The sequence below is a fragment of the Brachycentrus maculatus genome, unplaced genomic scaffold, assembly GCF_059751285.1.
Source record: "Brachycentrus maculatus isolate JH-2025_06_01 unplaced genomic scaffold, ASM5975128v1 h1tg000306l, whole genome shotgun sequence".
NCBI classification, from domain to species: domain Eukaryota; kingdom Metazoa; phylum Arthropoda; class Insecta; order Trichoptera; family Brachycentridae; genus Brachycentrus; species Brachycentrus maculatus.
This window is the reverse complement of record NW_028281056.1, coordinates 1,260,658-1,377,357: the sequence shown is the minus strand read 5'-3', so window position 1 is coordinate 1,377,357 and position 116,700 is coordinate 1,260,658. Positions and strand designations below refer to the sequence as shown.

Genomic DNA, 116,700 nt, shown 5'->3' with positions numbered 1-116,700 from the left:
AAAAACGTGATCATTGACTGCTTTATATCTTACTAGCTTAATATTGCCCTGAAAAAAATCCCAAAGGATTTTAAACTTGGAAGTATAATATATTGACTTGTTAAAAATGACTAACTGCATTCATGTTTAAATTGTTGCCAAGCAAAAGCGACTGAAATGGCCCTCCTGAACATTTTACGTTTTGTTAGTTGGTCACTTTCTCCTGTACCCACGACTACGATATAGATATTCTTCTTTGTGCGTGTAGAAGTAGGTACTTATCTAAATTATGCGTAAATATTAAATTTATTCGTCTTTGGACGTGCCCTGGAAACCTTGGGCCTCGGCACTTCGAATAGTGAGCATGGCAACCCATTGGCCAACCAATCAACTCCAATCAAATCTATTGGGAATAATTGAAGTTAGGACCGCGTTTGGTTCCGTATATTTCAGTGATCTCTCGCTTTCGGGAGTGCGAGGGTCGTGTGTCTATTTCTGACTCCGAAACACGTGAGCTGTGCAAGAAATTCAATTTCGTGCTGTTTTTACAAAGATTCTTGTCGATAGTGCATATTGGTGAGCGAAAATCAAAAGTGTGTAATGTCTAAATTGTCTGGACTGAATTACAGATGAATCGATCACGTTTATATGCTGTGTTGATTTGAAATATTTTCATTTATCTTAGTACCTACCTTGAAAGGGCGAACCAACATCTTATGTGGGAGTAGGTTATTTGTAAACCCGTAGGTAGGTACCAGCGCCAGCGGCGTGCACAGATTTTTTAGTTATGGCAATCATAAGGGAAATTAATGATATCTAACAGGTAATCACGCTAATAAGTGCATAAATTTGATGAAATATTGGGCATTGGAAGCTAGTGTATTTAAAGGTGGAGACTGACCGGAGCATTTCGTCGTAACGTAACACGTTACTATGCGAGCATTCAGGCAGTCAGTACAGCGAGCCGAGCGCTCCATCCATAGTTTGGGATGCTCGGTGATGCTCGCTGCGAGCGATGTTACGACGTTATGTTAGGACGAAATGCTCCGGTCAGTCTCCACCTTAATAATTTGACAGCAAAAAAATTGGATAGAAACGCAAACCGAGAAAAAGTAATGACTATCATCCCAATAGGTTAGTTACACCTCTAGTATTTACAAGGGATATTTTTTGGCGTTTCTCATGTGTGTGATTATAATCCAGGATTTGGGCCTCACATATTAATATAAGAGTTTCTGCTCAATAAAAATCTTCTTTTCATCTCACCAATAGATGTCTCCAGTGAAGTTCTAGTGATTCAAAAACAATGTTTCAAAATTGGTTCATATATATATATATATATATATATATATATATATATATATATATATATATATATATATATATATATATATATATATATATATATATATATATATATATATACATAATATATATATATATATATATATATATATATATATATATATATATATATATATATATATATATATATATATATATATATATATATTTATAGAACTTCCAAGAATTTGAGTAGTGTGGTCGTCAATAATGGGTAGAATTGGTGAATGTTACACGTGTGTAAAGTGATCACATAGACCAGCCTATGACGGTCGTCAGCCCCGTAAATGCCCAGACTTCCATGTTCTTCTTCATCTTTGATGAGATATTAAAAAATATAAAAATATGCACACATATTACCATAACGAAAACCCAGATAATATATGAACAAATATTATGACGCACTCAAAATATTCTACAGTTAATACCAAATCAATAAGTAATAAAAGTTATAATATCGATTATTCGGTCATAAAATACCCTACCCAATCACTATTGAAAAATGTAATACATTTATAATGTATTTATATTCCTGTATACACACGTATAATATATTTACATACATAAAATAAAATAAAAATAAAAAACAATCGCAAAATTAATTCATGAGATGTCTGAATATATGAAGAATGAAAGGAGTCTAATTGAATTTAAAAATAAATGTTATGTTTATTGTAAGAAGATGTAAATATATATGGTGTTCAATTAAGTGTAAATATTACTTTGTATTAAATGTAATACAAGGTAATTAAAAAAAACATGAAAGCATATTATTGTACTTTTCTGACATCAACAAAAACTGAGGAAGTTTTCAAAAATGTAAAAAGACCATCACTGTTTTTTTTTCCTTCCTCTCATTCCCAAAACAAAATGAAAACGTCATTTCGTTATTTAATTTTATAAGAAATGTTATGTTTATAGTAAGAAGACGTAAATATACGGTGTTAAATGAAGTGTAAACATTACTTTGAATTAATTGTTATATAATCTACTTAAAAAAAACATTCAATCATAATACATTTCTGACATTAACAAAAATTGAAGAACTTTTCAAAAATGTAAAAAGACCGTCATTGTTTTTTCCCCTTCCAAGCATTCCTAAAACAAAATGGAAGCGTTATGTCACGTATTCTTGAAAAATAATGACAAACGTTTTAAAAGAAACCCTGTCATTAGAAGCGACTGACTCTTTGCAAAGCATTTGACGACAAAATTTCGCAATTATCTTCGGAAAAACGGAAACAAATTTTCAAGCCCGCCGCAAAAAGGGCGGCAATCTATAAACGTGCGCATGCGCAGACACAACTGCTCCTTTGCGGATGTTCTAACCTTAGTTTCGCGAGGCGAGCGAAGGCGTTTCGTCGCCAAAACATATCAACAATCTTCGCAAAATATATATTTTTGTAAACCTGATATATTTAGATAGTCTGGATTTAAACGTAAATAATCATTTCGCAAATTTTCGAGCGGAAAAATATACGCGAGTGCTGTGAATTTTTAATAACAAAAATCTGACGGAGATTTTTGCAAATAATATAGGCGGTTATAAAAATGTAAATGAAAGTGAAATGCATTGATTTTGATTTATCAGCTGATGTAAGAAGTAAGGATTAACTAATACATTTATGTAATTGATTTTGCACAGTAAATCATATTTATTATTTACCACAATTTTGGAAAAAAAATATTAATGTTTTCTACGAATATTAAGCGAATTATAAAATACGACTAATTTTTAAAAAAATAATGCAAAATATACAATGATTGTTATATTTTTTGTACGGTATTGAATGAATCGTCTAAATGCGGCTAAAGTATGGATATTTAAATTTTTACAAAGCACATTTTCGCGCGCTACGTAATCCCTGACGTAGAAGTCGTTGCGTTTTATTGTAAAATCATAAAATTATTACTATTCATAAATTGATATTCATAAAATCGTACACACTTACGCATATATGTACACACCCACTTTTGTGGGAGGAGATAACCGTCATTTTTCAATCGCCCAAAGATAAGGTGTTTCGTATTTTCTAAAACAACAAAATATAAATGAATTGTACATGATTTTCATACATTTAAAATAACATCACCAGAATCGTAAAAATACGCTATAAGGCTGAGATCTCAAACGTACCAATTCAGAACGCGATCGGTTGCGTAAGGGGCCAGACGTGTCTCCGCGCACATTTTTTTTAAGAATGTAAATTGGAAGTTGACTTTATTTTATAATATACACATATACTTATTAAAAAAATATTTATATATACATTTTTTTAACGCCTTACCTTTTAAAAACTCTTTTTTTTTTAAAACTGTATATTTATTTCGATGAAACACTTATTTTTTCAATACAAAAATAGTGTTTAAAGCAAAAAATCGATTACGTCAAATATTACCAGAGTTTTATGAAAATTGTGTTGCGATTTAACGTATGTTGGGACTTAATGATCAAGATGACAACACTGACGCAGTGCCCCATGCACCATTGGGTGCAGATAAGTTTTAGAAAAATAAATATCGGGTCGAATTGATGCAGAACCCTATAATAGTAATAATATTAATGGCGAATTTATACAGAGCGGTTTTCGTGGAAAATCATATTAAGGGCGGTTTGTGCAAGCTTTATGCAAATGGAAGAGCCCTACGCATCACGTGAAGATGATAGATGAGATAAAAATAATAAAAGGACATCCTCGTTATTAGAGTTGCTCGTTATGAGAGGTTCCACTGTATCTATTCCAAAATTTACCAATTCTTTGGTATATTTATTGAAGGTGTGTCTCTGTTATTAATAGAAAAAATGGGGATATGTGACGCCCGGTTTATAAAAATACGACGCAGCAACGCATTTCAAACAATATGTTATACCGGAATAAAATGCTAAATAGTTTAGATATACGTATCCGTCTGCGTGTGTGAAATCGCGAATTCGATATTTGGGTGGCCAAATACACAGTTTAATAATATTCAAATCATTTATTATATCGGACAGATTATTTATTATGCCCACCTCCGTAGGTCAGCACGCTCGGCTACCGTACTGGAGGTCCCGGGCTCGATTTCCAGGGAGGGGAGTCAAATAAATATAAGTGATTTTTCACTTAAATATTTATTCAATATTACCCTGGACTGACACCTGAAGGGGAGAGCTGATCACCTTTCCTTCGTGTGTTAACGATCAAGATAATACTGCGTTTGTAATATATGATGCAGTGCCCTATGCACCATTGGGTGCGGATAAGGGTTCGTGTTCCGCGTAAATGATACAAGTAAAAAGTGTTAAAGCTGAAATGTTTACATCGTACAGTAGAACTTCGATCATCGGGACATTTTAATCTTTTTTTAAGGAATAACCTTCAATGCCTCTATTTTATGGTATCTATCTGTCTGCAGATAGGATTTAGTGGAGTCATATTTAGAAAATATGACAAGACGAATAAGACAAGTGAACTTTAATGATATAAGATATTGTGAATCCATTGTGTCTATTGTATTTTTGTACCCTTTGTATTGTTTTTAGGGATCAATTTTATTCATTTATTATGAACTATAGCATTTACTATAATTTTTAAGACATATAAACTAAATGTGCTATAAATCCTAGTTCATAATAGGCAGTGAGAATTTTCTAAGGCAACTAGTAAATATTTTTTAAAAATGGGATAGTAAGGACAGGGACGATAAATGTGGAAAATATATCACAGACACCCAGACCAATTGATTTTTTTCTTAATTTAGTCAATAGGTCGAATTTTATTTTATTATTCTTCTTTTTTTGCTGCATTATTAATATTTTGTTTAATATTTTTTTTTCAGAATAGCAATAATGGCGGCGTCAAAGATGATGACGTTCGCGCGGACCATGTTTAATAAATATCCCCTCACTACAAACAGTTTCATCTATGGAGTTCTCTACGTCGGGGCGGAATTTTCCCAACAGACTCTCACGAGAAAATTTCTGGTAAGAAAATCATCATTATAATAATTAATGCCGAAACAATAAACAGAAAATCATCATTAGTACATTAAATATATATTTTTTTAAATAGAAAATATTGCAGGCATTTTCTAGTATGTATGTACTCGTATGTATATGAAAGAATTCGGACTTTTAAAAATTAATTGAGGAGGGATAATCTATAGCCAGCATGTAGTTAACCAGGCAATAGAGATGGATCTTTCTAGAAAGTTATCTAGAGGAAGACCAAGGAATTCATGGGTGGTGCAGAAAGATAACATGATTCGAAGCCATGGCCTAGGTGACGTTATCCAGGACAGAAGGACCTACAACCTGAGGACGAGGAGTGCTGACCCCAGCAGTCTACAAGGACAATAGCTGGGATGTAGCCATGAAGGAAAATCAATAGCTTGCAACTTATTTTTTTTTAACTCGAGTAATATTAAACGCAATTGCATTTTTTGCTCAATAATAGGAAGCAGTTAGCGTCCGGCAGCGCTGAGAGCCGGACGTCAGTTTACGCCCATTTTTTTTAGAACACATTTTTTGTTGTTAGTTTTTTGGAATATATATAAATTTTTTTAACTCCTTACTTTTCAATCAATCTTTTCTTTTCAAAGCCATATAATTATTTCGAAGAAAAACTTAATTTTTCAATGCAAAAACGGTGCTTTGTGAAAAAATCATTTACGTAAAATGTTACCAGGATTAAGAGAAAAATAAGTTGCTATTTAACGACTACCAGGCCTTAATGCGAAATGGATGTTCGATATGTTTTATTGTTATTTCCTCGCTCATTCGTTCCACATGTCCAAACCATCTGATATTGAATATGCTTATCTCATCCTTGCATTATTTCCTTGCTATTTTGACCCTATGATTTATTTTTATTTTTAATTTTACGCTTTTTATAACAGCCGGAAAAGCCGAAAGAGTATGATACCGCTACTATAGGAAGATATGCTGTGATGGGTACTACCATGTATGCCCCAATATTATTTTACTGGTATTTACTTCATTTTATAATTTTGATTTTAATTTATTTATATTATGATTTGCTGTTTTACTTTATTTTCATGTTCCTTTATAACTTCTTCTTCTTACCTTTATCTGCATCCAATGGTGCTTAGGGCACTGCATCAAATTAATGCAATGTTAAGTTGATTATTCCTTATATGAAGTTCTTAAGCTTAAGGGTTATATTAAAGTTAAAAAAAACACACACAGGTATATTTATATAATAAAATAACAACTACTTATGTAATTTTTTCCACATGAATTTTATTTGTCCAGCAACCGGGTTTCGTCGTAACCGACATCACCAGTCTGATGATGTCGGTGACGACGAAACCCGGTTGGTGGCCAAATAAAATTAATGTGGAAAAAATTACATAGTTGTTATTTTATCTTATAAAATGCAGTTCCACCAAGAAATGTCAGTACAAAACTTAAATCTATTTTAAGTTTTGTACTTATTTTGACCCCCGTGGGAATCGAACTCGGGATCTCCAGCGTGGTAGCCAAATATGCTAACCACTACATCATGAAAGCGGAGAATAATATAATATTTACATTAAATTATATACCAGCAAAAAAAAATTTTTTGTTGGATTTTTTTTGAGTGCATTAATTAAAAGCGGTCAACACAATTAAATAAATGTAATTCCCGTATAATTAAAAAAGTTTTCATTGTATATTATAATCCCTCAATATTATTTTTTATTCGAAAGGCATGGATTCCTTGACAATTTAATATAAATTGAAATTGATAAATCAATATAGATGAAGAAGAATATGGAAGTCTATGTATTTACAGGGCTTATGACCTGACATAGGCTGGTTTAAGTGATCACTTTATACACGTGTAATTCACCATTCTATCCATGATTGGCAACCGGAAAATATATTCATGTTTCGTATATGGTTGAGTTAAGTAATTTTTTGTAGAGACAAACCCATAATTTGTGAACAAAGTTTTTAACACAATCAAAACATTGAAATTAATTATTCTTTTTAAATTTGTTAATTGGGACACATGTATTATTTTTTTAATTCATAAAATATAACTGTAATAATGCAAAAAATTGTTAAGAATTAAAGTTATTTTTATTTTCAAAATCTTACATATCGCTCACTCCTTTCAACAACGTCCTATATCAAAAAGCATGATTTTTCAAGAGATCGTTTTTAATGTTTAAAAATATAATAAAATGTATTAAAAATAAATATCAAGCCATTGATTGAACATTTTACTGTGCAACAGATTTTTTAGGTAAAACCTGAATGTTTTTTCTCCGTTTGAAAAATATTTAATTTGTTTAAAATAATAATTAAGCAACACCTTTTCTTCAAAATGCAAAAACAACACTTTCTGCCCTGTAGCGGGTAAATATTAAGTTATAAATATGCCGCTTTTGCTGGGATATAGTACATTTTCTGGGTATTCATGGGCAAAACATGCACAACTGAAAATTGTCGATTTTTGATTTATGACGTTGTTGAAAGGAGTGAGCGATATCTCAAAAAAAAATCTTCTATTGGCTTCAAATTAACAAACTGATAACACCAATATCAAATTTGTTTATGTTTTTTTGTGTTTGTATTTTTAAAAAAATCAAGGCCATTCATTAGGCAGCGGAATAACTAACCAGCATGTATCTTTCTTTCCCTTTAAAAGAAAAAGTATATTTTTTAACTAAAATACTAATATGAAATCTTGAATGAATTGTTGCATGCAGCATGGTGGTCAACCGATGGCTTACGATCCCCATATGATAACTCGGTTTGGCATATTGGGCATTGCAGTCTATCCACAAGTTTACTATTACTGGTAAGTAGGAAATAATATAACACTGCAAAAACTCTTAGTGAACAAGAAACAAGAAACAAGAAGCAATATCGAATGCTTAATAATTATTAAGAACACCGACTAAACGCATTTAACCTAAGATTATTTTTATTAATTGTTATTCTTCTTTACTTGTAAATAAAAATAAGAATTAACACTGTCAGAAACATTTTCTCAATGGGTGACTGTCAAATAAATAAATACAATTAAAAAAACTTCACCAACAAAACACATACTGTAGAACGGCGCTACTTGAACTTTTATGTGTTACTTGAGCTCAGTATAAAAACAATTAAATCTGTACTTGGTCTACAATAATGAATGTATCGACATGATTCATTGTTTCCCTGACAGGTGACACTTATTGTCACGATACTTCGATCTATACCACAATCTAAATATTTTTTGTTGTTGTTTTTTTTGATAATGCCCTAACAAGGCGAAACAATTGTCACAAGATATGTGTTTTTGTTAATAAAATACAACTTAGTAGACTCAAAAAATCTGTGTTTGATTTAAAATTAATACATAAATTGAAATGGAGTTCTAAAAATTAAACGCCAAATCAATAAATATATATTTTTTGTACTGGGCTCAAGTAACACATCAAAGTTCAAGTAGCCCCGTTCTACGTTAGTGGTCTCTAAATTTTTTTTATTAATTATGTGTGGTATATATATATATATATATATATATATATATATATATATATATATATATATATATATATATATATATATATATATATATATATATATACGCATATCTTAAACAAATAAATGATTTTAAAAAAAAGTACCGCTATTTTTAAACATCTTTTGTAACTTCAAATCCACAATTATCGGGCTTTCGCACATTATTGTTAGCATATATAACATAAGTATGGTGCAAGTGATAAATATGTTTATAATTTACATCTTGATTTAATGCAAATTATACATTATTGTTTTTATTTATTACAGGTACCGATGGCTAGATAAAAAATATGTGGGAACATCAGTTAGAATAATTGTGAAGAAATTGCTGTTAGATCAATTTCTTCTAACTCCACCTCTATTAGTTATATTTTTCGTTGGTAAGTCTAAGCCACATTTTACACACTTTAAAAAAAAAAACTAAATCTTACTAACTAACCATCACACCGCTTCTCCGCAGAGGTAGGCATAGAGAATAGAATTCCACACCAATCTGTCTTTGTAATCTGTCTCCTCAAATATTTCATCGTCTCCTTTCTCATATACCCGTAGATTATTTCAACCCCTGGCCTGACCACTTTCTCAAGTATTTGAAATACTTGATTACCACGTTTTTCTCTGCTTCTATTTCCAACTACATTCACTTCATAAATTTGTTTAACTGTTTTTCCTTCACTCATTCGATTTACATGCCCAGACCATCTCAAGGCACCATTCTCAATTTTATTGATAATGAATTATGGTAAAAGTATATTATATTATATCATGGTACTTCCGTGCATTATTTTTTGATAAAATAAAATAAATAAAATACCTGGAAAGACTCATTTATTGCCTTTTAATTCATTTTAATGTTTTAATTTCAATGTAGTTGTGAGTGGTTGCCTACTAAACGTGGGGTCTGTCAACTACTAGCAGGCTCCACTAACTGCTAAAGATTAATCTAGCGTTATAATTATTCGCTCCGTAAAAATCCCCTCTTGAGAACGCTTTGGATAAATCTTTAGCTAAAATAGTATGTTTAATGCACAGAAAGAATAAAAGATTGTACTTACAGTTTTTACTTTTAATTAATACAAAATACAAACTTAACTAAACTTAAAATGGTAGAGAGTGGAAATACTTAAATGAACAATGGAATATAATTTGTGAAATGTGGAAATACGGAAGTTAAGAAAAAGTATAGAATTAGCGACAATTTAAATATAGTCTAAAGGACATGCACCACCGAAGGTAGCCGAAACGTTTCTCTCTCTTCGTGTCTGCTGTTCGGACCTGTTCAGCCTGGCACGTGACGCGTCATACAGTATTGCCACCACAACAATTTTATTTGTAATGTTTTATTTTCTTTCAGGTATGAGTCTTATGGAGAGAAAGACCAACTATATGGAAGAATGCAAGAACAAAATCCTACCAACATTCCAGACCAGTTGCATGTTCTGGTTACCTGCGCAAGCATTCAACTTCATGCTGATTCCACCGGCATTTAGGGTCATCTACGTTGGCTCCTGCGCCTTCGTATGGGTCAACATTCTCTGCTGGATAAAGAGACAAACGTACTAAACACACAATAAGCTTTAGCACAGAGGAAACTAATAGACATCATGGTAATCTAGACTCCACTCATGACGAACTCGGATTCCTAGTCTGTAGGCTTCTCCTTATGGGTCGAAATTCTCTGCTGGAACTTTATGTCTCTTTAGACAAACATATTAAACAATAAGCTTTAGCACAGAGGAAACTAATAGATATCAAGGTAATCTAGACTCCACTCATGAGCTCGGATTGCTAGTCTTGGCTTCTAATGGATCAAAATTCCCTGCAGCATAAAGAGACAAACATATTAAACACACAATAAGCTTTAGCACAGAGGAAACTAATAGATATCAAGGTAATCTAGACTCCACTCATGAGCTCGGATTGCTAGTCTTGGCTTCTAATGGATCAAAATTCCCTGCAGCATAAAGAGACGAACAAACTAAACACACAATAAGCTTTTGCACAGAGGAAACTGATAGATATCTTGGTAATCTAGACTCCACTCATGAGCTCGGATTGCTAGTCTTGGCTTCTAATGAATCAAAATTCCCTGCAGCATAAAGAGACGAACATACTAAACACACAATAAGCTTTAGCACAGAGGAAACTAATAGATATCAAGGTAATCTAGGCTCCATTCATGAAGAACTCGGAACGCCAGTATGTTGGCTGATGCGGCTTCTAATGGGTCAACATTCTCTACAGCATAAGGAGACAAACATACTAAACACACAGTGAGCTTTAGCACAGAGAAAATGAATACAATAAATATCTTTCCAATCTGACTCTACTCGCGAAGAACTCATTGAAGAACTCTTTGCCAATAGACTGGCAATTGTGCCAGTCTATTGGCTCCTGCGGCTTCTAAAGGATCAACATTCCCTACAGCATAAAGAGACAAACATACTAAATACACAATAAGCATTAGTACAGAGGAAACAAATAGATATCTTGGTAATCTAGGCTCCATTTGTGAAGAATTCGGATTACCAGTCTATCCAATATATCGGACAGCGAACAATACCTCATATTCATAATTGAAATAGGTACATACCTATATTTTTTTCGATACCAAACAACGATTGCGATGTCGGCTTGGTTGCATTGGAAACCTGAACTATGAAGGTTGTCGTACAGGCAGGGTCATATCTCTAACCGTTAAGATAGTTTAGATAAGTAAAGTATAGGGTGTGCAAGATTTACAAATGTACATGATGCAAACGATCGAGAACTAGAAACTAGTGGGTTTTCCAATAATGCTACTCATATTTTGGCCATTGTACATCATAAGCGACTGCTCTCAGTCACTTTCCATTGTATATATACCTACTTTCGCAGATTTGACATGCACATCTTTTGATTCCTTAATCTTATAAAGGCAATTTGCTCACACATTATTTTTAATCGAGTCCAATGACATTTCTTAATGACAATATTTTTTCATTGGACTAAATCTATATCAAATCTTTCCAACGTCAACTTCCTGACCAAGATGGTATAGTGCACTACCATTTTAATGTTACATTGCACTTCGCTTGTTCTGAATTAAATCATGTATACACTCATTTTTGACGCAATAGTGGCCAATATGTTCTTTTCCCTGTGCCCTTCAAATATATTGTAGTAATATCATATGACTGCTGACCTGATAAATACAATGCTTTTTCTGAGTATATTTTTCATGTAGAGTTTATAATAAATTATTATATTATCTTAGTTAACCTAAGTGAACTTAAATTTGGAAAAAAACCTTAATTTTAAACCTTTAGGTTCATTGAACTGGAATTCATTAGATTCCAAGATGAAATATTTGAAACAATGTTTTATTTCATCGCAATGAATGAGAGGATCCATTCTATATATTATATTAAACACATTTTTTAATTATTGAATTAACATATCGCTCACTCCTTTCAAGAACGTCATAAATCAAAAAATGTGATTTTTCAGGAGACCGTTTTTAAAGTTTAAAAATATAATACAATGTATTGAAAATAAATATCAAGCCACTTACTGAACTTTTTATTTTACTGTGCAACAGATCTTTTTAGGAAAAAACCTGAAGATTTTTTCTCCATTTGTAAAATATTTAGTGTATTTAAAAAAATAATTAAACAATACCTTTTCTTCAAAATGCAAAAACAACACTTTCTGTCCTGTAGCGGGTATATATTAAGTTAAAAATATGCCGCTTTTGCTGGAATATAGTACATTTTCCAGGCATTCCGAAAACATGCACAACTGAAAATTGACGATTTTTGATTTATGACGTTCTTGAAAGGAGTGAGCGATATGTCTAAAACTTAATTTTTACATTGTTTAGCATTATTTTTAAATCTAGCACAAACCATTAATAAGAACTACAAAATGCTTACGAATATAGCGACTCTTTCCTCTTTTTATATCATACTATGATTCTAAGCACAGTGGAACCTCTCATAATGATATAATTTGTTCCAGAATATTACTCATTAAGCGAAACACTTGTTAGGCAAAACATTTTTTGTTTTGACTAGCGCAGAAGTCGCGGCTTAAAAGTGAATGTCCTGAAAAAGAGACTTACCCTTTCTCTGTAACTCGTTGTGCGAAGTGTCATCGTTTTCACATTTTTTTGCTTGTTATGCGAAGTACGCGTTATGAGACTTTCCACTGTATTTACTTTAATTTATAATGTTTCAGCTATAAATTTTAGTGGTATTCAACAAAGTTTTGAATTGATAACATATCTAAGGCCACCTTAATAGCATTGTACGCTCAGAGCACTGGGGTCTCGCATTGGCCCTATCAATCAATAAAAATTTAATACAAATATAATAATCTGTTATTTAAATTAAATCACTAGATTCATAAGTCATTTTAATGAATAAACATGTTAAAATAGCAATAAAATAAGATTTCCGTCATAACGTAAATATGCCCCGTTCGCTGAGAAATAATAATATATGCAAATAAACCAATTCATTAGGTGTATTCTTATAATAATGAAAAACTGCATCTGGAAAACAAATTCGTCAAGCGTCAAGCGAAGTTATCTGTAACTTTTCATATTAGCAAATCATAATGTCAGGAATCAAAACACATAATCTTGAATTAAGAATGGTGTGTTAAGATGGTTTGGGCATGTGAATCAAAGTCAAGAAAGAACAGTAAAACAAATTTATGTGGAAATAGAAGCAATGAAAGTGGTCGGGTCAGGAGTCTGAATCATCGGCGGGTATGTATGAGGAGATGTATGGATGTAGAAGAAGCGAAGATCGTTTGCAAAGACGCACAGACGGCGTGATGGTTAGTCAGTTAGTTTATAACTTTAAAAAAATGATGACTAACTAAAAGTAATATCATAAAAATCTTTCATGAATATTGTAAGTTTGTTAGTATTATATTTTCTCAGCGAATGTTTTCTTTTCCTTAGTTAATATTTTGAGATAATTGAACAGTATTTTCTATTTTAAGAAGATAACCTAAAAACTGTGATGTTAGACGGGAATCTCTTAAAAAAAGGGAATCAATTTTTGTCATTAGATTGAATGTATGTTATAACTGCTGAGAAACAAGATCTACTGTAAGTATAGATTGATTGTGTAAGAACTTTCTGATTATGTATGAATTTGACTAGAATCCCTTAATGATAATGATGCTCAAAGCAAATTAATGTGATGGTTAATTGAATATTCTTTCTAAGTAGATATTTCTAATGTTATTAACACTTTTGTAAAATATTTTTGTAAGCTTTCATAGATAGTGTCTTAAAATTAAATGTTTTTAAGTAAGATTGAATGTGTTTCCTCGTGTAAAAATTATGGTCGCGGTGGGGGTTGATATGGTCACAGAGTGTCAAAAATGTGTTCTGTGACCATATAATACGACACTGACCAAAATTTGAACATGGGTTATCCCTCCATACATTATTGAATAGATTTTCTTACAATCTGGCGCATAAACACAACATATTATTTGTGAACCACATAGTTTTGTTTATCAATCAAATGAGGAATTGCAGTAGTAAAAGAATTATGGAATAAAATAAAAAGAAATAAAATTGTATAGCTTCTTTTAAACAGACATACCTATACTTTTGAGTCAGCTTGTAGTCCCGTGGGTACATTTGCGAACTATTTCCCAGCGCAGTATACAGTCATGGTACATATTACGATGTGGGTACATGAAATATTTTTTGTTGCCATCATATTCATAAGTTTTATCATTAATATCCATGTATTATCAGATAAACGCCCGATTTTCAAATGTTAAGTCTCCATTCTCCCCCGAAAAACTACTATTGATCGCGGAGTATGATAAAATTAAAAAATAAGTAAAAAAAGCCTACATCATCATTGATAATAATAATAATAAAACCCTTATCCGCACCCCAATGGTGCATAGGGTACTGCGTCATATAAACGCAGTGTTGTCTTGATCGTTTACACATGAAGGAAAGGTGATCAGCCCTCCGCTTCAGGTACCAGTCCAGGGTAATATTGAATAAATATGACAGTTAAAAAATCACTTATATTTATTTTATCCCCCTTGGGATTCGAACCCGGGACCTCCAGAACGGTAGCCGAGCGTGCTGACCATTACACTACGGAGGCGGACAATTAAGATATTAATATTTTCTTACTCGCACCGCAGCGATTGTGTTAATTTTAGACTTGGATTAAAAAAAAATTATGAGCAAAAAGGTAGAAAGAGCTATGCTGCGCAACATTAAAATCATGAAAATACTTTATTTTTATTACAGAAGGAATCTAAGTATTTATCACAATTTACAAGGGCTTATACAAAATTAAGGACATTTTTTTGATCTTAAGTCGTAATATGTAGAGTAGCTGTGTGCTGCCTGGGGCATATTTTATTAATATATCTTTTATGTCTGTTTCATTTTTATCTTTTTTTAATATTTCTTGGTGTCGTGGACTAATTAGAGATCCTTGGTAGGAACCCCACTTACCTACAATTCGATTCATATTTTCAAAATACCAAAAATAGTATTTCAAATTGAAGTATGTGCATATATTAGAGTGAATATATATTCTTTTTTTATAAGCAATGTGATCATGTGTATCAAAAAGAAAAGTGCCAATAGAATAAAAAATATATCATAATTAATCAAGCTTTTTTATACTATTATGATCAAATTTTTATTATATTCAATTAATTTATATGAGGCATATAATATTCATTGAGTATAAGGGCGTTTGTCCACTACACGGTATTACACGGAATGTTACCGTCCAGCACGTCAGTTAGCGTTTTAAAACGACGATTGGCTTGGATTGGCATGTGCTTATGTCCATATTTTTTCAAATCGATGCTCTTGATGGGTGCGTGAACACGTTGCATGTAAATTTGATCACGCTAAACTGTCGTAGTTGCTTTCATTTTTCAAAACTGGACTGCCGGACGGTCAAATTCCGGGTAGTGGACAATCGCCCTAAAGTTTCTGATAGATTGGGTTTTCTTATGTGACTGTTAAATATGAACTTTACAACCAATCACATACATATATACTAACAAGAAGATTCAGACATTTTAAAAAAGATTGACTACTTTGATATATTACTGGCAACTTTAATTTAACAAACAAGGTATCTAGCTAGATACAGATTTTTAAAATACATACATGCCTGCCATTAATATTTGAAATCAAATTGGCAAAGAATCTATGATTTATGTTTTACTTTTTTGTGAACAAAAATACTGTGTTATGGTACAAACTGGTATATTTTGGGATTTGAAATAATTTTGTTTTAAATGTGTAATAATCATAATTATTTTTAAAATAAATTCAAACCTTCTACAATACAATCTGAAATTTAGATTGGAAATATTTATAATCAATCAGGAATACTCAGTGTTTTAGATTTTAACAATACATTTAAAAATTTGTATTTTGGTAAAATTAACGCCTATTGCCTGCCTCTCTTGAGTAATGGTTCCGGATGTCCCGTGTTCGATTCCCAGAGGAGTCAAATTACATATTTGTGATTTTTTACTCTGATATATTGCCCTGGCCTGGGACATAACATGCAGGACTGCTTAAGTTACCTTCATGTAATTAACATCATTAAAACACCATGTCAATACGATGCAGTGCCCTATGAACCACTGGGTAGGGTTATAAGAAGATATATAACATTTTAATGTATTGGTTCCATAAGACATAAAGAATTAAAGATATCTAAATTTATTTTGAATACTTTATTTTGAAGATTTTCAAGATAAATTGTAGGAATGTTAGGTTAAAAACCATGCATATCTTAATCATAACGATACATATAAAAATATTACTTGATAAACCAACTAAATTGTGAGCTTATTCGTATGATGATTTATTTCATTATAATAATACTGATATTATAATAATGAGTATGAACTTAACATCCATGTTTAGGACAAGATGAATCTTGTGTGTTTAAATGCAGCTGATTATATTATTTTCATACGACTACAAATAAGTACAAAATGAAAAGTAAGTGTAAAAAACAAAATAGAATAACGCATAACCTCTGTAATCTAACTTTTATTATCCTGGTTGGTGCTGGATTAATGAGTAAAATATTGGACTACTACGGTTTTAACAGAGTCTATAATTTCTTCTGACAAATGATGTACTCTGTTAAAAAAAGACATACACACAAACACTTACACACATTATCAAAAAGCACCATGCCACAGATAATAAATTCTACCCATATTTTATAAAAATATGCATGTGAATTAAAAATAATAGTACAATAAAGGTTCACTATTCTAGCAGCAGCAAATAGTGAGGTAGATCCGTATCATTGTAGATCTGTGTCACTTGAGTGATCTGTTCATTAAGACCGGTTCGACTGAATGGTATATCTTTTAGTCAGGTAAATATGAATTTTTGTCCCTATGAAACCTTACTTTCTTCTCCAAATAACTAAATTGTTAATAACAAATTTTTATTGAATGATCCAATGAAAGAATTTGTGTTGCAAATCTTATCGACAATAATGACCAATAACTAAAAACAAAAAAAAGGAAATAATCAATCAGTAATGGGTCAGCGTTCTTAAACGAGATTCACGCAAAATTTGGATCCGGCTACTCAATGCAAATGAATAGATCAATATAAGATCTAGTCTTTTATGAATGACCCATGCCTAATAGCAACAGTAAGCAAATGATACTGCTCCTATTTATGAATGAATGTCTTCATTTGTTCAGTGAATTAATGTGTTTGGTATAAAATTCATTCAATTTCATTGCCGAAAGATCTGCAACTGTTGAGTTAAACAGTTACAGATGACCTGTACGTCCAAACTGCTCAACGCTACTTTGTACTGCTCATATAGTCTCAGCGATCAATGGGTGTTGGCATCACTGTATACCTTTGCGTATTTATTCTCATCATACTTTTGCCAATTATGGTGATGCATTATATATCAACTACTTACTGTTGCCACTGCTAGAAAAGTAAATACTGACAACTTTGAAATGTAAAACAACCATGGAATTGGAGAATGCAAATCACTTCGTTGAGGGAATTGCTAAATATTTTTCTGCTTCCACTCATCTTTGATTATGGCTTTTTTAAATCATCCATCAATTAATAGATAAATTATTTTAATATCAAATTATCAGTAATTGTGAATAAAAAATAAATATTTATAGAGAGCATTCTTTAAAATAACACAATTATTATATATGTAATTTCCGCTATGTATGCACATTCATATTATATTTATATCATTCTCTCACTGTTTTCTTTATTTATTTACCAATAACCGTTATTATTAATTTACTTACGTATGTAGTAATTAAGATTGTGTATTATTACACATTAAAAGTTTACACATATTCCACAAATTGCTTCTTTGCAACTATTTTTAAACAATTTTCATGGCAATTTTATTTTGAAAAATCTGTCGTCTTATTTTATTAAATAAATTATTTGATACAATTGAATTGTTTTACTTATGAAATATGTGTGATGACATGTTGTAAAGACTTATTTCACGCTTCTCAGCTAAATTGTTTTCTTATCTTATTAGTGCTGTGTTAAATTTTCAAGCCTGCGTAATTTAGAAAGGAAACCTGTGAAGTACAAGTATTAACTTTGGCGTTGAAAATATTCTGCAAGAAATGTCATCGGGTGAGGGTGAATTTAAGTAGATTAGCTCCTCGGAAAGGCTTCATGGGAGGAAAAAGACACTCCTAATATCAGTATCACTCGCAGTTTTCAAGAAAGCGTACAAATCTACAAACTTCTTTGAAGGTACAGCTCTTAATTTATTCACTTTAAAATTTGTCACATTTAAAAAGAGGTAGTAATGTAATAAATAAATGATATCTCAAGTGTAAAATAATAATAAATTATTACCAACCAAAAGTTTCACAAAGTATGTTCATTTATTTGATTGTATTAAAAAACTAGATTAGATAGATAGAGACAAAGCTTTCTTATAAAAAGGAAATATGGAAGTCTGTCCCTTTACAAGGCTTACCGCTTACTATTCTGGCCATTATTGAACATCCACACTAAGATAATGGCGAGTATTACGCAGTGTACAAAGTGATCACTTAAGCCCACCAATGCTAGGCTATAAACCCACATGAATGTCAACAGTTTTATATTAGATTTGTCACTATAATGACATCTATTAGTTCATCTGAAAGTTATAACATAAAAATGTAGTATTCAACATAGCATTTTAGATTTTTTAAAAATTATTATTTAACTTGTCTTTTAGAGCACAGGTTCTTAAACGTTTGTAGTCTGGCGCCCCCCTATCAAAATTTCTGGTCAAATGGGAAAAGAAAATCGCTAGAATGTCCCCTCATATAAAGAGGAAAGGAATAAAAATATACCCCTTACTTCTTAGGACTTCTATCGGTCTCTTTGTGCTCTGTAAAAGATTCCTTACGCACTCAAAAGGGGGTTATTGCTCACTTTGAGAAATACTGTTTAAGAGTAAAGGTAAAACCATTCAATAGTCAAAATAATATAATTTGAAATATTAAATAATGTATTGTATGCCGAATGATGATTAGCGGGTTTTGAAAATCTCTTTTCTTATAAATTATTAAATATAACAGTTGCATAAATTAAAGTTACAAGAAATGTATTTTTTCAATTGGTCGATTGTTTGTGTTGTGTTTTTCATATCAACCTTCCCTATCCTTACTATCCTACAAGCAGACAAGCCTTTAAAATAGAAGGTTTGCGGGTTACTCTTTATAAAAAAAATACAATGTTGTAACTGTACTGTAACATAACTTTGACCATTCATACTGTAACTTATTGTAATTCATGTTGTTGTTTTGTTTTCACTTATGTGCAAGCACCATTTGTCCGTTTATTATCAGCTTCAAAGCTCCAAAAAACCTCGACTAGTACGAAGCAATTAGCCCGCTAATATATGTAGATATATCCTTACAAGATGTTCGGTCAATAAATAAATTTGATTAATTTTTAAGGCATGATGGATTGGTCACGAGGGTGGTTGTCCAAGCCAGATGTGGAACTTGATTCCAATGGGACGCAGCCATTTCTGAAAAGTGTGCTTCATACATTTAACGATTCATTTATTGGACCCCGTCGGATGGAGAAATTCAGCGGAACACCAATATTCAGCTCTTTATCGTATTTTGAACAATGCATCATTGTTCTGCCAATATTATTGATCATTATTATAAACAATTATTATTCAAATAAGGTAAGTCAAATATACTGCCATGTATAATAAGTCAGGGATATCAATCACCTTTCCTTTTTGTATTTAATGATTAAGAAACACTGCTGCTATATGATGCAGTGCTCTGTGCACTATAGGGTGAATAAGGGTTAGAAAAAAGCAAATAATTTTTTATTCATTTTTATCAATCCATGTTTGAACGTAAAAATGTTGGTGAAGTTGCTTGATATGTTGCAAAACATGCTTGACGTTGGTTGAAATGTGGACGACAAGCATGTTCTATAGTAGGAAAGTTCAGCTTGCGGTTTGGCCTTCCAACATGATTCCGAGCTTAGAATTTGTTGGTACTTGGATCAGAGCAAATATGTTGGCTGTTTCTTGTGTTTTCCTTTTTGATCAATAACAGGAGTACAAAAATCGCATTCGGCGTCTCTAGGGAATCTTAGGGGTCTATAAACTGATTTTTTCTTCTCAAAATTTACAGCAAATAAAATTTTGCAAAAGAAAATTCTTGAATATTTTTTTTTTACATAATAAATATCAGTTATTATTTTACGCTAATATTTATTAATACTACCCTGTTGTAATACTGTTATCTGAATCACAGAAATTATGATCTTGCCTTCATGTAATTCAGACTGTGTCAATATGATTTGGTGCTCTATGGTGATTTATAGAAATATCGCATTTTATTAATATTTTTTATTTATTTTTTTTAGAATGGAAAACTGAAAAACAAGGTCACTCTTTCGTGGCCTCAATTTATTAATCCAAAAACCGTATTTATTATTGTCTCATTTTTTATATTCAGTTTACTTTTACCTGTCATTATATTGACATTGATTTTATCTTACGTGAATAGATTAGTTATTAATGTAATTCTTAAAAGAAAATACGGAAACAGTTTTGTAAAATTGTTGGATGGAACGGATACTATTTGGGCACTGGAAGAAAATAACGCAAAAAGTATAATAAATGTCATCACCACTGTCGAAGTAACTTGTGACAATAATCAATCTAAAAATGGGGTTCTGCTAGAAAAGTTGAAAGAAAAAATATCAAAGAAACTGTTTACTGGAAAATGTGCGTACCCTAAAATGTTCTACACAAGATCTTTTGAGAAGGGATATTATTTTTGGCAAAAACATGGAAACTTTAATATTAACGATTTTGTTCGACCAATGGATTTACCTCAAGATATGCCTATGAACAATGATAATTTACATAAATATGTTTCCAAAAATGCTAATTCAGATTTACCATTCGATAATACGGCTTCGTGGGAAGTTTTGATCAGCGAGAGACCTATGGAAAAGAGTCCAGAAGAAAATTCTAGCATCGAGGTATATCCATTGTTATTTAGAATCCATCACAGTCTTGGCGATGGTGTCGTTCTTATGAAACTGCTCCTTCGAACGATTGCAGATGAAGAAGTAAAATCAAAAGACAAAAAGAGGTTCAAAAATGTAATTAAGTACATTATTTGGTTGGTAAACCTAAGAAAAATGCATGGAAAATTAAAATGGAAGGATGTGAAGAATGGTTTTATCGGGGTTATAAGATCAGTTGTGGTGTTATTCTTGGCTCCGGCTTCCCTATTGAGTCAGGTGCTGAGACCTCCGGATAACAATGTTCTCCACGGACCCGCACTTAACGGTAAAAAGGTTTGCGCTTGGGTGTCCGATGGGTTGACGGAAGAAAGCTTACTCCATAAGATCAAGAGGATAAAGTCAAGAATACCGGGAGTTACATTTTCTGACGTGTTCTTGACAGCTTTGTCGGCAAGTTGCCATAATTACTTTTCACAGGTATGATTTCAATTAATTAATATCTATGTATAAATAAAAATGTAAGTTTACAACATTTTTGGATATGTCCAAATCCTTGTTCACAAATTTGCGCAAGAGTATGTGTGTATTTTACATACACACATACTCTTGGGCAGCTTTTTGCGTAAGAAAGTGAAATATTTTCTGTTGACAATAATGATTCTCAAATTATATCCGTCTTCTTTTCACATGTGATTATTCTTTGATGGGTGAGAAGAAAGGCAACATTTTCAGAATGCATTTTTTATGCATAGTTTGTTCATTATACTGCTAATGCGGTATGGGTTTTTTATATGGGTATATTTATGTTTATGATGTGTCATAAACATGTATTAACTACAATATTTAATAACTAAACTTGGTATTGAAAATATTTTTTTAGTGTTGTTTATTGGGCAAGTCAACAATACCTGAATATATGACGGCAGTGGTACCCGTGAGAATGGAGAAAACTGATTTGACATTCAATGATGAGATCGGACAACCAACGCTGGAATTGGCAAACAGATTTTCGGTCGCCATGCTGACTATTCCAATAACGCAGGGTAATCAGGGAGACAACAAAACATATTCGCTGCTTAAAAGATTGGTCGAAGTGCGAAGGCAGACAAGTCAGTTGAGATCCAGTGTGGATTATAATGTAAGATCTTTAACAATATAAATATGTTCACCTATGTTGTCTTGTGGTTAGTATGTTTAGCTACCATAGATTAGGGACCCTAGTTCACTAATTAGATGTAGTGCTAGCATGGGATTATGGAATACTAAAATAAATACAGGTCTTCTTCTTTCTACTGGCCACTTAGGTTTTATTATTTTTCTTATCAAGAAGATGAGGTTGTCACCAATTCGTATCCAATTAGTTTTTTCACTCATTAACAGACTTTTTGAATAGTTTTTCATAAACCTACCTACTTTATTTATTTCGAATAGTTTTTCCTACCTAATTTATTTATGAGTTTGTGGTTTCTATGGGTTTTATTATAGACTATTTACTATTCACATTGTACATATTGTTAAATAATGCAATAATAAAGCACTTGAAAAAATAAAACAAAAATATTTTGTCATTAAAAAGTGTTCATTTCGATCAAAATAAAATAACAATAAATGTCGTTTTTGGCATGTATCACTCCATTGAGGGTGCTTCGCCAAAAAAGGGTATAATCACCTACCTATAAAAAAATGTGACATTCCAACAAGTTTCATTTATTGTAAAAATATGGCAAAATATTATCTTTCCCAGGGCTTACATAATCTACTATAATCTATCATAATTTATGTATAAGTTTGTTTCGAGTTATGAGTTTCGTTTTAAGTGGTGTCTATGGAATTTATGGTATAGACTACTTTATTAAAGTTTAATGTTTATGTTAAGTACCTACCTATTAATAAATGTGACATTTGTTTAAAATAAATACAAAATATTGTCTTCCCCAAATTTATGCATGGTATTGTTTTTTTTAAAGGTCAATTATTGGGTGATGAGTGTGGTAAGTCACGTCTTACCAAAGTCTATACTTGCTCCTATTTTATACGGTGAGCAACCAACTCTGGCTGTGAGTAACCTACCTGGACCGACCAATATTAAAATATGTGGAGGATCCATCAGGAACATGTCGTTTTTTGTGCCTAACAAGGGGACCACAGGTAAAGAAAAGAAATATAAAAGAAGATAATATTATGGTCCAACATCTATATATATATTTATAATTCTACGAAAGGTTTAATTTAATGGTGACATTCATAATTACAGGTATGGGAGTTACTTTGCTAACTTGCGGTGGTAAACTGCACTTGGGTCTGATGGCCGATTCAGCCCTTATCGGTTGTACTGAGGATGCTGAGAGTATTCTCAAAGGAACGGCGGAAGAAATTAAGGCTTTGGATGTTTACACTTCAAGGAAGTTGAATTCTCAGGAAACTAGTGAGTAATTTAGCTTTTTTATTACAATTCGTCTAGGAATGAAGTTATGATCAAAATTTATCGACCTATCCTAGTGTAATTTTTTTCTTCTTCTATAAAATGATGAATTTAAATTGATTGTGATTTTTCTCTTTGTTTGTAAAACGTAATATTTTATTTTTAGGTATGGAGATTCACAGCTCATAAAGAAGTGGAAACTAAATGATAATTAGCCGAAAAATCACTAGATTAGTACTGGATGAAAACCGCACTGCACATATTGATATTTTGACGTTTTACTCTAATATTTTTATATTATATTTTGGAGATGAATTTATTGATACTGATATTATTATTAATATATAATGAATATTACCCAAATAAATATTATTAAAAAATGAAATCTCTTATTTGGCTTGATGAATGGAAGGTGTATACAGAACCTAAATAGAAAGTATTATCTCTGTAATGGGTCCTGAATACAGGACAATATTTTCATGAACAGATAAAGCAGGCCATCTAGTTTATATGATACTTGTTGCCGTCGAAATCCTATTTTGTCAAGATAACAAACATAAATTTTTCTCTCAAATATAGCAGTGACGCACGGTAAGCAGTGAGAATAGAATGCCACACCAATCTGTCTTTGGAAATAATCTTTGCCTCTTCCATATTCATGTATCTCCTCGTACATACCCGCCGATTATTTAGACTCTTGACTTGACCAGTTTCAAGTATTTGAAAAACTCTTGATAATTCCAAGATTTCCTTAGTCTTCCTCTCTTTCTATTATCAATCACACTCGCCTCATAATTTTTTTTAGCTATTTTTCTTCACTCATTCGTTCCACATATCCAAACCATCTAAATACCCTTTTTTTCTATAATGCTTATCTCATCCTTGTATTATTTCCTTATATCACCATTCGAACTTCTACCATACAATGTTTTTCCGACAGCATTCAGTCTACTTTCATCCTTCTTATCTCACATTTTGCGTATAATAGAAAATGTAAATAAAACACAGTTTAAAAAAGATTTTTTTTATTTATTAAAACACTAGTAACAACTTTGAAGGTGAGTGAATTAACAGAATGTGCAACTAACAATATGATAATGACAACTACTATAAAAATAACAATGTGTGTGAGGAACCATTTTCAACGATAATAATTATAACAATGTACAACAAATTGTGTTAAAATGTAAAGGCGATCGATTGTAAAACAAAACTAAGGACAAATACCACAACGAAAACAACATACACAAAACAATGGGTATTTATACATTTCAACAGGCTGTAAACTTTATAAAAATACAATATTGGAATATTTGAACAACGTCATCATCAAACAGAAGTTTTGATAAAAAATATTCCAAATAGTTTTTAAGAAAACCAATATGGCGATTTGTACACGTGAAATCTCAAGAGTAAACTTTATCATGTCACTGGAATTTATGATAAAATCAACAGTCCAGAAAATTTGACAAATCACAAGTAAATTTATTTTAATTTTTTTGTTGCTCAAACTAAACATTTAGGTTTAGTTTTAAGATGTTGCTGACATTAAAAGGTGATCTATTTTCCATACGGCTATCAATGACATTGAAAAAGTGTTGCAAAGCATTAGTTTCACATTCAAATATGATATGGACAACTTAGAAACCAAACCTGATTAAGTTAAAACCTGGTTAAGTATGTGTAAAAGAGTTCAACCGGAGTGTGCCAATTCAATCACTTTTTTTATTCAAATATGTATATGAAAATGACAGACGTGGAGGTAATATACGGGGTATTTTTTTCTCTTTCTAGCACATGGTAACACTGAGCAATCAATGTTGTCTAGACCAAGCACGTCAAACTCGCGGCGGTTATATTTTTCATTTATTTTAATTCTTCATTGAAATCATTTTTTTGTACAGGAACATATGATATTCTTTTACAAAATCATTAAGTTGGATGTACTGTACGTTATGTGACTGTTTTTGATAATAGATTATTCACTTAAAGTTAGATAAAAATTAAAATGAGATTTTTGAGTATTTTGATGTGACCCGCCCGCGTACCCTTAATACTTTATGCAGCCCTTGGTGCCTTTTAAATTTGACACCTCTGGTCTAGACAACATCAATTGCTCATAAAACTTATTTTGCATTTGTTGTCTATATGTCAACTCCTTTTTTCAAGGCTATGAAATGAAAAATAATATTGTATTGCAAGTAAAAATTGGAATAAAAAAAAATACTGGTAAAATGTTCAACAAGAACTTCGAGATTCCACGTACACAAACGGCCCACATATTGTAATCTTTTCCAAGACTTATAATTATAGCACTCACCGCTTTCAAAGAAGTGTCTACAAATTCATTCGATCTACAGGCAAACTTATCATTTTGGCGCTAACTTATTCTATCGTAAAATACCATCCAAAAAAAAAACCTTTCAGTTTCCGGTGATGATAATATCATTGGATAATCACCAACAAAACTTCTTAATGAAATATTCTTACTTTCGGTAATTGTGCCCTTTCTCTTATAACCAAACAAACTCGGCGATTTAAAAAAAAACAGTCACCGATCATTCAAATATAATCTGAATCTGCCAATGTGAAATGCATGCAAATGTTTTTTTTTATTTTTAATATCAATTCCTATTTAAAAAAAAAAAAACAAAATATTGCAAATAATTAAAAACAAAAGTGGCATTTACAAAAATTCAAAATATGAATATTTTTTTATGAAATTCATATGTATGTAAATATATTTCATCTTAAAAATACTCGGTACAACTAGAGGCTAAAATTTGCTCAGGAATTTTCAACATCTTAATATTTTGATTGAATTATATTAGTTACATATTATTTTTTGACATCTCATCAAAGATGAAGAAGAATATGGAAGTCTGGGCATTTACGGGGCTGACGACCGTCATCGGCTGGTTTAAGTGGCCACATTACACACGTGTAACATTCACCAATTCTACCCATTATTGACAACCACACTACTCAAATTCTTGGAAGTTCTATATATATGAACCAATTTAGAAACCTTGTTCTTGAATCACTAGAACTTCACTAGAGACATCTATTGGTGAGATGTAAAGAAGCTTTTTTATTAAGCGGAAACTCTTATATTAGTATGTGAGGTCATGTTCTTTGATGAGATCTCAAAAAATAATATGAAAATAACTCCTGTAATTGGAGATAATCCAGATTTTGTGAACAAGTATTTGGACACACTCAAAATGTTATATTAGTTACAATTAAAACTAGAAAAATATTGCAAATTTTACTCAATAATAATGCACATATCTGCTATGCGAGCATAGCATATTATATTTTATAATTATTTAACACATTTTAAAGACAAATTAATCTTTTAAAAATTCATTGTTTTTACCTTTAAAAAAAAAAAATTACTGTTTTTTAAATTAATGATGGTGTATAAGACATCTGAGTCAATAAATACACATTTTCTTCTAACCAGCAATGCAAAAAACCACTGTATATGTGTACATTGAAGTAGTGTAATCTTTATTTTTAATAACACAAAGGTAAGGCTTAAAGTTCTGCGCTTCAGGTAAAATATATTAAATCAACATTAGAATGAAATATAATTCATTTTGATCCCATGGGAATCAACTAAGAGACCTCCAGTACGGTAGCTAAATGCACTAACCACTACACTGCAGAGGCGGACAAATACATGTCTAATAGCTGCAAAGTAAATTCAAACCTCACATATTCCATACATTTCATTAAAAATAAATCTATTACAAATTTAATAATGTTAGCATTTTATAATTGCTTACAATAGGAACATGAAACTTTTCTGACAATGATTATTCTCAGAAGTTAAAACGATATAAAGGACCAATTATTAATTATCCAGCAGAAAAATAATGTTTATACATGTAAACATAACAAGTTTTCGTAAACATACTAATTGCAAACTTCTCAATTTTCCAAGAGAGAATCGAGAGCTTGTTAATTTATTTGAATTACCGATTTCATTCAGAGATTTGATTATTTTGTCAAAAAAAATTAATTAAGACACAACACATCAATTTGTAAATGGTATTTTTTCTGAAATTGCAAATTCCAAATAACAAATATATCTTAAGAGTTTCTGCAGTTCTCCACACAAAAAAATATTAGTGGATTTTTGTCCCTTATAGTATTTTAAGTCTTCTGCTGTGTTTCACATTAAAATATTTGATTACTCATTGGTATAGTTTAAAACGTATGTACATACAGTTATGTTCCTATTAGATAATAGCATAACACATTACTTTTGTAATCTTTTTAAAAATTAAAGGTATTTTAAGCTGCTTCAATAAAACACAGCTTAGCAACAAGAATTAATATAAGTCACTCAGTTATAAGAGCACATCATGTATAAGTAGTTTTACTATGTTAGATTCGATAATAATAATACAGTATCTACTCAATGAATTAGGGCCACCCATTATTTTTTTGAATACTCTGAAATCTTTTGGATTATTATATTTATTTTACATAAATACTTTAAGTTTTCTATTGACATCTAATATCATGTATATTACCTTCAATAATATGTGAAATATACCTGGATTATTTAACCCTTTACAAAAGTTCAAACCCTTTTTCTGAGAAAGGTCCCTAATTAGCACAGGTAGACAGATAGTTGAAAGTTCAAAAAATAGTCCTATCTCATTTATTAGTGAAGTTTCTTGAGTTCTGGTTATTGTTTTGTTCAGAGAGGTTATATAGTTATCGTGTCTTGTGAAAAAAACTTAATTTTTAATTTTAGTTCATAAAGTATAATTTTTTTTGTAAACACAAGTGTTTTTTTTTTAAAAGGACGAAATGGGAAAAAGTAAAGACATTTCTGAGAAAAAAAAAGTCTAGTGTTATAGTGCTACTGAAATTAGGAATACTATCTTATAGAGAAATTTCAAAAAAAGAAAACGTTTCTCTTCAAACAGTGGACAGAATTTCAAAATCAATAAAAAACCAGTCACCCGCCACCAGCAATCGGCGAAAGAACTGTCGTAGGATTAGAAAAACAACACCGAGGACTGATCAAAAAATCGTTCAAAGTGCCTTAGAAAACCGTAGTGTATCAGCAAAAACATTAAAAATAAAATTGGAAGAAGAGGGTATAAATATATCGGTATCAACACTGAGGCGACGTATTTACGAAGTAAATCTGAAATGTAGGCGCCCTGTAAAAGTACCAAAATTGACACCACGAATGAAAGCGGATCGATTAAAATGGGCCAGGCTACATCGAATTTACTCGGTAGATGATTGGAAAAAGGTATTTATTTAAATTGAATTTTCAACATATCATTTTAGTAAATAAACTTATATATTTGAATTAAACTTAAATTTTCATTATTTTTCAGGTCATCTTTAGTGATGAGTGCCGGTTAGAAGCCGTGACAGAGAGCCGTCGATTCGTCAGGAGAACACCAATGGAACGTTACAATGAGGCCTGTGTGGTAAAAGTTATCAAACACCCCCCTGCAACAATGATATGGTCATGTATTATTAACAATTTACCTGGGCCGTTGTTTTTCGTGGAAGGAACAATGAACCAAAATTCCTATAAGCAGGTCCTCGAACGAATTTTATTGCCCTTCTACCACACTCGACCCAACAGAAGGTCCATACACCTTCATGCAGGATGGGGCACCTTGCCACCGGGCTAAATCAATAATAAAATTTTTGTCTAACAAAAATCTGCCTTTGCTCCCCTGGCCTGGAAATTCTCCGGACCTTAATCCTATAGAAAACGTATGGATCATGTTAAAAAATAAGGTATACTCATTTCCAAATCCGACAGTAGACTGTCTTAAAAAAAATATTCAAAAAATTTGGTCAGAAGACGAAGAAATAAAAAACATGATAAAACAGTGCATTTTAAGTATGCCAAAAAGAATTGAGGCAGTTATTTCTGCCAAAGGTGGAAATACTAAATACTAACTATATTTATATGAAAATATATGCATAATTTAAGCGTAATAAAGTGTTCATGTGTAAATAAAATTCAATGTTGTTTTATTCAAGGTTTTCTCTGAGTTATTCCTGTTTGAATTGAGAAATTGCGCGAAATTCTGCGTGGCCCTAATTCATTGAGTAGATACTGTAATATTAATCCTACTTAAGGAAGCACAAAATTAATATCTATATAAAAAGCAAAATATTGCATTCTAAAAACTATGGAACTACATGTCTTTGCATATATATATGTAAATATAAAATGTTTACTAAAAATTCATACTAAGTTTAATATCACTACTCGGGGTAACTAAATGTCTACTACAACTAATATGAATCATATCATTTTCACATAATCAGAATATGAATTGTATAAAATAAATATATCATGATTCGCAATGAATTTCAAATTATTATTAACTCACACTAACCCTTAGCACTCCTCAATTCTTTTATCTAGCACCAATCACATAACGGATTTACAAAATATAATAAAAAAGGGGTCTTATATTTATTCGGAAATTAAATTGAAGCATACACCTTTTTTATTTTATTATTATTAATATTTTAGAAAAATTTATTATTAATATTTTAGTCCGCCTCCGTAGTGTAATGGTCAGCACGCTCGGCTACCGTTCTGGAGGACCCGGGTTCGATTCCCAGGGGGGGTAAGAATAAATATGAGTGATTTTTTCACTGTAATATTTATTCAATATTACCCTGGACTGGTACTTGTAGCGGAGGGCTGATCACCTTTCCTTCATATGTAAACGATCAAGATAACACGGCGTTTATATGACGCAGTGCCCTATGCACCATTGGGGTGCGGATAAGGGTTTTATTTTTATTATTATTAATATTTTAGAAATAGCGCCACGTAATGTTGAGCCAAACTATCAGAGTTGGCATAATAAACACAATGTTTAGTCACATTCGACATAGGAGTGGTGAGGGTTAAATTAATACACCGTATTGAAGGATATAAATTCAAAAGTTTTAAGTTTTTCTTTTTATTTTTAATTCGACTTTATGCCAATATATTGCAATACTAACAAAAGTAAAAAAAAAAAATGAACTATTGATTTTGCTACCTCTGGTAGACATAATTTATGCAGTGACGAAAAAAAGTATTTTGTAAAAGTAATGTATGTACTAAGAGGACTAGTCAATGTACGGTGGCCTGCCACAATTTTACAATTAATTGCGGAATTATAAGCCAAGTACAGTAACAAAAGGCTTTTAAGAGATTTACATATAAATTATTGCTGTTAGATGGAGGGATACACAGATCGCTCACTCCTTTCAAGAACATCATAAATAAAAAAAAAAGATTTTTCAGGGGAATGTTTTTAAAGTTTAAAAATATAACACAATGTACTAAAAATAAATATCAAGCCACTTATTGAACTTTTTACTGTGCAACAGATCTTTTTAGGTAAAACCTGAAGGTTTTTTCTCCATTTGAAAAATATTTAATATATTTCAAAAAATAATTAAACAACACCTTTTCTTCAAAATGCAAAAACAACACTTTCAGCCCTGGAGCGGGTAAATATTAAGTTAAAGATGTGCAGCTTTTGCTGGGATATATTACATTTTCTGGGCATTCCGAAAACATGCACAGCTGAAAATTGACGAATTTTGATTTATGACGTTCTTGAAAGGAGTGAGCGAGATGTCTATCCTCATTTTTGATCATTTGTACTTATAAAACTTCAAAACATTTATAAAATAATTGTCAATATTTCAGAACAAATTCGATTGATGGTAAATTATTTTATATAAATCATATTCACTGATACATCATTGTAAACTTCTTCACTAACAAAAAAAGTATACTCAATATATATATATTATATTATGATAAAATAATTTTTTAAATTGCAGAAATATATATCTAAAAACTAATCAGTCTAATATTGCATAGAAATTACTAATAAACGATCCTGTATTAAATAAATTGATTATAATAGAGGATTGAAATAATACAGAAATCCCACATAACCCATTATTTTACGATGATTATTAACACATTGTAGTCGGGCGCTTCGAACAATAGACTCTAGCCTATAGCGGGTGTTTTTCGCGATTAGCGCAAAAATATATCGCTTTCTTAAAATTGACACAATTTCTAAACCAAATAATATTTTCGATTGAAATTTTCAAAGAAATCATATAAGACATTTGATCATCAAAAATAAATTATAATCATAATTTTTAATTAAGTATTCCGTATTTCACAATTTTAGAAGCATTGTAAACTATAAAAAATAGTCTTCCCCTCCGAGGTATCATTCCCTATACAATGCTAATATATTCAAATAATAACATACCAAACAGTAAACAAAACAGTGCGAGCGGTATGAAAAATAGTCCAATACGTGAAATGGCTCAAACTAAACTTGAGATTGAGATCGCATAAAAACTCTAGATTTCTGGGGATGCCTTTACAAGTGACACACTAGCCAATCTGGACAAGACATCTCAAATAACGTCAACAGACTATCGCCTAGCACCCAGGTAGCAGATTACCCTTCAACGCGTTTTATTTCACGCTGATAACAAATCCGTATATTGCCGTTTCCCGCCGATAACCGACAGTCGACAAAAACGGCATTTGCCGTGTCCCGCAGTTGATCGACAGTCCGCAAAAAACGGCAAATGCCGTGTCCCGACGACAACGTGTTAATAGTCCATTCTACAAAACAATTCATTTTTAACAATTTGGTATTAAGTATTTTTAGTAGTGCAAACATTGGCAGAAATCAATTTAAATCAACTGACAAACTTGAAAAATGGGGGATTGCTTTTTTTTCTTTTAAATTTGGACAGAAATACATAATTATCAAATAAAATTATTATATATATAACAATAACGTAACTGTATATCAATTATAAGATAACAAAATCAAAATCACAAAATTCAAACAAAGCTTAATATTTTTTTTAATGAACAAAAAAAAAACAAATGCATGGCCTTTGAAAAAATATATTGAGATATGTATGTATACTGTATTGCCATATACAAGTACTTTAATAATATACTGCACGCTGAATAACAAACTGACTTAATTTGCTGACATGCATTTTTTTTTACTAATAGGAACACAGAGGTAACTCATGACGCTTTACCTCATTTATGATGAAAACGTGTTATCAATTTGTAGTGGTATTTATTACAAGATGCGAAGAATTCGAATTTAATTGAATTGAATGCTTCTGCAAATATGTAACTTTATTTATGCAAATTCTGGATTAGGTCAGTTTACTATTAAGCCTGAGAAACATAAATTTTATTTTAAGCTAGAATCTTTATGAATTCAAATGGAAAAATGAAAGGCATTTCCTTTTATGTATGTATTACAAATTAAGGGCCAATCCCCTAGATAAATATTTTTCCAATTCAACTACTTCAAGTCCAAATGTTCGTTAAATCAAATATTGTTCATATTTTATTAAATTACAGGCATTAATTTATACATAGATTAAAAATATCTGATTTAAATAATGAATTTGGAAAAAAAAAACAAAAATTATTTCGTATACAGGAAGGTGTACTTTGCCCTGGTAAGTAAAAACACAGTACATAATTACAAAACATGATTTTTGCCAGAATTAAACTTTGATATATTGGAAATTCATCGATTTGAAATAATATTATGTTTCTTTGATACAATGTGCTAATAATGCACCATTTTGGTATTTGTAAAACACATGGAACTTTTCACTCTACAAACATTGCTTTTTTTAAAAATATTTTTGTGATTGCTGTGATAATTATGTTTTTTCTTAGAAGGGTAGTATTGTAGACACAATTTTTTGTGCGTACTGTATGAATCGGAAGATCTACTATTTTAAAATTAAAAATGCATAAAAATGATAATTTATATTAGAAATAATAATTACAAATAAAAGTATTCAGGAAAAGGCACATTTTCAATATTGCAGTAAATGTATTAAAGAAAAATAAGGCAAATATACACAGAACTCCCTTTGTACACAATTTCAAAATAACAGCAAAAAAAGAGAAAATTAATTTAACAACTCGTAACAGTAATTTGGAATTTCCTACATCTCTTGCATGTATGTACTTACTACTCAGTACTATGCGCAGAGATGTATGCGGAATGGGACTATTTAAAGTCATTTTTAAATAAAATTAAGATACAGTAAGCACTGTTTTTTAATATTTGTATATCCTGAATTCATTTTAGACATACCGAGTCCATTCATCAGGAGTTATACTTGGATGGCTTGACTCTAGCTAGTGTCAAGGGATAACTGGAGAAGAGTCATTGCTTCGACAAGGGTCACAACCCTCAGTAATGATAAGTAAGACTGAGAAGAATTAATTTTTATACAAGGAAACATATCCACCAATTTTTATTATCATTTTAGTATACTTTTTTTACACAGTATCGTGTGGAACAAATCTACCCTGAAAATAGAGAGTTCAGTGTACATATTTTTAACAATTTGGATGCATTTAGTACAAAATAACAAGAAGTTGTAAATAATTAAATTTCGTAACATTTTTTCAACTTAACATTGGCAGATTCCAGAAATCCATTCCGGTACATTCATATCCTATGCGTTTTACAAAATATCATATATATAGCAACATGAGCCTTGCAATTTCAGCAATATTTAAACTCTTATTAGCTACCTGTGCAAATAGACACGTCGCTCAGTATTGCAGTTTAGTTAGTACTGCGGTTTGCAAACGTAACAAGCTAAACATACGTTGTAGCGTACATATTCGAGATCGGTGACGTGCACCCCACATAATTACTAGACCATGAAAAATAAAACTAATCTTAACCGTCATACTTTGAAAACCAGATAAATTCAACTACATATAATTTTTTCAATATATGAAAAGTCCTAGGTATTAAAAACTAAATTATTAATAAAGTTTTTAACCTTTCCCTTACGACGCAAAAAAACTTCCGCATGCAACGGTGATATTTATTTTGTACACCATATGAAAATGTGATTTAAAAACGGGAAAACTGTGAATATTCCCAAATACTGCATTTATTGACCAGTTAAAATGTAATAATTCTGTAATGTTAGCTCTGGTAAGTATCTGACAGTGAGAAAAAAATACATCGCAAGTAGCCGCAACAGCTAGCGTAGCGACACGACCACCGCGTATGGCGATCCGCGCACTGCTAAAATCACTATGATATGCGCGTATAAGCAAAACGCGGCACCCACCAACACACAGAACTGTATGTGAATTGATTTTATCCCCGATTTTTTGACAAATTATTTATTTCAGTCGCTGCAAATGAATGACTTTACATTATAATACTTTTATGTAATACGTAATTATACTACGGAGGAATACAAAGATTCTGAGCCCGTATCTATTATATTTTATATTGATATTCTCATTTTTGAAGTCGAGTTGTAGTAAATACAAATCATCGGAAGGGAAAGGTTAATATCTAGGACTCTTTTGTCTGCATAAAAGTAGGCCATTGAAATAATATTTTGATGAAAAATTACACAGATAAGGCAATCAGTCTTACGCTTCAGTATCTTCTCCAAGGTTCACATATTCAAATAGGAAAACACTTATCATGTTATACCAGCCTGAATTTAAACACAAGACCTCATATATTTGTTCGCGTATACAAGTAAAACCAAAGTATTAGAATAATAATTTGGCAATTGTGGGGCTCTTTTACAATATGTAATACTTCCAAATGTATAATTTTTCAAGACCAATTATGTATAAACTGTTTAAAACAAAATAATTATGATAGTGCGTAGGGCACCACGACGGGTTGACACTGTATTAACTTAATATTTTATTACGGAAAAACGAGTGATCAGTCTTGCGCTCTAGATGCTGGAATCTAGGAGTAAAAATATATGATGGGCTACGGATGACGCAAGTAAACAAGCCCATAAGAGCTTTGACAAAATTCAAATAATTTTTAAAACTTGGCATGATCAATTACTTCAAAAACTTGGAAGTGAACAGGATCATTTTCTTCTTCTAACGCTTATCCGCACCCCAATAATGCATAGGGCACTGCATCGTATAGAAGCAGTCTTATCTTGATCGTTAAATACACGAAGGAAAGGTGATCAGCCTTCCGCTTCAGGTACCAGTCCAGGGTCATATTAAATAAATATTAGACTGAATAATCCACTAATATTTATTTTGACCCTCTTGGGAATCGAACCCGGGACCTCCAGCATGGTAGCCTAGCGCGCAAACCACTACACTATGGAGGCAGACAGAATCAAAAACAGGATCAAGGGTCTTAATAATCGAACAATTTTAAATAATTTCTCGCTGCCTATTTTTACAGTGCAGAGTGCATGATAGTTAGCTACCAACAAAATGTATAATTAATTAATGAAATATATCATTTTGGTATTAAACAGTCTATTGGTTCAAGAAAATTAATTTAAAATGCATTTTTTTTAAAAGAATCTCTTCATCATCTTCTGATAGTCATCTGGATCTCAAAGTATTCGGATGATTTGATCATTACATAGGATCAAAAGTACCCTTTATATGCACGCGTTGTCCCGCACAATTTTTGCGAGTGTAAATTCACAGACAAACATGCGAGCTTCTGAAGCTGCAAGGAGATACCAAAGTACGCATACTTAAAATTGATGCACACACGAAAGTCCTGCGTTAAAGCACGCGGTACTTTTGATATTACAGTAGAAACCGGTTATAACGCAGGTCTTTTTTGGCATTTATGCTTTAAGGTGAAATAATCTATCACGTTCCCTAACAGATATAGTCAAAAATGTAAACAACCAAATGAATTTAGAGAAAGACTTGCAATATGAGGAGTCAGTTGATGTTCCAACATACCAAGGAGCAGTGCAAGGATTAGAGACTGCGATATGCGATTGGATGGCTAGAGGCACAACAGGATTTTGACTTAATAAAATCATGAGTTACTTTTCATGAAAAATTATATCCTCAAAAAAAATACCTTTAGAAAAAAATAGCAAGAGATTATTGATTTACAAACAAAAAGTGCTATGATTTTTATTATATTTTATAAAAATATATAAAAATGTATACAGAAAATTTTAAAATGTATTGTTCTTCATAGAAAAAAATCATAATTCTGGGCAATTTGTTTATGCCATGGCAATCATATAACGCGGGTCAGATACGCCGTCCGCAAACTCGCATTACAACCAACTTCCACTGTACTATTAATTAATTATTGCTATTAAGTTGTACGCACCCCGCCTGCAGAGTTCCATCGGTAATCGCGTACGTGTAAAGGTAGCTAGTGGCATATATTCTAAGGCCGCACGCTCCCAGACCGGGGTAACGGAGAAGTGTGGGGTTGGCGGCGCGCGGAATCACGTCGGCAGCGGTGCGAGGCGGTCGCCAGAGTTCTGCCTACAGGGACTTGGTGATGTTGTGGAAGAGGCGCTTGCCCCACCAGGACTCCAGGTCGAAGGGCTTGAAGTCCTGAAGGACTGGACTCGGGGCAGAGTCCTTGTAGAAGAGATTGTTCGGCGGAACGGTGATGGAGTACACTGAAACGGTCACAACATGATTTACTTATTTATAGATTTGGCTTACGACCGTCAAAGGACGCTTGTCCACTACCCGGAAAATCACGGAATTTTACCATCTGGCACGTCAGTTAGCGTTTTAAAATGATGATTGGCTTGTGCTTTTGTCCATATTTCTTCGGATCGGTGTTCTTGATCGGAACACGTGCGTGAACACGTTGCGCATAAATTCGATCACGCTAAACTGTCGTAGTCTTTTTCATTTTTTAAAACCGGACTGCCGGACGGTGAAATCCCGTGTTGTGGACAAACGCCCATAGGCTGATATAATTGATCACTTTACTTTACACACGTGTAACATTCACCAATTATACCCATGATTGACAACCACACTTCTGAAATTCTTAGAATTTCTATATTTATATGATCCAATTTCGAAACATTGTTCTTGAATCACTATAATTTCACTAGAGACATCTATTGGTGAGATGAAAAGAAGCTTTTTATTGAGCAGAAACTCTTATATTTGTATTTAGACACACTCAAAATGTTGTTATATTATTTACAGATTCGGTGTTTAATTTGTAGAACTCAATTTTAATTTATGTACTAAATGTTACATCAAACACTGATTTTTTTGGGTCTACTAAGTTGTATTTTATTAAAAAAAAAACACATAATCAATTTTGTGACAATGGTTTCACCTAGTTATATAATTTCAAAATGAAATTTTTAACAATAAAATACAACTTAAGAAGTAGACTAAAAAAAATCAGTGTTTGATTTAACATTTAATACATAAATTACATAATTTACGCTTGTTAGTAACACATTTCTGACAGGGTGTTTTTTTACGCCTGCGGACCGCTGGCGACAGGATTTGATAATTGTGTACGTATGGTTCAGACCTTAACAAAGAGATTGGTACATAATATTCAAATAAAAACATTAAATAATTCCTTTTTTTCTGACTTTGAAATTAGGCCAGCGCAGAAGGTGAAAATACACTTCCTGTCCTCAAGCATCAATCTACCGAACGGGTAGAATACCTTTCCCGTCCTTAGTGCGTTAACAGGCGAGTCAGGAAATGGTAAATGAAGATGAGAAAATTTGCAATTATAATAGGAATTCATTATATCACAGGATAGTATAAATGTTTTAATTTTTTTAAAAGAAATAACCCGCAAAGCTTCTTTTCAAGCAATTTTAAAGGGTTGTCCGAAGGTTTTTTTTTACCTATTCATTATTTTATTGTTATTCAAAAATAATAATCCAAAGTAAGGGTGGTTCGATACATATGTACATATTTAAAGGTACTCACCTTGTTCTTCATCGGAAGGAGTAGTAGGTTCGCTATCACATTCTGCTACCTGATTCCAAGCTGGAAAAATGATAACTTTATAAATATTGTCAGAAATTAACATGTCAACCCTTAGCCACTGGAGCGTCGCCATAGAGGCGGCATTCATGATTTACCGTACTACTTGTGTGCCGCCATTATGGTGTCAAGAAAAAAAAGTCTTAATACTCAATATTTTTAATATACGGTAAACACCCCTACAATGTTGACATAATTACCCCTTTATCTTAGGGAATTTTATAAGGCGTTAATGTTTTAAATTCTATTTTTACATTTTAACAAGCGGAAATTACTGAAATGAGTAATTTAAAATTGAAATACAATTTAAAAACATTAACTTCCCTATTTAGGATGTCTGTGAAATGTCAGGATGCTCACAAACATTATATATATATATGTATGTGGATAATTGCATTCTATATAATAGCTTCGATGCAATAAAAAACAAGTAGTTACTACATTATCCAATGATGACTCATCAATTCAACAAAGTACCCTATGCACCGCAGAGTTTGAAAAAATAAATTAGTAAGAATATCGCAGATTAGGTTACAGGTAATCATTTCATTAATTGATTCGGCAGTCACTTTGTGGTAAAACCTATCCATTTTTAATTAAAACTTTTACTTAGTAAACACCACTATTTCTTAAAATCTTTTGTGATACACGTGTTTCGATGCATTCCGCGTCATTTTCAAACACCGCACGGTGATTTTAAGAAAAAGTGGTATTTACTAAGTAAAAATCTTAATTAAAAATGTACAGGTAACTATTTGTATGACAAGTGACATTAATCTGGGTTGAACAATTTTTTTATTTGCTTTAATTTTTTTTTATCTACTACAAGGATACTTGTAAAATGATCTTAACCAAGATGAGAGTAGCGAATGCTGTTTTAAAAACATGCGACAGTGATTAATGTTGGCCGTTTGGCAAGGAGCCAATGCAAGGCCAAGGTGTCTGAGGGATAGGATAAATCAAACTTCGCTCAAACTCTCTTATATAACTCAAAAGAGAAGACGCGAAGAAATTCGACTCATCAGTCAGTAACAACTCCCGTATTGTAAAATTTACATCTTGGCAGCTTGACAATATTAGTACCTCGAGTCACAAGACTTGAAAAAAAACAGCTATTTCATTTGTTTTGTGAATGTTTTAATGGCGCCTATTATTATATTAATAGCAGTAAGTATATGGACAAAACTGGCAGGGAAACCATTCTAGATTTCAATGCAGTTTAACTTATTTCTAACATTTTTGTCATCTCAACATAGATGAAGAAGAAATTTTATTTATATTTTTTTATTCTTTTTAAGTAAGCTTATATTACATCTAATATAAACTATTATATACATATATATATATATATATATATATATATATATATATATATATATATATATATATATATATATATATATATATATATCTATATATATATATATACATATAATAATAATAAAACCCTTATCCGCACACCAATGGTGCCTAGGGCACTGTGTCATATTAACGCAGTGTTATCTTGATCGTTTACACATGAAGGAAAAGTGATCAGCCCTCCGCTTCAGGTACCAGTCCATGGTAATATTGAATAAATATTACAGTGAAAAAATCACTTTTATTTATTTTACCCCCCTTGGGAATCGAACCCGGGACCTCCAGATGTAATGTAAAAATACACACACATATATATATATATATATATATATATATATATATATATATATATATATATATATATATATATATATATATATATATATATATTTACATTTCCTTACAGTAAACAAAACATTTATTTTTAAATTCTTTCTGACTCGATGATGAGGTTAGCAGTTTGATGTTGCGATGCGATAATTCACAGACTTAAGAATAAATAAGTCATGCCGACATTATCAAAGACCAATCATCAAACGAGTGATAAAAAACATAACATATTATATAAGCATTGTAGATAAGAAGTATGTAATAAATTATCAAAAGGGTCAGCAGTGTGATGTAATATCATGGCAGAAATATATCTGACGGACTGATAAAACGGATAGATAAATCAATGTAATAGTCAGTCCAATGGTTGTTATATTATTATTGAGGTAGAATAGTTAGTTACAATGAACTACTTGAAATATGAAAAGAAAACTGGGTAATTAACGAGACTATTATTAGGGTTTTTAAGCCAGATAAAATCAAAATTGACAAACCAGATTTTCTGTCTTTTAAAAACCACACCAAAAATGGTGGCGTTCGGCTTTTATAATACTCAAAATAACAAGTAAATAAAAGTCATTGTTATTAATTAAATTTTAACAACTTTTTACAATCAGATATTGGATTATTCACCTTATGGATGATATATTTTATTTATTTATTTTTCATAATACATAGATACATTCAAATATACATATTCATTTCATATATACATTTATTATATGTATTACGGCTCTTTAGGCATGGCCTGTGTTGAGTTGTGTGATCAATATATATTATAGGCTCTGGAATACCCGGACTTCCGAAAAAACTTTAGATATTTAGACTCAGTTAGAGAATACGAAACATTTATAATAAACTATGATTCTAACCTAATGAACATTGGTTTCGGCATATCGCTCACTCCTTTAAATAACGTCATATATCAAAAAACTTGATTTTTCAGGAGATCATTTTTAAAGTTTAAAAACATAATGATAAAGTTTAAAAATATAATGAAATGTATTAAAAATAAATATCAAGCCACTTATTGAACTTTTTACTGTGCAACAGATCTTTTTAGGTAAAACCTGAATGTTTTTTCTCCATTTAAAAAATATTTAGTATATTCAAAAAAATAATTAAACAAAACCTATTCTTCAAAATGAGCGGGTAAATATTGTGTTAAAAATATGCCGCTTTTGATGGGATATAGTACATTTTCTAGGCATTCTGAAAACATGCATAACTGAGAAAATTGTCGATTTTTGGTATATGACGTTGTTGAAAGCAGTGAGCGATATATGCGGGGTAGTTCCCATGAAAAATATTTGCCTAGTGCATGATAAGCAAAACAAATAGCCGCACTTAAGCCAGCCAATGCCAGGTTATAATCCCGGTGAATGCCCAGACTTCCATATTCCCTTCCCACAAATTATTTAAAATTTGAGAGCTTCTATAATTCAATTAAGAAAATGTATTGCTAACCCATTTAAAAGTAATGCTGTATTTGTATGACAGGCTTAAACCTTGCGCATTATCAAAAGGCACTATGTCTTGTTGAGATATCTAATGTATTTTGAAATTTACAACTTAAACCATAACTTAAAAATACAAATATAAATAATAAAACCCTTTTCCGCCAATTCTACCCATTATTGACAACCACACTACTAAAATTCATGGAAGTTATATATTGTATATGAACCAATTTTGAAACATTATTCTTGAATCACTAGAACTTCACGAAAGACATTTATTGGTGAGATAAATTGACAAGTATTTGGACATACTCAAAATGTTGTATATATAATAATAATAATAATAAAACCCTTATCCGCACCCCAATGGTGCATAGGGCACTGTGTCATATTAACGCAGTGTTATCTTGATCGTTTACACATGAAGGAAAGGTGATCAGCCTTCGGCTTCAGGTACCAGTCCATGGTAATATTGAATAAATATTACAGTGAAAAAATCACTTATATTTATTTTACCCCCCTTGGGAATCGAACCCGGGACCTCCAGAACGGCAGCCGAGCGTGCTGACCATTACACTACGGAGGCGGACAAATACAAATAGACATCGAAGAAAATTATTTATTGAATTTAAGATGAAAACTTTATTATTTTATGCTGTAAACTTCAAAGTATTTTTTTAATATAACATTATATAAATGTGTTTGTCCGCCTCCGTGGTGTAATGGTTAGCGTGTTAAGTTACCGTGCTGGAGGTCCCGGATTCGATTCCCAGGGGGGGTCAAAATAAATATTAGTGATTCACTTTAAATTTAATTTTTAAACCTGTCCTTTATTTATGTAACGATTAAGACAACACTGGGTTAATACGATGCAGTGCCCTATGCACCATCGGGTGCGGACAAGGGTTAGAAAAAGAAGAAATGTGTTTGACTTTAGGAGTATACATATTTGAATTATACAGATATCTACATACATGTAAGTGAGCAATAATAGTTTATAAAGTAAATAAAAAAAGAGTGAACTTCGATGTCACCAATTATTTGGGAATCAGAAAAGGTTAGGTTATGTAGAATTAATTTTTTGTAAAGTGCTTAACACATTGTCGGCGGGAAACGGCATTTGCCGTTTTTCGCGGACTGTCCGTCAACTGCGGGACACAGCAAATGCCGTTTTTGTCGACTGTCGGTTATCGGCGGGAAACGGCAATATACGGGTTTGTTATCAGCGTGAAATAAAACGCGTTGAAGGGTAATCTGCTACCTGGGTGCTAGGCGATAGTCTGTTGACGTTATTTGAGATGTCTTGTCCAGATTGGCTAGTGTGTCGCTTGTAAAGGCATCCCCAGAAATCTAGAGTTTTTATGCGATCTCAATCTCAAGTTTAGTTTGAGCCATTTCACATATTGGACTATTTTTCATACCGCTCGCACTGTTTCGTTTACTGTTTGGTATGTTATTATTTGAATATATTAGCATTGTATAGGGAATGATACCTCGGAGGGGAAGACTATTTTTTATAGTTTACAATGCTTCTAAAATTGTGAAATAGGGAATACTTAATTGAAAATTATGATTATAATTTATTTTTGATGATCAAATGTCATATATGATTTCTTTGAAAATTTCAATCGAAAATATTATTTGGTTTAGAAATTGTGTCAATTTTAAGAAAGCGATATATTTTTGCGCTAATCGCGAAAAACACCCGCTATAGGCTAGAGTCTATTGTTCGAAGCGCCCGATTACAATGTGTTAATTATACAAACATATTTTTTATACTATCAAAGCATTTTCGTAAAGATGATGAAATAGTGTATATTTCAAACTTTGCATAAGTATTTGTTTTTTATATTCGATATTTTTTTTTATGAAATAATGATTAAAAATACAAAAGTATAATTTTACAAATTTTAGTGCATCCTGTTTCATGAACATCTAAAAGTATGTTAAAAGCATGGCTATGTTTACATAATACTACGATAATATTGGCATACTTAGCATATGTGAAAAGTTTGCAGGTTATGTCGTGAATTAGAAAAAATAAAATAAACTCACTTTCATTGATATATTTAATAATTTCCTCATGCTGTGGCGTAATAGAATCTTGGTGTGTTCTTTGGTGCATCGATTTTTTGCCATTGCAGTGGAAAACCGGTCTAGAAATACTGAAAAACAAAAAAACTATCGTCAGTGAAGAGAATATAATCACACAAAGATCAAAAAAATAAATATTTCATATATAATGCGGTTAAATAAAAAAAATACCGGCAGCGAGCACGCGAAGTTAAGAAAATTTTCCAGGCAAAAATAAACGAAAAGTCGATTCTCGCGCAAGACTGAATAACATGGTGCAATATTAAAACTTAATTTATTTATTATACGAAATATTTACTCACGTTTCTAAATCGTTATTATTCGATTCTGTTGGTTTTCTAGTAAGATCCCTGAGGGTTTCCAATCGCTCTAAGTTTTGCGAAATACCTGTAAAATTAAGTGTTTTTAGAACCTAACGACTAATAAAAGTGTTCGGATATATTACACATATTTTAAACTTACCTCTTCGTGTTTTGGCTACGATTTTGCTAGGTCCTTTGGAAACTGTGTACATTTTTATAAATTTACGCCGGAATCAAAAATTGTGTAAGAAGGGCGCATGGACAAAAGGGCACTAATCAATGATGTTGCTAGGTGAAAAAATCTTTACCCCAGATCATTTCAAATCAAAACTAATATCACAAAATCGCGGTAAAATATCACCAAAATAGAATAAAATAGGATATATATTTATAATGGATTATTTTAAACTAATGTAAAAATGTTTATTTATAAAAGTCAAGTGAAAATTTGAAAATAAAATTACGATGTAAAATCAGGTATTCTATTTGTGTGGTGGCAATACTTGAAAACATGTGATTTTGTGACAGTTAAACAATAACCTGAAAAATATATTACGTATGCCAAAATAGTCTTTATATAAAAAGTCTCAACAACTACATTAGCGTTAATTATTTTCCCGCATTAATATAGAAGATTTAAAAAAAAACGTGGACAATAATATGTATTGTTTTCATCAGACGAATTGAAATACATATATTATATTGTAAATAGTATATTATGGGCAATTATCTAGGATCGTGGATCAAAGGGCCAGTAAAAAATGTATTTGTATTTAAAATATTTTTATTGTATCAGTGTAGTTTTTGTTTTTTTTTTGCATCAGGATTTTTCTCCCCTCCCCCTTTTCGAATAGTCAGGAGCATTCTTTAATTAATATATGCTTGTTTGCTGTGATATAATAACAATATTTAATTCTACTTGTTCTGAGAAATGAAAAATACATATAATATGTTAATTACAAGTATACTCAGGCTCAGATTTTTCTAGAATTAAATTATTTTTATGCCCCAGTTTAACCATATCAATTAATATACCTAAAAAGCTGATGAAATGATAAATACGGGTAATTTTTTAATGATATTTTTAATGGGTATGTTTCTTCATAATAATAATAATGATAATATTAATTTTAATAATAAATAAGTATATTTTTTATAAAGCGTAGGTATTTTTAAAGGGGTAAAATGTATAGACTTATAGACACATTGTCATATACATTTCTAATTAAATGTAGTGTGTAATATAAAGAGATTGAAAAACATTAATAACTAGCAAAGTGGAAATAAATAGTATACATAATTTGAACTTATTCTTAATGAATTATAATGTATGTACTTTAAGTATATTTAAAAAGGTTTTATTGACATTACGTTGGATGTGTTTATATTTTTTTTACACAAATGTTTGATTTACCCACACAAGAAGTTGTTATGTATATTTTTTAACATAAAAAATTCACTACAGATGGCAGCACTGAAAATGTAAAGCATTCCTGTAACATGGATTACACCACATATGTACTAGTTTTGAAAATAGAGTAGTTAATATGTTTTTTTTATGGTTTGAATGGTGAATGTTGCTCGATGTACAAAGTGATCATTTAAACCATCCAATAATAGGTTGTCAGCCCTATATTAAAAGGGTGGGTCTTTGTTAAAACAATACTTATACGGGTTCCTCTACTGCTTTACAAAATGAAAGAAATAAGCTTGATTAATTGGGATAATCAAAAATATAATATGTATAATTCAGACATTTAAAATATCATGAATGGTGAAATTGTAATTGAATATTGACTAAACCAATCTGTATAAAGTACCAAAAACTGGAACATAATGCACATTAGATAAATCGGAACAAAATTATAATTTCTATAATAAGCTTTTCTAACTTATAAGTACGTAGGTGCTAATACATGTTATAATATGAGGCATATTAGTATGTTCTAAAAACAGGAATACAATACATAAATATTTGGAATGTTTAATTGACATAATTTTTGTACTAAACAGTAAAAAAAAACGGGAAAATAACATTAAAACCATTTTATAAAGAAAATTAAGTCACACAGGGATCACAACACACATTGATGATGTATGAAAATGAATTAATCTAAATAATTGTTTACAATTAATTAGTGCAATTGCTTAAATATAGAAAGTGTAAAGTAAAAGATCAATATAATACCATATCCTGTTCATTTTAATATCAGTAAGTGAATAAAATAACACAAGCTGTACTCTCTAAATAATTTTGTCATAATGACAGCTAATATAAATGGCACATTGATAAGTTTGCAATTAGAAAATGTGTAGCTGTAATTTATTAAATAAGTTTTTATTAACAAACAAATATACTATTCTTCTTTTGTCCTACCCACAATCAAGTGGTGCATAGGGCACTGCGTCGAATCAACACAGTGCTAACTTGATAATGATTATACAAAGGCAGTGTGGTGACTCAGGTAGGTCCCTAAACCGACATCGGACCTGCATAGCTGTCAAGTTGACAACAGTGACGAAGCAGAGGCTATAAAAACCCTTACACACTTGCAACCACTTTCTTAGCGAGTGTTTTTGCCTAGAATTTTCACTCATGAATTACATGAAATTAAAGTGACTTAAACATTAAGAGTAAACCAACTCACGAGTAGGCATAGGCTATGAAACTTATAAAGTTGAAACCTGAGTAGGGACATGATAAACGGTGTTGCGTAAGCCGTAGCTAGATTTCAGAGTCACTTGGACGTTAGGTAATTCAAAAAATATATAAAAAAACAATCACTGTCTTTTCATCTGCCCGCTCAACCAACTGCATCCACAGCCAAGACCTTCGCGTAGCAAGAATTATTGTCAACTTCATCCAGTTATGTTTATTTTTTTCATTCATTCAAAACTATTTGGATCTTATTTTTTGTTTTCCTAATGTCCTCCATCCTCAAATCTCACGTTCCTTCGTTTACGTCATTTGTAACTCTTCAAAAATATACCACTCCAATCCAAATATTCAAGAATCTGTAACACAAGACTCTTTAGTTCATTAAATAAAAATTTTCAATCTGATACGGTGCCCTATGCACCAGTTCATTCATTCATTTAGTTATTTCTTACAATCTAACGTATAGATACAGATATCAAAATTTATTTTAATGTTTTAAATGTTATCTGTTTTATATCACAGTGCCCAAATTACTATTCTTACTAACACATTGTTTGCGGGAAACGCTTAAATGCATTTTTTACATACTACTGGTACAGAGCGAGAGACGCTTACAAGTGTTCTATATGCATACTTTTGGTAGCCAGGAGTGCGAAGGACACCAAAAAACATTGTACAGATCAGAATTGGGTTTACGGTTACTTGTGATTAGTATACGACCCTAATTTAATTTTAAAAGAGCAATATTTGCATTTTTTATTATTTACAAAAATACATACTTCAATTTTTGTGAGTGCAGGCTCATTATTAGAAATAGGTATCAAATTGTGGTAGAATGGGTTCAAACCGAGAAACTCTGACTCAAGGGTCCGCGACACAAACCATGGGACCACAACTTAAAACAATTAGTATACTAATTAGGGTTAGGGATGATGAAAAAACTGCCCGACAACAATGTGTTAATACAATGACTATAGTCATCAAGTTACAGGCATTCTCCTTCATTCTGGTAGCACCACATGGGCTGAAGAGCTTCGGGCTGCAGCCCCCGAGTCATGAGTCTCTCTCTGTGTCTAGCCATCCTGTCTTCGGCAGCCCCGTAACGGGAACTTGGATCTGCCCACAAGCGTTCGGCCACTGCGGCCGCTCGGGGCCATATACGACCATCTGTAAACAATTCAAAATATGTATTGAAATTGTAAAATAAAGTCAGATTTCCTTATTAAAGTATAAGACAGAAGAAGATGGTGATGGAAAGTCTCTGTATTTGTTGAAGCATAGCAAGCGATGATAAAATTATAAACTTAAAAGTAGATTTGTTGACTTAATCAATATTTAATCTTATTATAACGTTATTTTGTATTCTCAAACATCACTAACTTTGTGGTATGGTAATATAACACTCATCATTCACTTAGTGTTATACCACTTCAAACTCTACTTCACACTACCAGTTTCTGAATAAAATAATAACTGGTCAACTGTAGAATACAGTTGACCTGTTCATGGAATGGTTATTCAGAAACTGGTAGTCATGAAGTAGGGTTTTTCAGTGGTATTACACGAAGTGAATGACGAATGATAAGTAGAATGGTATTATAACGTTGACCGGTTTCGAAGCATACAGTTTTTTTTCCGCAAGACTCATCGAGTGCACCTATTTACGTGTGATAATACTCGTATACCATACAGTTCGAATTCGGTTATTAATTGATTGCACACAATTGGTAATAAGTATGTCCATGTAAATAATATTAATTATAGAATTTATAAGATGTTGCTTATAAACATTTAAGATTCCTTGAGAATGATGAAACTCCAAGAACAATTCTGTTAGTTTCATAATTTTCCTTTTTTATATTTCTTTGAAATATGTTTGGTAAATACGTATAATTTTATTTGCTAAATTAAAAAAAAAATAAGCTCTGGTATACAAATTGTTATAAATTTTATTATAATATTTTGATTCTTTTGAATTAAAAAAAAGTAGTTTTTCAATTTTTTTTAATGAATTGAAACAGAGCCAAAGGTGGTGGAATTTATCTTATGTAACGCTAACAAGTCATATTCACAATACAACACATGCGCTATTTGCAAAAACTACTCATTCGAAAGCATTAAGCGGTCAAAGAAAGAAGCAAAAATAATAAAGATAAACTCATTTGATACATTACCATGATGTACCAAAAAGCAAATGCTGATGATTAAAGAAATTACAAAATAATTTATGCTTACCTATAATATTTTCATCTACATATTCGGTCCACATGCAAACTTCTCCTCCGAGAACAGTCTTGTATCTGGGCAACGTGTTATCATACGCCGTCCTCCACGTGTGGTACTGAGTAGTGCCCCAGAATCCGTGGTCCAGGTACCATGCATTCTTGGTCGAGATGATCACTCTGTATCCGAGTTCCGACAGTTGACTTGCCAAGGAGTCCTCCGCTACCACCCACGTTTGTATCACATATCTGAAAAAATGTGGCTAGTGGTCAGTTTGTGTTGTAAATTCATTTGAAAAAATTTAGTGGACCAAGGTAAACTATTTTTTAACACATTATTTACGGCGTCCACATATTTGTGCATTTCAGAAACCTTATGTTTGCTTAAAGATGGAGACTGACTGGAGCATTTCGTCGTAACGTAACACGTTACGATGCGAGCATTCAGGCAGTCAGTACAGCGAGCCGAGCGCTCCATCCATAGTTTCGGATGCTCGCTGATGCTCGCCGCGAGCGATGTTACGACGTTATGTTACGACAAAATGCTCCGGTCAGTCTCCACCTTTGGATTTCGTTTACTTTCAACTTCATATACAAAAAGAGTGTCTTAAAAGTCAAATTTCTTGTCATGTTTGCTTTGCTGTGTTATGAATAGGTGTCACTTTAATACATCGCTTTTAATACATTTGCATTGGTAAATTACTAAGTAAGAATGGTGGAAATTTGTAATCTAATGTAATAAAAATTGATGACGCAAATCATTTTTTACAGGATGAAACCCCAATAAAAGTATACAGAGTAGGTCTCCCATATTTCGGGTCATGTTTCAATCATACTCGTATTTATAAAAATATTTTTTATAATATTACATATTGTGGGTTATACATACAGGTAAAAAAAATTAACTGTAAAATCCTTGTTTGAGTAATCCCTGTTATTTAAAGCTTTAGCCTGAATAAAATACCCGCTATTAAACTTTAAGTTGAATTTACTTATAAAACCACATGAATATGACATTTCAAACTATTTAGTGTATTTTGTTAGTTTTTAAAACGTTGAAAACTTTATTATACTGCATCATTAGTCACAATTGCATATTTTCGAGTTAACGTTTTTTTGCCAGTACGATATGATAATTATTAATGTCTTACCTTTCTTTAGGTAGGTAATTTTCTATCACAGACGGTGAGGTGAGGTGACTAGACCAGAGTATGATCGGTGCGTTGGGACTGGAGTCAGCCGCCTCGTCCCAGACCCTCAGGGCGGTGGCCTGGTACTCTGCCCACAGCTTCAGGAAGTCAGAGGCTTCCCGACCCATGCCCCGAGACTGCATCAGGTCCACTATCTCTTGGGTATTATTCCAGCAAGGAAAGAATACCTGTAATTGTAGATTGAATAATGTAATTATAAATACAAGAAATGTTGCAAAAACCTATGTGTTGTGCAACAGCTCATGCCTAGATGCCCAGCAACTCTTGACGTTGGGCAACCAGCTCATTGAAAGGGTTGAGAGTTTCAAGTAATTGGGAGTGTACATAGCTGAAAATGGCAGCCTTCAAAAGGAATTGGGAGAGCGTTTAGGAGTCTCCATTTAATAGTATGAAGGTTGTATGGAGATCGGATTTATACTTGGTGAAGATCGAATGCTGCCTATACAATGCCAGCATTGCTCCTATTCTCTTATACGGTTGTAAAACATAGAACCTTACAAGGGCCCAGAGCAGCCATATATGTACTTAGCTTTGAAAATAGGTGTCAGCGAAAATATTTATTTAATATTTATTCATTTAGGCGTGCGGCGGTTTGTCTTTGTGCGGAATGAAGATGAGATAAGGCGTAGGACGCAGCAAATCTTAGTCATAACTGTCGTCAAGAAAAAGCGATTCAGTTGGCTTGGGCATGTACGCATGCCTCCCGAGAGCCGCCATCAAGCTTGCCTCTTTTACAAGGCATTAGGTATATTTGATTAGTGTGGTTGTCAATCATGGGTAGAATGGTGAACTTCCATATTCTTCTCCATCTACGCTGAGATATCAATACATCCGTCATACCTCATCCCCTCCCATGTGGAACACCTCCCCGCGGGGCATCCAGTCCGCCAGGTCCCTGTACAGCTCCCCGAGCAGCTGGAAGACGCGCGCGTTGGCAGGGTTGAGCTGGCCGCAGGGGGGCTGCACGCAGCGCTCGCGCCAGCGCGGGTGCGCCCAGCAGGCCACCAGGGCCCCCAGCCCGGCGCTCTCGCCCCACTGCCAGCCCGCCCCGGCGTGCGCCGGCGCGTCAATCTCCATGATCACCCTAATCCCGCGAGCGCGCGCGTACGCCAGCAGCTGCTTTATGTCGGACGGGCGGTACACTTGTGATGGGGAATACGCACCAAACCTAAAAAATAATATATAACATACATTTAACAATACATTTGTAAAACCATACTACTATTTTTTTGTCCAAATACTTGTTCACACGAATCTGGACTGCTTTACTTTTAGTTAAGTTAATTTCCACTCTGAGTTATATTTACATTTTTAACATCTCAACATAGATGAAGAAGAATATGGCAGTCTGGGCTTATAACTGAAGTGAAGGAAATATAAATGTGGAAAAAGTAACAGTTAAACATTATGAGAATTATTTCCATTACGTAGGGTAGAAAAACGGACTATTTGGTTGTTTACAGTTAGTAGCAAAAAGCCAACACGGATTTTGGTAGTCAATGTGTTAAAAACTGGTCACAAAGCCTAATCCAAGAAGAAGAAGAGGAAGAGGAAGAAGTAGAAGAAGAAGAGGAATAATAATAAGAAGAAGAATAATAATAAGAAGACACTAAGATTTACCAGAAGAAGATGTTAGAATGCAAACCTGGCCAGTTGCGGTACCCTCGGCGACACGATGGGGAAGCTCTGCGAGTCAGTGGCGTGCCAATGCAGCACGTTCATCTTGCTGGCTGCCATGCCATCCAGCGTGCGGCGTATGGCCCGCGGCGGGATGTAGTGGCGGGCCGTGTCCAGCATGAGGCCGCGGTGCGCGTAGGCGGGCCGGTCCAGCACGCGCGCCGCACTCAGCACGAGCAGCGCGCGCCCGGCGCCCAACGCGTACCCGGCGAACAGCTGCGAGAGCGTCTCCAGGCCGTGCCGGGCGCCGAACACTGTCGCGGCGTGGATGTCGGCGGTCAATTTTGTCCCTGTAATATAAACAAAGTTTTGAAAATAGGCGCCTGAGGCGAATACTGGGTGTAAAGTGGTATGACTTCTTCAGGAATGAGGATGGGAGTAGAAGAACCCAACAGCCCCTCATACTGGAAGTCCTAATGAGGAGAAGATGGACATAGTTAGGACATGTCCATCTTCTCCTCTACAAGTTGATACAATATAATAGTTGACTTTCTAATGAGAAAAATCGTTACTCGTTTTCCAAGATTAAAAAATTCTTAATCAGAAGGAAAAGTCGAAGTTTTTTATATTGATACCTCAACATAGATGAAAAAAAAAATTGGAAGTCTGGGTATTTACAGGGCTTACGGCTGAAGTGATATTTTTATAAACGTTTAACTTTTACCATTCTACCCACGATTGACAACCACACTACTCAAATTTAGGAAATTGTATAATTCCTTTAATTTTTTAGCTTTTAGCACCATCTTTAGTTGAGAAGGCTAGTTTTTTTTTTATAGTTTGACCAGTTTTTTTAGTCACAATATTTTGAGTGAATATTTGAAGGATGGCTTGACTCTGGCCAATATCTGTACCCGACGGATTCTCCAGTTCTTTGGACACGTTGCGCGTGACAACGAGGATAGCCTGGAACGACTAGTTGTGATCGGTAGCCTGGAGGGAAAGAGAGGGAGAGGAAGATCCCCTACACGATGGGCCGATCAAATTAAGGCAGCAGCAGGCACCTCAGTGGTTGGAGCGCTACGTGCAGTGCAGTCAAGGGATAACTGGAGAAGAGTCATTGCATTTGCAAGGGTCACAACCCTCAGCAATGAGGGATAAGGCGGAGAAGAATTTTGAGTGACCCATGTAGGTTCCAGAGATGCTGGCTTAGTATTGTCGAATAAATGAAATGAGATGACCCATATATGTAGGTACCAGAAATGCTGGGCTTAGGAATGCCGAAGGAATGAGATGAGGTGATTGCAGAGGAGTGAGATGATTCTTTTTTTTTTTTTTTCTTTACAAAAGAGAAATATTTGTGTTTTTATGATTTACACAAATATTTCAATTTCATACTATTTCTGTGAGCCTAAGCGGCTCATTATTAGAAATAGGTATCAAATTGTGGTAGAGTGGATTCGAACCGAGAAACTCTTACTTAAGAGTCCGCGACATTAACCACGGGACCACAACCCGACCCGATTCATGCAGGTACTAGAGATACTGCCGATTGAATGAGATTAGGTGATCAACGCCGGAGATAGCAGCCATCTCTTTTAAATAGACAATTTCTTTATTCATCACTCTGCGATTGAAAAGTCTATACACAAACAATGTTTGTGTATAGACTGCATGTCATGCCCTGCTGTGCTAGCATTACTTAGGTAGGTTGTGCTTGTAAGGAGTAATTAGGTTGGCTAATGCTACTGGTTACATGCTTTCAGCAGATTCGGGCATTGACTACAAGATGTTGCAATATAGATACAATATGCAATACAGGTGCCACAGTCAGAACTATGCCATAATAATCAAACGGTGAATGAGGAATATGATAAAAAGAAGCTTTGAAGAATATGATGGCCTGTTGACGGTAAGAATATAAGGAGAATGATGACTTATTGAGGGTAAGAATATAAAGAAAATGATGACCTGTTGATGGCAAGAATATAAGGAGAATAGTGACCTGTTGAAAGTAAGAATATAAGGAGAAAGATGACCTGTTGATGGTAAGAATATAAAAAGAATGATGACCGGTTGACGGTAAGAATATAAGGAGAATGATGACCTTTTGACGGTAAGAATATAAGGAGAATGATGACCTTTTGATGGTAAGAATATAAGGAAAATTATGACCTTTTGACTGCAAGAATATAAAGAGAATGATGACCTGTTGACGGTAAGAATATAAGGAGAATAATGACCAGTTAACGGTAATAATAAAAGGAGAATGATGACGTGTTGATGGTTAGATTATAAGGAAAATGATTAGGTACCTGTGGACTTCAGATCTAAGGCATAACTTTCGTCGGTAGTCCAGTCCAAGGTAGTGTCGTCAGTGGCCACATTCAGGCAGACCATCATAGTGCTATTGGAAGCTGCAGAAGTGTTTCCTCCGCACTCCTGCTTCAGGGACCAGAGAAACACCTTCGCCATCTCCTCCATGAGGGGTCGGCTGGCTCCTGGAACTTCAGAGTAGTCTAGTCTGAAAAGAAACAAAGAATATATACAAAGTACTCTTAATATGGGAATTCTAAAGGGTTTTTCTTAATTATATGAAGAGATTATTTCCTAGGTGACGTTGTCCATGATAGAAGGACCTACAACCTGAGGACGAGGAGAGCTGACCTCAGCAGTCTATAAAAGATAAGTTGGGATGTAGCCAGGAAGAAGAAGAGAAGATTTATTTTGTGAACAAACTTCTAATACTTCAAAAATCTATTTTGCTTATAAAACCGCGTTTATTTGGTAATATAGTAGTACTGCTGGCAGTGCACAACTTAGTCCTGGTTCCAACCCTAATGTATGGATGTGAAGCATGGAGTTGGCAAAAGAAGAATGAATGTAGACTGAATGCAATCGAAATGCGATCCATCAGACAAATGTGTGGTAAAACGATGTACAACAGATGTTCCAGGGATGAAATAAGGAAAGAATGCAAAGCTAAGATAAGCATTATCGATAAAATTATGAAAGGTGTGTTGACATGGTTTGGACGTGTGTAACGAATGAGTGAGGAAAGAACGGCAAAACAAATTTACGAGGCGAATGTAGTTCGAAAAAGGAGCAGAGGAAGACCGAGAAAAAATTGGCACGATCGGGTATGTCAAATATTTGAAAGCGGTCAGGAATCGGAATAATCGCCGGGTATATACGAGGAGATGCACGAATGTGGAAGAGGCGAAGGATATTTACAAAGACAGATTGGTATGGCGTTCTATTCTCCCTGACGGGGAAGCAGCGTGATGGTTAGTTTACTTTAGTTATGTAAAATCGCAATAATTGAACACTGCGTATAAAATTGACAAACATTCGTGCAAGAAAGTGTGTGAAAGAAGCTCAAAAAAGACAAAGTACTGGACCATTGTCCTTTATATGTATATGTATGTTGTAAATAGACCCCACTTAGAGCTGATTCGTTTAGCGCGCCATTACCGCGCTAAGCGGGGTATGAGCCTTCTGCCTTCTGCCTTCTGAGCCCGCCTCGGGGGTCCGCGGAAGCGCGTCGCTCCAGGCCGTCCCGTGACGTCACGGCGCTATTTTGGGCGCGCGTAAATGTCACCAGACAGCGGCCGCAGTAATCACAACACAGGACGCTAATAATAACACAAGTAGCCGGTGTTGCCCCATCGTCTGGCCCGACTCGACACTTGACGCCAATGGCTCTCCATATTGTCGATCACAGTAAATAGATAAGGCGCTAACGACATAATGTAGATAATGGATATGAATGATAATGGGTATTCAATCATGGGCAGAATTGGTGAATGTTACACGCGTGTAAAGTGATCACTTAAACCAGCATATGATGGTCGTAAACCTTGTAAATGCCCAGGCTTCCATATTCTTCTTCATCTATGTTGAGATATCAAAAATAATGTAATGTGGGTGACTTTAACTCAAGGGTGTACACTCAAATATGGTAGACAATTTAGTACGCGACCGGCTGCCCGAAGAGCTACGCGTGTTTTCTGCGCACATTTTTTTTTAAATAATAAATATTGGAATTTGATTTTTTAGAACATATATTGAACAAAATATTCTATGATACAACTCCTACAAATTAAAAAATATAACTCCTTACCTTTCAATAATTCTTTAAGCCATACATTTATTTGAGAGAAACGAGAGGATTGTAGACATTAACAAATAGAGCCGCCAATAATTTGGCAATGTTACCAATATTAAAATAAGTCCATCGTTTCTGTGACGTCATTCATTACCAACTTACGAAAACAACGTATTTACGAATGCGAATTTTCCACAAGAAAATGATGAATGAAATATTGATTATATCGGCTGTTATAAACACAAAACGAGTCTAATACAATCCTTTATGGGTAGAGTATGTTAAATTAGATATCCCTCCCGTCTGATAATGATCAAATCTTTCTATCGAGAAAATGCGGAGCACACTTTGAGAACCGCTGGTCTACAGAATTGCAAATGCATACGACTACCAACTACAAATTACGTGAATTATTAATTCTCACACAGTGTCCCGATGTTGTGCCAAGATTCCCTTTGTGCATACTTCGTGGAGCGGCTAGTTATTGTCACTTTTGTGTTATTTGAGAACGAGGTCTCATAATTCTTTATTCATGACTTGAATTCATACTTGAATTCGTATTACTGATTGCCGAGGCGTGTACAGACGGAATCCTTTAGGGCGTTTGTGCACTGCACGGAATTTTACCATCCGGCACTTCAGTTAGCATATAAAACAGATGATTGGCTTGGATTGGCTTGTGCTTTTGTCCATCTTTCTTTGGATCGTTGTTCTCGATCGGTGCGTGATCACGGTGCGCGTAAATTCGATCACGCTTAACTGTCGTAGTGCTTTCAAAGACAACAGCTGGAGGCGCGTTGCAGGAGCCTGGGTGAGGATCTATCCAACATCGAATCCGTGATAGTTCATAAGGAACTGTCATATTTATCATACATGATAAAAATAGTGAAGGACATTGGTAACATAAACCAAAGTAGGACACAAAATGCCGAACCCTCTTCTAGTGGAACGGAAGGTCTGCTGATGACAGTCAACAGTCCGCCTTCTTCTGAGGAGTGCAACGTGGTTTCCTCCCAGCAATGAGCAAATGCAGAGAAGTTCCTATTTGACCCACACTAGATGATCCCTCCTGTTCCCAACACGGATTCAAATAAAAACATATTTAATTAGCTAGAAGAAACAAAAATCCACTAAATGATCTATAAACCTTGTACATAATAAGCAAGGTAAATAATAAATGCAATTCCCATCTAAAAAAAAAAACTGTCGTAGTGGCTTTTATTTTTCAAAATCGGACAGCTGGACGGTAAAATGCCGTGTAGTGCACAAGCGGCTTTAGTGTGATTGAAGTCTTACGGACACAGAAGAAGTATAATAATTTAATAATACAGGCATGAAAGTAGACTAAATGCAGGCGAAATGTTAATGTCAAATTTTACCCATTCCTTTATTTTGCCTTTGTTCCATATTTTATTTTGACCCCTAACATCCGTCTGCAACAAATTAAAAATGTTCGGAACTATATATTGCAGTGTTCGACTCCCATATTTATTGTCAATTCTTGGGACTATCAAACCTTTGTTGTGTGTAAATTGTGTATCATGGTTGTGTACTAAAGAATTTCGATATTTTTGTCTAGTTTGTTGTTCAACGATGATACTCATCCACAATATTCCACGTACCGGCAGTAATTTCAAATGTTTATACCATATCGCCCACTCCTTTCAAGAACGTCATAAATCAAAATACTTGATTTTTCAGGAGAACGTTTTTATAGTTTGAAAATATAATACAATGTATTAAAAATAAATATCAAGCCACTTACTGAAATTTTTACTGTGCAACATATCTTTTTAGGTAAAACCTGAAGGTTTTTTCTCCATTTGAAAAATATTTAGTTTATTTAAAAAAATAATTAAACAATACCTTTTCTTCAAAATGCAAAAACAACACTTTCTGCCCTGTAACGAGTAAATATTTAGTTAAAAATATGCCTCTTTTTCTGGGATATAGTACATTTTCTGGGCATTCCGAAAATATGTACAACTTAAAATTGTCGTTTTTTGATTTATGACGTTCTTGAAAGGAGTGAGCGATATATCAAGATTGAAAGCACTTTACGTAGGGCACGTCGATGTGGTCTCTCTTATTTTTTATTATTATTATTTTTAATTATCTCTCGTCCAAGTGACTCTGAAATATAGCTACGGCTTATGCAACACCGTTTATCATGTCCCTACTCAGGCTTCAACATTATAAGTTTCATAGCATATGCCTAGGCACTTGTGAGTGGATTTACTCTTTTTGTTTAAAGTTACTATAATTTCATGTAATTCATGAGTGAAAATTTTCTCTTACTTGACGGCCTCTGGGCTGATGAGCAGCACGCTGGCGGCCAGCGTGGTGGGGCCCGTGGGGCGCGGCCAGAGCGGCCCGTAGTGCGCGCACGTGAGGCGGCACGCGCTCGGGGACTGCTCCGCGGGCGCACGCGGCGCCCCCGCGGCGCGCGTGCAGCGCCCCCCTTGGCAGCGCCAGCGCCACTGCTGCCTGAAACGTCACACAACTATACAGCCCAATCCTCTAATTGTTATGAAAACAATAACTGCTTATACGTGCCTGCCATGGATTTGACGTACACGCCAGGCGCGTACATCTAACACTTTCACTTAGTTCTGAATACGCGCCAGACGCATAAGTATAAATTTTCCCCCAGTGCGAAATACGCGCTAGACGCGTATGATTAATAACAATGTTCTAAACGGCTTAAAAGCTTATAACAATGTGTATGGCTTATAACAATTGCCAAATGGCTTAATAGCTTATAAAAATGTGTATGGCTTATAACAATTGCCAAATGGCTTAATAGCTTTTAAAAATGTGTGTGGCTTATAACAATAGCCAAATGGATTAATATTTTTTGACAATATGTATAGCTTACAACAATCATACAAATGGAATAATAGCTTATAACAATGTGTATGCCTTTTAACAATCAGTCAAATGGCAAAATAGCTTATTACAATGTGTATGGCTTCTAAAATTGCCAAATGGCTTAATATCTTATAACAATGTGTATTGCTTATAACAATGAGCCAAATAGCTTATAATTATAAATTTTGTAAATTGAATGTTACAATTGCCTGTTTTTATGTTACTCATTATTGTACATGTATTTAAGTAACTATTCTGTTGAATATCCAAATGAATAAATAAATAAATAATAAAAAATAAATAATAAAAACAATGTATATGGCTCATAACATTGAGCCATATGACTTAGAGCTTATAAATCTGTATGGCTTATAACGATGCGCCAAGTGGCTTTAAAGTATCATTGCGCAATTAAAAGTACAAATACATATTATATAAAAGAAATATGACTCACCATTCTGATCGACCCTCCTGAGGCAAGCTTCGACCATTGTTGATAATGCAGCTTACGAAGAAGACAATCAAAGACAGCTGCTGAAGTTTGTCCATTTTGCGGAACTCAGAACACCTAAAAAAAATATAAAAATTAGCATAAAAAAAAGACAATCAATGTAATGTAGATATATTTATTATTTTGAAAAGGAGGTTTGCGTAGTTTCCTCCCAGCAATGAGCAAACGCTGAGAAGTTCCTAACTGGCCCACATCATATTATCCTTCCTGTTTCCAACACACATTAATATATATATATATATATATATATATATATATATATATATATATATATATATATATATATATATATATATATATATATATATATATATATATATATATATATATATATATATATATATATATATATATATATATATATATATATATATATATATATATATATATATATATATATATATATATATACATTTATTTATATATATATATATATATATATATATATATATATATATATATATATATATATATATATATATATATATATATATATATATATATATATATATATATATATATATATATATATATATATATATATATATATATATTTATATATATATATATATATATATATATATATATATATATATATATATATATATATATATATATATATATATATATATATATATATATATATATGTATATATAAATATATATATCCGCCTCCGCAGTGTAATGGTCAGCACGCTCGGCTACCGTTCTGGAGGTCCCGGGTTCGATTCCTAAGGGGGGTAAAATAAATATAAGTGATTTTTTCACTGTCATATTTATTCAATATTACCCTGGACTGGTACCTGAAGCGGAGGGCTGATCACCTTTCTTTCATGTGTAAACGATCAAGATAACGCTGCGTTTATATGACGCAGTGCCCTATGCACCATTGGGGTGCGGATAAGGGTTTTATTATTATTATTATTATAATATATATATATATGTATATATATATATATATATATATATATATATATATATATATATATATATATATATATATATATATATATATATATATATATATATATATACATATATATATATATATATATATATATATATATATATATATTTATATATTTTTTTATAAAGCTAGAAGTAACTATGTAAAATCCACTAGTTGATCTTGAACATAAGATTTTTTTTTGGAATGGTATCCATGATTTGCCTCAAAGATGGACAAAATGTATAGAATCCGATGGTCAATACTTTGAATAAAAAAAATATTGAGATTCCCTTGAGAATTAAGCGTTTTCTTTATTGAAAAAACCGACAAACTTCAACTAACACCCCTGGTAAATGGAACTCCCATCTAAAAACAAAATTTTGACAAAAACAACATTTTGAGTGTGTTCATACACTTATTTATCACTGTTCATCCACATAGGAGTTATTTTAACGTCGTCTAATTTTTGACATCTCAACATAGATGAAGAAGTCTGGATATTTATTCATGTACACTTGTACACACACAAATGTTGTACATGAGTGATATATAGTATGTAGGAGTTCCAAATTTTTTAGTAGTGTGGTTGTCAATCATGGGTAAAATGGTGAATGTTGCGCGTGTTTAAAGTGATCACTTAACCAGCTTATGACAGGTGATAAGCCCTGTAAATACCCAGACATCCACATTCTTCTTCATTTACATTAATAATTCAGAAAATACAACAAAAACTTAATGAACTTATTAAGGTCAAGTTTCTATTTTGTTTTATTATTTTTTCATACATGCTGTATTCATAAAACATAAGTTTGAGATGTTTTTTTGCTGTTGGGAAATGTGTGCATTCAACACAGTTGTGTGGTCTCCAAAAACGCGTCCATGATAAATCGTTAGATAGGTTCTTGTACCATTTAGTTTATAAATAAGACGTCATATTTCACGACGCGACATGGACATAAAACACATTTATAATAACTCCGTCAAAACACGTTAAGTGCCTTATATAAAAAGTGGCTATTTTCATGGGCGGGGGCGTGTTTGTTGTAAATTCGCGGGTTTTCAGTTTTCCTGAAAATAACCCTCCTGAAATGACGACTTGGTGCCAGCTACCAGCTAAACGTAGGTACTAATAATGTTACACCAGTAACTAAGTTTAAAGGAGACATGCCTTTATTTTTAAAAACAGACATCGACCTATGAGTTATACGACTATATTATTATGTGTGTTTTTTTGTCATATTACATATTATATCATATTACATAGAAATTGAATGTTTATTGTAAAAAGATGTAAATACATATGATGTTTAATGAAGTGTATATCTTAGTTTGTATTAAATGTTATATAAGGTAATTGAAGAAATACATAAATTAATTTCAGTCAATTAAAGAAGTACTCAACAAATTAGTTTTTATTTTCACTCGCTGATGAGAATATATTTGTAGTTCTCGAAACTAGTCGTCTTTATAGAGAAAACATAACTAATCACTAACACTTATATCATCTTTACATAAAGTTTGTTTTTAGTTCATTCGTTTTGGATTCCTGACTGAGTTCCATTTTATATATGTCAGGCAGCTGGTTAATTTGGGTATAGGCAATATATTGTAAGGACCTAACTCAACAAACTTAGTTGTGTTTATCGGCTCCACATGTATTTTATAATAATGTCATCGTGTATTATTATGATAAATTTCTCTGTTGAAAATCGGTTTGGTGTAGCTGTGAGTCGTTTAAAATACTATTTGTAGCAATGTATTTGTAATCTCATATGTTGGGAGAATTTCAAAAGGCCAAATAAGAGTATTTTATAGACAGAATATATTTTTTATTGCAAGCAGTTTGGCCTTAAAACACTTGTGCTTAGTTTGCTAATAATAATATCCCATGAATTATGAAAAATATGGCTTGTCCCTTATTTAAATGTTAGATAAAAAATAGGCGACGCCTCGTAGCGACGCCATCCTGTGACGTATGAACCGACGCCGGATGACGGTACCACGAGTACTTTGATCTCGGGTTTTTATGCTTATTATGAATTTACTACTCTGAAAAAAATATGTACTGTTCGACCTTCCCTGAAGCATTATGCGAAATATTTCTATTGTATAATAATTTGGTGTTTGGTGACCGTGAAATTAGGGGCTAAATTTTTTACCATAATTATGTGGGTATAATATAAATATGAATAGATCCTGTCACTAAAGGTGTCAAATACTATTGCAATTAAGTAATATATATATATATATATATATATATATATATATATATATATATATATATATATATATATATATATATATATATATATATATATATATATATATATATATATATATATGTATATATATATGTATATATATATATATATATATATATATATATATATATATATATATATATATATATATATATATATATATATATATATATATATATATATATATATATATAAACACAATTTACACACAATAAATATGGGAGTCGAACACTGCAATATATCGTTCCGAACAGTTTTAATTTGTTGCCGACGACAAAATAAAGGAATGGGTAAATGATCATGAGTTATTTTTTTATTTTTTTAGTTTATATTCTTAACTTTTCTCTCTTTTTGTGTGTAATATTAGGTTAAAACGGTTAAAAAAAATAAAAATGTATGCAAAAAGAACTCCACCGACAAGGCACACAAGGTGGCTTAATGGGCGTCTGCATTTTTTAAAAAATATGTTTAACATTTATGTTTATAATATATATATATATATATATATATATATATATATATATATATATATATATATATATATATATATATATATATATATATATATATATATATATATATATATATATATATATATATATATATATATATAATATATATATATATATATATATATATATATATATATATATATATATATATATATATATATATATATATATATATATATATATATATATATATATATATATATATATATATATATATATATATATATATATATATATATATATATATATATATATATATATATATATATATATATATATATATATATATATATATATATATATATATATATATATATATATATATATATATATATATATATATATATATATATATATATATATATATATATATATATATATATATATATATATATATATATATATATATATATATTATTCGTCCGCCTCCGTAGTGTAATGGTCAGCATGGTCCCAAGGGGGGTGAAATAAATATAAGTGATTTTTTCACTCTTATATTTATTCAATATTATTACCCTGGACTGGTACCTGAAGCGGAGGGCTGATAACCTTTCCTTCATGTGTAAACGATCAAGATAACATTGCGTTTATATGACGCAGTGCCCTATGTATCATTGGGATGCGGATAAGGGTTTTAAATATATATATATTTATATATATATATATATATATATATATATATATATATATATATATATATATATATATATATATATATATATATATATATATATATATATATATATATATATATATATATATATATATATATATATATTTATATATACACATTTAAAAAAATCTGATTTCAATGACGTGGATTTTGAATCCCGACACTTAAAACTGACGTTTTCAATTTCAATTCTAACGCAACTTGATCACGATCTTCAGCGTCAATCGTTATTTTTCATTTGTTAATGAAAAAAACTAAGGTAGGTTAATAATGAGTACAGCGCGCCTAAATATTCAGACTTGAGTTATGCGACCGGCGATGTAATTACCGAAACCAATTAAACCACACTTGTTAATTAAATTAACACCTAAAACACTATCGTCGTGGCCGAAATTAAAATGACATCTGCATAATCATGCATATTCCATAGTCAGAAGTGTTTTTACGCACCAATAAGACACTGTGGTAAATGGAAATAAGCACAGAAGAAATAAATTAAGGTTGAGATCTCAAACGTTCAAATTTAGCCGCGATAGTGGCTAGACGTGTCTTCACCATTTAAAATATATATTAATTGATTCGGCAGTCACTTTGTTGTAAAATCTAGCCATTTTTAATTTAAGTTTATTTTTAATTTTAACTAAATAACTAAAACTTATTAACTAACTAGTAGGCAGTGAGAATAGAACGCCACACCACTCTGTCTTTGCAAACATTCTTCGCCTCTTCCACGTTCATGCATCTCCTCATACATACCCGCCGATTGTTTCGACTCCTAACCTGACCGCTTTCAAGTATTTGTCTGATCGTGCCAAGTTTTTCTCGGTCTTCCTCTGCTCCTCTTTCCAATTACATTTGCCTCGTAAATTTGTTTTACCGTTCTTCCCTCACTCATTCGTTCTACATGCCCAAACCATCTCAACTTAATAAATACCACTAATAGAGTGGTATTTACTAAGTAAAACTAATTTGTTTTTTTTTTCATTCGGAAAACATTAATTTAAACCAGTGTAGTATGTCAAGTGTGTAGGAGTAAGTTGAACAAACAGATTTTTGTAATACAATGGGACTATTCTTCATTTTAATCTTCCTCGTCTAAAATATCTTCGTGATAATGGAAAAAAAGCTGCAATGAATTTCAGTTTTTGACGTCTTACACACGACATTTATTTTTCATGTCTGAAGATCTTCGTTGAGAAAAGTCATAAAGCTCTGAAGATCGAAATGATTGCCTAAGATTCTCTGGAAATAGCATCAGGGAACATCAAAACTAGTGAAACAATCGACTAGGTTTATTTATATTAAGGATGATGGGTTGTCGTCTATGTACAGAGTTGGAATTAGAGACGTGACTGATGAGTAACTGTTACTAATATTATTTATAGATTAAACCCCACGTTTAATTTGTAGAACTCCATTTTAATTTATATATATATATATGTCAAAAAAAAAAAAAAAACAGATTTTTTGAGTCGACTAAATTGTATTTTATTGTTAAAACATTCGTTTTAAAATGCCATAACAAGGCGAAACAATTGTCACAAAATTTATTTTTAATGTGTTTTTTAACAATAAAATACAAAAAAATAGACTTAAAATAATCAATGTTTAATTTTAAATTTTTATGTATAAGTTCCTAATACTATTAACTAACCCTCTAAAATACAATATTTATAACCGTATTATCTTAGAATTTCATATAAAAAACATACAAAAATATGTAGTCAAAATATATTTATATTACTATGGCCTGCAACTTAGTTTTCTTTAAATCCAGGTAACATTTAATTTCATATTTTTTTTTATTAAAACACTGTTTTGGGATTGAAAAAAATAAGTTTTTCTTCAAAATAAATATATGGTTTTGAAAAGACAAGAGCTATTGATGTGAGAGTTAAAAAATATATATTAATAATATTCATCACACAGATGAAAAAGAAACAATACATATTTGTAATCGCAATTCTTTAGAATTTTATATAAAAAAATACACAAAAATGGGTCGCATTGCTATAAACTAACAGAGACGTGAATAATGAGTAGATTTTGTGGTTTCCCGATGGGGATGGTATTCGTTACATTTTATAGGTTTTCATTTCTTTTAAGCAGATTTAAGTTTTGCACCGACATTTTTTTGGCTGCACTTTTATATAATAAAACAACAACTATACCAAATAGTTTTTTTTCTGATCACAAGTATTTGTTTGTAGGTAATACTCGTATATCGTAGTCATACAGGAGAAAGTGACCAAGTGCATTTCTTACAAAAACGTGATCATTGACTATTTAATATCTTACTAGCCTAATATTGCCCAGAAAAAAATCCCACATTCGTGAAACGAAAAAAATAAGTCCCACCTGTTCAAGGGTACAACATATCGTAGTCATACAGGAGAAAGTGACCAAGTACATTGTTTTACAAAAACGTGATCATTGACTATTTGATATCTAACTAGCTTAATATTGCCCTGAAAAAACCCCAAAGGATTTTAAACTTGTAAGTTTAATATATTGATTTGTCAAAAATGACTAACTGCATTGATGCTTATTTTGTTGCCAAGCAAAAGTGACTTTGTTTGTGAGTGAGTGAGTTGGTCACTTTCTCCTGTACGACTACGATATGTGTATAACTCGATATAACTGTCCTGTTAAATTCCCCAATAAAATTAGATTATATAATAAAACAGCACCTTCATATAAACAATATTTTTTTAATATCACAAGTACCTACTTGTATTGTAATACTCGGATATATGTGTATAACTTTCTGAATCTGTCCTATTAAATTCCCTAATAAAATTATAATTTTAAATTATATAATAAAGCAGCAACTCCTATAATTTTAAATTATATAATAAAGCAAACTATGTATATACAATAGTTTTTTTATTTACATCACAAGTACTTGTATTGTATGTTATACTCGTACGAATATTTGTTCATAACTCGATATAACTCTCCTGTTAAATTCCCAAATAAGAAAAGATAAAATAATAATTTGAAATAATTTTACTCCCAACTCCGCGCCTGTCCAATTCCATCACGCATACTGCGTAGCATCTAAGATCGATGTTTTTCGGCCACATTAGTGAAATGGAGTGAGTCCACTGACGGCATGTGTGCGAGTCTAGTGGACTCTATCCCGGACACTATTTCTGGTCGGGCTTCGGACACGATTCCTGTCCCGCCGCTGCGTTATTTATCAATCAACTCATTACGAAAGTCCCGCCAGACATCACGAGGCTGTGAGAACGCGATGGTCGTTAGTTTGGTTCAAAGCGATTTTGAGGAGAGATGGTACGAAAAACACGTTTTTTAGACAAAAATAAATATTTTGTATTCACAGATATCACGAGGTTGTGAGTTCTAAACGAGATTGGGGAGAGATGGTACGGAAAACACGGTTTTTAGACAAAATATATATTTGTATGAAGAGACATCGCAAGGTTGTGAGAACGCGATGGTCGTTAGTTTGGTTCAAAACGATTTTGTGTAAATATGGCACGAAAGAGACGCCTTTTTAGACAAAAATAAATATTTGTATTCACAGACATCATGAGGTTGGGAAAACACGATGGCAATTATGCTAGTTCTAACCTCATCTCTCACAATTTAAAAAAAAATCAAACTGATTTTTGGGAGATTTGGCACAAATGACAAGTTTTTTTGGACAAATGTAAATATTTGTACAAATATTATAACAGTAATACAAGCATTACTAAAAAATATCAAAGCGACAGCGTGCTTCTTGACAGCTGCTGCCGTTTAGGATTTTCAATGCTTTCGATCGCATTGTTGTTTCAAAGATTTTAATGTATTCATAGATGAAATATATGTTTTGTATTTTCTTCCTTTTTTATATCAAAATACTATATGTTAAAAATGATGTCACATAAATGTTTATCAGGATTATAACACTCATAATATAGAAGCGATTTCTAGATAACAATTTCGTAAGTTAGAGATAACGTTAAAAAGTGGCACGGACAGTGGAAATCGGGAGCTACATATATACAGGGTCGTCGAAAAATAATGCCAACATTTAGGATAATTGTTTAAAAAAACTATTAGAGGTAATTCAATAGTTTTGATCTTAAGATGTGCGTAAAAAGAATAAAAAAATCGTATTTTAGGATGTTTTGTTTCGCTGTTCTGCATATCCCTCATTCCTTTCAACAACGTCAAATATAAAAAAAAAATCAGGAGAACTTGTTTAAAGTTGAAAAATTTAATAAACTGTATTAAAAACAAATATCAAGCCACCTATTGAACTTTTTACTGCGCAACAGATCTTTTTAGGTTAAACCTGAACCTTTTTCAATCATCAATTCTACCCATTATTGACAAAAACACTACTCAAGATTTTGGAATTTCTATATATAATTATATCAACCAATTTCGAAACACTGTTCTTGAATCACAAGAACTTCACTAGAGACATCTATTGGTGAGATGAAAAGAAGCTTTTTATTTAGCAGAAACTATTTTATTAGTATTGTTTGTATTTTTTTGATGAGATGGCAAAAATTAATGAAAAATAACTCATATTATTAGAGATAATCCAGATTTGTGAACACATATTTGGACACTATCAAATTGTTGTTTTAATGTTGCTTTTAGTTGCAGCTCAAAGCAATCAGTCTAAGTAAAGAATAGACGAAATAATGGTCAAAACGTGTTACTATGAAGGTAATAAGTTAATTTTTAATGATTTTTGACATCCATCATTATGATTTAAATCATGGGTGGACAACATTTTCAGCAGCCGGACCAAATTTTAGAAATCAGATTTCTTCCCGGGCCGTAAAACAAAATTTCTTCTATTATTCAAAACAAACATGAAATTTATTGTTTTTTAAGAAGATATGACAAAAATGTGAATCAAACATATTAATAGGATAAGAGTTAGATAGTACAAAAAATAATAATAAAATTAAAAAAAAATTGTGAGACGTCTGATTTTGTTTGTCAGAACTAAGTGCATCGATGTTGATACGTTAACGATTGATGTTGTTGCTACATGCAAACAGTTTTCCAAATGCTAATCAGTGATTCTTGTTCTCATTTGAGATTATTATACTTCATTCGACATCATGGCTACTGTATGATTTGCTTTTACATAGCATTTTGACTTTGAGTCGCTCTAGCAGTCGGTTATAGCAGCTTGTATTCTTATCAATGTGTGTTTAAAAGTCGTTCGCAAAATTTTGTGTTTGTTTGTTAACACGAATACACCATAAAAGAAATTGTCACGATAGTGAGATACTTCCATATATGGGATATGATACGAACTACGCACGATGGAATTTTCTTTTGGTGGTTTTATGTACATTTAAAGAAAAAAGGTGTGAAATGGTCCGCGGGCCCCAAGTATACTCCCGGCGGGCCGCATGCGGCCCGCGGGCCACGGGTTGGCCACCCTTGATTTAAATGGAATAGTTGGTGACATAATTCGGTATTCATCATTGTCCTCGAAGGCCTGCCTACGCTGAACAAGAGCATGGCAAGAGTAATTGGTTTTTTTCTCTGTAATTTGAAGTGAAGGACGCAGCCATATGTTTCCTGCAATTGTCGTTTTGCTGTCATTTATACAAGAACTAACAATAGACAATGAGTGACATTTCTGCTGACGTCAGATACATCCACATTTGGTGAAATCAAGCATGAAGACATTTTTGACATGGAGATAAATATTGTATACCTTATGGTAGAGAAAGTCCAAAAGAAGTTTTTGAGGTATCTCTACATGAGAGAGTACGGCTATTATCCTTGGCTCTACCCGACCCAGTTTCTCCAGGGTATGCTTGGCTACAATAGTTTAGAGACTAGAAGGAATGTGTATTTAATTACGCATTTTTATCGATTGTTGCGCGGTATGATCGATAATCCTGAAATTATCCGGAGCATTGGTCTGTATGTTCCCGATAGTTGCCTAAGACAGCGTCGGCATATATTGTTTCACATTCCTATACACAGGACCAACCTGCCGATGGTTATGCCTGTAGGAAGAGCTACCGCTATGTTGAACAATATCACATTGGATATTGATCTGTTCCATGTGTCCGAAGGAGTTTTCCGAAGCGGGATTCTTCTACACCTTTAAGTCTTCTTGCTTACTTTTACTTTTAATATATACGCCTTGAATATTGTTTGTTATGTATATATTATTTTTTATTGAATAAATTGAATTGAAAATTGAATTGAATTGAATACCATAAACGCAAGAAACCTATAAAAAATTGTATTAAAAAACAATTTGTTTTGGTATTTCAGTTTCAATATATGTTTTGTCTTCCTTCAGGGACGAATAAATGCTTTTTTATTCTATCTTCACTCCTTTAAAGATATATTTGACATGGAGATAAATCTTGTATACCATAAATCCAATAAGCTTACCGGTATTGACATATACCCTCTCTTCTTCAGGGATGGCTAGATATTTTCTTTATTTATAAAACAATCATTATTCCGCACATAGATTACCGCTCAACAATATTATTTTTAGCAAATGAAGGAAATTTAAATAAATTAGAAATTATACAAAATAAAGCGATGAGAATAGCACTCAAGAAAAGAGGTATAATAATATAGAAAAAATGAGAGAACAACTCAACTGGTTATCTATAAAAAAGAGACTAAAATTTAATATGTTCATCTTTAAACATAATTTTTTTTTAACGATATATTACCCAAACATTTTAAGGATAAAATAGTTTTAAACAAAAAATTTCATGACCATATTACTAGAAATAAAGATAAAATAAGACTGCCATTGTTGAAAAAAACCGAGTAGCAAAATTGTTTAATGTATAAGGGTTTGAAAATGTATGATGAGATGCCTGAATGTATGAAGAATGAAAAAAGTCTGAAAGAATTTAAGAATAAATGTTTTGTTTATTATAAGGAGATATATATATATGTATATATATACATATATATATATATATATATATATATATATATATATATATATATATATATATATATATATATATATATATATATATATATATATATATATATATATATATATATATATATATATATATATATATATATATATATATATATATATATATATATATATATATATAAGTATATATTTATATATATACACATAGATGATGTAAATTAAGTGTAAATAATAGTTTATATTTACAACATTTTAAGTGCGTCCAAATACTTGTTCACAAAATCTGGATTACCTCCAATTACAGGAGTTATTTTCATTTTATTTTTTGACTTCTCATCAAAGATGAAGAAGAATATGGAAGTCTGGGCATTTACGGAGCTGACGACCGTCATAGGCTGATTTAAGTGATCACTTTACACACGTGTAACATTCACCAATTCTACCCATTATTGACAACCATGTGTGTGATTATAATCCAGGATTCGGACCTCACATACTAATATTAGAGTTTCTGCTTAGTAAAAAGCTTCTTTACATCTCTATTTACATTTTACCAATAGATGTCTCTAGTGAAGTTCTAGTGATTCAAGAACAAGGTTTCAAAATTGGTTCATATATATAGAACTTCCAAGAATTTGAGTAGTGTGGTTGTCAATAATGGGTAGAATTGGTGAATGTTACACGTGTGTAAAGTGATCACTTAAATCAGCCTATGACGGTAGTCAGCCCCGTAAATGCCCAGACTTCCATATTCTTCTTCATCTTTGATGAGAAGTCAAAAAATAATAGTTTAAATTAGTTGTAATATAAGCTAACTTAAGATATAATTTTTTTTTTAAAAATCTTTCCTCACATTCGATCCACACGCCCAAACCATCTCAACACACTTTTCTAAATTTTATCGATAATGCTTATTTCAGCCTTGCATTCTTTCCTTATATCACCATTCGAACATTATCTTACAACGTTTACCGCACATTCGTCTTACATTCATCCTTCTTTTATTATTTGTGCTCCTGAAAAGTTTGTTTCAAGATTTGTTACAAATAATTATAAAATGGCGTTACGTTTTCCGGCCCCTAACTTAGCGATTTTATGAAATAAACTCATGTAATGAGGCCGCGACTCTCGTAATAACACACTATGGGCAGAACGTATTCTGGTTTAATGGGGAAATGCTATTTCTGGGATGTTTTATTTCTGGGACTATTTGGTTAGTGGCCCACGTGTGAACTATTCCTGGATCTACGCATTTGCGGACATATTTATAGTATGGCCACGTCAATTTAATACACGTCACGATAAATTGAACATATAAAAATACGGCGAAAATCCACATTCATTAAAAGAAAACCATCTCTTGAAAAATTCATTTTTTTCCTTTATTAATGGCGTAGTCAATTTGAACATAATAAATTACATGTTGTATACTTAATGAGTCCGCCTCCGTAGTGAAATGGTCAGCGCGCTCGGCTACCGTTCTTGAGGTCCCGAGTTCGATTCCCAGGGGGGGTCAAATAAATAAAATTGATTTTTTCACTTTCATATTTATTCAATATTACCCTGGACTGGTATCTGAAGCGGAGGGCTGATCACCTTCCCTTCATGTGTTAACGATCAAGGTAACACTGCATTTATATGATGCAGTGCCCTATGCACCATTGGGGTGCGGATAAGGGTTCGAATGAATACTTAATGAGTCCTCTACCGTAGTGTAATTAATGGTCAGAGCGCTTTGCTACCGTTCTGGAGGTCCCGGGTTCGATTTCCACGGGAGGTGAAATAAATATAAGTGATTTATCCAATATTACCCAGAATTGATACCTGAAGCGGAGGGCTGATCACCTTTTCTTCGTGTGTTAAGGATCAAGATAACACTGAGTTTATATGATGCAGTTCCCTATGCACCATTGGGGTGCGGATAAGGGTTTGAACAAGAAGAATACTTTATGATAAAATAATATGTTTTCTCTTTTTAAGTATGTAATATAAGTATATTGCTGGTTCTAAAAGTACTAATCTAAACAAGGATGAACGTATAAAACAATGAATTATGCATTAGCCTGAAATATTGTAATTAGCATTGCTTTATAGTTAGGAAGTGACATATTCCAGATATCGATATTTTATTGTACATGTTGAAATCTCAACAAAGATGAAGAAAAATATGGAAGTCTGGATTTACGACTGGGTTTACTCACTTCTTGTTATAGACTGGTTAAATGATGACTTTATTTATTGTTTCGGCATTAACTTTGTGGTAAGACATGTTACAATGATTAAAGAAAAAAATCCAAAAAAACCTGAATTCTAATAATAATTTATTAAATAGTATATTGTTTCAAAATTCTTCACCATTGCGTTCCATTTTTCCTTTGTTTTCAAACTCCGTCCCTTGACTAACCCCTTCCCCTTACTTTCCCCTCTCCTTATTTATAGAAAAATTTTATATTTTATATTTTAGTTATTATACAGACCTGAATGATGGCAGTTTAACTTCTGAAACATGTAGTCTATAATAAAACTCAAGTGGTAAAAAACGAAGTGTTTTCTTTAATCATTGTAAATGATGACTTTATACACGTGTAACATTCGCCATTCTACGAATGTTACACGTGTATAGAATGATCACAAAACCAGCCTATGACAGGTCATAAGACCTCTAAATATCCAGAATTTCACATTGTTCTTCATCTGAGTTAAGATGTAGAATGAACAAAAGTTATTAATAAATGGATAACAAAAGCTGGTAGAAACGAAAAAGATTGTGTCTATCAGCCACGTTATCTATGACTTATTTGTGTTTCAGTCTCGTTAACCTTAATCCTAAAATGAGAAACGAAAATTATTCGTCGGGACTATTATATATGTGACATATCGCTCACTCCTTTCAAGAACGTCATAAATCAAAATTCGTCAATTTTCAGTTGTGCATGTTTTCGGAATGCTCAGAAAATATACTATATCCCAGCAAAAGCGCCATATTTTTAACTTAATATTTACCCGCTACAGGGCAGAAAGTGTTGTTTTTGCATTTTGAAGAAAAGGTATTGTTTAATTATTTTTTAAATATACTTAATGTTTTTCAAATGGAGAAAAAACCTTCAGGTTTTAGCTAAAAAGATCTGTTGCACAGTAAAAAGTTCAATAATTGGCTTAATATCTATTTTTAATAAACTGTTATATTTTAAAACATTGAAAACGTTCTCCTGGAAAATCGAGTTTTTTTTTATTTATGACGTTCTTGAAAGGAGTGAGCGATATGTTATGTAATATGTTTTAAAATAAATAAATAAGTAACTAATAAACTCTTAATGGTTTATTGACACTTCAATTAACTGTGTAATATTTGATATGGTATTAACCTATTTAAAATCAGATAATCATTGCTGTAATATTAATTTGAAGATGATTTCACTTATACTTGTAGATATTAGTGGTAGTATAGATACAGGGTGGCACAAAATTGATCACCCTAACGGATATTGTTATAATTTAAAAAAATGACGTCGCACGTCAATTTTTGACATTTGTGAACTAGACAGCTGAAGTACACAAACAGATTCAGTTAGTTTTTTAAATACTTTTTTGCTAAATAAAAAAAAAGATTTTGGATGATGAAAATCTTTATATGTCAAGTGTAAAATATGATTTCGATACATTTTTGTGCCCGTTTTATAAATCTGTTGGTATACCGTAGCTGTCTAGTTCACAAATGTCAAATATGATTGACGCACGACGCCATCTGCAAAAAATATAACATTTTCCGGTAGGGTGATTAATTATGTGGCACCCTGTATATATTAATGAAAATATTGTAAAATGTGTAGTTATAATATTTAATTAAATAATTGTACAAGTATATTAAGCGGTATCATGCCATTAACACAAGTATATTTATAATTGTTTATGTGCCAAAAGTGAGAGAAAAGGCTTCTGTTATTTCCAGATAAGCATAATATGCTTATATTGTACCATATTATGCCATTTTATCGCATAATTCATCCTGTTTCACGATGCTATCAGCTAACCGATTAGTACGGTGGAGTGGTGTATTTGATATGTAGGCCATAGATGCACTAATAAACACACATCGCTCACTCCTTTCAAGAACGTCATAAATCAAAAATCGTCATTTTTCAGTTGTACATGTTTTCGGAATGCCCAGAAAATGTACTATATCCCAGCAAAAGAGGCATATTTTTAACTTAATATTTACCCGCTACAGGGCAGAAAGTGTTATTTTTGCATTTTGAAGAAAAGGTATTGTTTAATTATTTTTTTTAATCTACTAAATATTTTTCAAATGGAGAAAAAACCTTCAGGTTTTACCTTAAAAGATCTGTTGCACAGTAAAAAGTTCAATAAGCGGCTTGATATTTATTTTGAATACATTGTGTTATATTTTTAAACATTAAAAGCGTTCTCCTGAAAAATCAAGTTTTTTTGATTTATGACGTTCTTGAAAGGAGTGAGCGATATGTACATTTTTGACAAAGATGAAGAAGAATATGGATGTCTGGGCATTAACAGGGCTTACGACCGTCATAGGCTTAGTTAAGTGATCATTTTACATGTATTTAACATTCATCAATTCCGCCCATGATTGACAACCACACTACTCAAATTCTACCCATTATTGCGAAATAATAAAAGAGTTTCTGCTAAATAAAAATCTTTTTTTCATCTCACCAATAGATTGATGTCTCTAGTGAAGTTCTAGTGATTCAAGAACAATGTTTAAAATTGGTTCATATATATAGAACTTCCAAGAATTTGAGTAGTGTGGTTGTCAATAATGGGTAGAATTGGTGAATGTTACACGTGTGTTAAGTGATCACTTAAACCAGCCTATGGCGGTCGTCAGCTCCGTTAATGCCCAGACTTCCATGTTCTTCTTCATCTTTGATGAGATGTCAAAAAGTAATATGAAAATAATTCCTGTAATTGGAGATAATCCAGATTTTGTGAACAAGTATTTAGACACACTCAAAATGTTGTACATAATATTGTTAATAATAGAGGTTTTATACTCATGCCATCGAATTATGTGATGCATTGATTATTTGTATCCCATTTAGAGATCATCGTTGAGTTTTGGTGCCTCTATAACTAGTTATGAGAGGCACATTTGGTTTTGGTTAGTCACTTTCTATCCTCGGGCAATAAAATGAGATAATATTACTTAAGAATACCACCACTCTTCAGTACAATACCGTCACCTTTATATAATCACAGGACTTTGGGATCTCTTACGTTTAATTAGACACCATAAAGGGTAAACAGAAGTGTTATTGACACCTCACTACCGGTTATTGACATGACTGATACATTACATGTGAATATTGCTCTACATTCATAGTATATTCAATATGTTATCAGTTAATGGTTCCCTATATTAAACGCCAATAAATGTCAGAAGCTTATACTGGTAAAATCCGTTCTTGTTAAAGATAAGTAAATGTGACTTTATGAGATGTGGTGCTACATTGGAGATTCATTGGTCACAACGAAGTATTAAGCAGGATTTTAAGGCCCAGTAATCAGTAGCCCGCAACTATTATTAAACCCAGATAACATTTAAAGTAATTCATATTATTTTTTGACATCTCATCAAAGATGAAGAAGAATATGGAAATCTGGGCATTTACGGGGCTGACGACCGTCATAGGCTGGTTGCGATCACTTTACACACGTGTAACATTCACCAATTCTACCCATTATTGACAACCACACTACTCAAATTCTTGGAATTTCTATATATATATTCTATATCCAAATATATATATATATATATATATATATATATATATATATATATATAGTAAATATATATATATATATATATATATACATCTATATATATTTACATATATTGTATATATATATATATATATATATATATATATATATATATATATATATATATATATATATATATATATATATATATATATATATATATATATATATATATATATATATATATATATATATATATATATATATATATATATATATATATATATATATATATATATATATATATATATATATATATATATATATATAAATATGGTATGAACCAATTTTGAAACATTGTTCTTGAATCACTAATTTAATTCACTGCTTTATTAAGCAGAAACTCTAATATTAGTATGTGAGGTCCGAATCCTGGATTATAATCACACTCATGAGAAACGCCAGAAAATACCATTTTCATTTTTATTATGTAAGCTTATAATTTGACCAGATAATTTATTTACAAATTTTGAGTGGACATACTCAAAATGTTGTAAATTTAAAGTAATTGTTTATTTTCTTAAAACACCGTTTTTGTATTGAAAAAAATAGTTTTTTTTTCGAAATAAATATATGCTTTAGAAAAAAAGGTATTGAAAGGTAACGAGTAAAAAAAAATCAATATATTTTGCAAAAAAGGGACAAATTAAATTTTTATTCATACAAAAAAATTGAGCGTGAACCCCGTCCAGCCCTCACCAAGACCAACGCGTTGTATTTTAAACGCCCGAGATCTAGGCCATAAGGCCCAATATACGATAAATCACAACTTAATTTACTTTAAATCCAGGTATCATTTGACGATACTGATTTTTTTTGCTTAAAATACTGTTTTTGTATTGAATAAGTTTTCCTTCGAAATAAATATATGATTATGAAAAGAAAAGAGTTACAGAAGGCTAATGAGTTAGGAACTATAAAAATGCTTATTCAATATATTTAAAAAAATATCTATTTTGGAAAATAAAGTCAAATTCTAACATGTATTTTTTTTTAAATACGTGTTGGACGCCAACCTCTAACGCGGTCGTTTCTTTTCGTAATTTGAAGTCTGCGAGTTTTCCCTTGACTCCTGTACGTAATGGACGCCCTAGTGTGAAGGCAGTCCTATAAAATATCCACACCGCATCCTGTATTGTCTATTTACATTCAAAATACCACTAAAGCATTATTATCGTTGAACTTTCGCCAGAAAGACGGAATAAATTGTTGATTTTCCTCGCCAGTAGCGGACTGGGTGCGTGAACAAAAATGCCTATATACAACATGAAAATTAATTCGCGTCTTTATATTTCACATATCGCTCACTCCTTTCAACAACGTCACATATCAAAAATCGTCAATTTTCAGTTGTGCATGTTTTCGGAATGCCCAGAAAATGTACTAGATCCCAGCAAAAGCGACATATTTTTAACTTAATATTTACCCGCTACAGGGCAGAAAGTGTTGTTTTTTTTATTTTGAAGAAAAGGTTTTGTAAATATTTTTCAAATGGAGAAAAAACATTCAGTTTTTACCTAAAAAGATATACATAAAAAACCGTCAATTTTCAGAATGCCCAGAAAATGTACCATATCCCAGCAAAAGCGACATATTTTTAACTTAATATATACCCGCTACAGGGCAGAAAGTGTTGTTTTTGTATTTTGAAGAAAAGGTATTGTTTAATTATATTTTTAAATATACCAAATATTTTTCAAATGGAAAAAAAATTCAGGTTTTACCTAAAAAGATTTGTTGCACACTAAAAAGTTCAATAACTGGCTTGATATTTATTTTTAATACATTTTATTATATTCTTAAACTTTAAAAACGATCTCCTGAAAAATCATGTTTTTTTATATATGACGTTATTGAAAGGAGTGAGCGATATGCCGAAACCAACGTTTATTAGGTTAGAATCATAGTTTATTACAAATGTTTCGTATTCTCTAACTGAGGCTAAGTATCTTAAGTTTTTTCTTATACGAAAGAAGATGGAAGTCTGGGTATTCCAGAACCTAACAAAGAGAAAAAACATTCAGGTTTTACCCAAAAAGATTTGTTGCACAGTAAAAAGTTCAATAACTGGCTTGATATTTATTTTTAATGCATTTTATTGTATTCTTAAACTTTAAAAACGAAGTTTTTTGAAAGGAGTATCCTTCACTCGTCGAGATGTCAAAAAACCTAAGGTATTGTTTGTCTAAGTGCAGCCCTGAGGTGGCTTGATAGATTCCAGGAATGAATGCTCTTCACGTACGTATTTGCATTTGCGTTTTGGTGAATAATGAATATGAAAGCAGACACCAAGTACAGTAATGCAGTTTCACGTAGCGCAAATCATTTCTCCATCACTTTCCTTCTTTCCTGGTAGCTCGTGTTTACAAAACAAACAATCAATCAATGAATATATTTTGTTTTTAAAATAAATTCATTCGTAAGTGAAGGCCCAATAAATGATTAATCGCATCTTTATATTCTTTACCTTCTCCCCTTCAAACCTTTATCCGCACCCCGATGGTGCATAGGGCACTGCATCATATAAACGCAGTGTTATCTTGATCATTAACACATGAAGGAAAGGTGATGAGCCCTCCGCTTAAGGTGCCAGTTCAGGGTAATATTAAATAATATTAGAGTGAAAAAATCATTTATTTGTTTATTTGACGCCCCCCCTGGGAATCGAACCCGGGCCCTCCAGAACGGTAGCCGAGTGTGCTGACGATTACACTACGGAGGCTAACTCCTCGCCTCCGTAGTGTTTTTTCTTTAAACCATTTGACGTTGGTGATTTTTTTTGTTTTTGTATTTAAAAAAAAAGTTTTTTCTCGAAATAAATATATGTTTTCGAAACGAAAAGAGTTATTGAAAGGTAAGGAGTTATAAAATACGATACAAATATTTTTTTCAAAACATATAAAAAAATAACAAATCCCCATATTTATTCTTAAAAAAAGTGCGCGAATAACACGTATGGCATCTCGCGCAGCCGGGCGTATACTGAATTGTATATTTGACAGTACAGCCTCAAATATAATCCACATAAGGAAATATTTATCATAGAGGGAAAATAATTCTTGAAAGGCAAGGAATTTAAAGTAAATTTTACAAATATTTTTTATACATATTCTAAAAAAAAATGTGCGTTGAGATATATGTATGTCTGGCCAATCGCTTTCTGAATTGGATGTTTGCGAGTTACCCCTTAGTGCAATTTCGATATCGCAGTATCTGACGACTCGGTGTTAATATTATATGACCTTTGTATGATAGTATGATCCGTTTTTCAATAAAATCCAAATAATTGATTCGACCTGGATGCTACATATGTATTCCCTCGGCGACACGTCATAAGGTATTCACATTTGCACGTGACACTTCCCATGCAATATGGCTGCATCTGTAATGCACGCCGTTTTCACTTTAGTAATAAATCGATATGTTTGACACACAGATTCTCAAACTAAGTTGACCCATAGCCCCCCTTTCAGACAAAAAATAACACAAGGCCCTATCAATTTACCTATTAAAAATTAAATAAAAAACATAAAAATATAGTGAAGTATTTTTTTCTCGGCTACCGTTCTGGAGGTCCCGGGTTCGATTCCCAGGGGGGGGGTCAAATAAATATAAGTGATTTTTCACTCTAATATTTATTCAATATTACCATGGACTGGTACCTGAACCGGAAGGTTGATCACCTTTCCTTCACGTGTGTTAACGATCAAGATAACACTGTTTTTATAATGCAGTGCCCTATGCACCATTGGGGTGCGAAAAAGGGTTTGAATGAATGATTTTTTAAAAATATATTTACTTATAATGTCATAAATGAGATAGATAGGCGGACGCTTATATTGTTAATTAAACCATCATGTCGATTTCTCCCAGGGGTAGGCAGAGAGATTAAAAAGCTACACCATTCCGTCTTTGCAAATAATCTTCGCCTCTTCTTTATTCATGTATCTCCTTCTGACCTGATCACTTTCAAGTATTTGAAATACTTGGTCATAACAAGTTTCCCTCGGTCTTCCTCTGCTTTTATTTATTAGTACATGAACATCATAAATATGTTTTACTGTTCGTTCTTCGATATTCGATTCACATGTCCAAGCCATCTTCAAACACCTATCTTAATTTTATCTATGATGCTTATCTCAGCCTTGCATTATTTTCTTATATCACCATTCGAAAACCTGTCATACGTCGTTTTGCCTCACTGAGAGATCGCATTTCGACTGCGTTCAGTCTACTTTCATTCTTCTTTTGCAAACTCCATGCTTCACTTCCATACAACATGGCTGAAACAAGGACTCCGTTGTTAAATGAAAGATATATAAAATACAATCAGTAAACATCTATCTCAGAAATGTAAAATGAAGAATTGGTAGTTTAATTTTCTAACGTGTCGATATAAGATACATAATTTAATGCATTCAGAAAATATTCTCATTAAAATGGGAGTCATGTATTCAAAATTCCGAAGGCAGAAAACGCCCGTAAACGGAAAGGCTAAACTGATTGAACGATCAAGGTATTTTTACATGCCTTACATGGTACATGCAATAATATGTAATTATTGTTATTACGTAGGTACCTACATATTACGTAGGTTGCATATTATGTAAGATAAAAACGTATCTACGTGTATGTTTAAATGAACCTGAAAAAATAACAAAAGGAAAAATGCGCTCGCGCAAAAGCGCACGCGAAAATTGTGTACGGAAAGCAGTCCTATGTCAAGATTGCGCACAAAAAAATGAACGCACACACGGAAAATAAGGCACATTCAAAGAAGAGCATTATAATTACTAAAAAAAAAGAAAGAAAAAAAAACATATCCACAAGACTCACGTGCGTTACAGTAAAAATTTTAGTATTTATTTTTTAAATAAAAAAAAACATGCATGTCCCGATAATCTGTTCGTGAAGCATCGGGTTCTCAAAGTAATTGTTCAATCAAAGTTTAAACAACGAAAGCAACAAAAAAGTTATATTATATACACATACAAACATACATACATATACATACATATAGATACACACACACATAAACCTGTACATTCTGACCACATGTAATAAAATATCTTCAATTTATTGTTTGGAATTGCTTGGTGGTGCATTTTATTATGGTAAAATTATTTACAACATTTTGAGTGTGTCCAAATACTTGTTCACAAAATCTGGATTATCTCCAATTACAGAAGTTATTTTCATATTATTTTTTGACATCTCATCAAAGATGAAGAAGAATTTGGAAGTCTGGGCATTTACAAGGCTGACGACCGTCATAGGCTGGTTTAAGTGATCACTTTACACACGTGTAACATTCACCAATTCTACCCATTATTGACAAAAATGATAAAATGATTTAACGTGTGTAAAGTGATCACTTAAACCAGCCTATGACGGTCGTCAGCCCCGTAAATGCCCAGACTTCCATATTCTTCTTCATCTTTGATGAGATGTCAAAAAATAATAGTAAAATTATTGTTGAAACTTAAGGATGTTATTTTTTAAAATTATATTTTTATAATTTTTAAATACTTAAAGAATGGCAATTAGAACCAAATGGTTTCCACATTGAAGACTAGATTTAAAAAAAAAATAATGTCCTTATACATATACATATACATACGCACCAACATACATATACATATACATACATATACACACATAAACCTATAAATTATGACTATCTATATGTTATAGAAACAGTTGATTTCATGCATCGTTATCTTTACATTTTTAACGATTATATAATCTCAGGATTTAAAAAAAATCATTATGGAGTTTTATTAAAATTTACAAAAATACTTCAATTTCATAGTATTTCTGCTCATTATTAGAAATAGGTATCAAATTGTGGTACAGTGGATTCGAACCGTGAAACTCTGACTCAAGAGTCCGCGACACTAACCACGGGACCACAACTGGTCACCTTCTTCGTAAACATTTATTTAAAAATGAATTTAAAATTACAATTGACATACACACTTCGTTATTATCTCTCCATTATTCGAATTCATAAGTCAATATAATCGAAACCGACAAATAAAATATATTTGCCGAGCATATTTTTTACCTTTTTTTTTGTCATTTCAGAGTATGATTTTTTTGTCACTTCGTCTTGTCGGAGAACGAACCTTGTAGTGCCTTCGCAGGCGCGAAACGCGAAACCACTCGACCATGGAACGAATCCACTGTAAATAATTTGACGGATTTAATGCGAACCAATGAACTTTCAAGTTTCGGATAGGTTTACCCACTCAGCAAAAAAAATGACAAAAAATGGTCTGTAGGTACTCAGCAATCGGTGTAGGTAAATGTTAATAATAATAAACAAAAAAGTGCTTATTTGTTACTCTGGCAAAAAAAAAAATGCAATGGTAGCTAACTACACTGTAGAATCAATAAAATATTTTATTTTAATGCTCGAATGGTGATTGATACGAGGAAAGAATGCACGGCTGAGATAAGCATAATTGATAAAATTAAGAAAGGTGTGACGATGATGGTTTCGACATGTGGAACGAATGAGTAAAGAAATAAGAGTAAAAAATATCAGGAAAAATTTCGTTGGTAATAGAAGCAGAAGAAGACCGAGGAAATCTTGTCATGACCAAGCATTTTAAATACTTGAAGGTGATCAATCAGGTCAGGAATCGAAATAATCGTCGGGTATGTATGTAGAGCATGAATGTTGAATAGGCGAAGATTGTTTGCAATGACATATTGGAGTGGCGTTCTATTGTCTTTGCCTACCCCTACGGGGAAGCAGCGTGACGATCAGTTAGTTTGGTTACTTAATAATAGATATTTGTAATTTTTTTTTGATTCGTTTTGTTAACACCATAGACATCAACAAATAGAGCCGCCAATCATTTAGCAATGTTACCAATATTAAAATAACTCCATCGTTTCTGTGACGTCATTCATCGCCAACTTACGAAAATAACGTTTTTTCGAAGGCGAATTTTCCAAAAGAAAATGATGAATGAAAATATTAATTATATCGGCTGTTATAAACATAAAACGAGTCTAATACGATCCTTTATAGGTTGAGTATGTTAAATTAGATATTCCTCCCGTCTGACAAAGGTCCACTGCATATTTTCGAGTTCACGTTTTTTCAAATATACCCACGATATATTGTACTTATGACCACTGGGCAGTAGAGTGAGTCAACGTACCAATACCTTTGTCTGAGGTAATTTGACCGTGAACACTAAGTATTGTATTTGCAATAATGGCCCAAAGTTACCGTCCAAATAGATATTTAGCAGGACTCTCTGGTTATACTTCTTACTAACTAACTAACCATCACGCCGCTTCTCTGCAGGGGTAGGCAGAGACAATAGAACGCCACACCACTCTGTCTTTGCAAACATTCTTCGCCTCTTCCACGTTCATGCATCTCCTCGTACATACCCCCCGATTGTTACGGCTCCTAAACTGACCTAACACTTTCAAGTATTTGGCATACCTGATCGTGCTATGTTTTCTCGGTCTTCCTCTGCTCTTTTTTCCAATTACATTCGCCTTATAAATTTGTTTTACCGTTCTTTCCTCACTCATTCGTTCCACATGTCCAAACCATCTCAACACACCTTTCTTAATTTTATAATGCTTATCTCAGTTTTGCATTCCTTCCTTATTCTACTATTCGAACATCTATCATCTCCTGATGACCAATAATGGTTGTTACATCCCATTATATGATAAATCGCAACGTAATTTTCTTTAAACCCAGGTAACATTTCAAATGTTACGTTGACCGGCTTCTCGCGCAGCCGATCGCATACTGAATCATTCAGATTGCGAGTTACCCCTTTCCGCATTCTATGACATCTCTCCATCTCAGAATTTTTTTTATTCTCCATATTATTAATATTTAAAGCATTTAATTAGTGGTTAGTCATTTTTAGTTTTTTTTTTAAATGTTAATAATATTAGTATGTAACCACTTACCGAGATTTTTTATGTCCCACCGGTTTCGAGACGTACCCGTCTCTTCGTCAGGATAATCACTACCACAGCATGCAAACAATACCACCCTTCACCATGGCGGTGAACGGTGGTATTGTTTGCATGCTGTGGTAGTGATTATCCTGACGAAGAGACGGGTACGTTTCGAAACCGGTAGACATAAAAATCTCGGTGAGAATTTTTCTGTTATTTTTATAATTAATTATTATCAACAGAATAATTAATATAAATATACCTAAGGAATGTATTGGCCCTACTCCAAATTAGAGATGCTTATATTGAAAACCGATATGAATTTTTTAATCATGAGGTTTCGACAAAATTATATTTGTTTTTTTAGTATTGTGAATAAAGTATACAAAAAACAAATTTATGAGGCAATGTGGTCGGTAATAGAAGCACAGGAAGACCGAGGGAAACTTGGCATGATCAAGTATTTCAAATACTTGAAAGTGGTCAGGCCAGGACGGCTGTCCAAATTTAAAACACAGTAAGGGACATTTTTTTTGTAGTAGGTTTTTTTTTTTTGCATTTTTGGACTAAGTAGAGTCTACTTAGTCCATAAATGCAAAAAAACCTACTACAAAAAAATGTCCCTTACTGTGTTTTAAATTTGGACAGCCGAGGATTCGGAATAATCGGCTTGTATGTATGAGGAGGTGCATGAATATGGAAGAGGCGAAAATTGTTTGCGAAGACAGATTGGTGTGGCGTTCTATTCTCTCTGCCTACCCCTGCGGGAAGCGGTGTTTTGGTTAGTTAGTTTTTTTAGTATTGTTGGTTATCTATGTAATTAAATATATTCCTTTAATTTTCTAATTCAAAAAGTGCTGTGAAACCGTGCGACATTGAAAAACCGAGATGGCGTCGTTGCGTCAATTTTTAGAGCATTTTGGGTTATTTTTTATTTCATAATATTATGTTGTTGTTAATAAAATATGACTGACGTGGTTATATTTTTAAAACGTGGTAATATTTTTCTTTGTAATTAAGTGGGTATAAAATAATAAAATAAACAATGTGTTGCTTTGTAAATAATTGCATCTACCGCTTAGTCAAGCTGGAATATTTTTATTTTATAATTATAATGAAAATGGACAGGGTTTTTTGACTGTCACTGTATGAATATGTCGCCAAAATTATGAATAAATACTTAGTTGAGCTTGTTATTATTTGCATAGCGTTTAACATAAATTATTCAGTCATTGACGTGTTTATAATAAATACAAATTAAATACTTCTGATTATCAGTTAGTAAAATCATTACACCGTAAGCAAATATTGAAAATATATATGGTTAATCCCGTCAATATTCATCCTTGTGACGAAAAATCCATATTTAAAAGGAGTTTAGCCTGATTTTAACCTTTTGTTTTCCACCCTCAACAACAGTTGAAATTATAATTTACAGTCAATAACCATAGCTTTGTATCATAGTAAAATACAGTAAACCCTCCTACAACGTTGACATAGGTACCTCTTTATCTTAGGGAATTTTACTATTTAATTTTAGTACATAAATTATTTAGTCATTGACATGTTTATAATAAATATAAATTAAACACTTCTTATTATCAGTTAGTAAAATTATAATACCGTAAGTAAATAATGAAAATATACCCGTAGTATTGTTAATCCCGTAAATATTTATCCTTGTGACGAAAAATCCATATTAAAAGGAGTTTAGACTGATATTAACCTTTTGTTTTCCACGCTCAACAACAGTTAAAAATTATAATTTATAGTCAATAACCATAGCTTTGTATCATAGTAAAATACAGTAAACCCTCCTACAACGTTGACATAGGTACCGCTGTATCTTACGGAATTTCACTAGGGGTTATTGTTTTGAATTGTATTTTACATTTTAACTACCGGAATACAGTATACATCTATATGTTTTTCTACTTTTTTTAATCAATGCAATTGAATGTTGTGTTATTAGGGGTTAAATACATTTAATAATAAAATAATATTATTATACCCTGTTTATGTTTACGGTTATAAATCATTCAAAGTAATTAAAAATCGATAAATGATAAAATTGTCAACATAAGCAGTAATTCGAACCCTTATCCGCACCCCAATGGTGCATAGGGCACTGCATCATATAAACGCAGTGTTATCTTGATCGTTAACACACGAAAGAAAGGTGATCAGCCTTCCACTTACCAGTCCAGGGTAATATTGAATAAATATTAAAATGAAAAAATCACTTATATTTATTAGACCCCCTTCTGGGAATCGAACCCGGGACCTCCAGAACGGTAGCCGAGCGTGCTGACCATTACAATACGGAGGCGGACATAAGCAGTAAACTATACTTTAAATGAAACTCCTTAGTTATCTACGGGTTAAAAGCCAAATTACACGATTTTATCGTAGATACATAATTTATATATGTAGTTCACAACATTCTAAGTGTCCAAATCTTTATTCACAACTAAGTGTATCTCCACATAGGAGTTATTTATGTAAATAAATAAATAAAACCCTTATCCGCACCCCAATGGTGCATAGGGCACTGTGTCATATAAACGCAGTGTTATCTTGATCGTTTTTTTACACATGAAGGAAAGGTGATCAGCCCTCCGCTTCAGGTATCAGTCCATGGTAATATTGAATAAATATTACAGTGAAAAAATCACTTATATTTTATTTTACCCCCCTTGGGAATCGAACCCGGGACCTCCAGAACGGTAGCCGAGCGTGCTGACCATTACACTACGGAGGCGGACGTTTATTTATGTAAAGATATTTTTTATTGAAATCTTAACATAGATGAAGAAGAATATGGAAGTTTGGGCATTTGCAGGGTTATTTATTATTTAGATAAATTTGTAGCATTTTTCGGTTCGAATTTCTAGGTTAAAGCACTGTCTATCACACCTTGATATCTTTTTTTTATAAAAGGCTTACGAAAAAGCGCTAAATTAAAATTTTTGTATATAAAACAGGAACACAAATATTTCCATTTAAAAATAAATTGTCAATAAAATTATTTTATACCTAATAAAAATCCCTATGACGTAAAAAATTGCAATGTTAATAAAAAATAAATAATCGTAATATACATAAATTTATTCCCAAAAAAATTAGTGAAAAGATACACAAATAATGGAAATAAAACTTTTAATTTTTTTTTGTTTGATTCGGCTGTCACTTTGTAATTATATCATTTGTTTTCTATTATTTTATTTTATTTTATAAAATATAACATAAACTTTGTTTTTAACCACTTTTATTCTTGATGTTTTTTCTAACCAGTTTCGACAAGCAACTCGTCATCTTTGGAGATGGATATGTACATATCCTTCTCTGAACATGACAGAATGCTTGTCAAAATTAGTTAGAAAAAATAAATAAAAATAAAAGCGTTTAAACAAAGTTTTAGTTTTATAAAATGTGCCACAAAGTATCAGCAAAAAAATATTCAAGAAATTACTTATTCTTCTTCATCTATGTTAAGATTCTGACATATGCTCGTCCAATTATAATAATAATAACAAATAAATTAATTCCTACCTTCAACAGACTTAAACCATCTTGTGTAACTTTGATATAATTATTTAAATAAATTAATAAAAACAAAACTAATTGAAACTATGTTTCTCTACCCAACATCCGCTAATTAAATCGTCCGGCATAAAAACAAATTGTTGTGAAATAAATGCATCAATTTAATTATAAATCATATTGTGACATTAGTTTGACGTAACATCGGCGACCACGTGAATCAGCGAGGGAAATAACGTAAAACGTGATACGTAGCCGCGACAAGGTGCTCCTCGGTCGCCGGACGCCGAACAACTAAGCTAAACTTTCGATAATATTGTTTAGGTAGACGTACACACTATTAATTGAACTCCACCGTGGACAGAAAGTGACACAAAACATAGATAAAACTGGCCACTTGTAAAAAGGCCATAGAAACGTTATTAATACCATTAACAAGTTATTAATATTAGATATATTTATTTATTTTGATATATACGGTACTATTGTACCATTTATATAAATATGTATAAAAAACACATCATTTGCGACACATGAATTTAACAAGTTGTTATAAACTACTTATATAGAAAAATGTTAATGAATAAAAAAATATAAAAAATGTTATAAAAATAAAACGTTATGTGTAAACCACTTACAGTAAACATTTTGGTTTTTCCAAATCCTATAAAAATGTAAAACATTAAACTTATTGAAAGTAAAAAATAACATACATAAACATATTTTTTTTTCATCCAAAACGTGACATTCTACGGGCTAGCAGTAAATTTGATATTGCCAATTTCCATTGTTGAAGCGATATATTATAGAAAACTATATTGGTGGCATATTCGTTACTAGTATTTTGGATTCTAATTATGGGAGTATTAAAATTAGCTACCGTCCGAGCATTTGGACAGTAAAATAAAGTAGATTACAAATAATACATATTTAAAACGACTCACAGCAACACCAAACCGATTTTTAACTAAGAAATTCATTTAATTTTTGATTTGGCGTTTAATTTGTAGAACTCCTTTTATTTAATTTACCTAACGTCCAAGTGACTGAAATCTAGCTACGGCTTATGCAACACCGCTTATCATGACCCTACTCAGGCTTCAACTTTTTATGTTTTGAATATTGAAAGCATTAACTTTGTGGATCATATTGATATATTATTTCGAGAAATAAAAATACTTTGTGTTCTGATCCACTTACATTTTTATTAACCAACTAGTTTCGGCAACAACCTGTTGCCCTCTTCAGGGTTAGTAATAAATGTAACCCTGAAGAGGGCAACAGGTTGTTGCCGAAACTAGTTGGTTAATAAAAATGTGAGTGGATCAGAACACAAAGTATTTTTATTTCTCGAAATAATAATTCAACTTTTTAAGTTTCACAGCCTATGCCTACTCGTGAGTGGATTTACTCTTTATGTTTAAAGTTACTGCAATTTCATGTAATTCGCTCGCTTTGTAGAACTTCATTTTAATTTATGTATTACTTAATTGTTAAATCTAACAGATTTTTTGAGTCTACTAAATTGTATTTTATTGTTTAAAAACATATAAAAATGAATATTGTAGCAATTGTTTCGCCCAGTTATGGCATTTTCAAACGAATGCCATAACTAGGCGAAACAATTGTCACAATATTTAAATTTTATGTATTTTTTAACAATAAAATACAACTTAGTAGACTAAAAAAACTGTCTAAAAAAAACGTATGTAATAAGTTTTGAAATTAAAAAAATAAATAAAACAATACCTACTAATGTAAACAAAATTTTGAGTATGTCCATATACTTAACAAATCTGGATTGTCATATTATTAAATTTTTATTTTTACATTTTTGACATCTCAACATAGTTGAAGAAGAATATGGAAGTCTGGGCATTTACAGGGTTTACGACCTTCATAGGCTAGGTTAAGTGATCACTTTACTCACGTGTAATATTCACCAATTCTACTCATGATTGAAAACCACACTACCAATACACGATTTCTGTTTGCTTTTAATAAGTTTCATGCTTCAAACATATTGTTCGCATGAATACGTAGGGTCGAAGAGCCTTCCTGCGGATAATTATGCCGAAGCCGCACTTAAAAGGTCAAAGAGACGCAGGCGGCTCCCGAGTCACACTTTGCCGACCTATGGTTTGAAGCGATAAGCCGATTTTGAAATAAATATTGAAAATAATTGAAAAGATAAGGAAGAGTTCTTTACGGTGGTATGGGTATGTGGAGCGAATGGATAACGAGAGAATGACTAAGAAAATATGTGTGGCGAATGTGAGAGGGAAAACAGAACGAAGACGACCGAAAAAGACTTGGCACGATCAGATCAATCAGAACCTAAAATCTGGCGGTGTCAAAAGTCTGCGTAATCGGAGGGCATGTGTGACTAGATGTATGGATGTGAAGGAGGCGAGGATTGTGTGTCAGGATAGAAGAGTGTGGCGTTCCATCCTTTCTGCCTATCCCTGCGGGGAAATCGCGTGATGATAGTACGGCTGTCCAAACTCAAAACACAGTAAGGGACATTTTTTTGTAGTTGGTTTTTTTGTGCATTTTTGGAATAAGTAGACACTACTTATTCCAAAAATGCAAAAAAAACGTACTTTAAAAAAATGTCCCTTGCTGTGTTTTAAGTTTGGACAGCCGAGTAGTAGTAGTAGTAAAAATAAATATTTTTTAAAAAATACTATCAAACTGCACTATTTTATTATTTTGTATCACACCCTTTGAAGGAGGATTATCAATTTAATTCAGCGATAAAACCATGCAAGTAATTCATATGGTATCTTTATAGCAAAAAAAGACATTTTTACAAAGTGTCGAAAGCAGCTTACGATGTTGAATGATTAGTCCGCTTTAGAGTACGATATGTACTGAGTAAGTACTTATGATATGGGAGGAGAGCGTTCAAATCGTGAACACTTTTTTCTTCAAATGTTTTAACTTGCTTATTATTTAAAAAAACGAGGTTTCTAGTTTAAATGTGTTGTTAACTAAATGTAAAAAATAATTGTTAACCACTTTTATATAATGGTACATATCTTAATGAATTAAAAAAAAGCGCAACTATATATATATATATATATATATATATATATATATATATATATATATATATATATATATATATATATATATATATATATATATATATATATACTTTAAAACATACATTTAAAAAACATATTCACATTCATTCCCATTAAATTGTTTTCTTTCACATTATCATATGAAAAAAAAATTGTCCGCCTCCGTAGTGTAATGGTCAGCGCGCTCGGCTACCATTCTGGAGGACCCGGGTTCGATTCCCAGGGGGAGGTAAGAATAAATATGAGTGATTTTTTCACTGTAATATTTATTCAATATTACCCTGGACTGGTACTTGAAGCGGAGGGCTGATTACCTTTCCTTCATGTGTAAACGATCAAGATAACACTGCGTTTATATGACGCAGTGCCCTATGCACCAATAGGGTGCGGATAAGGGTTTTATTATTATTATCATATATTTTTTATATTTTTTTAAATATTTTTAAATAACCCGCAAATCCTCTACATTTATAGGCTTGTCTGCAGGTAGGACAAAAAGGACAGGGAAGGCTAATGTGAAAAATACATCACAAACACCCAGACCAATTGAAAATAAATCTTTCATGAATTTATTTTGCACTTGGTGGGAATCGAACCTGCGACGCCAGTTTCGCAATCTAGCATCTACCCAACTGCACCACAGCACATATGAAATGATATATTTTCAGAGCATCCTCTGATATTGCATAAAAGTCATGCAAAGCCAAATTGACTCCAGATTTTCAAATTACATAATAAATAAAAAATAAATAAAATAAAGTCTTTATTTGATTCGATCGTCCGTGTCAGATCACGAGAATACGCTGAAAAAATGGCATTTCATATTTTCATACATCAATTTCACTTGGTAAATACCACTTTTTCTGAAAATCTAGATTATAACTATTTTCATTAATCGATTCGGTAGTCACTTTGCTGTTATATCTATCCATTATTAATTTAAACTTTCCTTGGTAAATACCACTATTTCTGAAAATCTATTCTGGCACGTGTTTCGATGGATTCCGTGTCATTTTCAATCACCGTACGGTGTGATGATTGAAGGGGAATGCATCAAAACACGTGTCACAACATATTTTAAAATAGAATAGAACTATATTCTCAATATTATTAATATTTAAAGCATTTACTTTGTGGTTAGTCATTTTACTTATTTATTTTTTTACAAAAATGTTAATAAAATTAGTATATAACCACTCACCGAGATTTTTACGTCTACCGGTTTCGAGACGTACCCGTCTCTTCGTCAGGACAATCACTAACACAGCATGCAAACAATACTACCCTTCACCACCATAGCACCATTTACACACTCAAAACTACACAAAATGTCTAACACATGCGATTTTTGGTCGACCCGAAGACCAACATGCACTATAGTTTTCAATACAGACATGCGTTACGAGCAAAAATCGCATGTGTTAGACATTTTGTGTAGTTTTGAGTGTGTAAATGGTGCTATGGTGGTGAAGAATAGAACTGTCCAAAGGTGCAACAGTCTCCCTTATGTATTTTATCTGCTCTGTTTATTTACACGACAAGATATGATAAGATAAATCAAAGCGTGTTTTACTAAGATTAAAAAATAATTATTTTCTGCTTACTACTTTACAGGGAATCATTATGGCTTTAAATCATAATTGGTGCATTCAATTAATTCTAATTAACTAACAATAACGCCGTTTCCTGCTGGGGAGGGGAGAGAGAATAGAACGCCGCATCATTCTGCCTTTGCAGACAATCTTCATGTTCTTGCATTTCCTCATACATACACGCCGATCGCTCCGACTCCTGTCCTGACCACTTATTTGAAATAATTGATCGAGTCATGTGTTCCTCAGTATTCTTTTAGTTCTATTGCCAACTACATTCACCGCATAAATTTGTTTTACTGTTCTTTCTTCACCAATGTTTAGTACATATCCATCCCCGAAGCTGACAAGGTTCGTGTCCAAACCGTTTGCAGAACAGTATCCAAAATAATAGCGGTTCATTACAAAGTTTTAGTTTTATTTCATAATGTTTTATATAATGTGCCACAAAGTATCTGTAAAAATACATGACTATATACGTTTATATTTTTTTATAATATAATACTTATACATATTGCGACTATTTTTATTTAATGTATTTTTTTAATATGCGTGTTTAAGGGTTAGATCTCAAACGTACAAATGCGTAATCAAATGCACATTCCTTCTAGTCTCTAAACTATTGGAGCCAAGCACACCCTGGAGAAACTCGGTCGGGTAAAGGATAAAGATAACATGATTCGAAGGCATGGCCTAGGTGACGTTATCCAGGACAGAAGGACCTACAACCTGAGGACGAGGAGTGCTGACCCCAGCAGTCTACAAGGACAATAAGCTGGGATGTAGCGAGGAAGAAGAAGAATTGGAAGCAAAACTCATACTGATTTTTCCATTGCAGGTTAGAAATTATTGCTGCAGCCGACCTAATACCGCTCTGCTTACCTTCTCAACTACCCATGTACCTATAATGGAATGTATGTATTTCCAAAATAGATCCCCACTATACAGACTAATGTTCTCATCCATCTCGTATATATGTAGGGCTTCGTCGACATTTTTTTAAGCTTGAATTCTTACCATGCTGTCTGATGCGTCAAGGTATTAAATTTCAGGTGTGGATTTCTCAGAATATAGCATTGTTTTGGACTATATGTCATTCTATCCTAGCAGCGGGTTTATCCCTTTTCATTTTATTGTTTACTTCAGTTATTTTATACTATACTAGCTGAAGAAAAATATATGTATTTCTTGAATGTTTTACGCACATACTTTGTGGTACATTTTATAACCTTTATAAAATTAAACAACTTTGTTTTAACCACTTTTTTATTATAACTACACTTTCAACAACCGGTTTTGAAAAGAACCTTGTCATAATCAGGGTTTATTAAATTCTAAAACATTAAAATACTCATAGTTAATTACATTCCCTTACCAAAAACTTCCACACACTCCGTACACCATATGAAAATATGATTAAAAAAAATATATTTAAAAACTCCTAATGTTATTTTTAATGCACAATAAAAATAACATTTAGGAGTTTTTAAATCATATTTTTAAATCATATTTTTTAAATCATATTTTCATATGGTGTACGGAGTGTGTGGAAGTTTTTGATAAGGGAATGTAATTAACTATTGATATTTTAATGTTTTAGAATTTAATAAACCCTGACGATGAAAGGTTCTTGTCGAAACCGGTTGGTTAAAATCTACTAATAATAAAAAAAAGTGGTTACAACAAAGTTGTTTAATTTAATAAAATATATGTGTTTTTATTGTTTACAAAAATATTTCAAATTTATATGTACTACTTCTGTGATCATAAGCGGCTCATTGTGAAAAACAGGCAGGCTTTTTTTAAACAAAAAGGTCCCGAAAGCTTTTTACTAAAAAACATTCAAATATCATTTAAATATGCACTACAATACCAAAAAGTAATTCCACAAAGTAAATGCCGAATCAACAAACAATATAATCCAGATTTGTGAACATGCATTTGGACATACTCAAAACGTTGTAAGTACCATACTATATTTTGGGATAGTGAGGATAAATGTTGGTCGTGTCAGTGTGTTTGAGAGTGTTTTATCTTAATTGCAATCTTACTATTATGTAATTCTGACATGAAGAGGAAATAATGTAATTGGGTTCTAGCTCCATACGTCTAGGGGTCAAGGTTAAAAACGTTTCATGGTTCTTACTATAGGATGGCACACAAAAACAAACAACAAATTGAATGATAAAGATTAATCCCATTGGAATTAAATAATTAACGATACTAATATTATTTTTAATTTGAACAACAAACTAGACAAACATATCAAAATCTTTTAGTACACAACCATGATACACGATTCACACACAACAAAGGTTTGATAGTCCCAAGAATTAACAATAAATATGAGAGTCGAACACTGCAATATATCGTTCCGAACATTTTTAATTTGTTGCCGACGGATGTTAGAGGTTAAAATAAAATATGCAACAAAGACAAAATAATGGAATGGGTAAATGATCAAGAGTTAATTTTATGAAAATTGTCAAATGTATATATTCTTAATTTTTTTTCTTTTTTGTGTCTATATTAGGTTAAAATCGTTAAAAACAATAAAAAATGTACTACAAGGAACTCCACCGACAAGACACAAGGTGGCTTGGTGGGTCTCTGCAAAAAAAGTTCCAAATATGTGTAAACTGTGATTTAAATTAATGTATACAAATAAAATAAAAATATATATATGTTAAGCATTTACTTTGTGGTTCGTCATTTTTACTTTTATATATTTTTTTTTACAACCGAACCGACCGGTGACCGACCAAAATCGCATGTGTTAAACATTTTGTGCAGTTTTAAGTGTGTAAATAGTGCTATGGTAGTGAAGGGTAGTATTGTTTGCATGCTGAGGTAGTGATTGTCCTGACGAAGAGACGGTCTCGAAACTGATAGACATAAAAATCTCGGTGAATGGTTAAATACTAATATTACTAACATTTTTGTATAAAAATATAAAAGTGAAACTATTATTATTTATTATATCGGACACTGTATTATACCTACCTCCAAGGATTCCGGCGCCCCGGAAGGCCGCTGACGACCATTCACCGACTATACTCAGCGGAACTTAAAGACGCCGGACTGACCTGGGAGGAAGCCAAGGAGATGACGCGTGACAGAGTGACTTGGAGACGTCTCGTGTTGGCCATATGCTCCACCTACGGAGCGAACATGGAACGAAGAAGAAGAAGAAGTATTATACACCTACGGATGAGATATCTATTTTAAAGGTGTCTCAACTTGATAAGAAACATGTATCATTCTCCTCTTTTTTATGAATGAGGATGGTAGTCTGAGCATCCCAGGGCTTACGACCTGACATTTGGAATGAATTTAAAAGATTCTTCCTGAATTATTTTACACTGGTACTTGAAAGACGCCAGAAAATATGATTTTTATATTTTTATTTTAACATGTATTTTATTTAATATTTATATTGAGATAGCAATAAATAGGAAAGATATAAATAACTCCTAAATGGATTAAATTTCGAATTTTGTTAAAATAAAGTGTAAATGTAATACATATTTGGACACACTCAAAGTATTGTGATTTCCAATTAGAGTTAAAATAAAATGTTTTCATAAATTAATGAAATTTTTATTGCCACTGCTTTTCAAATCATTATAACCTCCGTGATTGTATTATTAGTAGCAACTAACCCAAAAAACATGCACTTATAAACGCTAATTTTCGGTTTCATTTTGCGCCATATTTTTTTAGGGACCGTGTATAGAATGTTAGAATGAAGTGAGTTGGTTCTTTTACGTTTATTCCCGTCCAAGTGAGAAATGGTAAAATCGTGCCACACTTCCCAACGTACCTTTTTTACACGTCCAAATATCTAGCCACTAATTTATTAAAATCTCATAGAATGATACAAAAAAACGTCGGGTTCTCGGAACGTCGAATTTGGTATTTTTTTGTGTTACCCATAAATTTGAGATTTTTTTTAAAAACGTGTTTTATCGCCTTACTTTCAAAATCCGTTAAATCCAACATGGTATTATTTTTCAAATCAATTTTAATCCTATAAAATAGTATGATGCAGTGGTCTCTAACCCTGGACAGTAGACAACAGCTTGAGGTCCATGTTTGGTCAGTACTTCTTTACGGAGTTGAATCGTCAATCTCAAGATCAGCACTATGAACCAGTTAGAGGCATTCCAAATGTGGCCACAAAATGCCGAACTCTCTTCTGGTGGAACGGAAGGGTTGTTGACGGTGGTCAGCTGTCCGGCTTCTCCCTAGGAGTTTAAGGTGGTTTCCTCCCAGCAATGAGCAAACGCTGAGAAGTTCCTGATTGGCCCACACTAGATGATCTCTCCTTTTCTCAACACAGAAAAAATTAAAAACCGTTTGAGCTAGTAATAAATAAATCCCACTAATTGATCTACGAGTACCTTATACATTGTAAGCTGTCCCAACCGCATTTCCAGATCTTATACCGCTCACCGTATATGTATCAAAATGCATCGAAACACGTGTCGTAATAGATTTTAAGAAAAAGTGGTATTTACAAAATTAAAAATGGGTAGATATTACCACAAAGTGACTGCTTAGTGAAATTAATTTGATTCAAACTGTTTTATAATGGCTTTGCAGATTCCTGATTTACAATGATTATTATAATAGAAATAATAATAAAAGACAGAAGAGGTGTCTTCCATTTTTTGTTACAGCGCGTTACTTTAATGTAAATGATTTTTTTGGAAAGGTTCGCCGTGAACCGTGAATGGCAGACATCGTGGCGCGGATATACGCTTTATTGTGTGTTAGCTTGTGTTTTAAATAATAAAACAACAACTTCACAGTTTTTTCCCTTTTATTTTATTTGACCCGGAACCGAGTTTCGTCGTTATCGTCATCATCAGACTGGTAATGTCGGTAACGACGAAACCCCCGAAACATCGAAAAAAACTCACTAATATTACAAATAGATTTTGTGATTTTATTTAAAAGCAGCCTCACGAAGATATGTCAGTATGAAACTTAAATGTAATAAAATTGATGTTAGTATGGTAATTATAATATAACGATCACTTATCATTCATCCTTCACTTCGTGTAATACCACTTAAAATTTTAAGTGGTATGGATGAATGATAAGGAGAGTGTTATATTAACCATACCACAAAGTTAACAATGGCTTTAAATACATAGTATTTAATATAGCTAATATTATTAAATATTGTTTCAGTGAAATTTGACAAACGGTTATTTTTAATGTTTTCGGATCAAATTGTGTACATGATTCGTGTTGCTAATTTATTCGAATTTATTGTACAAAATACGTATCGATGTACGAAAATATCATATATCGCTCACTCCTTTCAAGAACGTCGTAAATCAAAAAACTTGATTTTTCAGGAGAACGTTTTTAAAGTTTAAAAATATAACACAATGTATTAAAAATAAATATCAAGCCACTTATTGAACTTTTTACTATGCCACAGATCATTTTAGGTAAAACCTGAAGGTTTTTTCTCCATTTGAAAAATATTTAGTTTATTCAAAAAAATAGTAAAACAATACCTTTTCTTCAAAATGCAAAAACAACATTTTCTGCCCTGTAGCGGGTAAATATTAACTTTAAAATATGCCACTTTTGCTGGTATATAGTACATTTTCTGGGCATTCCGAAAACATTCACAACTGAAAATTGTCGATTTTTTATTTATGACGTTCTTGAAAGGAGTGAGCGATATGTAACAATCTCTTAATGTGTTTGCAACAATTTCTATTCCTCTATCCTAGTTAATAATAGATAAAAATGCACATTAACCTAAAAATTATTATTTGAAAACGGTGTTCCGGTATAAAATTCATTATTGTATCCTCTTCATAATCTCAGGAGGTTATTTTTTTGGTGAAAAATGCTAGATGCCTTTATTTGAAGTCATTCAAGTTCCGTAAACGATAATTAGAAGATATAAAAGATTTACAAAATTATAGAAAAATAGGTAATAAAAATTTATAACCTGTTATCACTTGTAATTATTCTTAAAAATGTTCATTACTGGTCACGATTTTCGATTGAAGTTTCTTTTAATTTTTTTCAGAAAAAAAAGACGTTTCTTCAATCATTAATATCCATCAGGCCATATAAAGCATATTCAAAATTAATTAAAAACAATGTAATCAATAACGCATTATTTGAAGAAAAACTGTAAAAAATGCAATCATTACAATATAAATGTTTAACTTTTTAGAATTTTTATTTAATTTAAAAATGAAATATTTTGTATGTTAACTATTTGTTTTGCTAAATATCTATGTTTTATGAATTTTCTGTTTTTTACTTGTTCTCTTGAATTGTACGTTTTACCATTATCATTCTTATTAATTATTATCTAATGTAATAGGAAAAAGGAGCAAAGGACGACCGAGAAAATCTTGGCACGATCAAGTATGCCAAATACTTGAAAGTTGTCAGGTAAGGAGTCGAAACAATGGGCGAGTATGTATGAAGATGCGAAGAATGTTTGCAAGGACAGAGTGGTGTGGCGTTCTTTTCTATCTACATACCCCTGCTGGGAAGCGGCGTGATGGTTGGTTAGTTAGTTAGTTAGTTTTCTTATTCCTTTCATACTTTTATTATGTATGTTTTATTTCAATGTTTTTTCTTCAAAATTGATTTATTTTGACTCAATTTTTTGAAATTAGTAAATCTTTAATAAATCGTAGACACTTAAGGCCTAGATCTCAAGCGTTAACTCAGAATGCGCTCGGCCACACTCGGGCCTGAACGTGTCTTCACGCTCAACTTTTTAAAATAATGTGTATTGGATTTTTATTTGTTTTTTAGAACATAAATTGAAAAAATATTTTTATATTTATTTTGAACTCCTTGCCTTTAAACGACTCTTTTTTTGTTCTTTTCTAAAGCATATGTTTATTTCGAAGAAAAACTTATTTTTTTCTTACAAAAACGACGTTTTAAGAAAAAAATTCTACTACGTAAAATATTACCTGGGCTTAGAGAAAATTATGTTACGATTTAACGAATACTAAGCCTTAAAGTATAAATTGTTTAATCTTATGTGCGGCAAACGATGTATGAAAGATATTAGAATATGATGCCGAAAAATTATATTTATTAATAAATTTTGAACACCCTGTAGGCACGGAGTGTATCGAAGTTTTATTTTTAATGGCATCCCGTTTCATTAGATATCTGGGAATATTATGCAGCGAAATCGTGTCGATGTTGCCAGGATAGTAACTTGTTTATTTACTGGTATCATTAACCACTCCACCCACATTACTTACACATCTGGCAGCACTATCAGTGATTTATTACCAGACCAAATTAGATATTAATAAAATGAATTGTAGTAAACCAAATTTCAATTCAACAGTAAGAAAATAACACCAACAGTTAATTCTTATGCAGAATGTATGGAAATGAGGCACGGAGTTGGCAAAAGAAGGATGAAAGTAGACTGAATGCAATCGGAATGCGTTCTCTTAAACGACTGTGCCCCGCGGAGATGGTTAGTTACAGAATACCTTAGTTTTCCTTAACCATGATGACTTTTCTTAATTTTATCGATAATGCTTATCTCAGCCTTGTATTCTCTCCTTATATCACCATTCAAACAGCACATAATGTAAAACAAATCTTCATCTCACCAGTAGATGTCACTAGTGAAATTCTAATTCTAATATATATTTATATATATATATATATATATATATATATATATATATATATATATATATATATATATATATATATATATATATATATATACATTTATAAGTTCCAAGAATTTGAGTAGTGTGGTTGTCAATCATAGATACATAGAATTGTTGAATGTTACACGTGTGTAAAGTGATCACTTAAACCAAGCTACGACGGTCGTAAGCCCCGTAAATGCCCAGACTTCCATATTCTTCTTCATATGTGCTGAGATGTCAAAAAAATCTCATCCATGCATTCTTTCCTTTTACCTATCACCATTCGAACATCTATCATACATCGTTATACCGCACATAATGTAATACAAGAGGTAAGTGAATAAGAACCTAGGAAGAGGCGATAAATTTAATTCCTCGCTAATTTGTTGCGGCTGTCAGTGGTAGCGGGTGGTTCGTTATCGCTTATCAGTAACCCGTTGGTTGGTAGAGTGATGCATAAATATTGCCTCGGGTGTCTGCGTCTAGTTATCTGCCACCCCATGCAGGGAGCCTTAGTGGCGGTTTACTATATTGGCAGTTCCGACTTGTAATAAGCCCACACAGATAGCGATGTCAGACCCGAACTCCAAATTTTATAAAAAAACCTTCATAAGTTAAATTTAAACCAGACATGCTAATAATGTGGAGAAATTTAGATTTACACACCAAAAATTGCGTGAGTAAAATAACTGGTCATTTGGCGCTTAAACCCTCATCCGCACCTCATAGTGCATAGGGCACTGCATGATATAAACAATAAAAAAAAACGTGTTTTCAGGCGGTTTCCAGTATGTAAAATAATTCGGTTAGGATATTGCATAATTTTACAAGCGTCATAAAATTTAAAAATAATTTTTCAGACTTCTCCCAGTATGTAAATTAATTAGGGATGAATCTCATCTAAATGAAATAATGAAGGTTTTTACTAAAAAAATACCTACTCAACTAAACGATACATTGTGTTGACAACACAACTGTAAAAAGAAATATCAATTAAAGGATATCCTGTTTACAACTTCTTGCATACATTTAAAAGGGTATCTCCGCTAAATCTTACTCAAAATAACTCTAAAAGCTTACTCGAATCAACCATAGATACTGCCACGAACTCGCACGATGTATGAATCATATCATAAACATAAAGGTACATATCGTAGTCATACAGGAGAAAGTGACCAAGTTAATTTTTTTACAAAAACGTGATCATTGGCTATTTGATATCTTACTAGCTTAATATTGCCCTGACAGAAATCCGAAAGGATTTTAAAGTTGGTAGTATAATACTTGGTGTCCGCCTCCGTAGTGTAATGGTCAGCACGCTCAGCTACCGTTCTGGAGGTCCTGGGTTCGATTCCCAGGGGGGGTAAAATAAATATAAGTGATTTTTTCACTCTGATATTTATTCAATATTACCCTGGACTGGCACCTGAAGCGGAGGGCTGATCACCTTTCCTTCATGTGTAAAGGATCAAGATAACACTGCGTTTATATGACGCAGTGCCCTATGCACCATTGGGGTGCGTATAAGGGTTTTACTATTATTATTTTTATTAGTATAATATATTGACCTGTTAAAAATGACTGCATTGATGTTTATTTTCTTGCCAAGCAAAAGTGACTTAAATGGCCTTCCTGAACATTTTACATTTTGTTAGTTGGTCACTTTCTCCTGTGCGACTACGATATATGAGTTCCATAAGCTCACGTAAACGTGTAGTAGTGTGGTTGTCAATTATAGGTAGAATGGTGAATGTTACACGTGTGTAAAGTGAAGGTCATAAGCCCTGTAATTACCGAGCCTTCCATTTTCATATATGGTGAGATGTCAAAAAGTGTGACTAATGTTTTACTGTTACTTTTTCCATGTTTATATTTCTTTACATTGATATAATATCACAGCATAGATGAAGAAGAATATGAAATATAATATATATTTAAGCACTAACTTTGTGATTTACCATTTTATAATTAAAATGTAACTTTGTTTTAAAATCACTATAAATTATAGTGATTTTAAAACAAAGTTACATTTTAATTATAAGAATTTGAAAGTCTGATTTGTTAACAAAGATTTAGGCAAACTTAATAAAAGTAACAAATAAACCGTCACGCCGCTACCCCACAGGGGTATGCAGAGAGAATAGAACGCCACACCAATCTGCATAGCAATAATATTCGCCTCTTCCACATTCATGCATCTCTACATACATCTCTACATATTTTCGATTTGGAAAGAATCAGTGAAGAAAGACGGTAAAACAAATTAAAAGGGCGAATGTAGTTTGAAATAATAGCTGAGAATCGTATTCTGGGAATCGAAGCCGAGACACCCAGCACGGTAGCCAAAAGCTCTAACCACAACACTGTTGAGGCGGAAAAAACGATAGTTTGTTTAACAATTATACGATTAAATTTGTAAATTCGTGCCTGGTAAAGACTGAAAACCAGTTAAAAGATACATTTTATACAGTAACCGCCATACGGCGAGATACATACATATCGCTCGCTCCTTTCAAGAACGTCATAAGTCAAAAAACTTGACTTTTCAGAAGAACGTTTTTAAAGTTTAAAAATATAATACAATGTATTAAAAATAAATATCAAGCCACTTATTGAACTTTTTACCGTGCAAAAGATTTTTTTAGGTTAAACCTTTAAATGGTTTTTTCTCCATTTAAAAAATATTTAGTATATTTAAAAAAAAATAATTAAACAATACCTTTTCTTCAAAATGCAAAAACAACACTTTCTGCCCTGTAGCGGGTAAATATTAGGTTAAAAATATGCCTGTTTTGCTGGGATATAGTACATTTTCTGGGCATTCCGAAAACATGCACAACTGAAAATTGACGATTTTTGATATATGACGTTGTTGAAAGGAGTGAGCGACATGTAGTTCGTAGACTAATCGTATGAACTATCTATTTCAACATTATCAATTTCTACTGTTTTTCCTTCTTGATATGTGAAGAATATCATTACAATAAATTAATTAAAACAAACCGAGTTACTAACCATCATGTAGCTTCATCGCAGGGGTAGGCAGAGAGAATAAAACACCACACTAATCTGTCTTTGCAAATAATCTTCGCCTCTCCCACATTCATGACGACTAACGCACTTGCTAGTCATAAGAATAAAAGATGTGCGTAGGTATTCAAACTGACGGTATATATAGAAAAATATAAATTTATGTTTTGAAATGTAATTCTTACTTTTTTTATAGAATACAATTTAACGTCCAATTCGATTTGATTTGTTAAACGTCCAATTTGATTTATAAAGCGTCCAATTCGGTTTGTGAAACCAATTTGAAGTGAAAAATCTGTATCACAATTCGAACGTTTTGCCGCACATTCGTCTTAAAGATTGCATTTCGACTTTATTCAGTCTACCTTTATCCTTTTCTTTTGCCAACTCCATGCTTCACTTCCAAACATTATGGTTGGAACCAGTACTCCGATGGTACACAAGGCACCGCAGTGCCCTATGTACCATTCGGTGCAGATGAGAGTAAGAAGTAGAAAATATCTAGATTTTATTTAGTTTTAAGCTCATTACTCTATATCACAAAGAAATAATATTTTTGATGAATAGAGCCATCTGCTGATCACAAATGAAAACATTGAGGTTTGGATCTTCGCTATAGTAGAACTTTTGAAACGTTTGAAAGCTTCGCGTTTTTGTTAGAAACCTTTTTTTTATTTGTCGCATTTTGTCCATATATTAAATGCGCCCGCAATTTCAGAAGGATTAATATGAAAAAAAAATATTTGGAATATTTTAATATTAAATATTTATAAAGATTTAAACATTTATATTTACTTACGTATTTTTTTTACATTTTTATTAATAATAATTTAAGTGGTTGTCAGTAATGGGTGAATGTTTCACGTGTATATAGTAATCACTTAAACCAGCCTCATAAGAGTCGTAAGCCATGTATTTACATCCAGACTTCCTCTTCATCTTTGTTGAGATGCCCAAAAATAGATTCAATATAAAAGTAAATATAAATATAAAGGATTTTGTTGCTTGATTTCATTCGTATTTTTATACATTTTTTGTACTAGTTTTTTCTCTTCCTAGTACCCAAGTTACTAAGTAATATTGAAATATTAAATATTAAAAAAATCTTATTTTAGTTTATGTAATAATGATAATTTTTAGCATTAAAAACAGTATAAATGTGGGTCATATTACCGTATACCTATAAATAAATAGTCCGCCTCCGTAGTGTAATGGTCAACACGCTCCGCTACCGTTCTGGAGGTCCCGGGTTCGATTCCCAGGGGGGGTCAAATAAATATAAGTGATTTTTTCACTGTAATATTTATTCTATATTACCTGGACTGGTACCTGAAGCGGGGGGCTGATCACCTTTCCTTCATGTGTAAAACGATCAAGATAACTCTGCGTTTATATGACGCAGTGCCCTATGCACCATTGGGGTGCAGATAAGGGTTCGAATGAATACTTAATGAGTCCTCTAACATAGTGTAATGGTCAGAGCGCTTTGCTACCGTTCTGGAGGTCCCGGGTTCGATTTCCACGGGAGGTGAAATAAACATAAGTGATTTATCCGCAGTGCCCTATGCAGATAAGTGCGGATAAGGGTTTAAGAAGAAGAAGAATAAATAAATAAATAAACGAATATGTTTCTTTTTTTTCTTTAATATTTTATTTCTTAATAAAATTATACTTATAAACACCAGATCTACAATAATATTATAATAAAATTACAATAATAATAAATGATTATTTTTTTTACCAACTAATTATATTCAAAAAAATATTTACAGAGTTAAGGTACTGGTATATTAACACTAACAAAGGTCCTGTACATTTTTATTATCGCTATTTATTTCTATTTAATAAATTAAATAACAATTAATAAGAGAACAATATTTAAATAAATCAAAAACACTTATTAACTTCCTTGTCTTATAGCACTTGTAAGACAAATTTAAGTTCCTAAAATACCCTTAATTTAATATTCCCTTCGTATAAAAAAAATGTTAGTCTCTTTTGAGAAGTCTATAATATATGGCCCTAGGGGATTGAATTCAGTGTTTAAGTGAAATCATATATATATCGTAGTCAAAAGGTCATACAGGAGAAAGTGACCAAGTGCATTTTTTACAAAAACATGATCATTGACTATTTGATATCTTACTTGCTTAATATTGCCCTGAACAAAATCCCAAAGGATTTTAAACTTAAAAGTATAAAATATTGACTTGTAAATGACTAACTGCATTGATGTTTATTTTCTTGCCAAGCAAAAGCGTCTTAAATGGCCCTCCTGAACATTTTACGTTTTGGTAGTTGGTCACTTTCTCCTGTACGACTACGATATATAAAATGTCAAATATTGAGTTTTAAGCAAATGTATCGCGATATATATTATTGTTTTTTAAAAAGTAAGAAAAAATGTGTAAAAAAATGTTTTATACGACAAATCTATGGAAGTCAGAAGAGAATAAGATGAGAGGACACATCGTACCTGCGGTAAACTTATTACTACAATATAGGGGAAAATATAAGGGAATAAAGGAAGAGGAAGACCTAGAAGGGGTTATCTAGAGAAGTTAAAAGAGTGACATGTAAAAATATCCGAAAAAAACGTCTTTGGATAGAGAGCGATAAACTGCTTAGACACGAGTCTACTTGCCAAATGGAAAGGCTATAATATTACATGTGCGAAGGCACAAACCACAGATGACCCTACGCTTAACGTACATGGACCAAATTATCTCCGACATGCGCTGTAGCGGGTACGCTGTAGTTGAAGAGACGAGCGGAGGAGACTGACCATCAGAGAATAAAACCAATCATCACATAGATTGTATGTAACCCATGAATACTGTATTTGAGTTTTTTCTTCTAACGTATCCTAGGATTATTCCGAACCGGTTTTCCCACAGTTCATACTGAGATCGTTCGGCACCAATTCGTTCAACATTGGGTTCTGTTGACCAAAGTCTTTTACGCTTCCATACATCAAAGAACTGTTGTTCCTCATCAATTCTTCCTTTCCACTGTGAGAAGTTAGATCAATTTCTGCGTCGCTATCATCCTCAGAATTATCACTGTTTCGGCTTGCCTTGTCATGGTTGAACGCAGTGCTTTGGTATTGGTTTTCGTGAAATTGAAACAGTTTTGGTGCTAGGCTCAGATCAGTCGGAGCTGGACTTGATATATTGGATCTAGTCAGAATCCCATTCAGCGAAAAGTTCGTCGTTGAGTTTTTGTTTTGGTGATCGCTCCTCATTTGGTCTTGATGGTCGTTCCTCAAGTTTTGCAGCTCGCTGTTGGGTGTTTTGTCTTCGTATTTGGATTTTGGTGACGGTAGCTGATGATGGTGATACGATTCGCGTCCGGTTGGTGACGTGTTTCCTGATGCGGAAGGAGGACGATCGTCAGATTTCTCGGGTGGGGAAGATAGACCTTCAGGAGGGCTCATGTGACCTGGACGTCCTGCAAAATAATGAATTGTATTTATTTATTTTATCATATACGTAATTACAATAAAGTGCCCTCATTGAGTTTACCCATGCCAAGGACACATTTTGAATTTTTGAATTTTTTTAATACATTGACTGCCAAATTAGAAAAAAAACGATCCTTGGGGCCATAACTGTAAAATGCAAAGTTCTCAGAGAAAAATCTGGGACAATTTCATGCCAAATATTAGTTTTCTGAGAAAAATCTTTAAAAAGCAATAGAATAATCATCTACAAAGCATCTTTAAACGGCTGTGAAATAGACATTAGTCTTACCCATCATTATTGGAGGTGATGTTAGCCCCAAACACCGCATTCTCCATGCATCTTGCAGCAATTGTAGTCGAGCTTGCTTCCTCCACTTAGCGCGTCTGTTTTGGAACCAAACCTTTAAAAATATAACAAAAAAATATGAGTTTATTATTAATTGTCACAGAAATTTTAGCATTAAGGCCCAGCATTCGTTAAGTCGCAACTTAAATTTCTCTAAATCCAGGTAACATTTTACGCAATTGATTTTTTCCTTCAAACACCGTTTTTGCATTGAAAAAATATGTTTTCCTTCGAAATAATTACACGGTCTTGAAAAGAAAAGCATTACTGAGAGGTATATATCGTAGTCATACAGGAGAAAGTGACCAAGTGCATTTTTTTTAAAAACATGATTATTGACTATTTGACATCTTACTAGCTTAATATTGCCCTGAAAAATATCCAAAGCGATTTTATACTTGGAAGTATTACATGTTGACTTGTTAAAAATGTCTTTCTGCATTGATGTTTATTTACTACGATATATTCTAAAAAACAAAAAAATATGCAATCTACACTGTTTAAAAAAATCGGTCGTGAACAGACGTGTGACCTCTCTGGGGGTTCTCTGGAGGAATGAATTCTGAGTTTTTGCGAATATCCCCTTAACTAACTAAACATCACCCTACTTTCCCGCCGGGCTAGGCAGATAGAGTAGAACGCCACACCAATCTTTCTTTGCAAAAAAAATTCGCCTGTTCCATATTCATTCATTTCCTCATACGTACGTACCCTCCGATAATTCCAATTCCTGACCTGATTGGTGGGGCGTTCTATTTTCTTTGCCTACCCCTTGGGGGAAGCGGTGTGATGTTTTTTTTTTACTTAAAGTGAAATATTTGTTTTTATTATTAATTGCGAAAATACTTCAATTTCATACTTTTTCTGTGAGCCTAAGCGGCTTATTATTAGAAACACGTATCAAGTTGTGGTAGAGTGGGTTCGAACCTAACATCTCTGACTCAAGAGTCTGCGTCACTAACCACGGAACCACAACCCGACGATGGTTTTACGCATTTCTAACTAACTAACTGATGTTTATCAGTTAGTTAGTTAGAAATGCGTTTAAAATGTAGGACTGATAATTTTTACAACATTTTGAGTGTGACAAGAACTTGTTCACAAAATCTGGATTATCTCCAATTACAGGAGTTATTTTCATAATATTTTTTGACATCTTTTCTCATAATCTTCTTCATCTTTGATCTGATGAACTTTATTAATAAGACAATAAAAAGATACCTAACTACATTCCCCTCATAAATTTGTTTTCCGTTCTTTCTTTACTCATTTGATTTACATGGCCAAACCATTTGAACACGCCTTTCTTAATTTTATCGATGTTTTTTTTTTGCACATTACCCAAAATTTAAAAATACATTGCACAAACAACTGGTATTTTATTCACACTTTTTTTAATGATCACTAATACTTACACAAATGTAGGTATTTGATATATTTTTAAAGTGATTTCTGATTGCATTATTGATGATGTTTTTAGCTTTATATTCTTCCCCTATATCAATCACTACTTGAACATCTATCATATCGCTCACTCCTTTCAACCACGTCATATAACAAAAAACATAATTTTTCAGGAGATCGTTTTTAAAGTTTTAAATTATAATACAATGTATTAAAAATAAATATAAAGCCACTTATTGAACTTTTTATTTTGCAACAGATCTTTTTAGGTAAAACCCGACTGTTTTTTCTCCATTTAAAAAATATTAAGTATATTTAAAAAAAAAAACAATTAAACAATACCATTTCTTCAAAATGCAGAAACAACATTTTCTGCCCTGTAGCGGGTAAATATCAAGTTAATAATATGCCGTTTTTTGCTGTAATATAGAACATTTTCTGGGCATTCCGAAAACATGCACAACTGAAAATTGACGATTTTTGATTTATGACGTTGTTGAAAGGATTGAGCGATATGTCGTTTTGTTGGGATCATATAACGCTCACTCCTTTCAAGAACGTCATAAATCAAAAATCGTAAATTTTCAGCTGTGCATGTTTTCGGAATGCCGAGAAAATGTACTATATCTCGGCAAAAGAGGCATATTTTAAAGTTAATATTCACCCGCTACAAGGCAGAAAATGTTGTTTTTGCATTTTGAAGAAAAGGTATTGTTTTATTATTTTTTTAAAATAAACTAAATATTTTTCAAATGGAGAAAAAACCTTCAGGTTTTACCTAAAAAGATCTGTTGCACAGTAAAAAGTTCAATAAGTGACTTGATATTTATTTTTAATACATTGTATTATATTTTTAAACTTTAAAAACGTTCTCCTGAAAAATCAAGTTTTTTGATTTATGACGTTCTTGAAAGGAGTGAGCGATATGTTTGAGAGATCGAATTTCGACTACGTTCATTAAATTGTTAAATAATTCTTTTCACTTATAAGAGATATAAAATCTGAATTTATAATAATTTTCTGGGTAAATGTGGATTTGAAATTACAGTTCTCGTAGTAATATTCTCGTAACGCTAGCTACAAACGACTTTATAACATTAATTATTGAAATATAAACAAATAAAAATATTGATTGTTAAAACCACAGGGGAAAAAGCTTAAATAACATAGATTTGGTACCTACCTGTGTGTTTTCAATTAAAAATATGTGTTTTTAATTTAAAATTGACTTGGTAAATACCATTTTTTCTTAAAATAGTGGTATTTACTATTGTGACAAGTGTTTTGATGCATTACGCATCATTTTCAAACCCCGTATGCGTATTTGTCGTTTGATAATGATGGGGAATGCATCGAAATACGTATCACAATAGATTTTGAGAAATATTGGTATGTAATAAGTGTAATTAAAATTTAAAATAGATAGATATAACAAATTCCAAAGAGACTGGCGAATCAATAAATGTAATTAATAATGTTTCGTTAGTTACTATCCGTATTACCACCAAAATTAATGTGTAATACTTGTTAAAAATGCGTTATGCGAATGCGTTATTTGGGTAAATCATAACCTGTTTTTTTCATTGATAAATATTTTTCATGAAAACATGAAAATATTTTTCATGAAAACATAAATTTAAGCCCGATAAAAAAATCTATCTTCGTATTATACTAATGGTTAGCGTGCTCAGCTACTGTGCTGGATGTTCCGGTACGATTTACAGGGTGGTCAAAATAAATATTAGTCATTTTTCATTACGACCGTAATTCAATATTATGCTGGACTAGAAATGCAGGATTGAATACCTTTGCTTCATGTTAATAACGATCAATATAACACTATGTCAATTTTATGATATGCTATTTGCACTATTGGGTTTAAATAAGGGCTTGATGAAGAAGACAAAATATGTATAGAAATTGAGTTAAAATAAATATAGTCAAAAACAAATTAAAATTTAGGTGTTTCAACTTGAGATGAAGATAGATATCTATTATTTTCATAAGCAAGAAGATACAAGACAGCATTCCATTTGGCTTGCTTAAGTGATCACTGTATACACTTATATAACGTTCACCATTCTGTCCATTGTCAAACATCCATATTGCAACAATTTTTAAATGATGTATAGGTACAGTAAAACAACGAATTTGGACCAACCGAAACTGTTCCATGAATTACATTTTTTTAATATTTCAACATAGATGAAGAAGAAAATGGAGGTCTGGGCGTTTACAGGGCTTACGATCATCACAGGGTTAAGCTTAAGCCTATGAAGAACGTAAGCCCTGTAAATACCCGAATTCCGTATTCTTCTTCATCTATGTTGAAATGTAAAAAAAACTAGAGAAAAAAAGTAGAGATAATCCACTATAGGTTAATTAGACACACTTATATTGTTCCATAAATGATTATGTATATGCACCAAATAGACGATAAAAATACAAAGATATGAACATATGTATTGTACGCATATATCTGCAAACTGTAATCTAACTAAAAACTGTAACTTCATACACATGTGGTGGACATTATTTAAAAATAGTAAAAAAAACAATAAAGCAATATGCTTTCACAACATTTTAAATGTGTGTCCAAATAATAGTATTTTAAAATTTTTGAGTAGTGTGCTTGTCAATCAGAATGGTGAATGTTGCACTGTGTAGTAATAATTAAACCACCCTACGACAGGTCGTTACCCCTGTAAATACCCAGACTTCCATATTCTTCTTCTTATATTTTATTTTATTTGATTTGTTCGGGAATTGTACAGCTTTACATTTAAAAAAGTATATAACAAAAAATAGTTACATTAACAATAATAAACATTACATTACATTAACAAAAATAATCCCATTAAACAATTACACATTTATGATATAATAACTATTAAAACATAAGGGGATAAAAAAATAAATAAAAAAAGAGTGGTGTGAGGAAGGGAGAAAAAGGGTAAGGCCATGGTATAAAAAATAGATTTTGCAGGAAGGAAAAGGAAAGGAGAGGAATTGATGAGAGTGGTTAAAGGATTGTGTATATTGAGATGTCAAAAATTTTATAGCAAAATGTTTAAAATTTAATACGCTCTAATTACCTGGACCCTGGCTTCTGAGAGACTTATCCTCAAGGCTACTTCTTCCCTAAGGAATACGTCAGGATAATGAGTCTTGTGGAAGAGGGCTTCTAGCTCGTGGAGCTGCTGAGGACTGAACGTAGTCCTGTTCCTCCTCTGTCGTCGTCTTCCAAACATGTACTCGGTCAACAGCTCACCAGGCAAAGGCGACAAAAATGGACCGGCCATTGTAGAAGCAGGCAAAAAATCCAGTCAATGTGATGAAATCCAATCAAGAGTCTTTTATAATCGATCGCAGGAATTAATATTAGGCTAGAACTACACCTCGGATTGATAAAAAGTGATGAGATATAAAAAAATAATAATATGAAAAATAACTCCTATAATTGGAGATAATCCAGTATTTGGAAATACTCTAAATGTTGTAAATAAAAAGTCTTAAAACATGAGTAAAATTATGACGATAACATATTAGAACATGATTTAAATCCTTAAAAAGGTTTTTGTTACTCACTGATTCAGAAAATTTAATCGTAAATCGATTTCTATTGTGTGAAACGACAATTTTATTATCCTAAATTTATTAAATTTAAGTTTATCGAGTTTTTCACTGATTTAGAAAATTAAATCGCCTATCAATTTGTATGAAACAACAAATACTTTAAAGTTTTTTATGCATTTTTTTGTATTTAAAGTAAATTGAATCGCCAATCAGAATGGACAAAACGACAATTTTTTTCGAGTTTTATTATCCAAAATTTCCTAATTTAAAGTATATCGCGTTTTCCACTGATTCTGAAAGTTAAATCGCCTTTCAATTTGTAAAGCAATTTTTTTCCAAAATTTATAATATTCAAAATTATTTTTTTATCGCCGAAAACGAGTTTTCCCTATCGCCATTTTGCTCTTCCTACGTTTGATTCCCGGCAACCCTTAGCGCAGACTACCCTTTCGGGCGCGCGCTTTCCAATTTAATCCCACGGGCCCCTCCTCTCGCGATAATAAACCCACCCGATTGGTTGGATTCCGCAGGGGAGGGACCAATCAAATCATAAGGGATGATATAATTCGGTTATATTTTTGATACAATAAGGGGGTAGGTATATAAAGGTGTGATAGTCGTAAATCATTGCAGTTATATGTTGCAGAATATACATATAATTGAAAATATTATTTTTTTAAATTGACTTTATTTCAAACAGACTACAGACTACAAGTTCAATTAAAACAACCTAATTTTCAATTTAGTTGTTACCAGTTTATTTATTTACAACATTTTGTGTGTGTCCGAATTATTTTTCATAAATCTGGATTTTCTCTGCTTAGGAGTTATTTTTTACATTTTTAACACCTCAATATAGATGAAGAAGAATATGGGAGTCTAAGCATTTACATGGGTTACGACCGCCATAGGCTTGCTTAAGTGATCACTAAACACACGCGTAACATTCACCAATTCTACAACATTTTGAGTGTGTCCAAATACTTGTTCACAAAATCTGGATTATCTCCTATTACAGGAGTTATTTTCATATTATTTTTTGACATCTCATCAAAGATGAAGAAGAATATGGAAGTCTGGGCATTTACGGGGCTGACGACCGTCATAGGCTGGTTTAAGTGATCACTTTACACACGTGTAACATTCACCAATTCTACCCATTATTGACAACCACACTACTCAAATTCTTGGAAGTTCTGTATATATGAACCAATTTAGAAACCTTGTTCTTGAATCACTAGAACTCCACTAGAGACATCTATTGGTGAGATGCAAAAAAAATGCCCAGACTTCCATATTCTTCTTCATCTTTGATGAGATGTCAAAAAAAAAAAAATAATAATATTCACCAATTCTAATAAACGCTGAGAAGTTCCTGATTATCATTAGATTATCTCCTGTTCCCAACACAGATTAAAATAATACCTTTTTTTAGCTAGAATATTCAAAAATCCACTGAATGATCTATGAAATTTGTAAAATATACCTTTATAAAATTTATATAAAGGTATGTAACAAATGCAACTCCCATCTAAAAAAATATCTAGATACATGTATGTGTATTTGAATAAAATTAATAATCACAACATTTTGAGTGTGTCCAAATACTTGTTCACAAATCTGGATTATCTCCAATAAGGAGTTATATTTTACATTATTTTCTTTACATCGCAACATACATGAAGAAGAATATGGAAGTCTGGGCATTTACAACTAAATTGATCAAACTCATAATACAGTATGACACGCGACATGACAATAGCCATCTATGGTGGGATGAGGAAAGATTTTATTAAGCAGAGACTCTTTCCATTTGTATGTGAGGTCCGAATTCTGAATTATAATTCATATACCTGAGAAACGCCTGAAAACACAATTTTAAAATTATTTTAGATTAGGTATAATTTGACCAGGTAATATATTTACAACATTTTGAGTATGTCCAAATACTTGTTCACAAATCTGGATTATCTCCAATTAGGAGTGTATAATTGTGGGAATTTTTTAAAATTGACTTAATTTCATATAGGTATACTACAAGTTCAATGAAAACAATATTTAAACTTTCTTTAAAATGTCATAATATTTAGAATATAGATTCACTTACATATCTACACAGAAAACCTGAACTTAAAAAAATATTTTTCATCCCTGTCTAAAGATATCTTATTCACACTCTTTAAAACTTGTTATCAAACATATGTAGCTGAAGCGCCCTTGAGGTAGTATTTTATGAAAATAGCGCTATTTAAGTTATCCTAATTTACTATTATTATTAACTAACTAACCATCACACTGCTTCTCCACAGGGGTGTAGGCAGAGGGAACAGAACGCCACACCACTCTGTCTTTGAAAATATTCTGCTCTTCTTCCACATTCATGCATCTCCTCCTGCATACCCGCCTATTATTTCCACTCTTTACCTTACCGCTCAGGTATTTAATATACCTGATCTTGCCAATTTTTCACCAGTCTTCCTCTAATCCGTTCTCCAGCTACATTTGACTCATAAATTTGTCTTACCGTCTTTCCTCGCTCGTTCGTTAACATTTTTGTTACAAAGAGAAATATTTATGTTTTTATTATATACAAAAATACTTATATTAGTTAGTTTAGTTTTTATTCTATTTCTGTGAGCCCAAGCAGCTCATTACTAGAAATAGGTAAAAATAGTGGTAGAGTGGGTTCGAACCGAGAAACTCTGATTCAAGAGTCCGCGACATTAACCAAGGGACCACAACCGAACACATTTCCAAATCACCTCAACAGTGATCACTTTATACACGTGTAACGATCAACATTCTATACATGATTATTTTAATTAAAATAAACACTTGAATAATCCAGTGAATTGAGTTTTATTTTTATTTACGACTAGTTTTGGAGTTTTAATTTGTACCAGAAGATGAAAACAATTGTCGTTTTCGAAACTAGTCGTAAATAAAAATAAAACTCAATTCAGTGGATTATTCAAGTGTTTAATTTAATTAAAATAATCATGTCATTCCACAAAGTTAATGCCGAATCAATAAATAATATTCTATACATGATTGACAAACAGCCAACTCAAATTTCGGAAGTTATATTTATGCTTCAATTGACATTTTCTTTCAAATGCTGCTTCTTGGCACCATCTTTGTATTAAGTCATTCTTTGTCAGTCAGTCTTTGGAAGTTCTATATATTTATGAACCAATTTTGAAACACTGTTCTTGAATCACTAGAACTTCACTAGAGACATCTATTGGTGAGACGAAAAGAAGCTTTTTATTGAGCAGAAACACTTCTATTAGTATGTGAGGTCCGAATCCTGGATTATAATACAAAATAACATTTTCATTTTTATCATTAGTGATTCAAGAACAATGTTTCAAAATTGGTTCATATATATAGAACTTCCAAGAATTTGAGTGGTGTGGTTGTCAATAATGGGTGGAATTGATGAATGTTACACGTGTGCAAAGTGATCAATCAAACCAGCCTATGACAGTCGCCAGCCCCGTAAATGCCCAGACTACCATATTCTTCTTCATCTTTGATGAGACGTCAAAAAAATAATATGAAAAATACTCCTATAATTGGAGATAATCCAGATTTGTGAACAAGTAACACTGACTCACACTCAAAATGTTGAAACAATAGTGTCTTCCGTGTGACTATCACAGATAGATGTATGATTTTTCAGCAGTGTATTAAAGGTAACAATATATAAAGGTAACAATGCAATCTTTTTATTTATTTTGAACAGTAATCACAAATCGCTCACTCCTTTGAAGAACGTCATAAATCAAAAAACTTAATTTTTCATGAGAACGTTTTTAAAGTTTAAAATAGAATACAATGTATTAAAAATAAATATCAAGCCACTTATTGAACTTTTTACTGTGCAACAGATCTTTTTAGGTAAAACCTGAAGGTTTTTTCTCCATTTGAAAAATATTTCGTGTATTTAAAAAAATAATTTAACAATACCTTTTCTTCAAAATGCAAAAACAACACTTTCTGCCCTGTGGCAGAAATATGAAGATAAAAATATGCCTGTTTTGCTGGGATATAATACATTTTCTGGGCATTCCGAAAACATACATAACGGAAAATTGACGATTTTGATTTATGACGTTCTTGAAAGGAGTGAGCGAAATGTATTAAATGTTACATTGGATCCGTCAATTGTAACACAAATCATGTCTCTAAGAATCTTTAATAGTTTCCAAACGTTTGCAAAAAAACAATATTCACGATATACTTATGTATAAATATATAACGTTTAAAATTAATGCTGTACAAATTCAATACATATCGCTCACTCCTTTCAAGAACGTCAATTAATCAAAAATCGTCAATTTTCAGTTGTGCATGTTTTCGGAATGCCCAGAAAATGTACTATATCCCAGAAAAAGCGGCATATTTTTAACTTAATATTTACCCGCTACAGGGGAGAAAGTCTTATTTTTGCATTTTGAAGAAAAGGTATTGTATAATTTTTTTTAATATACTAAATATTTTTCAAATGGAGAAATAACCTTCAGGTTT

The 116,700-nt window shown here is 32.1% G+C and overlaps 5 protein-coding genes across 7 annotated transcripts; 2 read left to right on the top strand and 3 right to left on the bottom strand.

The window, feature by feature from the left end:
* Positions 1 to 460: 460 nt before the first annotated feature.
* LOC148304728 (mpv17-like protein) lies at positions 461 to 12,261 on the top strand. 3 transcript variants are annotated; one of them, XM_088267881.1, is made up of 5 exons: positions 461 to 726; positions 5,143 to 5,287; positions 8,023 to 8,114; positions 9,095 to 9,207; positions 10,182 to 12,261. In XM_088267881.1, exons 2-5 carry the CDS (start codon positions 5,153 to 5,155, stop codon positions 10,388 to 10,390), a joined length of 549 nt encoding a protein of 182 aa, XP_088124007.1. In that variant the 5' UTR covers positions 461 to 726; positions 5,143 to 5,152; the 3' UTR covers positions 10,391 to 12,261. The 3 variants fall into 3 exon arrangements, with proteins under 3 accessions (XP_088124007.1, XP_088124009.1, XP_088124008.1); XM_088267883.1 differs by lacking the exon at positions 8,023 to 8,114 and adding an exon at positions 6,202 to 6,290; XM_088267882.1 differs by lacking the exon at positions 461 to 726 and adding an exon at positions 2,705 to 2,926.
* A 6,229-nt stretch (positions 12,262 to 18,490) lies between these two features.
* LOC148304727 (uncharacterized) lies at positions 18,491 to 24,172 on the top strand. Its single transcript, XM_088267891.1, has 7 exons — positions 18,491 to 18,614; positions 19,817 to 20,055; positions 20,754 to 21,842; positions 22,246 to 22,503; positions 23,333 to 23,513; positions 23,620 to 23,790; positions 23,954 to 24,172. The coding sequence occupies exons 2-7, from the start codon at positions 19,819 to 19,821 to the stop codon at positions 23,974 to 23,976; spliced, it is 1,959 nt and encodes a 652-aa protein (XP_088124017.1). The 5' UTR covers positions 18,491 to 18,614; positions 19,817 to 19,818; the 3' UTR covers positions 23,977 to 24,172.
* Positions 24,173 to 24,793: 621 nt separating this feature from the next.
* Positions 24,794 to 44,465, bottom strand: LOC148304726 (MAPK regulated corepressor interacting protein 2). Its single transcript, XM_088267799.1, has 5 exons — positions 44,350 to 44,465; positions 44,190 to 44,274; positions 43,849 to 43,958; positions 38,588 to 38,647; positions 24,794 to 37,287 (listed from the first exon to the last, which is right to left on the bottom strand). Exons 1-5 carry the CDS (start codon positions 44,399 to 44,401, stop codon positions 37,148 to 37,150), a joined length of 447 nt encoding a protein of 148 aa, XP_088123925.1. The 5' UTR covers positions 44,402 to 44,465; the 3' UTR covers positions 24,794 to 37,147.
* Positions 44,466 to 47,570: 3,105 nt separating this feature from the next.
* Positions 47,571 to 88,281, bottom strand: Hexo2 (beta-hexosaminidase 2). The gene is made up of 9 exons (XM_088267798.1): positions 87,995 to 88,281; positions 59,332 to 59,445; positions 58,305 to 58,493; positions 54,214 to 54,422; positions 51,927 to 52,248; positions 51,122 to 51,449; positions 50,222 to 50,448; positions 49,084 to 49,319; positions 47,571 to 48,015 (listed from the first exon to the last, which is right to left on the bottom strand). The coding sequence occupies exons 2-9, from the start codon at positions 59,424 to 59,426 to the stop codon at positions 47,834 to 47,836; spliced, it is 1,788 nt and encodes a 595-aa protein (XP_088123924.1). The 5' UTR covers positions 59,427 to 59,445; positions 87,995 to 88,281; the 3' UTR covers positions 47,571 to 47,833.
* A 16,892-nt stretch (positions 88,282 to 105,173) lies between these two features.
* LOC148304724 (uncharacterized) lies at positions 105,174 to 112,578 on the bottom strand. The gene is made up of 3 exons (XM_088267888.1): positions 111,687 to 112,578; positions 107,131 to 107,242; positions 105,174 to 106,828 (listed from the first exon to the last, which is right to left on the bottom strand). The coding sequence occupies exons 1-3, from the start codon at positions 111,891 to 111,893 to the stop codon at positions 106,251 to 106,253; spliced, it is 897 nt and encodes a 298-aa protein (XP_088124014.1). The 5' UTR covers positions 111,894 to 112,578; the 3' UTR covers positions 105,174 to 106,250.
* Between the last annotated feature and the right edge of the window lie 4,122 nt (positions 112,579 to 116,700).

Coding starts and splice junctions, on each gene's coding strand:
- LOC148304728 (XM_088267881.1), top strand. CDS start 5,153: ATGGCGGCGTCAAAGATGATGACGTTCGCGCGGACCATGTTTAATAAA. Junction 5,288..8,022: donor CTCTCACGAGAAAATTTCTG/GTAAGAAAATCA, acceptor TGTTGCATGCAG/CATGGTGGTCAACCGATGGC. Junction 9,208..10,181: donor ATTAGTTATATTTTTCGTTG/GTAAGTCTAAGC, acceptor ATTTTCTTTCAG/GTATGAGTCTTATGGAGAGA.
- LOC148304727 (XM_088267891.1), top strand. CDS start 19,819: ATGATGGATTGGTCACGAGGGTGGTTGTCCAAGCCAGATGTGGAACTT. Junction 20,056..20,753: donor ACAATTATTATTCAAATAAG/GTAAGTCAAATA, acceptor TATTTTTTTTAG/AATGGAAAACTGAAAAACAA. Junction 22,504..23,332: donor GATCCAGTGTGGATTATAAT/GTAAGATCTTTA, acceptor TTTTTTTTAAAG/GTCAATTATTGGGTGATGAG.
- LOC148304726 (XM_088267799.1), bottom strand. CDS start 44,401: ATGTACACAGTTTCCAAAGGACCTAGCAAAATCGTAGCCAAAACACGA. Junction 43,959..44,189: donor AATAATAACGATTTAGAAAC/GTGAGTAAATAT, acceptor TTTGTTTTTCAG/TATTTCTAGACCGGTTTTCC. Junction 37,288..38,587: donor TCCTTCCGATGAAGAACAAG/GTGAGTACCTTT, acceptor TGACCGTTTCAG/TGTACTCCATCACCGTTCCG.
- Hexo2 (XM_088267798.1), bottom strand. CDS start 59,426: ATGGACAAACTTCAGCAGCTGTCTTTGATTGTCTTCTTCGTAAGCTGC. Junction 54,423..58,304: donor ATCAGCCCAGAGGCCGTCAA/GTAAGAGAAAAT, acceptor GTTTCTTTTCAG/ACTAGACTACTCTGAAGTTC. Junction 49,320..50,221: donor AATTACCTACCTAAAGAAAG/GTAAGACATTAA, acceptor ACATTTTTTCAG/ATATGTGATACAAACGTGGG.
- LOC148304724 (XM_088267888.1), bottom strand. CDS start 111,893: ATGGCCGGTCCATTTTTGTCGCCTTTGCCTGGTGAGCTGTTGACCGAG. Junction 107,243..111,686: donor TCTCAGAAGCCAGGGTCCAG/GTAATTAGAGCG, acceptor ATATTTTTAAAG/GTTTGGTTCCAAAACAGACG. Junction 106,829..107,130: donor ATCACCTCCAATAATGATGG/GTAAGACTAATG, acceptor ATTATTTTGCAG/GACGTCCAGGTCACATGAGC.